This window comes from Silene latifolia, chromosome 11 (assembly GCF_048544455.1).
Source record: "Silene latifolia isolate original U9 population chromosome 11, ASM4854445v1, whole genome shotgun sequence".
NCBI classification, from domain to species: domain Eukaryota; kingdom Viridiplantae; phylum Streptophyta; class Magnoliopsida; order Caryophyllales; family Caryophyllaceae; genus Silene; species Silene latifolia.
Window position 1 is genome coordinate 116,520,689 of NC_133536.1, and position 144,179 is coordinate 116,664,867.

Here is a 144,179-nt window from a genome sequence, read left to right on the forward strand (position 1 = left end):
TCATAAGAACATGAGAAAAATTATATTCATCAACTTTTCAACTTTAGATCTGAAAAAGATAATAAAATGCAACATGTGACGTTTTTCCTTAGTCATGAAGTATGTTTTAGCAATTATTCAATAATTAAGTCACTATTTATGCTATTTTTCATCAAAAAACCATAAATCATGCATGAAGACTTCATTATAGCCTATTATTTTACACACATCTTGTAAAATTGCATGTGACAACATATTAAATTTCTATGACCAGATTCGAAATATTTCTCATATTAACCTATTTTTCATTTAAATTCCATTTTTAAGATGAAAAATCCATATTTCGAGCATAAGAACTCATAAAATTCTAAAACTTTCCAGATAATCTAAAAATACTATATGTGAAAACATATCCAAAAACCACCTGAATATTCGAAGTTTAGCTAATTTTCGACAAATATGACATTTTTATCATAAAAATCACATTTTAATGCCAGTATTATATAAAATGAACAATAAAAATCCATAAATTAACCAAAATATCCTAAATACATTTTAGGACCATAAACTTTAACATGCATAATAATTTCGTGATATTTCATAATAAACACAAATTTATACGTTTTGTTTGTTAATCATATAACTCGGAAAAACAATAACCGATTTGCATTCAAGCAACCTTGTGCTCATGATACCACTTGTTAGAAATCTATATCTCATTATTTACAATATTCTTATATGTTTCAAATTTATTTAGTCATAAAATAAATTGCAAATCTTATGCATGCAAACTAAAATAGATAAGTGAAGAAATCATTTTCTCACCATATGAAATTCGGTCAATTGGGCACCAACAAGATCTCCTTCTTGTTAGTTCTTGAGCTTTCCAATATTGGATGAACATACATGACCTCAAAATAGAAGCCCTCCAATTAGTAGCACCCAAGACTATCCCTTAATCCCACAAATAAACATGTACTAGATGTTTGTAATGTAGTTTACCTTAAAATCTATTACTAATACTCATATACTACTTCTAGTATTATTAGTGTTTGATTTTAAACAAATTGATTCATAAAAAGGAATTTTTATGAAGAACAAGAGAAAGAAGGGAGCTTTTTCATAAAAATGTAAGAATGAATTAATTAGAGAGAATATCCACTCTAATTGTTCTCTAAAAACTGGTGGCCATGCTTGGTTCATAGACCATGATTATTTTCCTTTTGTCTTCACAAGACAAATAGGTGTAAGTCTTTTGCATTGTCATGTCACTATCAAGCATTTTAGACAAATGCATAAGACAAATGGAAAAAGATAAAAACTTCTTATTGTCCATCCATTTTCGGTTTTTGAAGTGTAATATGGAGTCCATTTTATTTTTGTCAATTGTACAATTGTATGTCATGTGACATGAGACATGTCTTATGTCATGTTTTAATTTAAAATGCATATTTAACAAATTAAATATCATTTATAAATTAAATAAATCATATTTAACAAATTGACTAGTAATATAAAATTACTTTCTCATAAAATGGTCATTTAATTACTAGTTAGTATAATTCACAATATCTTGTAATTATAACTAACTTATCATTCTCTCCTCGCGTGTTTCGCAAACACCGATTAATTTTAGTAATATAACTTCTTAAATTACTAAATAAAATCTCATTTAATCACATTATAATAAGATGTTATTTTCTCTCTTATGATAATTTGATCAATTTTAAGGAATTAATTAATCTGTATCGGTATACAATTAATTAACCTTTTCAATTAAGGGAATCGTCATTTAGGTGTGACCTCAAGGGATCAACTGGTCACCACCGTTGCACGACAGTAATGTCAAACTCTAGCCAGCCAATCATTACCGATATGTGTGGACCAGTTGACTATATATGTAATGTATCATCCCTTTCGTATTCTTGTAATGAGATTTTATAATGATATTTAAATCATGTGATCGCACTATTATTGAGGACACATTTCCCAACACTTCGGTTATTGGAACGAACTACCATAGTTCCTCCAATTCACAAAACCGAATCCTAATATCATCCCTTTCTTCTTGCATATCTAATTATTGCAAGTGTATTCAATTTCTGTTGTATATATCTCATTGTTCAACTGCCTAGGACGTTTCTAGTAGATATCCTCCTTAAAAATATAGCCAATATGGTTCTTCAATCATCCTTATGTGTTTAGAATATGGTTTTTGTGTAACTCCTTGCACATAAAACCATTTCATTTCTAAATGCTTAACTTCATATCCTTAATACTTCCCGAGTACTAACTAATGAACTATGTGGCTATATAGAGACTTCTCTCAAAGATTCTTGTAACATATCGTCATACTCCAAGTATACGAGGTTTAAGAATAGTGATTCATCTTAGCGTAACGAATTAATCCCGCAGCGGAAGCATGTGGATTCAATTTCTACATGTTCAGTACTTTTGAACTTGTCAAGGCTATTATCAACATAAGAAAATTCATTCAACGCTAATATCCTCTTAGATCTCTCTTTATAGGTCTGGATACCTTAGAGATATATTATCCTTCTCCTAATTATTTCATCACTCACAGTTATCAATATGTCATTCACATATAGGACTAATAATACCACTATACTCCCACTAAACTTCATGTAAAAACAAAACTTCTCGACAATTCGAGAAAATTTTATCACATGATCAAAACATACAATTCAACTCCTTAACTCCTACTTAAGATTTCTCCTTAAGTTCGTATCTTACCTTAGGATAGTTGCGATTTACAAAACTCATGCAAGATGATTTTAAAATCCAACAGTATTCAGATATTAAATCAGACAGTTGCGATTTACAAAACTCATGCAAGATGATTTTAAAATCCAACTATATCAAATCATATCCGAATATAATGAAGCGTTTTTGTTCCGTGCAATGCCCTTTGCCACCAACCAACCAAGCATAATAGACATTTTCATATTTATACTCAATTCAGACTTTTGCGGCGTTGAAACTAGATAAAGCATCTTGATAAGTTATAGGTATGTTACTTTCAAAATTAACATGACTCTTGTCCACTTTATGTTTCGAAAAAATAATTACTGATTTTGACCAAGAAATAACATCTTCATATGTCTTATTCTCAGTTTGTGGCTCTTGAACATTTTCTCTCACTCTGTCTACAAGAAATAATCCTCTTTTCTTTAATAGACATCATCACGAGCCACAAACCCTTTGTTCTCGTGATCATGTAGGAAGAGAGAGCACATGTTTATATTTGAAACAAGCTACAATTTAGGTACCATGCCTAACCATATCTCATATGAAATGTAGATGATTGCTTTAGTTATGTTTTGTTTTGGTGGAAATTTAAATGCGAGACAAATTTTTATAACAGAAACTTCCACCAACTTTATTGTAAAGATTCAATCATATCATAATGAAAGTGAACTTGTGATACCATATCACACTCCTTTTGGTGCATATGAAAGTCTTCACTTTATTGTTCCCTATTTTAACAAAGTACTAATACTTTGGTTTCATAATCTCTAGGTTTTGATACTTTTAAACATTCATTGAACTCATTCAAAGAATTTCTCTTCTTACCTTATTAAGTGGATACTAAGTATCTACCTAGTTCGTTGGTAAAAGAGATGAAGAAGTAATAACTTTCTCTGATTGAAATTGAATTTGACCATACACTTCAAGGTGTAAATAGGGCGAATATCTTGGTCCATTCATAATCCTTTTCAAGAAAGAAGTCATGAATTAATCTTGCTTTGAATAAAAGATTCGTACATATCAAGAGATTCCTAATTAAATGGTAGGATACTAGTCAAAACTAGTTTCTGAATGCAATTTTCCAACAAGAATTGAGAAATGATTGGGATCACCAACTTGAGTCTTATATAATATATATGACATTTTATTTTTAGTTTGAATATAATTACCTTGACTTGTGTGATCTCACCATAAACTTAATCGTGGTATATAAGGGCACAATGTTTGTTTTAATTGCACAATAGTGAAACCCTTTGCGTTTTTCTACAAAAACTTGAATTATATTCTTATTTAGAGTTGGTGTATATCATAATAATTATTGAGATACATTTCTAAATACAAAACTAAAATGAGTACACTACATCATTAACATGTTCATGGATGAAATGACAACTACCCTAGTTCCATTCATGTAAATTTCTGAACTTATTCTTGCTAGTCGTCATACGATTATCCAATGTTAGGATTCTAAGGATTTACAAAACCCTCGGATTGTGTTATGAACACATCCTCCTCTAAATACCCATTTAGAAAGGTGGTTTTGACATCCTTTTGTCGTATTTAATAATCATGAAATGTGGCAATTTCTAACATGATTCATAGATTTGTATCAAATACTCATGACGTGATGATTGGCAAGAATGTAATGCCAATGTCATAGATATTCAGGAAGAAATATGTTGGAGTCACACGACCAACTTCCTAGATCTTTACTTATTTGAGGTTTGTCTCTATTTTAGTGTCTAACACCTTCTCTTTCTAGCCTAGTTCTATCCTTAACAATTAAGATAGGTACTCACTTCTTATTTCTCCCACTAACTATAAGAATTTCCATTTGATGAAGACTTATCTTCATATAAATTCCTAGTTAATCCCTCACAAGGATTACCTTTATTGTGGTATTTGGTTAATCAAAATGTCTAACAAATCAATTTACCAATATTACATTGCCATGTTCTTAACAACTTAAGTGCTTGATGACAAGTGTTTAGGTTGAGCAATAAGACTTTTGAACCATGGATGCATAGAAGATATTATCAAAACAAATTTTGACCAAGTACTTCTTCTATTTATATCCTTCACAAGAGATTATAGGTATGTAAGGAATTTTAAGATGCTAATCTTATATTTGCATAGGACGATTCCTATCGAGTTCTATGGAATAGAACGATTCCTATGGAGCTAGTCAATTACCTATGATACGGTTCATTTTAGGAATTAGAAAGAGATTCTACTTGTCGTTAGTAATAATGGTTTAATGGAGATTCGTGTTACAATCGAATTGATATGGTATATTAATAGTAGAAATGATAAAGAACAACATAAAACAACAAAATAGTGGGAAAAGAAACATTCATCGTTAATCTATGAAAACATTTTAACATGTTTTAGCATTTATATAATGACCTCCACCCAATTATATAAATGATTCCGAGATCCAACTCCATATTAACTCGGGCATGGAAAACCGATACATCCCTCACTAATATAACTCGGTGGGTTAACTCCTTAACCGATTCTACAATTAGAACTCTCGGTCGATGGAATTACGTTAAGTTCATCTCTAGCCTCGGAACATAAGACTAGTCTTCATGTCCCGTTGAGACCAACCAAATTTCGCGTGTAATAACTTGTTATTACCCCACTTACCCGATGAAAAATGAAAGTACCACGGGAAACCGAATCTACCCCCAAATGTCCAAGGGATTCATGGGTCCTACTATTTGGAAAGGCAAACTCAATTTTAAATATGTGAAAGGTCTTGTCGATTTATTATTTATCACCTTTTATGTGAACTATATTAGTGAACTAACGATAATTATATTCGACACGGTCGAAAAGACTATATGTAAATATATAAAAATGCATGTGATGCTAATGGCGATTTGGCAATGCATGTGACATATAAAAAATAATGCAAAGCAATAAATAAATTTCCTAGTATGGCATTCCTAAAGTAGAAAATCTAATATTCTATTACGAATTCGGAAACCAACTCCTTTGGTCCCTAGAATGTTCACGTGACACATCCCAAGGATGGACACCGTCTCGATCGGAACTCCTTTCTGAATGGCACCGTCTTTGGGAACTCCGGAATTACAAATAATTAAATAATAAAAATGTACATTGCATTTCCTATTATACATTTGTAAAATAAAATATAATAAAATAAATAAAAGTGATACAAGATCACATTAAATTACAACCAAATCAATATTCCTTACATTACGGGTAATATCGATTTAAAACTAAGGCCATACTAAGATAAAATTACATAATTCAAAATTATATAAAAGAAAAATGACCTTCATCATTGAAAAATGCAGCATTATAATATGTGTCTAACATGTCAATTATGTGCCAAATCGCCCTATTTAAACTTATCTCGTAAATATAAACCTGTTTTATGGATATTCGCAATTTTAATTTATTAAAATTACACAAAGTAATACTAAAATCTAATTTTAGTCCAAGTTAATTATCCTAACCTTTTAGGACTTAAAAATTAGTTGTCACTCAATTTTTGACAGTAATTCAACTTGATTTAACATTTATGCTCATTTTTTACCTTAAAATCATAACCTTTTATGATATAAATCCAAAGTAAATTACAATAATTTTAAAATTTGAATTTTAAATTTTTAAACATTCTGGAAAAATACATGACACTCATAATCTCAAAAATAAAGGTTAAAATTTTTCGATTTTATTTCGAGAAAATATAGGTGCAACTAATCGGTTTTATCGAATAAAACATCTAAAGCATATGAAAATTAATCTAATTAATGTTCCAACTTTAGATCTTATTTGTGGGATAATAATGCAACCTAAAATAATTTTCTCATGCCATGTATTTCATTTTAGCTATTTTTGCTAAAATAGTCACTATTTATGTCATTTTTACACTAAAAAATTCATAAATCATGCAAAATGAATGAAGTTCATCTAAAATTTTACAACCAGTGAGTAAAATGTGCATGTGACAACATATTAAAATTTTATGTTGTGTTTCAAATTTTAACTAATTTTAACCATTTTACCTCCATTTATGTCATTTTTATCTCATAAAAATTATAAATCATGCAAAATAAATCAAATTTATACGAAACTTTACATACAATAAGTAAAATATACATGTGAGGTCATATTAAAAATTCAAGGCCAGAAACTTTGTCTAATTTTTAGCATTTTAAACACCATTTTATACATTAAAATGTAATAAAATTACTAAAAATCATTAAAATGAGCCAAAAAATAACATAAATCATCAAAATGACCTAAATTCATTTTAGGACCAGAATATATGACATGCAAAAATTTTCGTGACTTAATCATATAAATCACAAAATTCTAGTTTTAATTTAGTCGGAAAAACTAAGTCGATTATGCATGCAACAACCAAAGCTCTTGATACCACTTGAAAGGATTCATTAACCCTCAAATTAAACTCTTTAATTATTTATCTAAAAATACTCATTGATTTGGATAATGATCTTATGCATTCATAACAAAATATAAAATAGATAAGTAAAGAAAATGTTCCTTACAATAGTGAAATCGGTATTAAGGGCACAAGTAAGAACACCTTTCTCACTTGTTCTTGAGCTCAAAATAAATGGATTATCCCCTTTGTCTGAATATTATGAGAACCTCCTTTCAATTGCACCAGGACAAACCCTTAATTCTAATTAATATATTAACTAGATATATATATAATTAGAGACCTTAAGTTTAATCTTATTATTATTTCTATTACTACTTTTAGTAATTTAAATATAAGATTTTGAACAATCTTCTTCTAAAACTTATTTTAGAGAGTTTTCTTTTAGAGAGAATATAGAGAATATAGAAAAGAAAGACTAAGGAAGAAATAAAAATGAGAAGTCCTCTTTTAGAGGGGGTGGCCGGATGGCATGCTCCAAGGGAGCCAATGCATGGCCTTCTCACTTTTTCTTTTTCTCTTATCTAAGTCTATTAGGGTGAAGGCTAGTTTAGTAGTATTATGATTATGTCTTATTTAAAATAAAATAACAAAACATAATCTCCCACTAATCACCCATAAAATTGGTCCATTACATAAAATGGACTTCCATTTTATTTTAGTGAATTGTCTAATGTCACACATTGTGTAATATGGTATGTCCTTCGATACTTACCATGTTGTTAATGGATATTTACCAACTTAAATATCATTACTAAATAAATAAATTACACTTGACAAATTAACTTGGTAATTCACAATTACAAGTCATAAAATAGGCTACGTTAATATAATCTACAACCCTTTGTAATTATAATTAACCATTCTCTCTTAGTTGTTTCATAAACAAAATTTTAGTAATATAACATTTTAATTACTAAAACGAATCTCATTTAATCGAATTACAATAAGATTCATATTCTTACTCACATACGTGAATTGTTCAATTTTTAAGGAATTAATTAATCTGTATCAACATACAATTAATTAATTTTATCTATTAAGGGAATCGTCCTTTAGGTGTGACCTTAAGGGATCAACTGATCACCATCGTCAAACAACAGTAATGTCAAACTCTAGTCAGCCAATCATTACTGATAAATGTTGATCAGTTGACGTATAAAAATGAATCATCCCTTTGTGTATTCTTATCACGAGTTTTAATAATGTGATCGCACTATTGTTGAGGACACATACTCCAACAAATCTACAACATATTGTAATTATAATTAACCAATCATTCTTGATTTAATTGTTTCATAAACAAAATTTTAGTAATATAACATTTTAATTACTAAAACGAAACTCATTTAATCGAATTACAATAAGATTCTTATTCTCACTTACATATGTAAATTGTTCAATTTTTATGGAATTAAATAATCTGTATCATTATATAATTAATTAATTTATCTATTAAGGGAATCGTCCTCTAGGTGTGACCTTAAGGGATCAACTGATCTCCACCGTCAAACGACAACAATGTCAAACTCTAGTTAGCCAATCATTACCGATTAATGTTGATCAGTTGACGTATAAATATGAATCATCCCTTTATGTATTCTTATCATGAGTTTTAATAATGTATTGGCACTATTGTTGAGGACACGTACTCTAACAATCTCCCACTTGTCCGAGATAAGTGTGCGTCACCAATGCTCTTGTCCTATTACAATCTCCCACACAATGCAAGGTGTCTTACAGATCGTTCTTGCAAGTGATCATATCAAGAGTGGTTTTCTCGATCTGGAGAGTAACTGTCTAACCGGAATTATCTACCGTAGATACCTTCCGAGCGTGGCCACGCATTTTCAGTTCACTACTCCTCGAGTGGCCCTGCGATTTTTAAATAACCCTGACAAGGGGATGGACAATTATTCATATCACACTATTCCCTTTGTTTAGCCACATCTCATCATGGCCCAAAAGATGCCCATTTGACCTCATTTACAAAAGTCGTAGAGCATAATTTAAAGTCACTCGGAAACTGTGCCAACTTGGGCGAACAGTCTCTAGTCATAGAATTGACTCAAAAGAATAATATAGTAGCTCTCGCCACGACTAGGCTATATGAATTGCCAGAACTCTATAAGCGGTCACTGCCTGACAGAGTGTTCCTTACATTCTGTCTATGTGATTGACTAGTCATCTCATATAACCCTATGGCACTTGAACTTGCCATCAGTCGACTCACACTCCAGTCACCTAGAGACGTCACCTCATGTAAGTAAGTAGGGGAAATTACTATGTTAATCCAGTTCACTTTAATAGGGTTCAATGTTGTCTCAACAACCTATTTGGATATAACAAAGTAATAGATGAGTTTAAGAAACTCAAACGATAGATGCGATTATCACATATGAATAGTCAATACCATATTACTACTTCATATCATATAATCTAAAGTGTACATCTTACACTTGTCAACGTGCAATAAAAGCTTGGTTAATGGACATATTCCAGGTATCCATTCAGTCCAACTTAATAAAATTGCTATTTCCTTCTATTCAATGTCATTTCTAATGTCATAAACTTTTCTAAGTACATGTCTAGACTTCTTCTTAGACTTGGGCTCTTTAACTTGAAAGATGCTACCACTATCATCATATAACTTGTGACTCCATTTGTAGAATTTGCAATGGTTGATTTTAAAACATTTTTCTAGTCACTTACTCCTCAGTCAATAAAATTAGCTTATGAGTTAAATAAATCCTTATAGGTTTGGATATTAGAGTTTGTGTAACCCTTCAACACAACTTAGTATGTCGTTCAACCACAAGAATGGATCTTCGGTCCTTCTGAGGAATATAATAGATGTTCTTGAAGGCATTCAAATGACTTTTATATGAAATAACTTGTCATTAACTCATTATGCTCCAAGCATATGATTCATCATGGCATGTGCAAATATTGGCATACATGATCGTTCTAATGGCGGAAACATTAGCAATTGATTTCATGTGATCAACAACTTATGGGGTTCAGTGAATGACTATGACTCTCTCATAGTAATTCCACTTTCATCAAAATGAATAACCTCCTCAACCTATGTTGATATTAAACAGATAAAGAATCTTATCAACATAAGATACTAATCCAAGTGCCAATTTAAATTTCCCTATATCATAATAGATCTGGAATATTTTTTTTAGAATGCATCATGTCAATCTTTCATCGAGAATTGAAAACAAAAACACTACTTCATCGATGGCAGTGTTAGTATGTCATCCTCAATGACATTAATGATACCGTCGTTTTGTATCAAAATTAAATTTATAAATCCGAACTAATACTATAGTTAGTGATAGTAAGGGTCGAACCACAAAGAGACAAGATCAATTCTATTTGCTATTTTCAGTCTATAAAAGTAACAATTAAATGGGGGTTTTGAATTTGTTTGATTCTAGGGACTAATTGCTAAAATAAGAAATTTCTCAAACAAGATAAAAAGAAGATCAGGAACTTTGGTTCACCATGGCGAAGGTTAGGTCGAAAAAGGTAGTAGATGTCCTATAATACGGTCTCAGGAAATAGGAGCAAGCCTTTCGATCAATGCTAAAAAATAACCTTACGGTCTTCTAATTCCCTAGAATTTCTCAAAGCTTTCGCTCAAAGGAAATCCCAAATCTAATGATAACCTAACTACTAATCTTTCAATCTAGCAAGATAGGTTTATCAAAAGAAAACAAGATCGATATGGAAGAAAATCATACTAATAAAATTGACCCTAATTTACGCCATGGCTCACCTAGTTCCCAATCAAGATAATTAGCTATGCATGATTAAAACTATAACAATTGCAAACTTAAAGACATACAATGAAATTGGCATGATTGAATTGAAAATTAAATAGAAGATTAAACTGAATTACTTGAAAATAAATTGGTAACAACAAGAATTAAAAGGACAAGAATAAAGAAAGATTGAAATTAAATTAAGGCTTACTAAGGAAATTGATGGACAAAGAAATTGAATTCGAACCCGTAGTCTACACTTTCTTGTCCCCAAAACTAGATCTAAACTTCAGTTCTTGAATAATAAATGCATCAACTAAAATATTGTCTTCCCTCTACTGATAAACGCCCCCCCCCCCCTAAAGATTAATTACAATTGGGCTTTTAAAAGACTAAAGCATAAAATAAATCTCAGATTTGCGGCTTGGTCGATCGACCATATGGCACGGTCGATCGACCAGCCAATACAGTACAGCCTCTTCACTGAACTTCCACGGTCGATCGACTGGATATGTTGGTCGATCGACTAACTGAGCTGTGCAGTAACTTCCTTTTCTCTTCCAATCAGCCTCTTCACTCCAATGCACGCATCCCGAGGTGAACAAGTCCGAATTCCCATCTTCCAAGTTTCCATAAAGCAACTTCCGGAGGACGATTTAGGCTTGATTTAGCTCACTTCCACTCATTCCTACAATAAATCTTTTAAATTCCAAAGTAAACCGTTTCGGGAGAAATAATAGCTTTAAGCTAACAAATACGCATAGAAATACGTGCCAAAACTGCAAATAAAGTGTATAGAATATGCACGTATCAAATCTCCCCAAACCAAACCTTGCTTGTCCCCAAGCAAGCGAGCCAACTAAAAACTTCTAATGAAACGGATTTCATGCTCAGAGCTAATACAAACCATCATACCCAACCAATTTAATGCAACTATTAACATCCAAGTATCTTGTCAAATGCAAACGAGTTGAACATTTTAAAGAATTTGCCAAACCTTTGACCTTGCAAGACTCATATATATCGGACTCTCACGGGTCGCTCATTCGCTCATTTAAGTATAAGGTGAGATATATTGTGCAAGACAGAAGAGTAATAAAAATAAGACTCTCACCTATCTACGACCCATAAGAACATGCCTGCAATCTAGCATGAATAAAGTCTCTACAACCGTGCATATGCATTCCAACCATTTAATGACCATGACACATGCCGAGGCGATTTGGGATTGTGAGGCTAGAGGTAAAAAGAGGCTAAAATGAATTTGAGAAGGAGGTGTTAAGCTGAGCTAATAACCACTAAACCAAATTATAAGCAAATCCACTTCTTACTTCCACTTATCGAAAGTAACAATTCCCAAAATAAAATGAATAGCACATGGGAAATAAGAAATCACCATCCGAAAATCAATTTATAAATGTGATCTCTCTCACTTTTTTCTTTTCTTTCCCTTTCTTTTTCTGACTTTTTTTTTTCAGCTTCTGGACTGGCAGTCGATCGACCAACATCAGCGGTCGATCGACCACCCCTGCTGGCCAGTGCTCTCTGCCCAGTTCAGCTTCTCCTTTTTTTTTCTCTTCATTTTTCTCTTCTTTTCTTTCCACCATTTCACCTCCAACTTCTTATGAAGAACAAAATAACCAAAATACATTCACAAAATTCCCAAAATACTAACATTACTAGCTCGGAAAGGGCAGGCTAAGTATAGTATGTAGCTAAATGGGACAAAATAACCTATTTGACTATGTGAGGTTTATAGGTAAAATGAGAAAGGGGAACCTCTACCACATGTGTCAATAAACCACGGACCCGAATGCATATAAGTATCAAGTAGACTAAACTCATGTTTATGCAAATTGATGTGACATGCCTTATAAGGAGAAACTACTCTCATTCCTACATGAAATCGGTCATGAATGTCACCGATTTATTGAGCTCTATCCTTAGAAATTTAAGTAGTTTGCCAATATTGAGTCAAGTCTATTCGTTTAGCAAAATTCCAACAAAAACTCGTAGACTATGCAAGTGACATACTTGGAAATGTTCAAAGTGCAAGGAAAGGGCAATGAGACAATATGTAATGCAAAATCATCATTGAAATCTTTCCGTTCCGACTCGACCTAAATGCGAAAGTAAACGTGATTTTTTTGAATTTTTTGTGGTTTTTGAATTTTTTTTTATTATTTTTTTTTTATTGAACAAAAATAAATGCAAGCTAAAATGCAATAAACGTGTGACTGAAAATGCAATAAAAAACAAATGCAAATGCAATAGACATATGCATGTACCCTCCCCAAACCAAAACGCACAATGCCCTCATTGTGCTCAACAACAAATCACCAGCATCAACAGCAATAATGGGAAGAATATAAGCAACAACAAAATAAATGGAAACTAACAAAAAGGGATCGGAAACTCACAAAAGAAGACCTCCCCAAACCAGCCAAAAATGGGGGAGGTCAGAATGCGTCTAGTCACCACCGTCGTACTCAGAACCACTCTCCTCCTCGGACTCCGAGTCATCCTCCTCTTCCGCCTCAGCAGCAGCGGCAGTAGTAGTCGTGGGAGTAGATCTCGTAGCAGGCGGAGGGTATCCGCCTAACGGGGGAACAAAGAAGGACGGGTGAGTCCAGGCACCTCGTGGGAGCATCCCCGTCCGAGCGTACTCCTCGTAAACTGGGTACAGGGCAAGAGTCGTGTCTAATCTGTGCTGATCAAAACTCCTGCACAGGTCACCCAACACACGTGAAACCGCCCTTTGGTCCATGACCGCAGGGATAACCAAAGGTGTAGGGGGACGAAAAGTGGCCGGGAAACCCGTGGGAGCAGGAGTGGAGGAGGAGGAGGCCTGTGAAAAGGAGGAACGAGCTCGCCTCGAAGTACTAGCAGTAGTGGTGCCCACCCTAATAGGGAGCCTGTAGCTAGGCAAGGGCGGGCGAGTCGCCCCCAAAACAGTAGTAAGGAGCAAAATGGGACGGAGGCCAAGGACAGGGATAGAATCACAGATGGAAGAATCAATCTTCCACCGACCCCGTGAGTCAACCCACTTCACAGACCTGGCATAGTCAAGGTCCATGAAGCGTGCGTTAGGGTCAAGAGGGGCCTCCTCTCGAGGGAAGAGAAGAACCAGACGTTGGCGATACGAGTCACCAACCCACCATAAACAATAGTGGCCAAAGTGCCCTCACTTATAGTGTGAAAGTGAGAAGCGGTCAAATAAGCTATGTTATAGATACGGGCCACCCAACTTTCAATGTTCAGATAGCCCGCCAAGATAGACAATTCAATGGTATTAACATTATTTGACTCCTTGCGGCCGAAAATGGTATTACCCATCAGCCGAAAAAAATAACGAAAAGGGGGTAAGTGGACGGAAGTGCCCGTCCTCTTAGGGCCGTTCCAGTCAGAGATACACGACCACATTACCCTGTGCACATCAGAAGGTTCCGAGGTGTTACCCTCGAAACAAAGACCCAAATAACAAGCAAATTCGGCCAATGTCAAGGAGTAGGTGACATTGAATAGCCGAAAAGAAATACAAGAACTACTCCTATTGGCTTCAAAGGTGGTCTGGTCGAAAGCAAAAGATGAGAAAAACTCAAGGGTAAGAGTGTAGTAGGTGAACTCGACCCATGTCTACGGTCCCGACATCCCTGTCCCATTTAGCAGAGACACGACAGATTCAAGACACCCTAGTTTCTCTAAAGTTGGCCTATGAAGAAAACGAGTGGCCTGAACTTTCATTTTTGCGACAATGGTAACGAATTTAGCTCGCTGAGTGGAGGTAGAGAAAGTAACATGCGGATAGTCAGGTAGACTATCCGTAGTGTCCCCGATCATTAGCGGCGGACCCCGCGGCCGTTTAGCAGCTCCTTGACTGGACTGCCCTCCGAACATCGTCTGCTTTCCTTTTGTCATTGTTGCTTCCTACAAAATTGACAAATTAACAACTAGCTTCCCATAATTTGAACAATGAAAATCCATAAACCCTAAACAAAATCAGAAATTGAAAACGAAATTAGGGTTTCGAAAATTTGGGGGAAACGGATTTAAGCATCTCCTAGTTGCTAAGATGGCTGGAAAATCAAGGGAATAGGATAGCAAAGGCAATTAAAGCACAAAAATCGAAAGAAATTGGCCTGAAATCGATTTTCCCCAAATCGATTTTTCGATCAAAAGGTAACATCGCTCGAAATAAGGGCATAGAAATTCAGCGAGAATCGAATATAAAGGATTAAAAGAGGATTAGAGACATACCTTTGATGAGAACTCAGGAATTTGAGCAAGGAAAATCGAGAATAAAGGGGAATTGGCAGGGAAAATCGCAAGAAAGGGGAGGAACAAAGGGTTTTCCTATTTTTTGATTAAGTGAAAATGAATGAATGAATGAATAAGGGAAGAAATAGAACTTCCCTATTAAGTCACCATCCGATTTCGCGCGTTGGTCGATCGACCATCTGACCCAGTCGATCGACCAGTCTTCCCCTAAAACAGCTTCTGCCTTTTTCTCTGCAGTCGATTGACTGGTGAACTTGGTCGATCGACTGCTCGTGCTGGCAATTAATCTCAAATACGTCAAAAAATTATTTTTCCAATTCACTTTCCCGTCTTCCTTCCATCGACATCCAGTAGATCATCCTACGCACTTTGCATAAATTAATTACCTGCAAAAATTCTCAAAGGCGCACATTTTCTAAGCCAAGAAATTGCTAATTAAAATGAAAAAAAAAAAAACTAAAGTTCCTAATTACAAAAAATGTACAAGCCGGGTTGCCTCCCGGTTAGCGCTGGTTTAAGAGGTCCCGCACGACCTTCTTACCTCAATCTGCAGCTTCTAAAATTGGGTCAAAGTCTGATGCTTCGACTCGCCCAACAAATTCTTCTCGCACCGTGATAGTGTTTCACGTATTGACCGTTCACTTTGAATCGGTCTCGGATGAGGTCTCCAATTCAACCGATCCGAATTTTGTAAGCTTCTTTGTGACCGTATAAGGGCCAGTCCACCTGGATTTCAGCTTACCAGGAAATAAACGGATACGAGCATTGAAAAGAAGTACCTTATCGCCAATATGGAACTCGCGCTTAATGATTCTCTTGTAGTGCCAGCGCTTCATTTTCTCTTTGTAGATCCTAGCATTATCATAGGCCAGCAGCCTAAATTCCTCCAGCTCATTCAGCTGTGTCATACGTTTCTCACGAGAGAGGTTAGGATCCAAATTCAAATCACATATAGCCCACCAAGACTTATGCTCCAACTCAACAGGTAAATGACATGTCTTACCATAAATCAATCGGAATGGTGACATCCCAATTGGCGTTTTAAACGCGATCCTATAAGCCCATAAGACATCATCTAACTTAAGACTCCAATCTTTCCGTGATTTAGAAACAACTTTAGCTAAAACTTCTTTCAATTCTCGGTTAGAAATCTCAACCTGACCACTAGTTTGGGGATGATACCCCAACCCTCTACGATGTTGGACACCGAATTTAGTCAATAAAGCACTAAGTTGTTTCTCTTTAATATGCATTCCACCATCGCTAATGACAACCCTAGGGACACCAAAACGAGGGAAAATAATCTTTTTAAATAGCTTAATCACGGCTTTTGCATCGCAATGGGGAGTAGTGATAGCTTCTACCCATTTGGACACATAATCTACAGCTACGAGGATATATTTATTACCTTGACTACTCGGAAAAGGTCCTTGATAATCAATGCCCCAGACATCAAAAATCTCAACCTCTAGAATGCCTACCTGTGTCATCTCATGTCTCTTTGAAATATTCCCCGATCTTTGACAAGCATCGCACTCAGCAACAAAATTGCGACTATACCAGATTGGAGTACCTTAGCCACAGTCCGGGACGGACCATGGTGACCACCATAGGCAGAAGAGTGGCAAGCTTCTAGAATATCCTTCACCCCCCACTGAGGCACACATCTCCGGATAAGACCGTCTGCACAATCCTTGAAAACATAAGGTTCATCCCAAAAGTATTGTCTAGCATCATAAGCGAACCGTTTCTTCTGCTGCCATGAAAGCTCGGGTGGTATCTTACCTGTCACAGCAAAATTAGGATAATCGGCAAACCACGGAGGTGGATAAGACCCCGAATTAGTAATAGCTAACAGACTCTCATTAGGAAAAGAATCATTAATGGGTAACGAATCCTCCCTTTCTATCAGCTGTAGACGAGATAGATGGTCAGCCACCACATTCTCTGCACCTTTCTTAGCTTTGATCTCCAAATCAAACTCCTGCAAAAGGAGTATCCACCTCAAAAGCCTCGGCTTCGCATCCTTCTTAAGAAAGAGAGTCTTCAGCACTGCATGGTCAGTATAAACAACAACCTTAGAACCTAACAAATAAGACCGAAATTTGTCTAAGGCAAAAACTACAGCTAGAAACTCCTTCTCAATTGTGTAATAATTGAATTGAGCCTCATCCAGAGTTCAGCTCGCATAATATATGGCATTCAAAACTTTATTTTTCCTCTGTCCCAAAACTGCACTAATCGTATAATCGCTGGCATCACACATAATCTCGAATGGGAGGTCCCAATCAGGCGGCTGAATGATTGGCGCAGAAACTAGAGCCTCCTTCAACCTGTTAAAAGCTAAAAGGCACTCATCAGTAAACTCAAAGACAACATCCTTAAGGAGCAATTGTGTAAGTGGTTTAGCAATTTTAGAAAAATCCTTAATGAAACGCCGATAAAAACCAGCGTTATCAAGGAAACTCCACACTCCTTTAACATTCACGGGAGGAGGCAATTGCTCAATCACCTGCACTTTTGCCTTATGAACATGTATACCCTTATCAGAAATCAGATGCCCTAACACAACTCCCTCATTGACCATGAACTAACATTTTTCCCAGTTTAAAACAAGATTAACATCAATACAACGCTGCATGACTTTATCAAGATTAGCTAAACAACGATCAAAGTCATTACCATAAACTGAGAAATCATCCATAAATACCTCCATAATGTTCTCTATATAATCAGAAAAAATCCCCATCATGCACCTCTGAAAGGTAGCTCGGGCGTTACACAATCCGAAAGGCATCCTGCGGTACGCAAAAACACCCTGTGGACAGGTATAAGTGGTCTTACTCTGATCATCCGGATGAATAGGGACCTGAAAGAACCCTGAATATCCGTCTAGAAAACAGAAAAATTTGTTAGAAGCAAGTCTTTCAGTCATTTGGTCAACAAAGGGGAGGGGGAAATGGTCTTTCTTGGTGGCGGCATTCACTTGTCTATAATCAATGCACATCCGCCACCCTGTCACAACTCGTGTTGGTATTAATTCATTTCTCTCATTTTTAACCACAGTAGTCCCTCCTTTCTTCGGAACTACCTGAACTGGGCTAACCCACTTGGAGTTGCCAACTGTATAAATAATACCTGCATCGAGTAGTTTTATCACCTCGGCCATAACGACTTCCTGCATCTTCGGGTTCAACTTGCGTTGACCCATGCTCGTAAGGCTTGTGGCCTTCCTCCAGCTCTATCCTGTGAATACAAATATCAGGGCTGATGCCCTTAATATCATCCAAAGAGTAACCTAAAGCCTTCCTGTTTTTCTTAAGCACACACATCGAAGCAGAAAGCTGGTCATCATTAAGCTTAGCACTAACAATAGCTGGGTACTGCTCTGTATCGTCTAGAAAAACATACTTAAGATTAGGAGGAAGTGGCTTACGCTCTGGCACATTTACCTCTACAGCATAGGTAGAATCAGCTTCAATGGTATAGCAAGTGTTTACCAAATTTTCATTGGCCAGGCTTATGAGCATCCCATCTTCTTCCTCTGTGAGCTCGTAGCTCTCCATTGAGGTTACCAAAACATCTGGCTCCTCAGCATTCTCCGCTGTATTATCTGCACACTCATCTAAACGGGTTAAATCAGCTAAGGGATCCTTGGCTAAGGACTACCTCCAGTTACAATTAACAGCCATGTCAACAATATCAATGGAATAACACGTATCATCATCAGTAGGTTCAGTCGACTTACGAGCAAGGCTGAACTCATTGGTGTCATCTCCTACCTCTAAGGTTATAATTCCGCGTTTGACATCTATTACAACCCCAACTGTATGTAAAAATGGTCTACCTAAAATAATAGGTATCTGACTGTCCTCGCAATGTCCAAAACAACGAAATCGACGGGAATAAAAAACTTACCCACTCGAACGGGTACATCCTCTAAGACTCCTAAAGGTCTCTGAGTCGATCTATTTGTCATCTGAAGGGTAATATCGGTCACCTTAAGTCTACCAATATTTAGCCTTTTGCAAACGGAATATGGCATGACACTGACACTGGCCCCTAAATCACAAAGGGCCTTTCCAATTTTGTGGTTACCTATAGTGCAGGGAATTGAAAAGCTACCCGGGTCCTTTAGTTTAGGTGGTATATTAATTTGCGAAAGAGCATTGCATTCTTCCACAAAAGCAACATTACCAACATCATGAAAATTTCTCTTACGATTCAAAATGTCTTTCATAAATTTAGCGTAAGAGGGTAGCTGGGTAATTAGATCAGTGAAAAGAATGGTTACCTCAAGATTCTTGACCATCTCCAAAAACTTACCAAACTTGCGCTCCAACTTAGTATTCTTTAAACGATCCGGATACGGGACTGCAACACTGGCCGTAGGATCAGCAACCTTCGGCTTCCGTAAATTTAAAATATCCGTCAAATCATCAATGAGTATAGAATCATGCAAATTAATTGACGGATTTGCGTCCTGTACTGGAGACCCATTCGATCGACCAATCACACTGGGCATGAATAGTTTCTAGTCAGAAACTCCTTCGTCAGGAACTTCGGTCGATCGACTGACATTGTTGGTCGATCGACCACATGCGTTGGGTTCAATTAGTTTCTGGTCAGAAACTTTTTCATCAGGGATTCCGGTTGATCGACTGCTGTTGTTGGTCGATCGACCACTGGTACTGGCAGTAAAGCTCGTTTTCGCAGCAGAATTTAAATTTGTCTTTTCATCATTTCTCGAGTCTTCTCTTGGCTTATCGGGACCATCATAAGAGAGGCCACTTCAGAGATTAATGGCATTAATGGTTTCAATTGGCCCCTCACATTTGCTTGAAGAATTGGCGACTTGGTTAGCCTCTAAATTCTCTAACTGCTTCACAAAATTCTTTGCAGATTCAATCCCAGCTTCTTCTATTTTCGTGACTTGAACCAAAAGAGCTCGGACTATTTCTCTTAATTCCGCGGTCTCATCTAAGTTATGAACAGGAATTTCGATTTCCCTCTCGGAAACCTTAGAAGTCTCGAGCTTTTCGAGCCGGGCTGTAATAGAAGCTATGAGTGTCGCAACGGCACTCATTTCATCACTTTGCTTTCGCGAATTTCGACGCGAACTTCCAAACTCGGCTCTATGGACTGCCATCTCCTCAATAGTGTTCCAACCTTTATTCTTACCGGTATTATTTTGGAACCTACCATTCGCAGCTGCGTCCAGAATAACCTTGTAGTCATCATATAAAGCATTATAGAATAAGTTGCAAAGGTACCACTGCTGGAAACCGTGGTGAGGGACAGACCGAACCAAACTCTTGAAACGTCCCCATGCTTCACAAAATTCCTCATCAGGTCCTTGCTGGAAATTTGTAATTTTTCTTCTCAAGGCATCAGTCTTTGCAAGTGGGAAGTATTTTTTTGTAGAAAGCTAACGCTAGAGATGTCCAATCTGTAACTCCAGCTGCTACCCTATCAAGGTAGCGGTACCAATCTCGCGCAGAATCCTTCAAGAAGTACAAGAACATCATCCCCTTTACTTCATCCTGGGTCACCCCAGCCGGTACAGGTATGGAACAACAGTAGTCTGTGAAAATTTCCATATGCTTCAAAGGATCCTCGTCCGGTAGACCAGCAAAATGATTTCGTTCCACTAAATCGATATAAGAGGAACGAAATTCGAAGTGACCAGTAGTAAAAGTGGGTAAAACGTATCCCTTTGGAACATGCTGCACTTGTGGCTGAAGATTATCATATATTGTAGTCATGTTCGCAAAACTGAGAGTACTCAAGTCTTCCTCTCAAAAACCTGTCTTCTAACTGTGCAAAAGCAAAACTAGAAGCAAGAGTAAGCAACGGCCTCAAGGAACCAAAGTTCCTTGAGACAAGAAAAATAAACTAAAAATAAAGCAAACGGAATTACACCGTCTCCACGGCAACGGTGCCAAAATTTGATACCGTCGTTTTGTATCAAAATTAAATTTATAAATCCGAACTAAAACTATAGTTAGTGATAGTAAGGGTCGAACCACAGAGAGACAAGATCAATTCTATTTGCTATTTTCAGTCTATAAAAGTAACAATTAAATGGGGGTTTTGAATTTGTTTGATTCTAGGGACTAATTGCTAAAATAAGAAATTTCTCAAACAAGATAAAAAGAAGATCAAGAACTTCGGTTCACCATGGCGAAGGTCAGGTCGAAAAAGGTAGTAGATGTCCTATAATACGGTCTCAGGAAATACGAGCAAGCCTTTCGATCAATGCTCAAAAATAACCTTACGGCCTTCTAATTCCCTAGAATTTCTCAAAGCTTTCACTCAAAGGAAATCCCAAATCTAATGATAACTTAACTACTAATCTTTCAATCTAGCAAGATAGGTTTATCAAAAGAAAACAAGATCGATATGAAAGAAAATCATACTAATAAAATTGACCCTAATTTACGCCATGGCTCACCTAGTTCCCAATCAAGATAATTAGCTATGCATGATTAAAACTATAACAATTGCAAACTTAAAGACATACAATGAAATTGGCATGATTGAATTGAAAATTAAATAGAAGATTAAACTGAATTTCTTGAAAATAAAATGGTAACAACAAGAATTAAAAGGACAAGAATAAAGGAAGATTGAAATTAAATTAAGGCTTACTAAGGAAATTGATGAACAAAGAAATTGAATTCGAACCCGTAGTCTACACTTTCTTGTCCCCAAAACTAGATCTAAACTTCAGTTCTTGAATAATAAAAGCATCACCTAAAATATTGTCTTCCCTCTACTGATAAACGTCCCCCCCAAAGATTAATTACAATTGGGCTTTTAAAAGACTAAAGCATAAAATAAATCTCAGATTCGCGGCTTGGTCGATCGACCATATGGCACGGTCGATCGACCAGCCAATACAGTACAACCTCTTCACTGAACTTCCACGGTCGATCGACTGGATATGTTGGTCGATCGACCAACTGAGCTGTGCAGTAACTTCCTTTTCTCTTCCAATCAGCCTCTTCACTCCAATGCACGTATCCCGAGGTGAACAAGTCCGAACTCCCATCTTCCAAGTTTCCATCAAGCAGCTTCCGGAGGACGATTTAGGCTTGATTTAGCTCACTTCCACTCATTCCTACAATAAATCATAGAAATTCCAAACTAAACCATTTCGGGAGAAATAATAGCTTTAAGCTAACAAATACGCATAGAAATACGTGCCAAAACTGCAAATAAAGTGTATAGAATATGCACGTATCAATTAATATGAAAGACAATTCTCGTGCTTATGTCTCACAGACACACACACACACACACACACACACACACACACACACACACACACACACACACACACACACACACACACACACACACACACACACACACACACTTTTCTAAATACCTATTAAGAAATTGGTCCTTAACTTGCTTATACACACTATGAGGTGTAGCAATGATGATATGGATCTTAGCATGGTTACATTTTAACTTAGCTTTGTAGTCAACTTAATGTCTATCTGTGCAACTCTTATGCACATATTTCACTTTGGTTTACTCGGCTCTTATGTAAAATCGAATTTAAATTAATTGACACAACCACTTCATAATCTTTAGTGAAGACCACTTTCTTTTCGTCTCCTTACTTGTCTTGAGTTTGACCTAGTAAACTTTCTTTTGGTATCCTCACTAGTCTCGAGTGTAACCTAATAAGCTTTCTTTTGGTCTCCGCACTAGTCTCGAGTTTGACCTAATAAGCTTTATTTTGGTCTCCTCACTAGTCTTGAGTTTGACCTAATAAGCTTTACTTTGGTCTCCTCACTAGTATCGAGTGTGTTGCAAATTTTCTCCCACTCTATCTTTTGAAAAATACATCTATTTTTCTTGATAGATAGCGCTATAAGCAACAGACAATTTGATACTTAAACTTTGTGAAGATGAAAAGATCGCACATGATAACCTTAATTGATGACCCTCTTGTAATGACATTGTAATCTAGTAGTAAGATAGACTAACCTTTGTTAGATAAAGGATTGGATTCATATCCATGTCTTATACAATTTTAGGGTCTTAAGCCCACCCATAGTTCGTATGGAGTCTTATAAATGGTTACAAGTCTTAGTTATAAGTGGTGTTATCGATTGGTTTGTAAAATTCTCTACCTTGATTTCAAATAACTCTATTTGACTTGACAATCGTTCCTTCTTATGTTAAATAAGATGTGATATTTAGTCATAAAAGCATAAGAGGGAATCAAATTCATGGCTTATGAACTTATTACAATGATCCAATCGTTGTAATTCTTTTATGATCAATTTAAGTCAAATCAATTTATGTTGTTGATGTAAAAAGTGTATAATGACATGTTTTTAGAACATAGAAAATTCCATAAACCGAATGACTTGGGTTAAAAGCCAAGTCATTAAAATTCATACAACCATTGTTTGCAAAATGGAAATAAAACAAATTTTCATGTCCAACACGGAAATTAAAAGAAGTTCTAAAACAATAAGTCAAAATACAATAATACTAAGAAGACAATACAAAATAAAAGCCAAGCTTCCATAGGTCTTCTACTAGATCCTATTATCTCGATTGGTCACTATGCGGGTGGTTACGAGTCGGGAAACGTGAAGTGGAATGTTGCATGATTATGCTTGTGTTATAGTGTTGTTCAACATCTTACATGATAAAGAGGTTGTGTGAATTCATAATATGATAGTTGAAATGATGTAATTGAAATGTTTACTTGAGTGAAATATATATGATACGAGTAGAGAATTGTTTCATGTGAAATGCATTCATTTGTATGAGTGTTGCGTGTTTGAATATGATGTCTTTTGAAGCCGTAATTTGCATAGTTGATGACACGGCTGTCGCAACCCTATCAAAAATAAAACCAACTGGTCTCTATAAAATGTAGTAGAGGCAGTCGGATATCGAATCCACAGAGAGATGGGAAAACGTATGCTAACCTAAGTCCGTCTGAGTAACTGTTTCTTGGGGGTTTAATTGTTTATTCTAGACTATGAAGATGTAAGAGGAAGAGAGCAAAAGAGAAAAAGGATTAAACTTAGAAAGATTAACAGATAAAGAGAGATAGCTAGGACAGTCGGTTCACCATGGTTTTCTAGGAAAGCAATCTAGGGTCAGAGGTCAGCATAAATTCGGTCTGCATGGTAATGAAAAGGTCCTCTCGATCCGCTATTCGCCCTAAAACATTACTAAATTAGCTTTCACCCTTATTAGTATGCCTTAATGTTCATTGCAAGTCTTACCCCTTCCAATCTCTCGATCTAGGTCAGGATATACTGAATCAATTAGCTAAATGCGTCGACTCAAACAACTAATTTCTATTGAATGCAATGATTAACAACACAAACCTAATTTGCACCATGCCCTAATCACCTGTTCATGATCTCCCTAACTACTATGGCTCCCCTATGTCCTAGCATAGAAGATTAGCTATGCATAATTAATGTTGAGGGAATAGTAACAATAACCATAACAATTAACCTAAACATGATGAATAAACTGCTAACAAAACAAGAGAAAGAGTAAGTAGAAAAGATGAAAAGTACAAGAAATAAATATTGCAATAATAATTAATAAAGGAATCAAGGATCAGAAATACCGATTACAAAGGGGAATGTTAGGAACAATAGAGAAATTAGGTCTAAAGAAAAAATAAAGTTCTAAGAAAGGAGATGATAAAAGAAGAAAATGTCGAAGACTGCCATCCTTCTCTTATTTATTCCTAGATACAAAATAGTATATCTGAAAATCAAATAAAAAATTGCGTAATAGGTTGCCTCTCAATCGAGGAGAATGAAACTACTCGATCGAGGACAAAAGGCGACAAAACTCTCGATCGAGTAGAACGAGCACTCGATCGAGGAACACAGAAAGTACCCCTCTCGATCGAGCATATAGAAACACTCGATCGAAGGTGTTCAACATAATAGTTACTCGATCGAACAGTTCAGTTAACCAATATTGGTAGATCGAGCATATCAGCTTCATATCAGCTCAAAACATCTTCTGAGGCCACTTCACGCATTCTTTGGTGACAATATCCAGGCTTCGATTCCTTTTTCTCCAAAATGCATGCAAACGGGGCAAGTTTAGGATCGATTATGCTCTTTCCGGCACATTCCTGCAATTAATACAAAATAGACCAAAGTAGATTATTTTGGGGCATTTGTCGCTAGTCGCCACATAAATAGCATAGAAATGCGTGTAAATATAGGGTAAAAACCTTATATAAAATACACGCATCAAATCTCCCCAAACCAAACCTTTGCTTGTCTCCAAGCAAACTATAAATGCAACTAGAGACAACAAGTGGAACGTGAAGGAAAAGTAGATCTATATACTTACATATTCATATATGTCTTAAAATTTGTCATAAAATTAAATATGGATTTTATGCATGCAAACAAATGAGCAAAATAGAGGAGAAATCATGTTCTTACATTGGATGTTTCGGTTTTATGGGCACAAGAGAGATCACCTTTCTCTCTTGTTCTTGTGCTTTCCTTTAATGGAAGAACCAAGATCCAAGTATAGGATCTCTCCCTAAGCTTAATACCCAAGGCTTTCTCTTAATAAAATTAATATTATAGAAACTAGTACAATATTAATTTAGTAGAAAATTGACCCAAAAATATTATAAACACTTAATATTTTCGGTTTATAGAGAGAAGAAGAAGAGAATTATTTTTCTCTCTAGAATTCTAATTTTTGGATGAGTGGAAGAATGAATAATATGAGGCAAAAACCCTTGCCTTTCTCTTTGTCAAAATCGGGTAGGCGGGAAGAGGAGGGAAGAAATCATACCCAATGCATGCTCTTGTTTGCCTTCACAATGCAAACTAGGGTTGCATGGCTACTAAAGCATGTAATCATTATGTTTACCATTTATAATATAAACACAATATATAGCTTAATACTCCTCCTATTTTCGGCACTTTTGATAATATGGATTCCATATTATTTTTGTCAATTTGTCAATATGTCACATGTCACATGTTACATAAAATTGCTATGTATTTTTAACATATTAAAAATCAACGTATTAATAAAATACGTCATATACAAAAATCGACTTAGTAATTTCATAATTACTTGTACCAAAATATTTTACCATTTATAAATCACAACAGATTGTATTTATAATAATTCATTCAATTTTCGATTGTTTCTTTAAACAATAATTTCATCCGAGTAATGATACAATTCGATTACTCAGACCGTATCTCATTTAATCATATTTCAATATGATACGTAAATTTTACTTCCAAAATCGTCCGTCAATTTTCAAGTAATTTAATTAACTCGTAACGTTATACGATCAATTAAATAATCAATTAAGAGTGTTGCCCTATAGGTATGACCTAGGGGGTCAACTGATCACCACCGTCGCACGACAGTAATGTCAAACTCTAGTCAGCCAATCATTACCGATATATGTTGACCAGTTGACAGTAACAATGTTACTTCCCAATTGTATTCTTTATAATGAGATTTAAACATGTGATCATCATGATCAACAGTCGTGATCGCATTATTGTCGGAGGACACATATTCCAACAATCTCCCACTTGTCCTCGACAAGTGTGCGTCACCAATTCTCTTGTCCTATTAATATCTCCCACTCAATGCAAGGTGTCTTTCAGGTCGTACTTGCAAGTGATCATATCGAGAGTGGTTTCCTCGATCTGGAGAATCACTGATTGACCGGATTTATCCACCATGGATACATTCCGAGCGTGGCCACGCATTTCCAGTTCATTACTCTTCGAGTGGCCCTGAGATATTGTTATAACCCTGACTAGGGGTGGACAATTCCTATCGCACTCATTCCCTTCGACTAGCCCTAACCATCATAACCCAAAATATGCCCATTTGACCCCATTTACGAAGGTCGCAGTAACACAAATCAAAGTTAATCTGAAACTGTGCCATCTTAGGTGAACAGTCTTTAGTCAAAAGAATCGACTCATTCGAATACTATAGTAGCTCTCGCCACGACCAGGCTATATAAATTTGCCAGAACTCTATAAGCGGTCATTAGGCCCGACAAAATGTTCCTAACAGTCTGCCTATGTGATCGACTAGTCATCTCACATGACTCTATGGCACTTGAACTTGCCATCAATCGCATCACGCTTTAGTCACATCGAGACGTCACCTCATACAAGTAACTGTGGGCAAATACAATGTTAATCCGTGTTCACTTTAACGGGGTTCAATTGTCTCCACAACCCGTTTGGATATAACAAAGTACATGGTGAGTTAATAATAACTCCAACGACAAATGTCAACATCACACTCGGGTAGTCAATATCATACTACAACCTTGTGATGTATATCGTAAGTGTAAACACTTATTGATTGCAATAGAAGTTTAACATGCCATGTGTCCATGTGTTCAAACTTCTTACACTTGCAATTTCCTTCACATTCATGTTCTATAGCATGAATCTTACCAAGTACACATCAAGGTTCCCGACCTTGGTTTCGGTTCTTTAACTTGAAAGAACTTTCTTATCGACTATCACATAACGAACGAATTTGTGATGAATGATATAACTTGTACTGATCAAGTACTCTATCCACACACAATGCACTAGGTATATGTTTTGTAGAATCTTGTAACAATTTGTCAAGATTATTAGCTTAGCACTTCTCACAAGTCCTAGCTTAACTAGGAAAGATTATTTTTTTTAATAACCTCTTATTCAACCAAGCATCTTTCCAAAACTTCTTATTTCTCTTTCTAGGCTTGAAAGATTTGGGATTCTCATAAATCCTTATATGTGCTCGGATTTTCTATAATATGTGCAACCTCTTGACACACAATAGAGCATTCCGTCAAACACTGAAATCGCTCATCGGATTCTATTCGAGAATTCATGACGTTTCTATTATGGCTTACCAATCAATCATCATGCTCTTATGCATATGATTCATAATTTGACATGTACATGATTATTCTAATGGCGGAAACATTAGTTACTAATAATCATGAGATCAACCGTTCATAGGTTCAATGAACGACCATGACTGCTAATGGCAATTTCATTTTCATCTACATGAATAACCTATGTGAATGTTGATACGATGTGTATCTCTTAATACTAATCCAACATCCCTTGATGTAATTGGATTCATCATAGTCCATTTTCATCCAGAATTGAAAACTCAAATGCTTCTTTATGAAAGAAGGTATTAGCTCGTCATTTTTTAATGAGTGATGAGTTGTAAACATTCAAAGGATGATGGCTCCCACTAAATTCCATGTCTTCACATGAGAATTTCCTAACTCCCACTCAATTCTACACATTTCGAAATTGACTTCTCAATCGAAATTTATCAAGAATTGAAATATAAATTGCATTGCCAAGTTATTAGGATAAAACCATATATGTTCCCATCATATCCTTTCAAAATACCTATTTTGAAGTGGTCTCATCTTAACCTTACGGATAGAGATTTTAAATCTCCAACACACTCATGTCATAATTGTAACACCCCCATACTCCAAGTGCCTTACCAGGACCACTTAGGTATAAGGATGCTACCATCTCGGTTACCCGAGGCATGATAATCATAAGACAATGAAGAAACATACTTTATTAAATAAGCTTAAGTGATTACATAACAAAACCAACTGAAAGCAAAATACAACTGTTCTCAAACTATAAACCAACTGAAAGGAACTGTCCTAACAAACACAGCGGAAGACTAAAGACTCTGATATGTGATGACTCCATCCCCAGCTAGATCCCACGCGTATCCAAGATGTACCTGCCAAGCAACTGCTCACCACCCCCGAATGGATCACCACAGTTTTTAAAACATTTAAACGGGGTCAGTACTAATCACACAATTTATATACATATCAACAATCCGATAAACAGACAGCTTAACCGTCACACACACACTCAATCACCAATCCCAACAATCTCAATCACTGACTGTCCACTGGACCAGCCCTGCCAGTGGGGGACCGCAGCCGTACCCACCAAATCCCCGCTCTTCACAATGAGCGAATTCCCTATTCATTAATGTCCACATCCCCTTCCGTGGCGGGTTCCACGAAGGGCGAAACTAGGGCGTGAAGTCACTCCCGCAAGTGACTCCACTCAGCCGAGAACGCATCTCGAGAACCATAGACAACCAATCACAATCACAATATCCACAATACAATTACTATATCAAACAACCAATCACAACACATCAACCAATATCCCATTATGGGGCTAATACTGAGTAGGAAATCCTACCTGGTAAGCACACAATCAGACGGTCTCTCTCTTTGAATCAAAAAGCTTCCTCTATGAACCCTCCTCCTATCATACAACATATAAAGGCTACCAAATCACATACTACACATAAACCCCCAAATCTCTAAATTAGGGTTTAACCAAATCAAAGGAAAGACAATAAAAAGGGTACATAGATCTTACCCTCGACGCAAGGAACTCAACGGTATAATCAACGCTAAGAACTGACCTTCCAAACTCCGGGTATTGCTAATAATGCGATTGGGATGAAGAACTTGCTTGCTTTCTCTCTTAAACAGTAATTTAGGTTTTGCAAAAGTGATTTAGAATAACGACGACAAAGCTTAAATACCTTACTCGCATAATTAACAAAACTCGAGAAAACTCCCCGTAAAACCGGCTACTCGATCGAGTACCCAAGGTACTCGATCGAGTACCCCCTTACTCGATCGAGTATCCTAGTTACTCGATCGAGTACCCAACAGGTCAGAAACTATTTTAAAACGCAACTTACCCTTACTCGACAGAGTAAGGCCTACTCGATAGAGTACCCCAAAGACTCATAAATACGGAGTATTACAATAATGATGTGTAGCAATGTCATTATTCAAATATAAATAATATCTAGAACACGTCCTTCGAAAATACCCTTTTGGAAGGAGGTTTAACCATTTCATAATGAGGTTAAGCAATGACATTTGCGTGGTTAAAACTTTGGCCATTGAAGATATCGGTATATCAATCTTTGCAACTCGATCATAACTAGTATGTTACTATGATTCATTTAGGCTCTTGAGTAAATCTCAAGGTAGAAACTATTGGTCAAAATTTATCATATAGAACTTAGTCAAAAAACTTGTTAAGACTTTACATTAGTCATTTTTCTTCCAAAACTTTCTTTTGGTCTCCTCGTGTAGTTATCTTGAGAATATACTCTTATGATTACTTCACTTGGTCTCTTTAGTCATATAGAACTAACTTGAGACCATAGATCTCATCTATTCGGTATACTATGTAAATAGATATACCTTCATTCAAATCATTCTCTCTTGCGTAGATCTTCATTTACACAAGTACACAATTTTATCTTGCCTTGTGTGTTGTGTCCTCATTTTTCTCCCACTCTATCTTTAGAATGAATACACTATAGATTCAAAGATAGAATATAAGACACAAATTAATGATGTTGAAGTATAAGGAGAACTATCTCATAGATAGACTAATAGTTATTGATTTCATATGTGTACTTGGTGATTGACATTCCTTTAAGAGAGTTCATAGACTCAAAATCGCTTTATAAATGATCATACGCAAGCCTTAAGCATGTGGACATATAATGAAACCCGTCATTATATTTGTCTATTAGATCACTTTAAGTGAATAATCTTATGTTTCTAAGAGCAAGCATTTAAAGATGAATTTTAGAACATAAAAGGATAAATGATAAAACGGGTGACTTGGGTTGCAAACCAAATCACCATTATCCAAAATACAACCCATTATCCAAAATACCTTTCCATGTCGAACACGGAAACTTAAGGTTCTAAAATCCAAAACATAATTTAAAATAAGACAATGAAAAGCAAAGCTCCATAAAAGCTATCCCTAGCTTCTCGATGGTTTCTCATGCTTGCTTTTCCTTGCCCTTGTCTTTGCTTGGTGGAGGCTCTATTTACAATAAAAAGGGAGATACATTATCACAACTTTGCATCATAATACCATAGTTGAATTAGAAACATAAAAGAAGGATAGTCATTTACCTACTGGAGTAATCTTTCCAGCCTTAATATCACCAAGGTATTTGGAACAATTTCTTTTCCAATGTCCCATACCATTACAATAATGGCATTTATCAAGAGGACCCTTCTTGATTTTTGAAGTGCTAGCTTCACAAGTCTTAGCTTTGGTGAAAGTGGGAGCTTGCTTCTTGCCCTTTCTCCCATTCTTCTTGAATTTCCCCTTACTCTTAGTGCTTATGTTAAGCACATCCTTGGGAGGGTTCACATTTAACTCCATGTCCCTCTCGGCTTGCACAAGTAACTTGTGCAACTCCTCAAGAGACACATCCTTGTCTTGCATGTTAAAATTCACTCGGAATTGAACATACGCTTTCACTTTGGACAAGGAGTGTAGAATCCTATCTACAATGAGTTCTTTGGGGATTTCAACCTTTTGAATTTTCAAGGTCTCGACTAGCTCCATGAGTTTGAGCACATGAGGGCTAACCTTTTGGCCCTCTTTGAAGTCGAGATCAAAGAATGCCGCGGCCGCCTCATATTGGACGATCCGCGGAGTTTGTGAAAACATGGTCACAAGTTTGGAGTAAATCTCATTAGCATTGCCCATTTTAAAGGCTCTCCTTTGGAGGTCCGCCTCCATCGCAAATATCAAGACATTTTTCATTGCGGCGGACTCCTTTTGGTAAGCCTCATATGATTCCCTAGTGGCGGCGGTTGACCTAGTAGTAGGTTCGGGTGGAGAGGCCTCGGTAAGGTAACGAAGCTTGTCGTCACCTTGGGCGGCCAATTTGAGTTGGGCATCCCAATCGGAGAAATTTGACCCATTCTTTTCAAGTTTACATCGATCCCTAAAGGATCGGAGCCATGATGAACTAGCGAGAGGTGTGGCGTTTGGAGTTGGTGTTGCCATTTGTTATGAGAAAAAGAAGTGGTCTACAAAACAAAATATAAGGAGTAAAACAAATGTCGTTTTAATAGTAATACTCGTAAAAATGTATGATTTAAACAAGTTTTATGCATTTTTCTAGTAATACTCCTTTCGTCCCTTGAACTTCGGTCTTGGCAAGCAAATCAAGGCAACATTCTTTGATGGATCACCTTCTTGAGTGGCACCGTCTTCAAGGTACTCCGAAATAAATAAATTACATAATTTCCTATTATACATTTGTAATTAAAATAAAATAAATCTATTAAATTACAAAATGGTGATACGAGATCACAATAAAAATTACAACCGAATCGATATTCCCATACATTTCGAGAAATACCAATTAAAATCTAAGGCCATACTAAGTAAAATTACATAATTCAAAATTACATAAATTAAAATTATGACAATCATAAAGAAAATGCAGCATTATAATATGTATGAACATGCTCAATTTTATGCTAAATCGCCTTTAATTAGCCAATATCGTTTATTACTCGGTTTTTACGGATTTGCGTGATTTCAACATTTTACAATCACAAAAATTTCATAAATTCATATTTATGCATAAGTTAATTACCCTAACCTCTTAGGACTCAAAATTTAGTCTTCACTAATAATTTGACCATAATTAACTCATATATTTATAAAATTGTTCATTAATGGACTAAATAATACAAAAATAAGCTATAAACCTCAAATAAATCACAAAATTTCAAATAAATTTGAAATTTGAAATTTAAACTCATGAACATTCTGGAAAAAAATACCATGACACTCATAATGTTCAAAAACTTAGGTTAAAAATTTCGAAATTTTTCCGGAAAAACAATGTTGCGGTTTATCGATTTTTTAACTAAAATAATCATAAAAACATGGAAAAAATATATTCATTAACTTTTCAATTTTAGATCTGAAAAAGATAATAAAATGCAACATTAGACGTTTTTCCTAAGTCATAGATTATGTTTTATTAATTTTTCACTAATAATGTCACTATTTATGCTATTTTTCTTCAAAAATCCATAAATCATGCAAAAAGACTTCTTTATAGCCAATTATTTTACACACATCTTGTAAAATTGCATGTGACAACATATTAAATTTCTATGACCAGATTCGAAATTTAACTCATATTAACCTATTTTTCACTTAAATCGAAATTTAATAATGAAAAATCCATTTTTCGAGCATAACAAGTCCAAAAATTATGAAAATTTACAGGTTATCTCAAAATAATATATGTGACAACATATCCAAAAATCACTGGAAAATTCGAAGTATAACTAATTTTAGACCGAAAATGACATTTTTAATCATAAAATCACATTTAAATGCCATTATTGTATAATATGAACAATAAAAATCCGTAAATATAACCAAAATATCCTAAAACATTTTAGGACCAGAAATATCAACATGCATGAGATAATTTCGTGATATATCATAATAACACAAATTTTACAAGTTTATATGTTATTCTTATAACTCGGAAAAACTTTTAACCGATTTGCATGCAAACAACCATGGCTCTTGATACCGATTGAAGGAAAAGTAGATCTATATACTTACATATTCATATATGTCTTAACTTAATTTGTCATAAAATTAAATATGGATTTTATGCATGCAAACAAATGAGCAAAATAGAGGAGAAATCATGTTCTTACATTGGATGTTTCGGTTTTATGGGCACAAGAGAGATCACCATTCTCTCTTGTTCTTGTGCTTTCCTTTAATGGAAGAACCAAGATCCAAGTATAGGATCTCTCCCTAAGCTTAATACCCAAGGCTTTCTCTTAATAAAATTAATATTATAGGAACTAGTACAATATTAATTTAGTAGAAAATTGACCCAAAAATATTATAAACACTTAATATTTTCGGTTTATAGAGAGAAGAAGAAGAGAATTATTTTTCTCTCTAGAATTCTAATTTTTGGATGAGTGGAAGAATGAATAATTAACCACACTTGATGTAATGTGTTAATAAAAATATGAGGCAAAAACCCTTGCCTTTCTCTTTGGTAAAACCGGGTAGGAGGGAAGAGGAGGGAAGAAATCATACCCAATGCATGCTCTTGTTTGCCTTCACAATGCAAACTAGGGTTGCATGGCTACTAAAGCATGTAATCATTATGTTTACCACTTATAATATAAACACAATATATAGCTTAATCCTCCTCCTATTTTCGGCACTTTTGATAATATGGATTCCATATTATTTTTGTCAATTTGTCAATATGTCACATGTCACATGTTACATAAAATTGCTATGTATTTTTAACATATTAAAAATCAACGTATTAATAAAATACGTCATATACAAATATCGACTTAGTAATTTCATAATTACTTGTGCCAAAATATTTTACCATTTATAAATCACAACAGATTGTATTTATAATAATTCATTCAACTTTCGATTGTTTCTTTAAACAATAATTTCATCCGAGTAATGATACAATTCGATTACTCAGACCGTATCTCATTTAATCATATTTCAATATGATACGTAAATTTTACTTCCCAAATCGTCCGTCAATTTTCAAGTAATTTAATTAACTCGTAACGTTATACGATCAATTAAATAATCAATTAAGAGTGTTGCCCTATAGGTATGACCTAGGGGGTCAACTGATCACCACCGTCGCACGACAGTAATGTCAAACTCTAGTCAGCCAATCATTACCGATATATGTTGACCAGTTGACAGTAACAATGTTACTTCCCAATTGTATTCTTTATAATGAGATTTAAACATGTGATCATCATGATCAACAGTCGTGATCGCATTATTGTCGGAGGACACATATTCCAACAGAACGTGACCAACTTACCGGCTATAAATCGTCCACCCAGGCCAACTTAATGCAGCAAATAACAAAGTAGCAGAAAGTTAATTGCAAACGAGTTAAATTCATGTTTTAAACTACTAAACCGTCGACCTTGCAAGACTCGTATATATATCGGACTCTCATGGGTTGCTCATCACAGAAATTAACCACAAGGTGAGTATAATTGTAAGAGATAGAAAGAAATAAAGACGCTCACCTAACTCGACCTATAATAACATGCATGCAGCTAACATGAAACCGATTTCTACCGACTGTATATATGCATTCCAACCAATCAGGACCAAGACACACGCCGATGACTTACGTATAATGTGAGGTGAGGTAATTAGGTAAGAAGGAGCAAAAATAAATTTGGATAAGTGGAGGTCAAGCCAAGCTAGTACAACCATAACCAAATTGAAAACTCATTCTGCTTCGCTACTCAATACAAAACATAGAACTGTGCCATTGTGGTAGGACATCACTCACATCAACAAAAGACTCCCCATGAGAAAACAATGATAAGCATGGGTGTCTTAATTTGTAACATTTCATAGGATTTATTCTTTATTCTTTTTTCTTGTTTCAAATTTCTCTCTTTTTTTCTTTTTCACATTTATTTCATTTCATTTTTTCATCTTTTCCAATTCATACTACCAACTTCAGATCTTTCGAAGTGAGCCAAATTGACATGGATAACAGCATACCCGCAAAAACTACTGAACTAGCTTGACTGGGCAGGCTAAGTTTGGATGTAGTTAGGGGGTCAAAAGGCAAATTTGGCTAAAGTAAAGTTAATGTGTAGTAATGAAAGAAGGGTTGTAGGTTAGCTCTCCACGTGTGTCACCACCGCAAACCAAATGCATACATGTACCAAGAAAAGGGCGTCATGCTTCTGCAAAATAATTTTACATGTCTCATAGAGAGTACTACTCACATCCTAAATGAAACCGGTCATGAATGTCACCAATTTATCAGGCTCTAAATCATAGAATGTATATGTAGCTTGCCAATATTAGAGTCAAGTCTATTCGTTCAGATAAGTTTAAACCAAAAACTTGTTGATTATTCACATTACCATGCCAAACAAAATGTTAAGAATGTGCAAGGTAAAGGTAAAAGACTCAAAATAGCATAAAAGTTCCATCGTTCCGACTCAACCTAAATGCAGAAATAAACGTGAAATTTTTTGAATTTTTTGAGAATTTTTGAATTAAAACAGCAGTGCATACGAAAATGAATAAACGTGCAAACTGAAATGCAATAATAAAGACATGTAGACACATATATGGATGCATACCCTCCCCAAACCAAATTGTACAATGCCCACATTGTACCAAAAATAGGGAAGGAAATGCAAATGGAAGAGAAAGGAAGAGTGTAAGCGCGGAAAACTTACAAGATGACGCGAAGCAACGACCTCCGCAAACCAGCGAGCAACATGGGAGGTCGTAATAGCGCCGTGATTACCTCGCAAGACACGACACAAGACAGCAGTACTCGGTCGAGATATAAAGCAGTCGATCTAGTAGATGGGACTTGAGATGGTGCTCGATCGAAGATGTGAGGCTCTCGATCGAGGGGTCCTCTTTTGCAAGTACTCGATCAAAGAAGGGAGGTATTCGATCGAGGAGAAATGGCAGCAAAAGTGTTCGATCGAGCGCAGAAAGTACTCGATCGATTAGTCTTCATGAGATTCCTGCAAAAACGCAACAACCATTCGACGGGACTAACAAAACAGCTCAAATGTTCATCCTATTGTTCGCAAAAACAAGCATCCAAAGCACACAAAAACAAATTATGATGTTTGAAGGAAAATATAACGAATTACAAGCCGCGTTGCCTACCGAATAGCCTAGGTTTAAGAGGTCCCGCACGACCTTTTTGCTTCATGTCTCTGGCTCATCTGGATTGTCGAAGTAGAGAACTTCAACTTTGCCAACCATGTCATTTACTTCATAGTAATGCTTCACGTATTGGCCATTCAATTTAAATCTTTCGCCCTCGAAATTCTGTGATTCAACGGACCCAAATTTGGTGACAGAAGTCACTGTATAAGGGCCACTCCACCTAGACTTTAGCTTACCAGGAAACAAGCATAGTCGGGCATTAAACATCAGTACCTTCTCCCCGACATGGAGTTCTCGAGGTATGATCCTTTTATCGCGCCATCTTTTCGTTTTCTTTTTGTAGATGCGTGAGTCTAAACTCCTCCAACTCATCTAGCTGCAATAAACAGTTCTAACAACACAACTTACGATCATAGTTTAGTTCACGAATAGCCCACCAAGCCTTGCACTCTAACTCAACAGGTAAATGGCAGGACTTCCAATAAACCAACCGATATGGTGATATACCCATCGGTGTTTTAAAGGCAGTCCGATATGCCCATAATGTGTCATTCAATTTGGGGATGATACCCCAAACCGCGACGATGTTGGACACCGACCTTAGACAATATAGTTGTAAGTTTATTTTCATTAAAGTGCATTCCCCCATCACTATTGACGACCCTAGGGACACCAAATCGGGGAACAATAATCTTTTTAAACATTTTAATCACGATCTTGTCATCACAGTTAGGTGAAGCAATAGCTTCCACCCATTTAGACACATAGTCTACAACTACCAATATATACCTGTTACCTTTACAAGACGAGAATGGTACATGGAAGTCAATCCCCAGACATCAAAAACCTCAACCTCTAGAATGCCCTTTTGTGGCATCTCATGTCTCTTAGATATATTCTTGGAGCGTTGGCAAGCATCACAAGCTGAAACAAACACTTTAGCATGAACAAATAAAGTAGGCCAGTAAAAACCGGATTGAAGTACCTTAGCCACGGTTCGCGACGGACCGTGGTGACCACCATAACAGGACGAATGACAGCCTTCTGGGATTGCTTTGGTCTCCCACTGTGGAATACACCGTCTATAAAGACCGTCTGCACACTCCTTAAATAAATAAGGATCATGCCAGAAGTATTGCTTAACATTATAAAGAAACCGCTTCCTCTGCTGATAAAACAGGTCAGGTGGCAGCTCGCCATTGTCAACATAGTTAGCCAAATCTACATACAATGGATCATGGTTAGTATAAGTAAATACGGTAAATAAAGAGTCATCAGGAAAAGAATCATCAATAGGCAGAGGATCCTCTCCCTCCTGTTACGGTAATCGTGACAGGTGATCGACTACTACATTCTCGGCGCCCCTCTTATCTTTGAGTTGCATATCAAATTCCTGGAGAAGAAGTGTCCATCTCATAAGTCATGGCTTAGCTTCCTTCTTAGTAAGCAGGTGTCTCAGCGCTGCATGGTCCGTAAATACAGTAACGTCCGAACCTATCAGGTAAGAGCGAAATTTCTCCAGCGCATAAACCACAACTAGTAGCTCCTTCTCAGTAGTTGTGTACTTCACTTGAGCCTCATCCAGAGTTCCGCCCACATAGTAGATCATGCTCAAAGCTTTGTCTTTCCGTTAGCCTGACACCTCTCTGTTGGGGTTGGTGTCCTTAACAGTTAGTGCAAGGACTTATAAACCTCTAAAAGGATCAAAGGGCATACTTTGGTATTATTATCAGTTGATCCACGTTTATCAATAACGGTTGGCTTGCTAGATAAGTTTGACGTTATTGTCATACAGATGGCGGTGATCAACTGGTCCCTAAAAGTCACACCTATAGGATACGTTCGAGAGATGTGACGGTATGAAAATACTGTCATGTAGATGCCAAAAATTGACTAACCAGTTAGTCCGAGTTATTTGACTAGTAATTAGTCAAATATGTGATGTTGAGATATTATATTTAATACGGATTAAATATCATGGGCTAAGGCGAATTAACCAGTTAATTCGTAAAATTAAATATACGTGATTTATATTTAATTAAATGTATATTAAAAATAATTATACAATACTGTTTTGTCGGACACGTATAAATAATTCAGCTAACCCGTATTATTAGCTGATGCCTTAATTTCCGATAACCGATAACAGTTTATAATACAAACCCGTCATATACATTTTAGTATTTAACGAACCGGACCTCAAGTTAAAACCAAGAGGAAGTGGAAGCCCACTTCCCCTTGTGGGTCACGGTTTTGGCCGAATTAGGAGAACAAAAGGAGACCTCCTCCTTCTGTAAAAACCTAATCATCATTTGAAACAAAAATTAGGGTTTTGAGGAGTATTTTTCTCTGAAAAACCTGAGATCTCTCATCTCGACAAAACTCACATCAGTTCTCCCTATATTGCAAGGCAATCGGAGAACACTGTTCTAGCACAAGGGCATATCTCGGACAAAGTCTTGGGTGCAACGATTAGGAGGAAATCGCTTTGATTTTTTCTTTACGCCGCAATTTAAAGGACCCGAGGTTGATTTCTAATCTTTATCGTTTCCTTGTTATTTTCGTTTTATGACTATAAATTACATATGAATTTTACGTTATAATCCTTAATTCGAAGGGTAGTATACGGATATTAACCCACAAGTGGTATCAGAGCGAGGCCACGTAAATTTTTATATGTGTTTTTCATCAAACGATTGTTGAAACGATGAATTTTGGTTAAAATTTTGTCTCGGCAGCCATTTTTTTACTCGGCAGAATTTTTTTTTTTCATTGCTGCGTTTTTTTGGTTGCATTGGGAACCGTGTCTTGTTTACACGGTTGCTCTTGTTGTTGTTTTGTCTCGAAAACCAAACCGTGCCATGTTTTACACGGCTGTTTTGTTTCAAATTTCATGTTGTTTTTACATGTTGTTATTTTATACAGAGATTATAGCAACATGTCAAGTTTTTGTCAATTGTTAAATTTGTTTTGATGCGTTTTTGATCAAAATTACACTTGATTTTGTCTCGACAATCTGTTTTCACGAGGGTTTTGAAGTTTCAGCCATATAAGCATTCGATCGAGCGTATTTCTACTCGATCGAGTGCTGTTTCTGTCTTGTTTTTGCTCGATTGAGTCCCTGTTGTACTCGATCGACCTTGTTTCAAAAACCTTTTGCTCGATCGAGTCCCTGTTGTACTCGATCGACCCCTTTCTAAACCCTACTACTCGATCGAGTTGTCCTCGTACTCGATCGAGTAGTTTTGTTGATATAAGTCCTCGATCGACTACCAATGTTGTCGATCGAGTACCCCCTGATTAGCATACCCCTCGATCGACTTGCAGTTCAGTCGATCGAGCCCTGTAGTTCCTCGATCGAGCACTTATGTCCCTGGATCGAGGGATTTTGTCTTTAACAGCTTTGAAAATTTGTTTCATTTGATTTAAATTTTCTTTTGGCTTCAATATGTACTTTATACGGATATAGTACACTCGCTTAATAGTGAATCGGTTCACTCACGTACCATATAGTTGTTTTAAAGTGTCTTTAAAATGACGGATTGTAATGGATTAAAATTAAATGATAGAAGCGGTTTTATCACATGAATTTTAATCATTAAAAGGTGGTTTGGATAAATTTAACATAATTACGGAATTATGTCACGAATGAATTTGTTTTTAGTTGATGCATTTTTATTTATCGTTTTGTTGAATGCCGTGAATGCCATTTTAATTACGTATTTAATTTTTACAATCAATTGTAACTTAGTGTGGCCTTAGTAGAACGTGTTACCGTAATGATGGAACACGGTCTTGGTTGTATTTTGAGATCTCGCATCTCCGTTTTGGATTTTTCACTTGTAATTACAGTTTTTAATTAGTATGTAAATAGGTTTCTATTTTGTAATTTTAAATTGTAATTTTTGAGAAGACCAAAGATGGAGACCGGATGCTCACTCCCGCTACATGGATCAAGATGGAACATCAAGACAAGCTTTTCGGGTCCAACGGTGGATTCCAAAGTTGTATCATGTTCTTATACTAGGATAGGCCACACTAGGAATTTTTTATTTACGTATCGCATTCCTTTATTTATTTTTATGCAACGATAATATGCATCATATTCCGCCTAAAAACCAAACCACCTATAATTTATTGCATGAAAACTGACACATATAGAGGTCACGAGTTAGTTTTCATTGACATTCTCATGTCACACGTTTTAAGCCATCATCCAAATAAATTCATTCACGACAGACGCTAGTTATTCGTTCACTTAAAATGAATTATAATTTTGTTGATGGGATCTTCCTCGTATAAACTAAAATTGAGAACGGTCTTTATAGGTCAAACTCCAATGAATCCCTTCTTCGTCGGTAGGCATACTATGACCCCTTCTACGTCGGGTAAGTTGGAACCGATTGACCTATTTTATCTCAACACTATGGTCACTCGTACGATCCTGTGATTATGGTGGACTATAGATAGGATTTACAGAAATCTATCGACCAAGAGTTCTTCCGGAAGAATTAGCTAAACAGTTGGCTTATCAATTTACAGAAATTGAGTCTTGGGATCACTTGTATCTTTCTTGAGGGAGATCAATTATGCAAGTGCGAGAGTCTACATGTTTAAAATGAATTTTAAAATAGACTTAAATCACCTCGATGAGTTGCTTATTTCGTTTTGTTTTTCTTTCTTTTTCGGTGTAGATCACGATTTTAAACTGCTAAACATCGAATGGCTGGTTCAAGTGATAACCCAATGCCAAGTGCCACATTGGACCGTGAGTCCTGGCTTAGGATCTTCATGAATCAGATGAATCAGTCTACTCGACTGAAGAATGATGGATCCAACTTCGCGGATCGGGAGGCGGCATTACGGAATCTGCTGCCGACGGGAAGCTCAAATATTTATTGGAGCCCATCCCGGCAAACCCAGGTCCCACGGCTAGAGCTGCAGAAGTCACCAAGTTTAATGATTTCTGTATGGAGGCGGGTGCGATTAAAAACGTACTCATTTTTGCAATGGAACCCAATTTGCAGAAACGCTTCATAGCCCATGGTGCAAACAAGATTTTCACCACGCTCACTAAGGAATTCTCGAAAGCACCGAGAATCGTGACCTATGAGCATACCACTCGCTTCTTTGATGCGAGACTCCAGAAGGGCCAACCGGTTAGCCCACACATTCTCAGCATGATTGAGAATGTCGAGAAACGGAGACCTTTAATCGTAACATCAGCGAGAATATTGTTATCGACCGTATTCTTCACTCACTCCACGATGGTTATTCGCAATTCAGAGCGAATTACTATATGAATGATTTGAAGAAAACTCCCCATGAATTGCACTCCCTTCTCGTACAGACCGAGAAGGACATGAAGTTCAGTGGGAGCTCGAAACAAGATGTTCTCGTTGTGTCAAACAAAGGGAAAGGTAAGGGCAAAGCTCCAAGCAAACCTAACAAAGAGGTAAGGCGAAGTTCCGAAGTCGGGCTCGGGTAAGAGTGGTCCTGGTGAGTCGAGTAACTCATCAGGCGCGACAAAGAGCAAGAAAGATAACATGGAATGCCATCACCGCCACATGATGGGCATTGGAGACGCACATGTCCTGTTTATCATGAGGACTTAAAAGCGGTCGTGTTAAACCTGTTGGTATGTCTTCTTCTTCTACTTTTATTCATATGATTGAGATTAACCACGCAAGTTACGGAACTTGGGTACTTGATACTGGTTGTGGTTCTCATCTGTGTAATCATGTGCAGGGGCTCCGAAACATCGAACCCCTCGTAAAGGGTGAGGTGGACCTGCGTGTTGGGAATGGAGCAAGAGTAGTTGCCATCTCCAAGGGGACATATGTGATCCAGCTTCCTAGCGGATTTGAGTTATCATTATATGATTGCTATTATGTACCCAGTCTTTCTAAAAACATTATTTCTGTTTCTGCGCTTGATAAACTTGGTTTTTTATTTGTAATAGAAAATAATGCTTGCATTTTCTCATTACACAATATGATTTATGGCAAGGCAGTTTCCATGAATGGAATTTATGTTTTAGATCAGACCAATGAAATATTACACGTAATGAATAAAAAGTTAAAGGTTGGTGACAAAGATCAAACATATCTATGGCACTGCCGTATGGGACACATTAATGAGAAACGCGTAAAACAGCTCATCAAACATGGAGCTATCTCGGCCTTTGATTTTCAATCATTTGGCACGTGTGAATCATGTCTCATCGGTAAGATGACTCGGATTTCCTTCAAAGGTGTTGGAATGCGCGGCTTGACCTATTAGGACTCATACACACGGATGTATGTGGTCCTATGTCAATCACCGCACGAGAAGGCTATAGGTATTTCATCACTTTCACGGACGATTTGAGTAGATATGGCTATGTCTACTTAATGAAGCACAAAAGTGAATCCTTTGAGAAATTCAAGGAATACCAAAATAGGGTACTGAACCTATTAGGTAGAAAGATTAAAACACCGCGTTCGATCGTGGTGGCGAGTATCTTTCTCACGAGTTTGATCAACACCGAAAGGACTGTGGGATTGCCCTACGCTTAACTCCACCTGGAACACCTCGGTTGAATGGTGTGTCCGAACGGAGAAATCGAACACTACTTGATATGGTTCGATCCATGATGAGTCACACGGTTTTACCGATTCGTTATGGGGTTATGCTCTTATGTCGGCCGCTCTAATACTTAATCAAGTCCGTCTAAAGTGTTGACAAGACTCCATATGAACTATGGAAGGAACGGTCCCTAACTTGTCCTTTATACGGGTTTGGGGCTGCGAGGCTTATGTCAAGTGGAGACACGAGGATAAGCTCGGCCCGCGATCGGTCAAGACATACTTTATAGGTTATCCTAAAGGAACACGTGGTCATTACTTCTATTCGCCAACCGAACAACGCGTTTTTGTTGCGGCTAGTGCGACATTCTTAGAGAAGGAATTTCTCGAGAATGCAAAGAGTGATAGAACCTTCGACTGTCGGAGATTTGAGAACCAAACACCGAGCAACCATTGGAGGAACCTATTCCTTCAATCCCGGCCGCGGTGAATATTCCTGAGGAACCTAGAAGGTCGGGAAGAGTCTCTATTCCTCCGGACAGATACATTGGTATGGTCGAGGAACATGACATAGATGACGTTCTACTCTTAACGAGTAGTGAACCCGCAACCTATAAAGGTGCCATGACAAGTTCCGACTCAAAGCTATGGCTTGAGGCCATGCAATCCGAGATGGACTCCATGTATGAGAACAACGTGTGGGATCTTGTTGACTTACCTCCTAAGGTTCGTCCCCTTCAATGCAAATGGCTTTACAAGATAAAGCATTCTCGTGGAAGGTCAAGCAAGATATCTAAAAAGCACGACTAGTTGCAAAAGGTTTCACCCAAGTGCCAGGTTTGCACTACGATGAGATTTTTGCACCCGTAGTTATCTTTGCGTTCCATTCGGATTATCTTAGCGATCGCCGCTTTTCATGATTATGAAATTTGGCAAATGGATGTGAAAACCGCCTTCTTAAACGGCTTTTTGGAGGAAGAGTTGTACATGGTACAACCCGAAGGTTTCATCGATCCAAAACATCCTAAGAAAGTGTGCAAACTTAAGCGTTCCATTTATGGACTTAAGCAAGCATCAAGGAGTTGGAATCATCGCTTCGACCAAGTGATAAAAGAAAATGGATTTACTCGATCGGTCGAGGAACCATGTCTATATATCAAGTCGAGTGGGAGCAAGATTGTCTTCCTAATATTGTATGTTGACGACATACTCCCGATTGGGAATGACATACCTCTCTTAACTTCGGTGAAAGTATGGTTGAAAAACCATTTCCGGATGAAAGATCTGGGAGAGGCACAAAGAATTCTAGGCATCCGTATCTATCGAGATAGATCACGACGGATGTTATCTCTCACCAGAGTCTTACATAGACAAAGTCCTAGAGAGATTCAAAGCATGACTAACTCCAAGAAGGGGTTACTTCCTATGGCGCCAGGGGTGCATTTGAGCAAGTCTCGGGCACCGAGAGACAGGAAGAGAAAGAGCGCATGACACGGATTCCTTATGCTTCGGCTATAGGATCAATCATGTATGCCATGATATGCACACGTCCGGACGTGGCATATGCATTGAGTATGACAAGTCGATTCCAACAAAGAACCAGGTGAACCACATTGGTTGGCTGTCAAGAACATTCTTAAGTACCTCCGGAGGACTAAAGATTGGGCATTGACTTATGGAGGCGAACAAAAGCTATGCGCAACCGGTTACGCAGATGCTAGCTTCCAAACGGATCGAGATGACTCGAAATCTCAGTCTGGATTCGTTTTTACTCTTAATGGCGCTGCAGTCAGCTGGAAGAGTTCGAAACAAACTGTTACAGCAGATTCTACGACTGAGTCCGAGTACTATGCCGCGTCTGAAGCAACAAAGGAAGCGATATGGATGCGTCAATTCTTACATGGGCTCTCTGTAGTGCCTAGTTCGAATGACCCAATCACCATCTATTGCGACAATAGTGGTGCCATCTTCCAAGCTAAGGAGCCAAAGTCTAGCAACAAATCTAGACATGTACAACGGAAAGCTCATCTAATCCGGGATTACGTGGAGCAAAAGGAAGTAGTGATAGAAAAGATTGCTACTGAGATGATAACATAGCAGATCCTCTCACTAAAGCATTACGACAAGATAAGCATGAAGGGCACGTAAATTCCATGGGAATCAAACGTGTTCCTGAGTTGTAGTACTCTTTTATGGATCAGATTCATTCTCCTTTGTACTCTATACGACATCATCGTTTTGATATTTTATATATATATATTTTGTTTTTCATGTGGAATTGTACGACAATTTTGAACACCACAAAGTGAACTGAACAAACATTATATCTTGTTAGTCCTTAATTGCCCACATGAGCCGATAACTCGGCAATTATTCGTGACGTTGGTTGATGGTGGGTTCAACGAGCCATAAGTCAACCGGTTGACTGACCAATCACAGAGGCGATTTATACGGATATTTCGTAGGACACCATTGTGACATCGACGTGGAGTCCTAAATGTTTTATAACATTCGCTGCCCGGTCGTGGATAGGACTTCCATGGTGATCCTTAGAGTCGAATCTCTTGACTATCGACTGTCTCTTGAGACTACGGCAGATTTTGGGTGACTTTGGTTTCTTTCTCACGGTCATCCGTAACAGGGGGCCAAGTAGATTTTTTCGGGTCATTTCATGCTTTGTGCTTAGATCGGAAGGAGTCGAGTTGAAGGAAATATTCAGCCTTTATCGGGTACTCGATATTTCTCAGGGCCACTCGAGGAGTCAGAATCGAAATGCATGGCCATGCTCGGATACGGATTCGTTTTATCAGTTAAGTTACTCTCTAGTCGGGGAAACCACTCTAGATACAGATCGATTGTAAAATACGACCTTTGTGGATCCAGATCTGCAAATTGTTTTACATTGAGTGGGAGAAATTTTTAAATGAATATGAGAATCGGTTATCGCACATACACTTGTACGGACAAGTGGGAGTTTGTTGGAGTTTGTGTCCTCCAGTTAGTGCGGATAACGTCATTGCACACACACTTGTACGGACAAGTGGGAGCTTGTTGGGGTTGGTGTCCTTAACAGTTAGTGCAAGGACTTATAAACCTCTAAAAGGATCAAAGGGCATACTTTGGTATTATTATCAGTTGATCCACGTTTATCAATAACGGTTGGCTTGCTAGATAAGTTTGACGTTATTGTCATACAGATGGCGGTGATCAACTGGTCCCTAAAAGTCACACCTATAGGATAGGTTTGAGAGATGTGACGGTATGAAAATCTTTGTCATGTAGATGCCAAAAATTGACTAACCAGTTAGTCCGAGTTATTTGACTAGTAATTAGTCAAATATGTGATGTTGAGATATTATATTTAATACGGATTAAATATCATGGGCTAAGGCGAATTAACCAGTTAATTCGTAAAATTAAATATACGTGATTTATATTTAATTAAATGTATATTAAAAATAATTATACAATACTGTTTTGTCGGACACGTATAAATAATTGACTAACCCGTATTATTAGCGATGCCTTAATTTCCGATAACCGATAACAGTTTATAATACAAACCCGTCATATACATTTTAGTATTTAACGAACCGGACCTCAAGTTAAAACCAAGAGGAAGTGGAAGCCCACTTCCCCTTGTGGGTCACGGTTTTGGCCGAATTAGGAGAACAAAAGGAGACCTCCTCCTTCTGTAAAAACCTAATCATCATTTGAAACAAAAATTAGGGTTTTGAGGAGTATTTTTCTCTGAAAAACCTGAGATCTCTCATCTCGACAAAACTCACATCAGTTCTCCCTATATTGCAAGGCAATCGGAGAACACTGTTCTAGCACAAGGGCATATCTCGGACAAAGTCTTGGGTGCAACGATTAGGAGGAAATGCTTTGATTTTGTTCTTTACGCCGCAATTTAAAGGACCCGAGGTTGATTTCTAATCTTTATCGTTTCCTTGTTATTTTCGTTTTATGACTATAAATTACATATGAATTTTACGTTATAATCCTTAATTCGAAGGGTAGTATACGGATATCGGTGCTGAAATCAAGGCCTGCTTCAACCTATTAAAAGCAGAAATACACTCATCAGTAAAAACAAAGGGGGCATCCTTAAGCAACAGCTGTGTAAGTGGTTTAGCAATTTTAAAAAAGTCCTTGATGAATCGGCGATAAAAGCCAACATGACCAAGGAAGCTCCTCACTCCTTTAACACTAACAGGAGGAGGCAATTGTTGAATCACTTGCACCTTTGCTTTATCCACCTCGATGCCCCTATCAGAAACTAAGTTCCCTAAGACAACTCTCTCGTTGACCATAAAGTGGCACTTCTCCAAGTTAAGCACAAGATTAACCTTAATGCAGCGCTGCAACACTTTAACAAGGTTAGACAGACAATTATCAAAATCACTCCCATAGACGCTGAAATTGTCCATGAAGACCTCCATAATAGATTCTATATACTCAGATAATATCCCCATTATGCAACCTTTGAAAGGTGGCAGGGGCATTACACAAACCAAAAGGCATTCTACGATAAGCAAAAATACCTTGAGGGCAGGTAAAAGTAGTCTTTTCCTGATCATCCGGATGAATAGGGATCTGAAAGAACCCTGAGTATCCACCTAAATAACAGAAAAACTTATGAGAGGCTAACCTTTCTACTATTTGATCAATGAAAAGGAGAGGGAAATGATCTTTTTTTGTGGCGACATTCAGCTGTCTGTAGTCTATGCAGATCCGCCAACCAGTTACTACGTGAGTGGGTATTAATTCATTTTTTTCATTCTTAAGGACAGTAGTTCCTTCTTTCTTTGGAACCTCCTGACCTTGACTCATCCATTTAGAATGACCAACAGAGTAGATAATACCTGTATCGAGCAGCTTCATTACCTCAGCCATCACAACATCCTGCATCTTCTGATTCAACCTGCGATGACCCTGTCTACAAGGTTTGTGATCTTCCTCTAACTCAATGCTATGCATACAAATGTCAGGACTGATGCCCTGAATATCAGCCAATGAATAACCCATTGCTTTCCTGTTTTTCTTAAGAATAGCTAACAAAGCGGTCAGCTGTTTATCATCCAATTTGGCACTACCAATGACTGGAGACTGCTCAGTGACATCTAAAAATGCATATTTGAGATGATAAGGAAGAGGCTTACGCTCGGGCACCATTACCTCCATAGCGCAAAGAGTATTTACCAATTATTCTACCCTCTCTCCTTCGGCGTCGGTAAGTTCACGCTCATCTATTTCAGCTTCAAGCAGATCCAACATAGCGTCATTGTTTTCCGGGTTATCTGCACACTCACCTAACAACATCAAAGCTTCCAGCGGATCCTTAATCAAGGAATCCAACCAGAACTCATAAACAGACTCGTCAACGATATCAACTGACTAACAAGTATCCTCTATCATTGGTCTAGCAAGTGTACTAGGTAAACTGAAAGTGATTATGTCATTCCCCACTGCAACAGTCAAACGCCCTTGTTTGAAATCAATAATAACCCCAACTGTACATAGGAATGGTCTTCCTAATATAATTAGGGTCCGAGTATCCTCAGCTATGTCTAAGACAATGAAATCTACTGGTATAAAGAACTTTTCTACTTTAACAAGCACGTCTTCTAGGATACCTAAGGGTCGTCTAACCAATCTATCAGCCATCTGGAAGGTAATATTAGTCATTTTAAAGTGACCTGTATTTAACTTCTTGCAGACAAAGTAGGGCATGACACTGACACTGGCTCCTAAATCACAGAGAGCCTTATCTATCACTTCATTTCCTATGGTACAGGTAATAGAGAAACTACCCGGGTCTTTCATTTTAGGTGGAGCTTTGTTAAGAATTAAGTTACTAAACTCTTCCATAAATACAACAGTCTCGAACACGCTAAGCTCTCTCTTACGCGTCAAAAGATCTTTCATAAATTTTGCATAAGTAGGTACCTGGGTAATTAGCTCGGTAAAAGGAACGGTCACCTGAAGATTCTTGACCACGTCCACAAACTTACCATACTGTTGCTCAACCTTAGCATCTTTCAGACGTCCCGGATAAGGAATTCTGGTAACAATAAGTGGGTCTGCGACTCTCTCTTTACCTTTTTCTAAACGTGGAATCTCCGCAGTAGGGAAAGATGACACAACAGCGTGTTTAGACTTCAAAACAGTATCGTCGCTGATACATATACTCGATCGAGCACAATTTCCACTCGATCGAGAACTTTCTTTATGCGATCTACTCGATCGAGGAACACAGACCTCTCGATCGAGAACTTCAATTTGGGGACTCCTCGATCGAGAGCCCAAACCACTCGATCGAGGACTTTCAGGGGAAAAACCACTCGATTGAGTACCAGATGCACTCGATCGAGGTCTTGGACGATGTTCAGCAGCGACGTCATTAATTTGTTCTTCCAACACAGTCTCCGGACTTTCATTAACAGATAAATCAGCATTTTCCGGCATTTTTGGCCCATCATAGGTAGGACCACTTCGGAGATTGATTGCATTTAGTAGGTCGCAAGAAGGTGATCGATTCACTTGATTTATTTTCTCGGATGCAAGTTGCACGACTTGGTCTTGTAACTTCTCTATAGAATTCTCAGCTTTGTCTGAATTTCTCTCGAGTTGAAGTGCTAGAGATAGCACCAAGGATTTCAACTCCACAATCTCTGTATTTGTAGAAGATGAATTAACTTGTTGTGGCATCAGAGTAGGAGGACTAGAGGTACTTGACATGGCTAATTCTTCATAAAGTTTAGATAACAGAACTCCCTGCTTGTATTGTTGGTAAGCACAGACTCGCTCTACATCTGCCATACAAGTAATAGGATCATATCCTTTCATACCACATATGCCAAAGATCACCTCTTTCTAAATCATAGCATGGACTTGCTCATGTTCACCCGAAGTTTGTAAAATCTCTGAATTGTCAAACCTCTCATTGGGAATTTACACCTCAGCTACAAGAAATTTATGAGCTCTTTCGTTCACCCGTATACCGCTTCTAGGATTACCATACTCAACTACATGAATGGCCATATCTTCGATCAGATGCCATCCCTTATCATGTTCAACATTTTTCTGGAATCTCCTTTTGGCTGCATTATCCAATATGGCTCTTTGGTCGGCATATAACCCATTGTAGAATTGGGTGCATAAGAATCATCGTTGGAAACCATGATGAGGTACAGAGTGAACTAGCTTGTTGAACCTAGTCCAAGCTCCATTCAGATCTTCGGTAGGCAATTGTGCGAATGTAGTGATTTGGCCTCTTAATGCATTAGTGCGCTCGGGCGAAATGTACCTTTTGTAGAAGGCTAAGGCTAGCGAATTACAATCAGTAACACCAGCAGCTTCCTTATGCAAATATCTAAACCATTCCCAGGCGTCATCAGTCAAAGAAAAAGGAAAAAGAACTCCCTTGACCCTATCCTGTGTCACCCCAGCAGCTAAAGGAATGGTGGAGCAATACTCAGTAAACAACTCTAATGCTTACATGGATCTTCGCCAGCTAACCCCTTGAATAGATTCCTCTCAACCAGCTGAATATAGGGTGGATGAATTTCAAAGGTGTCCGAATCTGTAGTAGGAAGAAAAAAAACCTCTGGGAAGAGAATCTACGGAAGGTTCTGATAGACTGGCGATGTTCGGCATCTTAGCAAACAGAGTTGTAAGAAAAACAGATATAACAGTGCGCTCTTCTAGGACAGATTACCTGCAACACAATTATAACACTTGAGAAAAATATGAGATCAGTCTCAAGGAATAAATTCCTTGAGACGAGAGACAAACTTAAAATAAAACAACAAAATGACACCACCTCCCCGGCAACGGCGCCAAAATTTGACATGGCTGTCGCAACCCTTTCAAAAATAAAACCAACCGGTCTCTATAAAATGTATTAGAGGCAGTCGGGTATCGAATCCATAGGGAGATGGGAAAATATATACTAACCTAAGTCCGTCTGAGTAACTGTTTCTTGGGGGTTTAATTGTTTATTCAAAACTACGGAGATGTAAAGGGAAGAGAGCAAAAGAGAAAAAGGATTAAATATAGAAAGATTAACAGATAAAGAGAGATAGCTAGGTTCACCATGGTTTTCTAGGAAAGCAATATAGGGTCAGATTTCAGCATAAATTTGATCTGTAGGTTAATGAAAAGATCCTCTCGGTCCGCTATTTGCCCTAAAACATTACTAACTTAGCTTTCACCCTCATTAGTATGCCTTATTGTTCATTTCAAGTCTTACCCCTTCCAATCTCTCGATCTAGGTCAAGGTGTACTGAATCAATTAGCTAAATGCATCGACTTAAATAACTAACTACTATTAAATGCAATGATTAACAACACAAACCTAATTTGCACCATGCCCTAATCGCATGTTCATGATCTCCCTAATTACCATGGCTCCCCTATGACCTAGCATAGAAGATTAGCTATGCATAATTAATGGTGAGGGAATAGTAACAATAACCATAACAATTAACCTAAACATGATGAATAAACTCCTAACAAAACAAGCGAAAGAGTAAGGAGAAAAGATGAAAAGAACAAGAAATAAATATTGCAATAATATCTAGCAAAGGAATCAAGGATCAGAAATACCGATTATAAAGAAGAAAGTTAGGAATAATAGAGAAATTAGGTCTAAAGAAAAAAATAAAGTTCTAAGAAAGGAAATGATAAAAGAAGAAGATGCCGAAAAATGACGTCCTTCTCTTATTCATTCCTAGATACAAAATAGAATATCTGAAAATCAACTAAAACATTGCGTAATAGGTTAAGCCTCTTGATCGAGAAGAATGAAACTACTCGATTGAGGACAAAAGGCGACAAACCTCTCGATCGAGTAGAATGAGCACTCGATCGAGGAACACAGAAAGTACCCCTCTTGATAGAGCATATAGGAACACTCGATCAATGGTCTTCAAAATAATAGTTACTCGATCGAACAGTTCAGGCAACCATCATTGGTCAATCGAGCATATCAGCTTCATATCAGCTCAATACATCTTCCGAGGCCACTTCACGCATTCTTTGGTGACAATATCCGGGATTCGATTCCTCTTTCTCCAAAATGCATGAAAACGGGACAAGTTTAGTCTAGATTATGCTCCTTTTGGCTCATTCGTGCAATTAATACAAAATAGACCAAAGTAGACTATAAGGGGGCATTTGTTGCTAGTCGCCACATAAATAGCATAGAAATGTGTGTAAATATAGGGTAAAAACATTATATAAAATCCACGCATCAGTTGATAGGATTCTTATATGATGTAGGTATTCCTTTGGTATACGTTAGTATGTGAAAATTGGAGGAAAGAGTAATGTGTATAACATGTTTTGAAAATGGTTATGGCGAGTTAGGGTGTGAGGGGCACCAGTCCCGTATTTTTGCATTTAAATACCGCATATATGCTTGAACTTCACTAGTACCATAGTAAGATGTGATTAGTAATAGTGGTTAGTAAAGTAATCGCTAGTATAAGAATTGTAATTCTTAGTCGGGATTGCAACCATAGAGGGGCACCCAACCGAGTGCGGGCTAGTACTCGACCGAGTACCAGTCACTCGACCGAGTGGACCTATTTCCAGAAACATGAAAATTTCTGGAAGAGAGTCACTCGACCGAGTGGAGAGACACTCGACCGAGTGAACTCAGCACTCGACCGAGTGCCAACTTCCGGGCTGTAAATTTCGCAAAAATGGTGTTATTACCTTATTTTATCTTACCTCTTTATTCTTTCGTCATTTAAAACTTTTTATAAATTCCCTTGTTGATGTTTATTGTTTGATTTCGAGTTTTCTACTACATTTATTCCTTAACTTTGTTAATTTCATCATATAAGTGATGTCTTCTTTTCTCGTATTCTTTTCCGATTTGGATATTATTTAAACCTACACTAATTATTTCCAATTTTGTCAATTAATGATGTGTTTGGTTTGACTCATAATGTTAATCGCCTTTTTATAACATTTACGATGGCAAGTATAAAATCTTTATGTTGAATTTTGCTCAATGTTTTTTCATATATAAACTCGAAAATGTGTGTTTAGAGTCTATAATTTCATTTTTGTATTTGTTACTTGGTTAATTGTTTAACAAGGACCAAAGTTTGGCTATTATTGCTAACTTTTGTCGTACATTGAAAACTTGCCTTGAAAACCTTAATGTTCATTCTTAAAATTTGATTTCTGTGTTTGAAAACTTAGTCTAGTTGACTAATGAGGTTCAAGAATCTTCTCACGCTTAAGTTTTAATTTTCTTTGTTGGTAATGGCATGTAGTTGTCTTAAATTGAAATTTCACCTTAAAATATTGTCCAAAATCTTTTGAAAATTCGTCTCCAAATGAATTATTTTGATTTTGGCACTTAAACATGATCCAATTATTTCTTAGTACTTAGTCTTTATTGATGTAGTATTTTGTTGATCCAAATGTTATTTAAACGATGTTAGGTATGGTTTTAAAATTTGAAAATTTTGTTTTAAAGCCTTCTTGATTAAATTGAGTAATAAGATTTCAATTTTGTTAATAATACTATGCATTGCCTTAATTTGAGAATCTTACCTTAAAAGTTTGCAATTTTTTTATATATATACACCATAGTGTATATGCTTAAATTTTTAAATCTTCGTATTTAAAACATGGTTTCCTTGTTTCGTAGTGTTGCAATCTTTGTTAATAATGTGTTGTTTTGCTTATATATGGATCCATGCTTTGTTTACCTTTGGAGTCGTATAGTTTGGATGAGTAAAGACGTGTAGATAATTTGTTGAGTGGTAGTTTTGATGAGGGTAATTGGGCAAATGCTAATAATGTGTGATGAGCGAGTGTTACACCTTGAGGGTTATGAATGACAAACACGTGTTTTATTGGGATTAAGGCCAATTTGATTAATTGAGGTAAGTTTGAGTCAAGTAGAGATGTACATATATGATGTCGTGAGTAGTAAGTCACGCGATGAATGAGAATGCTATTGGTTGAAACCTTGAATGATGTGTTAGAGATTGAATTAGGTTTGTTTAAGTAGTAGTGTAAGTATTATGTGTGAAGGAATAATGAATAAAAATGAGTTGGTTACGAGTATATGTTAACAATGCAGAGTACAAAACTTAGAGATATAAGGATGTGACGTGGGTATTGGCATTCGAGGAAGGAACCTTTCATGCTAAGGAATGATATTATACGATTAAAGAAGTATTAGGTCAGTGATCCAAAGTTATTGGTGTGTTTAGTGGATTAAAAAGAATAGTTGGGGTGTGACTTGTGTATAATTCATGTTTGGAACTCGGGAGTACAAGAAAGTGACATTAACTTGCGTAAGGTGTCTTAAATTGAGTAAGAGGATTGTGTGAGGTAATTGTGGATAATTAGTGACGTGTGACCTAGGTTGAACCATTGTTGAGTGATTGAACTTGTGGATAATAAGTGAGATTTGGGTTGCATATTGAGGGATATGTTATTGAACATGACTTGATAATTTTGGTTGATAAATAAATGAGATTTGAACTGTGGAATAATGATAAAGCAATTAAGGTATCTTGCGGTAGAATGAGGTGATTAATGAGATTGGACGGTGAGATATGTCTAGTAAAAGTCGTAGTAATGAATAAATGGTGAAATTACTAGAACGTTATTGTACATGTGTGATATGGTAATTGATGGTTATATTACTGTACCGACGTCGGTTTTAGGGGAGTATTAGTTTGTGAAATAAAAGACGAGGGTGTCCATTGAGAGTCGGTTATTCGGGGATGTTATCTTATGAGATAGAGTGATAGATGTAGCACTACCAAATTGGTCTACATGGTTATGAATTTTAGAGTGCGATATGTGATGCATATGGGCCAATCGTATGACCGTTTAATTTGAGTAGGTGTGTATAAGTGTGAAAGGGTTTTGTTTGACTTTGACCCTATAAGTCGTAGTATAGATGTTATAAAGTTGCCTCCCAATGGTCAGGTAAAGCGTTCGTGGTATACATCGCGATCTTGTTGTAGTGTCAATATGGGTGATGATGTTGTTAATATTCCTTGAGAATAACGAGTGGTTAGGCCGTGTCCATGAAATAGTATGTCGTGTCAGTAAGATGTCTCACTATTTCACCTTAATTGTGTAATAGTGACAGCTATAAAGCCGTGAATTTGTTATAATGTGGTTATTTGATGGTGTATTAGTCACCATCAGAGACTATTTGGATTTGTGTAATGAAATAGGAAAGTTGGAACCAAGTTGAGAATGGAAATGATCTGCCCAGGTGACACTCGACCGAGTGGTCGCCTACTCGACCGAGTGGCCTCCAACATTCGACCGAGTGTTATGCCTTGATCTTTGTTTTGTTGATATTTGACCAAATATTTAATATGCACCCTTATTGCGCCGTTTATATTAGTTCACTTATGTTGGATGACATCGATTGACCCTACATGGATTGTATTTTGTGAATTGTTTACGTTTGATTATAAGGTATGGCATTTTGTAAGTAAATGGAAATGGTTGATTCGATACGAGTGGATTAATGATATAAATGATGTGATAACCTTGTTCGATGTGTGTTAATCGATGTGATCTATTTGGTTGTCTAAAAGTAAGATGAAATATGCAAGGTATGGCTCGTGGAGTGGTCATTTGCATGATTGCGTATTATGGTCGTCCGTATGAGCGGAAGTGTTGATGATGGATGGGAACTAATATGGAAACACATCTGTGATCATGTGATGGAATTGACGCGGTATATGCGTTGTATGATGTCGGGAAATAGAAATGTTCATCATGGTTAGGTCACATTACGAGTAATTTTTGCACTAATTGATTGTTTCATGAAGTCCGCATATTCGTGATTGTTGTGCACACATGTGAAGTTTGAGATGTAACGTGATATAGATACGTATACATATAACAGACATGAATTGGGAGTTGTTTATGGGATTATAGATTGGAATCGTGTGTTTGACCTGACACTTGACCTTTGGGAGGCCCGTAGAGTAGGGTTATATCAGTGACATTAGGACCACATCTGATTTATTATGGATTTGCAATAAGTAGGAGCGTGTGTTGAACCTGGAACGTGGTCATTTGTGGAATTTAGTAATAAGTGTATCAGAACGTATTTTGAGGTTGATAGTTGAACTTCGGGACGAAGTTCTATATTAGGGTGAGTGAATGTAACAATTCAGAAGTTTAGGAAAAGGAAGTTCGGAATGTGAGGAAGTAGTGAGAGTTTAACACCGAACTTTGGGAAAAGAGTACACATGAGATTTGAGCGAATAGTCGAAAAGGGAAGAGTAAGGTAAAACTTCGGGGACGAAGTTTATTTTCAGGGGGAAGATTGTAATACTCCCTATTTAATAATTGTATAATAATAATATTTTATTGTATTTATACGAGTTATGTTTGAGACGGAGTAATAAAATAATAATTATTATTATTATTATGAGATGATGATGATGATGATGATGATGATGATGATGATGATGATGATGATGATGATGATGATGATGATGATGATGATGATGATGATGATGATGATGATGATAATAATAATAATAATAATAATAATAATAATAATAATAATAATAATAATAATAATAATAATAATAATAATAATAATAATAATAATAATAATAATAATAATAATAATAATAATAATAATAATAATAATAATAATAATAATAATAATAAAAGCTGCGGGTAGCCGCTTACATTTTTACTAGACTTAGCTTTGCTATTGCTAAGGGTGTGGGAGCCCAGATTGTTTCTCGGCTCCCCACCAATTTCATGTAAACCTTTTATTTTTATTTTAATGAAAGCTGCGCGCATCTATTATAATAATAAAAAAAAAATTAATAATAATAATAATAAAAATAAGTTGTAATGATAATAATAATATGTAATACGATACATGTATAATATACGTATACTATACTCACCTTACATACTTCCACCTACCTTATATATACTCCACCCTTATCCACCCACCAACCTCATCATTTCATAATCCAATAAAATCCACCAAAATCATGAGAGAAGAGAGAAGAGAGAAAAAAGAAGAGATAATGGAGATTTTGTCCCTCCGCCTCGAGATCGTAAGGTGACTATTTTTGTGGAAGATTATTATTAGCCGGATTGCTTATGGAGATTTGTTAAAAGGTAGGTTTATCCTACTCAATTTCAATATTTTTTTATTTACTAAATGAGTCATTTGTTATCAATTTCACTGAATAAGTCGGTAATTGGCATGTTATATTGTATATTGCATTTATTGTGTTGTCTTGTTTGTCGGAGGACATGGAGGTTTGATTGGTTACTTATTGTATGGAGACGGAAGGCGGTTGGGAGACCGTCTTCCGCTTGAGTCTCCTCTTGGAGCTTCCCACTCCAAGTGGGACGTGCACACTAATGGCTTGAGTTACGGAGGGACTCGCATGGTTGAGGCACGATGTCTGGCAGGGGATCCGGTTGGCTTCCGGACCCGATACGTCTGGGCGTGTCCCGGTACCTGTTTGTGGTTGTTGGTATGTCTGGGCGTGTCCCAGTACCAGTGTGATTTTCGGTATGTCTGGGCGTGTCCCGGTACCGTGGTGGTGGTTGTTTGATAGCATGTCGTTCATACTACAGTCATGTTTGAAGGAAAAGTAGATCTATATACTTGACATATTCATATATGCTATATTTTAATTTGTCATAAAATTAATTAAATGATCTTATGCATGCAAACTATAATCAAAATAAGGAAGAAACATCCATTCTTACATTGGATTTTCGGTTTTAGGGCACAAGAGAGATCTCCTTCTCTCTTGTTCTTGAGCTTTCCTTTTGGATGAACAAAGACCCAAGTGTAGGATCTCTCCCAAGGATTTATACCCAAAGCTCACTCTTAATTAAAATTAATATTATAAATACTAGTACAATATTAATTTTTGTAGAAAAATTGACCCAAAAATATTATAGGACACTTAATATTTTCGGTTTTAAGAGGAGGAAGAAGGAAGCTTTTTATCTCACTAGAATTCTTATTTTTGGATGAGTAAAGTATGAATGATACACTACTAACATTTTGGTGTATTATTAGGTAAATAAGATGAAAAACCAAAATGGTTTTTCATCTCAAAAACCGGGTGGAAGGGGGGGGGGGGGGGGGGGGATTAAGGGAGCCAATGCATGCTTTAGTTGTTCTTTACAATAAGCATTAGGTTTGCATGGCTAGTAACTAGGGTAATCATCATGTTTACCACTCAAATAATAAACACAATATTATGCTTAATCCTCCCTTAATTTCGGTACATTTGAGTTAAAATGGGATCCATTTTATTTTGTCAATTTGTCAATATGTCACATGTCACATAAAATTGTTATGTATTTTTAACATATTAAAAATCAACGTATTAATAAAAATACGTCATATACAAAAATCGACATAGTAATTCATAATTACTTGTACCAAAATATTTTACCAATTATAAATCACAACAATTTGTATTTATAATAATTCATTCAATTTCAATTGTTTCCTTAAACAATAATTTCATTTGAGTAAAGATACAATTCGATTACTCAGACCGTATCTTATTTTAATCAAATTTCAATGAGACACGTAAATTTTACTTCCAAAATCCTCCGTCAATTTTCAAGTAATTTAATTAACTCGTAACGTTATACGATTAATTAAATGATCAATTAAGAGTGTTGCCCTATAGGTATGACCTAGGGGATCAACTGATCACCACCATCGCACGACAGTAATGTCAAACTCTAGTCAGCCAATCATGACCGATATGTGTGGACCAGTTGACAGTAGAAAATTACTTCCCAATTTTATTCTTTATAATGAGACTTAAACATGTGATCATCATGATCAACAGTCGTGATCGCATTATTGTCGGAGGACACATATTCCAACAATGTTACATACTGACACACTTTGAGTTGAGTCACACTTTATTTATTTATTGAAACTTACGTTTGTCTGTCTGTGTAATTGTCACCTATTTCCGAGGTGGCATGTGTCGATCCATATGATATTTCCGAGCATATGGGGAGCAGGTTAAGTATAGGTTTTGCTTGTTGACTTTGTCGGGAATTCAGGCCGCGCTACGGACTTTGGAGTCGAGTACATAGTCACTAGGTAGATAACATAATCATAGACGAGTTGTATTTCATTTATTCATTAGTTTATATTTGTAATAACTAAATTTGTTATTTATTTAATAAAGTTTCTTAATTGAAATTCCGATTTCACTACCTCGGGAAACCGAGACAATAACATTTCCCAATTACCTTAGACGGGTAAGAAGGGGGTATTACAGCGATAGCCTATCAGGCCCCACAACCCTAAAAACACACAACAATAAACACCAGCACAACCCCGACAACCCTTGCAAAACCCGCATAAAACATCCCCTTATCTCCACCACACGCCACCCACATCCACCATCGTGGTCTCCCTTGACCCACGATAGGACCAGTAGCAGTGTAGCCACTGGATATCGGGTCCATGGCCTCTAAAAAAGCGTATTCCTACACGGGTTCACAACAAACACAACAACCAACAACATCTCGTATGCCCCTCTTTCAACCCGCTTAATACGCCCTTACCACCACCCACGACCACCATTAAACCCTCCTCACAACCCAACAACCAGTGCCAAAAATGGCCCTAGGTCAGCCACTATTGGAGGGACAAAATCTATCTCAAAGCCGGTCTTACATCAATAGTAATAACCATATAATAACTCGGTCAAACCCGAGTAATGGAGGTGAACGGCAGTCAATGAGGTGGTCAACGACGGCCTAAGGTAGGTCAAGGTCAAGGCGGGTCAACGATAAAAATTATATAACATACGGGTTAGCAAGCCGGTCTTACCTTAAGATCTCGAGGCCGAGGGGCAAAATCCCTCTTCAAATCTCCCTTCCTTTTTCTCTCATTTACTCTTTCTATAAATTGTTGGTTGAAATATGATGTTGTGATAATGGATAAGATGAGTAGGTGGTATATTTTTTTGGTATTGAATTAAGCTATCAAATGCAAGTAATTATGCCTTAGTGTCACAATTTTATTTGAGTTGAGAATGTAATCTAAACTACTTAACAAGGAAATGTAAATAAATGGAAAGAAAAGCAAGGTATGTAAATGGGGATGTAAACAATGTATTAAAGGCACTAGGGCGTCATTGGTTCATCGCGGAATCATGGTGAGATCACATAAATAAGTTACATAGATGCAAGCAATTTATTGTTGTAATGGAATCGAGTAAGTTTATATATTACAATTTCTAGGGGGTTTTGGGTGTCGGAGCAGAGTCGGTCACAACTTTACAACACCTACATCGACTTAATTCTCCCTATTTAACTATATGCATGTTCTAATAAGCCTTGAGTTAGTTTATGTCTTACAAGTCCTGTTGAATGGATAACAGAATCATGCTAGGTTGTCAATCAAGTAATGTGCATAAATTTAAACTACAACAAGCAAGCATTCATATGAACTTATTAAGTAAAGATCTACCCTATGATTAACTCCCCTAATCCCACACTAACCCTAGTTAGGGAACTACCCACTCATTATCATGGAAATAATAGTAACAATGGTGTCAATCATCTTAACAAGTATAAACACGATAGAAGAGGAAAGCAATAAACAAGGATTAAGTAGGGAGCAAAGAAATTGTACAAAACTTATCATACAAAAATGGAAAGGAAGAATAATAGAAGAAAACTTGTTTGAAGAAGAAGAATTGTTAATTCTCCAACAAACCCAAATAATCTTCAATTACCCTACTAGATCTAAGAATTCTTGAACAATAATGAAGAAAGATTTAAAGTGTAATTAAGCTAATTGATGTCTAATCTACTCTAATGACTTGATGCTAATCTCTTAATACAAGGAATTATTTATACTAAGTACAAGTATTAGGTTAACTAAGGGCTTAAATGACGATTAAGCCCCTTAAATGAAGTCAAACGCCTTGCAAGTCCTAGCATGGGATGAACGACCTCCTCTTGATGGATGCCCATCCTATATTGAAGGACGCCCGACCTGATTTTGAGATGACCGGGCTGAGCTTGGGGACGCCTGTCCTTTTCATTGGGACACCCCTCCTTCTTATGGGACGCCCGTCCTAAAGGGCAGTTTTGCTCTTTCTTCATTTAGTTGTCCCCTAACTCGTGGGGATCCTTAAATGGTTGTGGGGGTCATTAATCATTGCCTAATTACTTGTTCTATCAACTTAGGCCTTTAGTATCGGTCTCCTCCTTGGTGCTTGGTCGTTAGATGCGATCAATTAGCTTCGTTTTGCTCCATTTAAGAAAAGGTAGCACTCCTTCCTTACCAAGGGCACAAAACCTCATAGAATATGCAAAATAGGAAGCTAAAGATAAGAAATGACCCTAATGCATGCTAGAGAGCATAGGAACGGGGCTACTTACGAGACTAAATGTGCGTAAATACGAGTCATATCAAATATCCCCAAACCGAACCTTTGCTCATACCGAGTAAAGAGGTGACTAAAACTATGAACTTTATTTATAACATAGCCGATGTGAGATAGTTAGCGGGTCTCACTCCACCCTTTAAACTCACAACAAGACATCTATGAGGTAAGATGCCTTCTTCTAAGGTAAGGTGGGGCTTGCCAAAATGGCAATGCATCCAAACATTAAACACAGAAAATACGTCAAAGGATGCATCAACAAAAGAATAGCCACTTTCCTCATCTAAGTGGCGGAAATCATCTAAAAGGGCACACATTCCACCATAGATATTGGTTCTCCAAGTTACTAAGTCTAAGAGGATACAATCAAGTCACCTCCAAGTTGTGTTAAACTAGGCTACTTTCGCCCATAATTTGCAAGATGCTTTTTTTCAAAAGCTAATTTCCTATGGTGTTGGAAAACACTGTAGGATCGCAAAATTCCCCCTCTTGCCTAGACAAGAAGAAGGGTCATCCCCTCTCCACCATGCAAAAAAGATAGGATCATTAATTAATTGAAAAAGGGATTCAAAGTATATGAGTTTCATGATGGTAGTTTGTCTTTGGGTTATTAATATCCCCCATTTTCCGTAATTTTTGACAATTGAAGAACATTCTTTGCCATTTTTTAATGTTTGGCTTTTGATAGTTTTGCATTTTCAACTTTGCATTTTTGAACATTTTTTTAAAGTAACCCCATTTGTAGCAAGGGTACTTCTATAAAAGCATAGGAATCTTTTTTTTTTGCTCCTCATTTCATTAATGCAATTGCAAACACTTGACATTGATAAGTTGAACTCAATTTGATGTTTTTGTGCCGATTCCCCTTTTTGTTGACAAAATGATGATAGAAGTGGAATAACGGTTACATGGCATCAAAGGTCACCTTGGAATAAATGGTAGCCAGGGAGTTATCACACCACAAGGTACTCTTGACAAGTCCTTAGTCCATGGGTCAAACGATACTAGTATGACACATCCTAGAGTGTCTTGAGGGTATTCTCGCAAACAAAGTCCGAAGGAGAAACATTATCTACAAGGGCCTTATATACACTTGTCAAGCTTTCCAAATAGGTATTTTCACAAAACTTTCTATCATGCAACTATGTGCCATGATGTAACTAACATATATACAACTCTAATGCATATGTTTCTATCAACTAAGATGCCATATACACTAAATACAAACTCTTAACAACACATAGGTTTATACCGCATCAACAAAAAGTAGCCACATTGTCATTAACATATAAGAAGAGAGAAGGAGGTTTGTAAAGATCATACCATGTGGTTTTCTATATCCCTCATGCTTCGAATGTGGCGTAGTCGTCCCCATGTGATAAGAGTGACAAACAAACAAATATATACAATTCTATGCTACAATGAAAGAACATGTTTTGGGAATTTTTGTAATAGGTTAGATGTTAGAATTACCCATCCCCATAATAGTGTGGACATTGTCCTCAATGGTCAAAACAATAGGAAATTATGCAAATGCAAATGCATGAAGCTATATAAAATGCATGAATTATATACTAAATGCATACTACTGTTGGAGCTGTGTCCTCCAGTTAGAGATTTATAAGTCCTTGCACTAACTGTTAAGGACACCAGCCCCAACAAGCCCCAACAAGCTCCCACTTGTCCGTACAAGTGTATGTGCAATGACGTTATCCGCACTAACTGGAGGACACAGCTCCAACAAACTCCCACTTGTCCGTACAAGTGTATGTGTGATAACCGATTCTCATATTCATTTAAAATTTCTCCCACTCAATGTAAAACAATTTGCAGATCTGGATCCACAAAGGTCGTATTTTACAACCGATCTGGATCAAGAGTGGTTTCCCCGACTAGAGAGTAACTTAACTGATAAAACGAATCCGTATCCGAGCATGGCCATGCTTTTCAGTTACAGCTCCTCGAGTGGCCCTGAGAAATATCGAGTACCTGATAAAGGCTGAATATTTCCTTGAACTCGAACTCCTTCCGATCTAAGCACAGCATGAAATGACCCAGAAACAATCTACTTGGCCCCCTGTTACGGATGACCGTGAGAAAGAAACCAAAGTCACCCAAAATCTGCCTTAGTCTCAAGAGACAGTCGATAGTCAAAAGAATCGACTCTTAGGATCACCATGGAGGTCCTATCCACGACCGGGCACCGAATGTTATAAAACATTTAGGACTCCACGTCGATGTCACAATTGTGTCCTACGAGATATCCGTATAAATCGCCTCTGTGATTGGTCAGTCAACCGGTTGACTTATGGCTCGTTGAACCCACCATCAACCAACGTCACAAAATAATTGCCAGAGTTATCAGCTTATGTGGGCAATTAAGGACTGATAAATATAATGTTCGTTCAGTTCACTTTGTGGTGTTCAAAAATTGTCGCACAATTCCACATGAAAAACAAAATATATAAATATCAAAACGATGATGTTGTATAGAGTACAAAAGGGAATGAATCTGATCCATAAAAGAGTACTACAACTTAGGAACACGTTTAATTCCCATGTAATTAACATGCCCTTCATGCTTATCTTGTCGTAATGGTTTAGTGAGAGGATCTGCTATGTTATCATCTGTAGCAATCTTTTCTATCACTACTTCCTTTTGCTCCACGTAATCTCAGATTAGATGAGCTTTCCGTTGTACATGTCTAGACTTGTTGCTAGACTTTGGCTCCTTAGCTTGGAAGATGGCACCTCTATTGTCGCAATAGATGGTGATCGGGTCATTCGAACTAGGCACTACAGATAGTCCATGTAAGAATTGACGCATCCATATCGCTTCCTTTGTAGCTTCAGACGCGGCATAGTACTCGGACTCAGTCGTAGAATCTGCTGTAACAGTTTGTTTTGAACTCTTCCAGCTGACTGCAGCGCCATTAAGAGTAAAAACGAATCCAGACTGAGATTTCGAGTCATCACGATTCATTTGGAAGCTAGCATCTGCGTAACCGGTTGCGCATAGCTTTTGATCGCCTCCATAAGTCAATGCCCAATCTTTAGTCCTCCGTAGGTACTTAAGAATGTTCTTGACAACCATCCAATGTGATTCACCTGGATGCTGTTGGAATCGACTTGTCATACTCAATGCATATGGCACGTCCGGACGTGTGCATATCATGGCATACATGATTGATCCTATAGCCGAGGCATAAGGAATCCGTGTCATGCGCTCTTTCTCTTCCGGTGTCTCTGGTGACTGATACTTGCTCAAATGCACCCCTGGAGCCATAGGAAGGAACCCCTTCTTGATGTTAGTCATGCTGAATCTCTCTAGGACTTTGTCTATGTAAGACTCCTGACTGAGAGATAACATCCGTCGTGATCTATCTCGATAGATACGGATGCCTAGAATTCTTTGTGCCTCTCCCAGATCTTTCATCTGGAAATGGTTTTTCAACCATACTTTCACCGAAGTTAAGGGAGGTATGTCATTCCCAATCAGGAGTATGTCATCGACATACAATATTAGGAAGACAATCTTGCTCCCACTCGACTTGATATAAAGACATGGTTCCTCGACCGATCGAGTAAATCCATTTTCTTTAATCACTTGGTCGAAGCAATGATTCCAACTCCGAGATGCTTGCTTAAGTCCATAAATGGAACGCTTAAGCTTGCACACTTTCTTAGGATGTTGTGGATCGATGAAACCTTCGGGTTGTACCATGTACAACTCTTCCTCCAAAAAACCGTTTAAGAAGGCGGTTTTCACATCCATTTGCCAAATTTCATAGTCATGAAAAGCGGCAATCGCTAAGATAATCCGAATGGAACGCAACATGACTACGGGTGCAAAGATTTCATCGTAGTGCAAACCTGGCACTTGGGTGAAACCTTTAGCAACTAGTCGTGCTTTGTAGATATCTTGTTGACCTTCCACCGAATGCTTTATCTTGTAAAGCCATTTGCATTGAAGGGGACGAACCTTAGCAGGTAAGTCAACAAGATCCCATACGTTGTTCTCATACATAGAGTCCATCTCGGATTGCATGGCCTCAAGCCATAGCTTTGAGTCGGAACTAGTCATGGCACCTTTATAGGTTGCGGGTTCACTACTCGTTAAGAGTAGAACGTCATCTATGTCATGTTCCTCGACCATACCAATGTATCTGTCTGGAGGAATAGAGACTCTTCCCGACCTCCTAGGTTCCTCAGGAATATTCACCGCAGCCGGGATTGAAGGAATTGGTTCCTCCAATGGTTGCTCGGTATTTGGTTCTGGAATCTCCGACAGGTCGAAGGTTCTATCACTATTTGCATTCTCGAGAAATTCCTTCTCTAAGAATGTCGCACTAGCCGCAACAAAAACACGTTGTTCGGTTGGCGAATAAAAGTAATGACCAAGTGTTCCTTTAGGATAACCTATAAAGTATGTCTTGACCGATCGCAGGCCGAGCTTATCCTCGTGTCTCCACTTGACATAAGCCTCGCAGCCCCAAACCCGTATAAAGGACAAGTTAGGGACCGTTCCCTTCCATAGTTCATATGGAGTCTTGTCAACAGCTTTAGACGGACTTCGGTTAAGTATTAGAGCGGCTGACAAAAGAGCATAACCCCACAATGAGTCAGGCAACACGGTGTGACTCATCATGGATCGAACCATATCAAGTAGTGTTCGATTTCTCCGTTCGGACACACCATTCAATTGAGGTGTTCCAGGTGGAGTTAACTGTAGGGCAATCCCACAGTCTTTAAGGTGTTGATCAAACTCGTGAGAAAGATACTCGCCACCACGATCCGAACGTAGTATTTTAATCTTTCTACCCAATAGGTTCTGTACCCTATTCTGGTATTCCTTGAATTTCTCAAAGGATTCACTTTTGTGCTTCATTAAGTAGACATAGCCATATCTACTTAAATCGTCCGTGAAAGTGATGAAATACCTATAGCCTTCTCGTGCAGTGATTGACATAGGGCCACATACATCCGTGTGTATGAGTCATAATATGTCAGCAGCGCGCATTCCAACACCTTTGAAGGAAATCCGAGTCATCTTACCGATGAGACATGATTCACACGTGCCAAATGATTGAAAATCAAAGGCCGAGATAGCTCCATTTTTGATGAGCTGTTTTACGCGTTTCACATTAATGTGTCCCATACGGCAGTGCCATAGATACGTTTGATCTTTGTCACCAACCTTTAAGTTTTTATTCATTACGTGTAATATTTCGGTGGTCTGATCTAAAACATAAATTCCGTTCATGGAGACTGCCTTGCCATAAATCATATCGTGTAAAGAGAAAATGCAAGTATTATTCTCTATTACAAATGAAAAACCAAGTTTGTCAAGTGCGTAAACCGAAATAATGTTTTTCGAAAGACTAGGTACATAATAGCAGTCATATAATGACAACTCAAATCCGCTAGGAAGCTGGATCACATATGTCCCCTTTGAGATGGCAGCCACTCTTGCTCCATTCCCAACACGCAGGTCCACCTCACCCTTTACGAGGGGTTCGATGTTTCGGAGCCCCTGCACATGATTACACAGATGAGAACCACAACCAGTATCAAGTACCCAAGTTCCGTAACTTGCGTGGTTAATCTCAATCATATGAATAAAAGTAGAAGAAGAAGACATACCAACGGGTTTAACACGACCTGCCTTTAAGTCCTCATGATAAACAGGACATGTACGCCTCCAATGCCCGATCTTGTGGCGGTGATGGCATTCCATGTTTTCGGTTTTGCTCTTTGTCGCGCCCGATGAGTTGCTCGACTCACCAGGCCCACTCTTACCCCGAACCCGACTTCTTAAACTTCGGTTTGCCTACCGCTAGGCCTGGCTGAACTTTGCCCTTACCCTTGCCCTTGTTTGACACAACGAGAACATCCTGTTTCATGCTCCCATTGAACTTCATGTCCTTCTCGGCCCGTACGAGAAGGAGTTCAGTTCATGAGGACTTTTCTTCAAATCATTCATATAGTAATTCGCTCTAAATTGCGAAAAACCATCGTGGAGTGAGTGAAGCATGCGGTCAATAACAATGTTCTCGCCGATCTTACAATCAAAGGTCTCCGACTTCTCGACATTCTCAATCATGCTGAGAATGTGTGGGCTAACCGGTTGGCCCTTCTGGAGTCTCGCATCAAAGAAGCGAGTGGTATGCTCATAGGTCACGATTCTCGGTGCTTTCGAGAATTCCTTGGTGAGCGTGGTGAAAATCTTGTTTGCACCTTGGGCTATGAAGCGTTTCTGCAAATTGGGTTCCATTGCAAAAATGAGTACGTTTTTAATCGCACCCGCTTCCAAGGCGAAATCGTTATACTTGTCGATCTCGTTAATTCCAGTCGTGGGGCCTGGGTTCGACGGCATGGGCTCAAGCAGAAATTTGAGCTTCCGTCGCAGCAGCGGCAGATTCCGTAATCTTGCCTCCCGATCCGCGAAGTTTGATCCATCATTCTTGATCGAGTTGATCGATTCATCCGATTCATGAAGATCCGAAGCCAGGACTCACGGTCCAATGTGGCACTTGGCATTGGGTCGTTCAAGTGACCACCATATTGTTATTAGCAAGTATATGTGAACGTGATCTACACTTTGAAAAAGAAAGAAAAACAAAACGAAATAAGCAACTCATCGAGGTGATTTAAGTCTATTAAAATTTATTTTTAATCGTGTAGACTCATTGCACTTGTATAATTGATCTTCCTCATGAATGATACAAGTGATCCCAAGACTCAATTTCCGTAAATTGATAAGCCAACTGTTTAGCTAGTTCTTCCGGTAAAACTCTTGGTCGATAGATTTCTGGAAATCCTATCTATAGTCCACCATAATCACAGGATCGTACGAGTGACCATAGTGTTGAGATAAAATAAGTCAATCGGTTCCAACTTACCCGACGTAGAAGGGGTCATATTATGCCTACCGACGAAGAAGGGATTCATTGAAGTTTGACCTATAAAGACCGTTCTCAATTTTTGATTATACGAGGAAGATCCCATCAACTAAGTTTCAATTCATTTTAAGTGAACGAATAACTAGCAACTGCGTGAATGAATTAATTTAGATGATGGCTTAAATCGTGTGACATGAGAATGTCAAAGAAAACTAACTCGTGACCTCTATATGTGTCAGTTTTCATGCAATTATTAGGTGGTTTGGTTTTTTTAGGCGGAAAATGATGCATACTATCGTTGCGATAAAATAAATAAATGAATGCAATACGTAAATAAAAATTCCTAGTGTGGCCTATCCTAGTAAAAAGAACATGATACTACTTTGGAATCCACCGTTGGACCCGAAAAGCTTGTCTTGATGTTCCATCTTTGTCCATGTAGCGGGAGTGAGCATCCGGTCTTCTTCTTTAGTCTTCTCAAAATTACAATTAAAATTTACAAAATATAAACCTATTTACATTCTAAATAAAAACTGTAATTAAAAGAAATAAAAGGAGATACGAGATCTCAAAATACAACCAAGACCGTGTTCCATCATTACGGTAACACGTTCTACTAAGGCCACACTAAGTTACAACCGTTTGCAAAAATAAATAAATGCGTAATTAAAAGCATTCAAATAAACAAGAACGATAAATAAAATGCATCAACTAAAATATAAATTTATTCGTGACATAATTCCGTAATTATGTTAAATTTATCCAAACCACCAAAGATAATTAAAATTCTATGACAAAACCGCTTTAGTCAAGTTAATTTTAATCCGAGATAATCCGTTACTATAAATCGTTTTAAAGTAACTTAATTTTACGTGGGTGAACCGTTTCACTATCAAGCGAGAGCATAAATTCGTTTTATGCAACAAAGGGCCGAAAAAAAAAGAATTTTTTTTTTCTTTTACTGTTGGGCGTGAACAGTACCACGAAAAAAAATTTTTTTTTTTTTTTTTAAAATTGTTGCTGAAAACCGTGAGCAACAAAAGGAACAAAAAAACGGCTCAATCAACAAAAGATCAAAACAAAACGGTTTGATAAAACACAATTGCAATTTCAATCTAATCCGTATAGAAATCAAACTACAATTGTTACATCTTCAACATATTGCAATAATTATCGGTTAAAATTACAACATGTGAAGAACGATTGAAAACAAGAGATCGAACGATCTAACAAAATTGTGTGGCACGCAAATCAATGCAAAAACAGGAAAAACAGGCCGTGATACATGAAGGCCACACGGTTTTCCAAAAAAAAAACTGGCCGAGACAAAAAAAATTGCCACACGGAATTTTATGCAATCATTTTGATAGATCTTTAACATATTGCGATGAATATCGATTACAAAACAATATGCAAAGATCAAAATGAAAACAAAACAAAAGACAACCATCACCGTGTATACAAGACACGGATCCCAAGGCACAAAACAAAAAAAACGCAGCAATTAAAAATTGCCGAGAAAAAAAATTGCAGCCGTGACATTTTTTTTGAACAAAAATTCATCGATTCAAAATTCGTTTGATGTTGGGGCTGGTGTCCTTAACAGTTAGTGCAAGGACTTATAAATCTCTAAAAGGATCAAAGGGTATACTTTTGTATCATAATCAGTTGGTCCACGTTTATCAATAACGGTTGGCTTGCTAGATAAGTTTGACGTTATTGTCATACAGATGGCGGTGATCAACTGGTCCCTAAAAGTCACACCTATAGGATACGTTTGAGAGATGTGACGGTATGAAAATACAGTCATGTAGATGCCAAATTTGACTAACCAGTTAGTCCGAGTTATTTGACCAATAATTAGTCAATATGTGATGTTGAGATATTTTATTTAATACGGATTAAATAAAAATGGCTAAGACGAATTAAGCGGTTAATTCGTAAAATTAAATATAAGCGATTTATATTTGATTAATGTATATTGGACAAATTAATTATACGATATTGTCTTTGTCGGACATGTATTAATAATTCAACTAATCCGTGGTATTAGTTGATGCTTTAATATCCGATAACCGATGACAGTTTATAATGAAACCGCGTCATATACATTTAGAATTTAACGAACCGGACCATGAGTTAAAACTAAGAGGAAGTGGAAGCCCACTTCCCCTTGGTGGTCTCGGTTTTGGCCGAATTAGAGGAGACAAAAAGGAGAGCCTCTCCTCACTTGTAACAAAAATTCATTTGCAAAACATTTTTAGGGTTTTGAGAAAAGTGCCTCTCAAAATTCGGATCTCACATCCAACGAAAACTCACAAAACAATCCTCTCAATATTGCAAGGCAATTAGGGGATTCATTCTAGCACAAGGGCATTTCTCGGACAATCTTGGGTGCAACAATTAGGAGGAGATCTACTTTGATCTCTCATTGCCGAATTGCTCTAGGACCGGAGGTTATTGCTTAATCTTTATCGTTTCCTTGTTATTTTCGTTTTATGACTATAAATCGCGTATTAAATTTGCGTTATAATCCTATAAAGAAAGGGTTTTATACGGATATTACCCTATAAGTGGTATCAGAGCGAGACCACGTAAATTTTTCTATGTGAGATCCGAATTTTGAGAGGCACTTTTCTCAAAACCCTAAAAATGTTTTGCAAATGAATTTTGGTTACAAGTGAGGAGAGGCTCTCCTTTTTGTCTCCTCTAATTCGGCCAAAACCGAGACCACCAAGGGGAAGTGGGCTTCCACTTCTTCTTAGTTTTAACTCATGGTCCGGTTCGTTAAATTCTAAATGTATATGACGCGGTTTCATTATAAACTGTCATCGGTTATCGGATATTAAAGCATCAACTAATACCACGGATTAGTTGAATTATTAATACATGTCCGACAAAGACAATATCGTATAATTAATTTGTCCAATATACATTAATCAAATATAAATCGCTTATATTTAATTTTACGAATTAACCGCTTAATTCGTCTTAGCCATTTTTATTTAATCCGTATTAAATAAAATATCTCAACATCACATATTGACTAATTATTGGTCAAATAACTCGGACTAACTGGTTAGTCAAATTTGGCATCTACATGACTGTATTTTCATACCGTCACATCTCTCAAACGTATCCTATAGGTGTGACTTTTAGGGACCAGTTGATCACCGCCATCTGTATGACAATAACGTCAAACTTATCTAGCAAGCCAACCGTTATTGATAAACGTGGACCAACTGATTATGATACAAAAGTATACCCTTTGATCCTTTTAGAGATTTATAAGTCCTTGCACTAACTGTTAAGGACACCAGCCCCAACAACTACATGATAAATATTACATATGATGCAAACTAAGCTACTCTAAATGCTGCATGCTTTCGAATAGGTTGAACAGCTAATTTGAATTAACTCGGGATGCATGTGATCAAACTTCCCCTAACCGGTTAAAGCTATGGAGGGAGTTTGGCCACAAGGCCATGCATGCTATATAAATTGTCATTTTGGATTTTCTTTGTGGGATAAAGATTTGTCTTCACTTTGATGTTGCTAAGGTGGAAACAGTCCTTGATGTCGCTAGGACACTCACTAGGCAAAAGCCAAGACAACAAGAATTAATCTAAACTATATTATTATGCAAGTTAACTTTTGACATGGGAATAAGAGAGGAAGAAAGAGCTTACAAAAGCCATGGTGGGTGCCTCTTTCCCTCCTCCACCAAGTGAATGCCAAAGAACTCTCTTATTTATCATCATTATCCATTCCAAACTCATCACTCCAATTTACCCTTAATTCATCACTCTCATAGAAATCCATGAACTCATCCCCCTCACTATTCACCTCTACGGTATAACCATCATTTGAGGCTTCCGCCTTTCCGTTACCATTGCTACTAGCTCCTTCATTCCCATGGGGCCAAATTAGGGAAGAGTATGTCAATTTGAGCCCATGAAGAAAGCGCTCCTTCTTCATTAATTCGCCCTTGGCGGGCTAATTGATGGAAAGTGGGGGTAAGGAGCATAGTAAGCATCCACCCGGTTATCATATTGTTGCTTATACAACGCTTCACGTATACCCGTAGCAAAATCATTCTTTGGTAGAATGAATGGGTTGGGGTGATTGTAGGGCTGGTAAGAAAAGGGTAGGGAGTGAAAGATCATAGATCCATATTAGACACTGTAATGAAAATAAAATTATCTCATAATTCATTTCTATGTGATCTATGTAACATGCATGCTAATATAAAAGCATAATAATAAAGATTAAGGAAATACAATTTCCTTACATTGATTTTGATGGTGAAAATGGGCACAATCAAGAACTCCTATCTTGATTTTTCTTGAGCTTAAAATAAAGGCTGATCCTCCTTACCAAATCTTCAAAGAGAAAATCTCCTAACAATATGCACCCAAGAACAAAACCTAATAATCTTACAAGTACCAACTAGATACTTGTAAAATTTAACCTTGATAATATTTGTAATATTACTAACAATCTTAGTAAATATTTATTTTTACTAACAAATCTTAGTAAAAGGTTTATATTAATTTTAGAGAGATAAACCAACAAGTTAATTCACATGCAAAAGATGTACAAGTGAGCAAGCGAGAAAAGAGACAATTGTTGGTCTATATGGGGGGAAGGAGCCGGTTGAGAGAGGTTGAGTGAGGGAGTGATTTTCACTTTTTTATGTCCAATCCACTATCACATAAAATAGAACAAAAGTTAATTTAGGGAAGAGCATAAAGGAAAATGAAATGATTATGTTTGTAATCATCCACTACACTCTATATTACACGGTTCAATGCCCATTTACGGGTCCATATCGGTCCTTATATTTGTCGCACAAATACGTGTAATTTTACTTTAAACATCGTTATATGTTTAAATGCTTCCCGATTAATTTTGTCCAAAACACTCTGTAAATATACGTGTACCGCTACACATATTATTTACGTACTAATATTAATCACATTAATCAATTAGTAAAATTTTAGTGAATTATCAATTAATTAACTAAAACCCGTCTCATAAAATTTATTTTTCAATTATCGCATAATTAAATAATAACTGCCGCGCCTCGAGTTCGCAACTCGAAATCTCTCTAAAAATAATCGACTAACCAATTAGTCAATAAATCAAGAGACTAAATAAACTGTGTCTCATACAATTAATTAGTTGTCAATTGGGGTTCGTTCCTTTAGGTGTGAACGAAAGGGGTCAGTTGATCACCGCCGTCTCACGACAATAACGTCAAACTTTAGACAGCCAACCGTTATCGATTTACGTTAATCAACTGACGAGGATCAAATAATAAATATCCTGATGATATTCCTTTAATAAGATTTAATATGTAAACGCACTATTGTGGAGGACACTAACTCCAACAATCTCCCATTTGTCCGACACAAGGTGTGCGCTACCAATTCTCTTGTTCGTTTTAATCTCCCACTCAATGCAAAGTGTCTTTTGAAAGATCATAGATCCTAATTAGACTCTCTAATTAATAACAAATTATCTCATAATATATTAATTTAGTGATCTATATAACATGCATGCAAATATAAAAGCATAAAAATAATGGTTAAAGAAAAACAATTTCCTTGCATTGATATTTATGGTAAAAATGGGCACAAACTAGATCACCTATCTAATTTATTCTTGAGCTAAATAAAGATGGATGATCCTCCTAGAAAAACCTTCAAAAAGAAAGTCTGCTTCAAGTAGCACCCAAGAACAACACCCAAATAATTTTACAAGTATTAACTAGATACTAGTAAAATTTAAGCCTTGATAATATGTGAATATTACTAACAATCTTAGTAATTATTTTGTTTTTATTACTAACAAGATTAGTAAGTGATGTATTATTATTTTAGAGAGATGAACAGTTTTTGTTCACATGCAAAACATAAGTGAGCTAGCATATGAAAAAATGAACAAAAACTGAACTAAATGGAGGAGGAAAACCGGTGGGAGAGGGGAGAGTGTGGGAGACAACTTGTTTCAATTTGTTTTCCAATCTTATATCACATGCAAATGATCATAAGATGATTTATAGAAGAAAAACAAGCAAAGTGAAATGATTATGTTTATAATCATCCACTACACTCCATTTACACGGTCCAATGTCCCATTTACGGGTCCATTTTGTTTCTTATATTTGTCGCATAAATACGTGTAAATTTTATTTAAACATCATTTTATGTTTAATGCTACCCGATTAATTTCGTCCAAAACACTCCGTAAATATACGTGTACCACTACACATATTATTTACGTACTAATTTGAATCACATTAATCAATTAGTACAGTTTTTGTAAATTAACAATTAATTAACTAAAACCCGTCTCCCAAAATTTATTATTCAATTATCGCATAATTAAATAATAACTACCGTGCCTCGAGTTCGCAACTCGAAATCTCTCTAAAAATAATTGACTAACCTTTTAGTCTATAAATCAAGGGACTAAATAAATTGTATCTCATACAATCAATTAGTTATCAATTGGGTTTCGTTCCTATAGGTGTGACAGAAAGGGGTCAGTTGATCACCGTCGTCTCTCGACAATAACGTCAAACTCTAGTCAGCCAACCGTTATCGATTTATGTTAATCAACTGACAAGGATCAAGTAATTAAATATCCCGATGATATTCCTTTAATGAGATTTATTATGTAAACGCGCTATTGTGGAGGACACTAACTCCAACAATCTCCCACTTGTCCGACACAAGGTGTGCGCTACCAATTCTCTTGTCCGTTTTAATCGGCCACTCATTGCAAGGTGTCTTTCAGGTTGCACTTGCACATGAACATATCGCGAATGGTTTTCTCGATCGGGAGTGTGACTATCTGACCGGAAAAATCTCCCACAGATTATTTCCGAGCGTGGCCGCGCATTTATAGTCACAACTCCTCGAGTGGCCTTGAGATATAGTTACCCAACGTAGGTGGACCTATCTATCTTTGCCCAATACAGATCATCATGACTTAGAAGATGTACTTTTAGCCTCCTTTCACGGCACGACCTAGGACAAATACCAAAGTCACTCCGAAACTACATTGACTTGGATAATAATCTCCAGTCAAAATAATCGACTCATAGGAACATCTAGAGATCCCTGCCACGACCAAGCGTCTATTATAGAACTAAAGGACTCTCTAAATGGTCACTGTCCGGCAGAGTGTCACACACTCTGCCTATGTAATCGACTAGTCATTATGTATGACCTCATGGTGTTGAACAACCATCAATCGACTTACAATCTAGTCACTACCAGACGTCGCCTCATTAAGTGACTAGGGACAAAATACAATGTTCATCTTTTTCAGTTGAATAGTTTTCAACATTGTCTCCACAACTTATTCAGATAAACAAGATATTAAACATTTAGTCACACTAAACAAAGGATTCAAAAAGAATGCAAAAACAATGAATGCGATTAGCATATATATAATAAGAGATACACTATTCAATTATTACATATCCATAATTAAAAGAAAATCTGGTATTCGTCTCAATCCCATTGCGACGACATGACGATCATGCTTAGCCTTTGATAAAGGCTTGGTTAAAGGATCTGCAATATTTTCGTTTGTCCCAACCTTACAAATGTCAATTTCTTTTCTTTCCACATAATCTCTAATTACATGGTATTTCCTTTCAATGTGTCTATATTTGTAACTAGACTTCGGCTCTTTGGCATGAAAAATAAATCCACTGTTATCACAATATAGAGTGATCGGATCTTCGGAGGAATGGACTACTCCTAGTCCCTTCATGAATTGCCTAATCCAAACAGCTTCCTTTGCAGCCTCAGACGCTGTAAGGTACTCAATCTCTGTTGTAGAATCCGCAGTAACGCTTTGCTTGAAGCTCTTACAGCAAACAGCTCCTCCGTTTAGCATAAACCCATAGCCGGATTGGGATTTCATATCATCCCGATCGGTTTAGAAACTTGCGTCCGTGTAACCTCTTACACGCAACTCAGTTTCTCCTCCAAACACTAAGAATGAATCCTTAGTCCTTCTCAAGTACTTAAGGATGTTCTTTACGGCTATCCAGTGATTCTCACCAGGCTTGGCTTGATAACGACTTGTCATGCTTAAGGTATACGCAACGTCGGGACGAGTGCAAATCATAGCATACGTGATAGACCAAACAACGGAAGCATAAGGGACGTTCTTCATGTGTTCACTTTCCTTAGGGGTAGAGGGAGATTGTGACTTGCTAAAAGTAATCCCTTGGCCCATAGGTAGAAATCCTCTCTTAGAGTCTTTTAAATTGAACCGGTCAAGAACTTTGTCAATATAAGCTTCTTGACTCAATGCTAGTATCCTTTTGGACCTATCCCTATAGATCCGGATACCCAAGATTCGTTGTGGCTCTCCCATGTCCTACATCTGGAAGTGTTTCCCTAGCCACTCCTTAACAGAAGTGTGCGATGGAACATCATTCCCGAAGAGCAATATGTCATCCACATATAGGATAAGGAATGCAACCTTACTCCCACTAAACTTCATGTATAAAGACGGTTCTTCCACACTTCTAGTGAAACCGTATTGTTTAATAACATGATCAAAGCGATGATTCCAACTCCGAGATGCTTGCTTAAGACCATAGATGGACTTCTTGAGCTTACACACCTTCTTTTTTTTGAGAGAAGAGCTTACACACCTTCTTAGGGTTAGATGTATCCACAAAACCTTTAGGTTGTATCATGTACACTTCTTCTTCTATAATCCCATTCAAGAAGGCAGTTTTGAAATCCATTTGCCAAATCTCATAATCATGAAACGCGGCAACCACTAAGACTATCCTAATGGACCGAAGCATAGCGACAGGAGCGAAGGTTTCGTCATAGTGTAGACCATGAACTTGGGTGAAACCTTTTGCCCCCAATCTAGCTTTGTAAATATCTACAGGTTTATCCACGTCGAGCTTAATTTTGTTTATCCATTTACACTAAACGGGTCGCACTCCCTCAGATAAATCCACCAAGTCCCATACTTGGTTCACGTACATGGAATACATTTCGGACCGCATGGCTTCTAGCCAAAGTGAGGAGTCGGGACTAGACATGGCCGATTTGTAGGTAGTGGGTTCATCACTTTCTAAAAGTAATAAAACACCATCCTCTTCGATGTTACCAAGGTAACGGTCAGGTGGATTAGAAATCCTACTTGAGTTTCTAGGAACAATTAACGTTTCAGAGGAAGAGGGAATGCTATCCTCCATGTTCTCCCCTACCTCATTCTCGGTTTATGGCTCTCGAACTTCTTCAAGTTCAAATTTTCTCCCACTCTGTCTCCTAGAAATAAACTCTTTTTCTAGGATGACAGCATCACGAGCCACAAACACTTTGTTCTCGTGTTTATTGTAGAACTAATAGCCACGTATTTCCCTTTGATATCCTACAAAAAGACATTTGTCAGACCTGGGTACAAGCTTATTGTCAGACTTGATCTTGACATACGCTTCACAACCCCAAATGCGCATGAATGACAAATGAGGGACTTTCCCTGTACATATCTCAGATGGAGTCTTATCGGCCACTTTCGTCGAGCTTCGATTTAGTGAAAATGTTGCAGACAAGAGGGCAAAACCCAAAAATGAACTAGGAAGCTCAGTTAGACTCATCATAGACCGAACCATGTCTAATAAAGTTCGGTTTCTACTTTCGGCCACACCATTTAGTTCTCGTGTGCGAGGAGGAGTCCATTGTGATATTATACCACAATCTTTTAGGTGTGAATCAAATTCAGGATTTATGTATTCACCACCACGATTGGATCGTAGGGTCTTAATCTTTTTATCCAATTGGTTCTCTACTTCATTCTGAAACTCCTTGAACTAGTCAAAAGCTTCACATTTATTCTTCATCAAGTAGACATACCCATATCTACTCAAGTCATCACTAAAAGTAATGTAGTAGTTAAAACCTCCTCTAGCGGTGATGGTTAATGGTCCACACACATCCGTATGTATGAGAGCCAAAACCTCACTAGCTCTGTCCCTTTTCCCGCAAAAGGTGCATGAGTCATCTTGCCTAAAAGTCAAGACTCACATGTACCATAAGATTCGAAATCAAATGGTTTGAGCACTTTTGATGCAACAAGTCTCTTAATGCGTCTTTCGTTTATGTGGACTAAACGACAATGCCAAAGGTAGGATTCATTTGGATCACCCATTTTGAGCTTTTTAGTTTCTACATTATAAAGGTCATTAAAATCATTTAAAACATAAATGCCTCCAATTGAAATGGCCTTGCCATAAACCACATCATTCAATGAAAAAGTACAACTATTGTCCTTAATCATAAAACAAAAGCCTTCCGCGTCTAACGCGGAAATGGAGATGATGTTCTTGGTTAAAGTTGGTACAAAATAACACTTATTAAAATACAACTCTAGACCACTTGCTAAAGTGAGCACATAAGTCCCCACGGAAAAGGCCGCTACTCTAGCTCCATTGCCCATGCGGAGATCCACATCACCTTTTTCTAGTGCTTGCTCGTCCCTTATACCCTGCAAATGATTACAAAGGTGAGAGACACATCCGGTATCAAGTACCCAAGTGAAGTGCAAGCATAATAAACGTCTATCATATAGAGAGAGGAAATCATACCAATAGGCGTCACATGCCCTTCCTAGAGATCCTCCAAGTATTTGGGACAACTCCTCCTATAATGCCCCTTCCCATTACAATGGAAACATTCGGCCTCGGAGATTTTGACACTTTTTGCCTTGGGATTGCCATTCTAAACGGCCTTCCCCTTTCTCTTGTCTTGTTTGTTTGACGATTTCTTGAATTGGGACTTTTCCTTCCCTTTTCTTTTCTTAACTCCAAGGGACATGTTCTATAACTTCATGGTTAGAACATCCCCTTTTTCACTCCCACTAGCTTCCATATCCCTCTCCTCTTGGGTGAGGAGTGCATGAATTTCATGATACCTCTTATCCATGCCATTCATGTTATAGTTTACCCTAAAGTGGGAAAACTTGGTGGGAAGTGAGTAGAGGATTCGATCCACCATAAGAGTCTTAGGAATGTTACACCCAAGACGCTCAAGGATGTCAACATATTCGATCATTTTGAGAACATGGGGATCAACCTTTTGGCCCCTCTCAAGCTTTGCTTTAAAGAAGCGTGCCACCGTATTGTATTGACGGACTTTAGTTGTTTGTGAAAACATAGTAATCATACGAGTGAACATCGACCATATCAACACATTCTTGATATCATTCGACATTCTCACATGGTCATCATAGGCGGTCCGCACCACCGATGAAGCCCTTAGACCGGGCTCGATGGGAGGAGCATCGGTCAAGTAAGTGAGCACGTTGTCGGACAACGCGGCGCTTTTGATGTTTGATTCCCATTCAAGAAAGTTACTACCGTCATCTTTTAAGATACATTTGTCCATTATGGACATTAGCCATGAATATTTGCCTAGTGAAGTAGTCGATGGAGTTGAAGAAGTTGCCATTGCGAATTAAAAATCTACAACAAAAAGGAAAAATTAACATCCATTGTTTTAAAATACTTGTGAAATCATGTTTAACATGTTTTAACATTTATATAATGATCTCCCACTAAATTATACAAATGATTCCAAGACCCAAATTTTAAACAAAAATGAGCATCGCTTGGGCGAAACATCCCATAATCGTGTAAATTTGGTAAGTCAACGGTTGACTAATTCTACCTCTAGAACTCTTGGTTGACGGATTTCCTCAAATCCATCTACTAGCCCCGGAATACAAGACCGTCTTGTACCCCGTTGAGTCCAACCAATTTTGGCGTGTGATAACCGTTTACCACCCTACTTACCCAAGGTAAAAAGAGAACACCCCGCTTGGACGAGCGTGGCTCTAATAAACAAGGGATTCATAGGTGTTACTAATTGGTAAGGCTAATCTTAATTTTAGTTATGTGAGAGATCTTGTCAATTAGTCATAAGTTCCATATAAGTGAACTAAGTCGGTGAATGTAAATGACTTGAATTGACAAACGCGAAAATAAAATGCATGTGAACGGCGATTTTGGCATGCGCGAAAATAAAAACATGCAAGCATATGAATAATCCTAGTCTGGCCTCCTAGTCAATAAAAACTAGACTATTACATATCGGAAACAAACTCCTTGGTCCCTTGCCTCTTCATTCCAAAAGTGACTCTTTCTTGTTGGATTTGGAACACCTTCCAAAATAGACTCCGTCTCGATGTAATCCGTCTTTTGGAAACGCCGGTAAGAATAATTATTACAATTAAATTACATAGCTATTCCTATTATACATTAATTAATAAAATAAACAAAACTATTAATTAATTACAAACCGATGATACGAGATCGTATTTAATTACAAACAAATAAATGACAATCATTCATTCAACTTCGGGTATTCCCATTCATTTCGGGTAATAACGATTTTAATAAACTAGGCCATACTAGGTACAACAAGATAAATACTTTAAATAAATGACAATCATTCATTCAACTTAAATAGATATGCTTAAAATGCTGTAAAATGATGCCAAATTAAAATAGCCATATCAATCTATCGTTGGTATCCATCTCGGTTTTGTGGATTTGACCGATTTTGAACTTGTAAAAATCAATAATCAACTCTTAAATCTCATTTAAGTCCAAACTAATTGTCCAAACTGTTTTGGACCTCAAAATTAGTCCTCACTAATTTAATGATGAATAATTAGTTTGATTTGGTGATATTTTGCTAATTTAATCGGTAAAATCATAACTTTTAAGTAATAAATCCAAAATAATTGAAAATATTGCCAAACATTGAAACAAAAATTTTTGAGTATTCTGGAACACTCCCAAGAACACCAAAATGTCAGAAAATTTGCCCAAAAATTCCGACAAAATTTTATGAAGAAAAAAATCGATATTTATCGGTTTTAACTACTAAAACCAATAAACATCAAAACAAGGTGAAATCACATTTTAAATTTCACTTTTAACTTTTAAATAATATTTTTAAATGTACATAAATTTATCAACGGTAGGAACAAATGTTTCGAGTATATGATTAAATTATTTCACTTTTATCAACTTTTATCTCATAAAATCAATAAACATGCAAAACTTCAAATCAACCTTCGACATTTTACATACAATCTGTTGAAAATATGCATGAAACATAATAAAAATTTCATGATCCGAATCAAATTTTAATTATTTTTAGTTAACTCTTAACCAAAACACGGCATTTTGACTCGGTTTTCTACCAAAAAACATTAAAAATAGCAAAATAACTTCATAAATCACCAAAATTTACCACAAACCTTTTGAGATCAGTAAGTATACATGCCCAGAACTGTTCATGCTAAAACCGCTTCTAACACAATTTTTAAGTTTTTATAAATTATCTCATAATTTATTAATATGCTTAAAATCAACATGTCAATTACAAGCCTAAGCTCTGATACCACTTGAAAGATCATAGATCCTAATTAGACTCTCTAATTAGTAACAAATTATCTCATAATATATTAATTTAGTGATCTATGTAAGATGCATGCAAATATAAAAGCATAAAAATAAAGGTTAAGGAAAAATAATTTCCTTACATTGATATTTATGGTAAAAATGGACACAAACTAGATCACCTATCTAGTTTGTTCTTGAGCTAAATAAAGATGGATGATCCTCCTAGAAAAACTTTCAAAAAGAAAGTCTCCTTCAAGTAACACCGAAGAACAACACCCAAATAATTTTACAAGTATTAACTAGATACTAGTAAAATTTAACCCTTGATAATATATGAATACTACTAACAATCTTACTAATTATTTTGGTTTTATTACTAACAAGCTTAGTAAGTGATGTAGTATTATTTTAGAGAGATGGACAATTTTTGTTCACATGCAAAACACAAGTGAGCTAGCATATTAAAAAATGAACAAAAATTGGTCTAAATGGAGGAGGAAAACCGGTGGGAGAGGGTAGAGTATGGGAGTCAACTTGTTTCAATTTTTTTTCCAATCTTATATCACATGCAAATGATCATAAGATGACTTATAGAAGAAAAACAAGCAAAGTGAAATTATTATGTTTATAATCATCCGCTACACTCCATCTACATGGTCCAATGTCCCATTTACGGGTCCATTTTGTTTCTTATATTTGTCGCACAAATACATGTAAATTTTATTTAAACATCATTTTATGTTTAAATGCTACCCGATTAATTTCGCCCAAAACACTCCGTAAATATACGTGTACCACTGCACATATTATTTACGTACTAATATTAATCACATTAATCAATTAGTACAGTTTTAGTAAATTAACAGTTAATTAACTAAAACCCGTCTCCGAAAATTATTATTCAATTATCGCATAATTAAATAATAACTGCCGTGCCTTGAGTTCGCAACTCGAAATCTCACTAAAAGTAATCGACTAACCTTTTAGTCCATAAATCAAGGGGCTAAATAAATTGTATCTCATACAATCAATTAGTTATTAATTGGGGTTCGTTCCTATAGGTGTAACCGAAAGGAGTCAGTTGATCACCGCCGTCTCACGACAATAACGTCTAACTCTAGTCAGCCAACCGTTATCGACTTACGTTAATCAAGTGACGAGGATAAAATAATTAAATATCCTGGTGGAATTCCTTTAATGATATTTATTATGTAAACGCACTATTGTGCAGGACACTAACTCCAACATCTTTCAGATCGCACATGCACATGAACATATCACGAGTGGTTTTCTCAATCGGGAGTGTGACTATAAGACCGGAAAAATTTCCCACAGATTACTTCTGAGCGTGGCCACACATTTATAGTCACAACTTCTCGAGTGGCCTTGAGATATAGTAACCCAACGTGGGTGGACAATTCCTGTATGCCCTATCTATCTTTACTCAATACAGATCATCATGACTCAGAAGATTCCCTTTGGCCTCCTTTCACGGTACGACCTAGGACAAAAACCAAAGTCACTCAGAAACTGCACTGACTTGGATAATAGTCTCCATTCAAAAGAATCTACTCATAGCAACATCTTAGAGATCCCTGCCACGACCAGGCGTCTATAATAGAACTAAGGGACTCTCTAAACGGTCACTGTCCGGCAAAGTGTCACACACTCTGTCTATGTAATCGACTAGTCTTCACGTATGACCTCATGGCGTTGAACAACCAACAATCGACTTACAATCTAGTTACTCCTAGACGTCACCTCATTAAGTGACTATAGACAAAATACAATGTTCATCTTATTCACTTGAATAGAGATCAACATTGTCTCCATAACTTATTCAGATAAACAAGGTATTAAAAAATTTAGCCATACTAAATAAAAGATTCATATATGAATGCTTAAACAATGAATGTGAAAATCATATATATAAAAGGAGATACACTATCTAATTATTACATATCCATAATATAAAGAAAATCTGGTACTCGTCTCAATCCCATTACGACGACATGACCATCATTCTTAACCTTTTATAAAGGCTTGGTTAACGGATCAGCTACATTATCGTCTGTCCCAACCTTACAAATGTCAATTTCCTTCCTTTCCACGTAATCTCTAATTACATGGTATTTCCTTTCAATGTGTGTAGATTTATTACTAGACTTCGGCTCTTTGGCTTGAAAAACAGCCCCGCTGTTATCACAATTTAGAGTGATCGGATCTTTGGCGGAATGGACTACTCCTAGTCTCTCCATGAATTGCCGAATCCAAACAGCTTCCTTTGCAGCCTTAGACGCAGCAAGGTACTCAGCCTCTGTTGTAGAATCCGCGGTAACGCTTTGCTTGAAGCTCTTCTAGCAAACTGCTCCTCCATTTAGCATAAATACATAGCCAGATTAGGATTTCATATCATCCGGATCGGTTTGGAAACTTACATCCGTGTAACCTCTTACACGCAACTCAGTTTCTCCTCCAAATACTAAGAAATAATCCTTAGTTCTTCTCAAGTACATAAGGATGTTCTTTACGGCTATCCAGTGACACTCACCAGGCTTGGCTTGATAACGACTTGTCATGCTCAAGGCGTACGCAATGTCGCGACGAGTGCAAATCATAGCATACATGATAGACCGAACAACGGAAGCATAAGGGACGGTCTTCAAGTGTTCAATCTCCTTAGGGGTACAAGTAGACTGTGACTTGCTCAAAGTGATCCCTTGGCCCATAGGTAGAAATCCTCTCTTGGAGTCTTTCATATTGAACCGGTCAAGAACTTTCTCAATATAAGCTACTTGACTTAATGTTAGTATCCTTTTGGACCTATCCTTATAGATCCGGATACGCAAGATTCGTTGTGCCTCTCCCATGTCCTTCATCTGAAGTGATTCCCTAGCCACTCCTTAACGGAAGTGAGCAATGGAATATCATTCCCAATGAGCAATATGTCATCCACATATAGGACAAGGAATGCAACCTTACTCCCATTAAACTGCATGTACAAACACGGTTCTTCAGCACTTCTAGTGAAACTGTATTGTTTGATAACATGATCAAAGCGATGATTCAAACTCCTAGATGCTTGCTTAAGACCATAGATGGACAACTTGAGCTTACACACGTTCTTAGGGTTAGATGTATCCATAAACCTTCAGGTTGTGTCATGTACGCTTCCTCTTCTAGAATCGCATTCAAGAAGGCGGTTTTGACATCCATTTGCCAAATCTCATAATCAAGAAATGCGGCAACCGCTAAGATTATCCTAATGGACCGAAGCATAGCGACTGGAGCGAAGGTTTCGTCATAGTGTAAACCATGAACTTGGGTGAAACCTTTTGCCACCAATCTAGCTTTGTAAACATCTATATGTTTATCCACGCCAAGCTTAATTTTATATATCCATTAACACTGAAGGGGTCGCACTCCCTCAGGTAAATCCACCAAGTCCCATACTTGGTTCTCATACATGGAATCCATTTCTAACCGCATGGCTTCTAGCCAATGCGAGGAGTCGGGACTAGACATGGCCGATCTGTAGGTAGTGGGTTCATTACTTTCCAAAAGTAACAAAACACCATCCTCTTCGATGTTACCAAGGTAGCGGGCAGATGGATTATAAATCCTACTTGACTTTCTAGGAACAATTACCGTTTGAGAGGAGGAGGCAACGTTATCCTCCACTTTCTCCTCTACCTCATTCTCGGTTTGTGGCTCTCGAACTTCATCAAGTTCAAATTTTCTCCCACTCTGTCTTCTAGAAAATAACTCACTTTCTAGGAAGACAGCATCACGAGCCGCAAACACTTTTTCTGGCTTTTATTGTAGAAGTAATAGCCACGTATTTCCCTTGGATATCCTACAAATAAACATTTGTCTGATCTGGGTGCAAGCTTATTGTCAGACTTAATCTTGACGTATGCTTCCCAACCCCAAATGCGCATGAATGACAAGTGAGGGACATTCCCGGTCCATATCTCAAATGGAGTCGTATCGGCCGCTTTAGTCGGGCTTCGATTTAGTGAAAATATTGCAGACAAGAGGGCAAAACCCCAAAATGAACTAGGAAGCTCGGTTAGACTCATCATAGATCGAACCATACCTAGTGAAGTTCGGTTTATCCTTTCAGCCACACCATTTAGTTGTGATGCTATACCACACCATTTTGGTATTCACCACCACGATCAGATCGTGGGGTCTTAAGCTTTTTATCCAATTGGTTCTCTACTTCATTCTGAAACTCCTTGAACTTGTCAAAACCTTCACTCTTGTTCTTCATCAAGTAGACATACCCATATCTACTCAAGTCATCAGTAAAAGTATTGAAGTCGTGAAAACCTCGTCTAGCGGTGATGGTTAATCGTCCACACACATCCGTATGTATGAGAGCCAAATCCTCACTAGCTCGTGTCCCTTTTCCCGCAAAAAGTGCACGAGTCATCTTGCCTAAAAGGCAAGACTCGCATATACCATAAGATTCGAAATCAAATGGTTTGTGCACTTTGATGAAGTAAGTCTCTTAATGCGTCTTTCGTTTATGTGACCTAAACGACAATGCCAAAGGTAGGATTCATTTGGATCACCCGTTTTGAGCTTTTTAGTTTCCACATGATAAACATCATTAACATCATTTAAAACATAAATGCCTCCAATTGAAATGGCCTCGCCATAAACCAAATCATTCAATGAAAAAGTACAACTATTGTCCTTAATCATAAAACAATAGCCTTCCACGTCTAACGCAGAAATGGAGATGATGTTCTTGGTTAAAGTTGGTACAAAATAACACTTATTTAAAAACAACTCTAGAACACTAGCTAAAGTGAGCACATAGGTCCCCACGGAAACGGTCGTTACTCTAGCTCCATTTCCCATTCGGAGATCCACATCACCTTTTGCTAGTGCTCGCACGTCCCTTAAACCCTGTAAATAATTACAAAGGTGAGAGCCACATCCGCTATCAAGTACCCATGTGGAAGTGCAAGCATAATTAACGTCTATCACATAGAGAGAGGAAATCATACCAATAGGCGTCACACGCCCTTCCTTGAGATCCTCCAAGTATTTGGGGCAACTCCTCCTATAATGCCCTTTCCCATTACAATGGAAACATTCGGCCTCGGAGAGTTTGACACTTACTGCCTTGGGATTTCCATTCTCAACGGCTTTCCCCTTTTCCTTGTCTTATTTCTTTGACGATTTCTTGAATTGAGACTTTTCTTTCCCCTTTCCCTTCCTAACTCCAAGGGACATGTTCTTTAACTTCATAGTTAGAACATCCCCTTTGTCACTCACACTAGCTTTCATATCCCTCTCCGCTTGGGTGAGGAGTGCACGAATTTCATGATAACTCTTATCCAAGCCATTCATGTTGTAGTTTACTCTAAAGTGGGCAAACTTGGTGGGAAGTGAGTGGAGGATGCGATCAACCACAAGAGTTTTAGGAATGTTACACCCTAAACGCTCTAGGATGTCAACATATCTGACCATTTTGAGTACATGGGGACCAACCTTTTGGCCCCTCTCAAACTTTGCTTCAAAGAAACGTGCCGCCGCATCGTATTGGCGGACTTTAGGTGTTTGTGAAAACATAGTAGTCATACGAGTAAATATCTCATACGCATTTAAACAAATGCATGAAAGCTTGGTCTTTGGGGACAACGACCATATCAACGCATTTTTGATATCATTCGACATCCTCACATGGTCATCATAGGCGGTCCACACCGCCGATGAGGCCCTAGGACCGGGCTCGATGGGAGGGGCATCGGTCAAGTAAGTGAGCACGTTGTCGGACAACGGGACACTTTTGAGGTTGGATTCCCATTCAAGAAAGTTACTACCGTCATATTATAGGATACATTTATCCATTACGGACCTTAGCCATGATTCTTTGCCTAGTGGAGTAGCCGAGGGAGTTGATGAAGTTGCCATTGTGAATTAAAATGATGCAACAAAATAAGGAAAAATTAACATTCATTGTTTTAAAACTACTTGTGAAACATGTTTAACAAGTTTTAACATTTATATAACGATCTCCCACTAAATTATATAAATGATTCCAAGACCTAAATTTTAAACAAAAATGAGAATTGCTTGGGCGAAACATCCCATAATCGTGTAAATTCGGTAAGTCAACGGTTGACTAATTCTACCTCTAAAACTCTTGGTTGAGGAATTTCCTTAAATTCATCTACTAGCCCCGGAATACAAGACCGTCTTATACCCCGTTGAGTCCAACCAACTTTGGCGCGTGATAACCGTTTACCACCCTACTTACCCGAGGTAAAAAGAAAACACCCTGCTTGGGCGAGCGTAACTCTAATGAACAAGGGATTTATAGGTGTTACTAATTGGTAAGGCTAATCTCAATTTTAGTTATGTGAGAGATCTTGTCAATTTAGTCATAAATTCCCTATAAGTGAACTAAATCGGTGATGTATTTGACGTGAATTGACAACTGCGAAATCTTCGGGAATGTGCAACATGTCCCTCCTTCATTACTCTACACCATGACATCTCCTTGGCCATTTTGCTTGGGAAATCGACATCATCGGAATGATCACTCCAGCCGGGAGGTCACTGTTTCATTCTGGTGGTGATCGACTATTTCACCAAATGGGTAGAAGCGGCTTCCTACACTAGTCTCACAGCCAAGAACGTAGCAAAATTCATACAAACCAATATCATCTGTCGATACGGTTGCCCACATAAGATCATCAGTGACAATGGGTTACATTTCCAGGCTGAGACTGAGCAATTGCTAGCTAAGTACAAAATCAAGCATCACCATTCCTCGCCGTATAGACCACAAACTAATGGTGCAGTAGAGGCAGCAAACAAAAACGTTGTCACAATCCTCAAGAAAATGATTGACAACTACCGAGATTGGCCAAACAAGATACCATTTGCCTTATGGGGATATTGCACATCTGTTAGGACACCCACTAGGGCCACCCCTTTTCTATTTGACCTAAGGTATAGAAGCCGTGCAACCAGTCTAGCTCGAAATACCGTCCTGGCGTATTTTACTCGAAAGTCAAATCCCAGAAGCCGATTGGAAGAGGGATAGATATGAAGAACTCATCCTCCTGGATGAATGTAGATTGCGTGCGTTACATAATGTGCAAACATATCAGGCACGTATCAAATGAGCCTTCAATAAAAGGGTTAAGTCAAGGAACATCAAAGAAGGAGATTTGGTTCTCAAATCAGTTAGAGCTCTTTTACCTGTCGATCCACGAGGAAGGTTTAAACCCAACTGGGCCGGACCATTTCTTGTCAAATCCATACTCCCGGGGGGTGCGGTTAGGATCACAGACTTAGATGGGAATGAATTTGCCAACCTAAAAAACCTCGACCAACTGAAACGTTACTATGCCTAGAAAAGGAGCAAAACGCGCCTCGCGTAACCTCACTTGTTGCTCCTGTGGCACGGAATATAAACAGTCCCTAGCCAGCTGAAATAAAGCTAATGTCACCTTGCTCTTGCATTTTGACAGATCGTCATCCTCATATCATCAAATAAACTGAATTGTGCTTTAAGAGTAAGTAAAGCTCATGCTTATTTTCTAGTTAATTACAAGCTCTTGCTTAGAACAATTATTCTTTTACATTTACTTGAACTACGCGCAAGGGTTTGATTTCATTTTTTAAATGAATACGTAGGCTAACCTTCACAGGATACAACCCACTATTATTTTATTAAAATGTAAATAGAAGGACTGATGTGACCATAATTAGCGCACATTTAGTCCCCTAATTGAACCTATTTTGCATACTATTATAGCATTTTATGGCCATTTTATCCGTCAAAACCTTCCTATTTGCTTTTCTATCGTATTTCATATGTTTTGTAGAAAAGGAGATAATAAGGCGGAAATTCCCGTCTTTCGTGCATATTTGGAAGCTACTTGACGATAATAGATGGACTAGTATGAAGAGGAAGCAAGGACTAAAGACCAATCTCGAAAGAATAAAATGGAAATGAGCAAAAAGGGGAGAAACGAAGAAGGACCATTGCTGAAGAACAATCCGAGCGGATTGTCTGAAATCCGCCCGTCTCATCACCACAATCCGAGCGTCCTGCTCTCTAATCCGCTCGGATTTCCCCCATAGAATCCGTCCGGATTCCCCTGAATCCGCTCGGACCCCCTTACCAGAATCCGGCCGTCCCGACTTCCATCCGCACGGATTGTAGCACAGCACGTTTTCATTCCTCAAGCATCGATAAAAGAAGCCCTTCTCTCGGATAATCCCGGAGGCTCCCTGCTCAAATCTCAAAAGTGTAATTACTAGTTTAGCCCTTAGTTAACCTAATGCATCCCACCTAATTTCCACTATAAATACCCCATCTTTGTAATTAATCGGGGGGTCCTTTTATGAAGTTTTTAGAGTAGAAAATCCTTCTTTAGATTAGATTAGGAGTAGATTAGAATAGATTACTCTTTAATCTTTCCACAAATTACACATTAATCTCTCTTTAATTATTGTTCAAGTTTATTATTCAAGTTTATTATTGGGTAATTGAAGATTATTGGGTTATTATTGGGAGATTGACAACCTTCCATCAATCAATCAAGTTTCTTCTATTATTCTTGCTTTATTATTTGGATCATCTTAAGTTGGTATAATTCCTTTACTCTTTAATCTTTATTGTTCATTTCTTCATTCTATTATCATGTTTATACTTGTTGTGATGATTGACACCATTAATGACATGTTTCCCATGATAATGAGTGAGTAGTCTCTTGCTAGGATTAGTGGGTAATTAGGGGAAACCAACATGGGATTGATTCATGCTTAATCTAATATGTTCACATGATCAAATTGCTTGCTTGTTGTGATGTCAACTTTATGCACATGTTATGTTTGATGAAATGCTAAGCCTATGAATCCTTGCATTTACAACCATCTCTTATCTACTCAACTTGACTTGTAAGATATAACCCAACTCGAGTCTTGTTAGACCATGCATTGAAGTTGATTAGGAGGAAAGTAAGTCGACTTGTAGGTGTTGTACAATCTAATCGATTCGGCTCCGGGACCCAACTCTTCCTAAGAACCGTAAGATATAACCCAACTCGGTTTCTCCACAACATTAATTGCTTGCAACCTTGTAAACATGTTTGTATGATCAACACCATGAATCCCCCATGACCCCATGATATCCTAGCCCTTTTAATCATTTGTTTACATCTTTCCTTTTATTGCTTGATTTACCTTATTGTTTGCATTAGCCTAGAACACAACTACAATCCCAACCAAATTGTGACACTAGCATAAATTGAGATAGATAGACTTAGAACCCAAAGCACACCGTCCCATGGATCGACCTCGACTTACCGCTAACTAGTTGTATGTTGAGTATTATAAAATGTGTTTGATTGGATGAGTGACGACATCGTCCACCATCAAAATGGCGCCGTTGCCGGGGATGGTGCTACGTGATTAAGTTCTTACTTGTTTGTCTATTTTGATTTTGCTTTAACCTTGAGGAACTTGTTCCTCAAGGATTGTTCTTACCGTTTTTGTGTAGTTTCCGTGCTTGTAGTTGTTTCCTTGTCTTAGTTATGATGACTCAAGACATGTGTTGTGGAGTATGTGGTGGATCTTTTGAGTATGACTATGGGTATGGGAAGTTTGAGGAGCAAGTCAACACAAACCTACCTTATTATTTGTACAACGAAAATCCTAACCACTACCCCAATTTTTCTCACCAAAATTTCCACACCCAATATCAACAACAACCACCCACCCAATACCCATTTCACAATGAACTTCAAATGCCACAATACAACCACTTTCACACTTACCCACAACAAAAAGATGAACCCATTCAAAACATGATTCTCCAAATGATGGGAGATCAACAAAACCTCTTCAAACAAATGCTAGAGGAAAGCCAAAAAAGGGACAATGTCCTTCAAAGCATTGTTTCCCAAAGTGAGGAGTTGGAGATTCAAATTGACCAATTAAAAGAATTTCAAGCAACTACTCACAACCATTCTTTGGATATTGAGCATGAATGCGAGTTTGAAGTAGTAACCTTTGACATGGAAAATGAGAAGTGGGAGGAGCCAAATTCCTTGAGCTCTTGTGACTATGAGAGTGTTGTGTTTGATGAGGAAGACATGAGGTTGAGCAAACCAAATGTTCTTAGCCTTTGTGAGTATGAGGGTGTGTCCTTTGATGTGAACATTGAGGTGTTGGAAAACGAGCTAGACAAAGCCCCCATTCATGATTTACGTGAAGATGATAACAATGATGATGAACCTAGAGAGATTCACAATATCACCTTGCTTGAGGAGCCTATCCTTGAGACATTTGAGATACCCTATCATGAAGAAGAACGTCCTTCCTTTATCCTTCACGAAGACCACTTGACACCTATCATGGAGCCAATGATCATTGAAGAGGATATGTTAGATCTTCTCCAAAAAGCCAAAGTGTCTTACAAGAGTTATTTGGTGAAAAAGCTCAAAGAGAAAATTGCTCGTGAGGCTACTTGTGAAGATTTGACACCCATAATCTCAACCCCTATGGTATCCGATCATCAAAGTCATGAAAATTCTCCTTCCACCTTGGGAGGATTGAAAAATCAAAATGCTATCATCACCAAAATTGAAGAAGAAGTTGGTAAGTGGAAGTCCCCGGATGAAAATGAACCACACTTCATGCTTAATCTTAACAAGAATCATGGATGTATTTACTTGAAGCATCGGGAAAGCTCTAGTGCCAAGGACAAGGTGAAAGAAAGGATGTATGACAAACTTCCTTGGCCAAACTTCATCTTCAAGTGGAGCAACCCATACTTATGCTTATTCGGAGCTTGTTCACAAGCTTTTGATCTTCTATTGAGAGCCTTAAGCTCTATGGATAAGAATCCCTTCAAATTGAACTAGTTTGGTGGAGTCCTACCTCAAACCACCGTTTGTAAGATATTTCTTGAACCCTTTATTTTGTATAATATTGTACATATTTTTGCATTTAAATCCTTGCATGAGAGAGAAGAGAGAGAGAGGCATCTTACATGTTTCCCTAGCAAATTTCAGAAAAGATAAGGAAAAAGGAGAAAATCAGTGAAAAAAGGGGTTTGTCATTTCACGAGAGAAGAAAGAAGAAGGAGAAAGAAGCAGAGACGCTCGGATTCAAGCAAATCCGCCCGTCCAGGGCCCGCGGAAAAGAAAAAGCTGAAACTGAGGAAGAATCCGAGCGGATTCAAAGAAATCCGCCCGTCTTTTAAAATCCGTCCGTCCTATCCACGGGACGCCCGTCCCGTATGACGTCCAAAAGCAAGATTTTATTCTACGCCGAAATCCGTGCGGATTATCAGGAATCCGTCCGTCCCGATCAAGACGTCCGTCCCATGAAAAATCCGCCCGTCTTGTTCCTGCTTCTCAACCAACAGATTTCTCTGTTCGAGAATCCGTGCGGATTCTGTAGAAGACGCCCGTCTTGCCCATCGAGAATCCGTCCGTCCAGACTGCGATCCGCTCGGATTGCACTGTTCACGCGAGAAGAATCGGGTCAAGTCCAACCCTATCCGCTCGGATTCCCTTCTTTTTCTATATAAACACCCCCCTTCTCCCTCATTTCCTCATCCTATCAAAACCCTAACACTCTCTTCAATCCTCAAAATCCCCTTCATATCCTCAAAAACACCCACATCACCCCCATCACCAACATGAGTTCCAAGGGAAAGGCCAAGAAATTGTTCGATTCGATCGGAAAGAAGCGCAAGGGGTCATCCTCTTCAACACCACGAAATGTGATAATGAGGGGAGGTATTGAACAACTCAGCAACTTCCAAGAAGTGATCTTCATATCCGACGACCAACGCGAAAATTTCGTCGAGCTTCTAGGTAAGAAATACGAACCTACTCAATTTGTTGACCCTAGGGTGTTGGAAATCCTTAAGATAAGGTACCCTACCGAGGCATTCTTCAATGGCCTTGGCATTGGGGAGCTTTTCCATGCTCATGAAGAGACTTACCTTAGTCTCACCCTTGAGTTCTTGAGTAGCCTTCGCATTGTGGCGGATGCCCGGAACAATTTAGGCATGGAGTTTAGGTTATGTAACCGAGACCATGTTCTTTCTCTTGAGGAATTTGCCTATGTTTTCGGCCTTCAAATACCCACCACCTATACCGACAAGCCCGATAATTTTAGTGTGGATTTTCTTTGGAAAGCTATCTCCGGGAAGAACTTTACCCATATAAAGCGTTGCTATACTTTTGCTATTCAACATCCGGTGATCCGATTCACCGAACGCTTTGTAGCCGGGTGTATCAATGGGAGGTACGAGCAAGATCGGTGCACTCTCATCGACTTAACTTTTCTTGAGTCTCATTTGAATGTTCGAGCGGTGAGGCGTTATAACTTCAATACGCTGCTTGAGATACTCAATAGGTTCAATGACTTTGCTCAAGGGACTTCTCAACTTAAAACCTTCGTGATGGGAGGTCTAATTACAATGTTAGCCAAACACCTTTGCCCCGGGTTCAATGCCCGAGGAACCTATATTCCTCTTGAAGGGAGGACTTTGATTGATGAGCACACCATTTTCTATAGTCACCGGTGGTGTAACTACACTGACGATGGGAGTGTGGAATGGTACACCAAGGGTTGCACTTCGATGATCCTTGAAGGATGGAAGATACCGGGCATCGAACCACGATTGAGTCCATACTCTCCTCCACCAAGCTACCTCCTTGATATCCAAATTCTTGATAATCCCCCTCAAAGGGAAGAGCCACGCCGTCAACCACCTCGTGGAGGGCCGGGGATACAAATGCGCCCACCTTCCTATGTCCCTATCCCACCTTACCCTATTCCACATACCCCTTTCCAACCGGCAATCCCCAACACCCCGGATATTAACGATTTGATGGCACTCATGAATAGAGTGGACCTTGGGGTGCACAAAGGGAGGTAAGACAACTACCTAGCCCTCTACCCCCAATATTATAACATGGCTCAACAAGGGTATATTGACCCCAATGGTCCTAAACCCTCTTGGGCTCAACCGGAGCTCTTGTTCCCAAATCATGGGGACCAAGCTTGGGGTCGCGGCGATGGAGGGCATTCTAGCCAAGGTGGAGGGTACTCGGGTCAAGAAGGAGCTTTTGACCAAGGAGGATATTGGGGCCAAGCACCCGGATATGATCAAGCTGGAAGCTCTCATGGTCATGGGTATGACTATGATGAGGATGACGAGTGAAAGAGGCCTACTTCACCACTTCCACTTGTATGATAACCATCTCCCCATCTCTCTTTTATTTATTTACATTGCATTTAGTGTAGCTTATGCATGCATTTGTATTATATATCATATTGCATTTACATTAGTTAGTTCATATAGATTAGCTTGCATTGTTTATATCTCACATGATTCATATAGTTATTTGCTTATAGATTAGAAGTCATGCATAGGCACTAATGGCCAAACCTATTCATTTCTACACTAGAGATAGTGTTTAAATCGGTTTGGGGAGGTTTGATCATAGGTGACCATAGTTTACTAGAAATCATGCATCACATAGTATAGTTTAGATTGCATTCATTTGTTATATATGTCATATAGAATTGCATTTAGTTAGAGCATGCATTCATTCATATCATATCATTGCATTTGTACTTTATTTCAAAAACTCCAAAAATCCAAAAAACATGTACTTTCTTTTTTTATTTCCTACTCCTACATGTACATTGAGGACAATGTCCAAAATAAAGTGGGGGATGGGAATTTATATTCCAAAAATGCATAAAAATTGAAAAATTTTGAAAAATCACAAAAATATGTCTTTTATTTTCATAAAAACAAAAACCATAAAAATTTGAAAAATTTAAAAATCCAAAAACAAGTTCATTTCCTTTGTAGTGTAGTCTTGTATATATTGTGTTTGTTTTATCCTTGTTCACATTGATTGACTACGCCACATCCGAGACATGAGGATATTGAAGACCGCATGGTATGATCTTTCCAATCTCCTTTTTCCTCTTTATGTTAATGACTATGTGGCTTTATTTTGATTGATGCGGTATAACAATGTGAACTTAGGATTTGCATTTAGTTTATATGGCATATTAGTTGGTAGAATCATTTGCATTAGGATGTACAAATGTTAGTTGCATCATGGCATGTAGTTTGCATGGTTAGAAAAATTTTGTGAAACCGTCTATTTGGGAAGCTTGACAAGTGTATATAGGCCCTAGTAGATGCTTTTTCTTCTTAAGACTTTGCTTGTTAGAATACTTGTAAAACACCCTAGGATGTGTCATGCTAGTATCCTTTGACCCATGGATTAAGGCCTAGTCAAGAGTACCTTGTGGTGTGATAACTCCTTGGCTACCGTTTATTCCAAGGTGACCCTTGAAACCATGCATACTTCTATCCATCATCCATGTTCTACCACATTTTTGTCATCGAAGGGAATGGGCACAAAAACAAAAAGAAAGTCAATTTGAGTTCAATGAAATGAAAAGTGAAAGAAAGTTTGCAAAAATGCATCAAATGAAAAGAGGAGCAAAAATAGAACTCCTAAAACTTCAAATACAAGGCACCCTCGTTACTAATTGGGGTGACTTTGAAAATGTTCAAAAAGAAATGCAAAAAGTTGTCAAGTATTGAAATGCCAAAAATCAAAAGAAATGGCAAGAAAGTGTTCTCAAAATGTCAAATGCCAAAAGAAATTGGGGGGAAAAACAAAAACAAAAGCAAACTCCCAAAATGAAACTCAAATATCTATTGATCCCTTTATCCATCGTATCCATTTTTGTGCATGGTAGAGAGGGGACGACCCTTCTTCTTGTCTAGGCAAGAGGGGGAATTCCGCGATCCTCCAGTGTTTCTAACACCATAGGGAGTCTACTCTTGACAAAAGCATTTAACGATTGAGGACAAAGGTACCCTAGCTTGACACATTTTGGAGGTGATTTATTGGTATCCTTCTAGGCTTAGTAGTTTGAACAAATTGCATCTATGAAGGATTGTGTACCCTTGAATTGCTTCCCTTGTAGATGATTTCCGCCACTTAGATGAGGAAAGTGGCTATTCTTTTGTAGATGCATCCATTACTTGATTTTGTGTGCTTAATGTTTGGATGTGTCGCCATTTTGGCAAGACCCACCTTGCCTTGCAAGAAGGCATCCTACCTCATGGTTGTCTTGTTGTGAGTTGAAGGGGCGGAGTGAGACCCGCTAATTGTCTCATATCGGCTATATTATTAGGTTAGTTTAAATAAAGGTCTAGTTTTTGTCACCTCTTTACTCGGGACGAGTAAAGGTTCGGTTTGGGGATATTTGATGTGACCATAATTAGCGCACATTTAGTCCCCTAATTGAACCTATTTTGCATACTATTATAGCATTTTATGGCCATTTTATCCGTCAAAACCTTCCTATTTGCTTTTCTATCGCATTTCATATGTTTTGTAGAAAAGGAGATAATAAGGCGGAAATTCCCGTCTTTCGTGCATATTTGGAAGCTACTTGACGATAATAGATGGACTAGTATGAAGAGGAAGCAAGGACTAAAGACCAATCTCGAAAGAATAAAATGGAAATGAGCAAAAAGGGGAGAAACGAAGAAGGACCATTGCTGAAGAACAATCCGAGCGGATTGTCCGAAATCCGCCCGATCTCATCACCACAATCCGAGCGTCCCGCTCTCTAATCCGCTCGGATTTCCCCATTAGAATCCGTCCGGATTCCCTGAATCCGCTCGGATCCCCTTACCAGAATCCGGCCGTCCCGACTTCCATCCGCACGGATTGTAGCACAGCACGTTTTCATTCCTCAAGCATCGATAAAAGAAGCCCTTCTCTCGGATAATCCCGGAGGCTCCCTGCTCAAATCTCAAAAGTGTAATTACTAGTTTAGCCCTTAGTTAACCTAATGCATCCCACCTAATTTCCACTATAAATACCCCATCTTTGTAATTAATCGGGGGGTCCTTTTATGAAGTTTTTAGAGTAGAAAATCCTTCTTTAGATTAGATTAGGAGTAGATTAGAATAGATTACTCTTTAATCTTTCCACAAATTACACATTAATCTCTCTTTAATTATTGTTCAAGTTTATTATTCAAGTTTATTATTGGGTAATTGAAGATTATTGGGTTATTATTGGGAGATTGACAACCTTCCATCAATCAATCAAGTTTCTTCTATTATTCTTGCTTTATTATTTGGATCATCTTAAGTTGGTATAATTCCTTTACTCTTTAATCTTTATTGTTCATTTCTTCATTCTATTATCATGTTTATACTTGTTGTGATGATTGACACCATTAATGACATGTTTCCCATGATAATGAGTGAGTAGTCTCTTGCTAGGATTAGTGGGTAATTAGGGGAAACCAACATGGGATTGATTCATGCTTAATCTAATATGTTCACATGATCAAATTGCTTGCTTGTTGTGATGTCAACTTTATGCACATGTTATGTTTGATGAAATGCTAAGCCTATGAATCCTTGCATTTACAACCATCTCTTATCTACTCAACTTGACTTGTAAGATATAACCCAACTCGAGTCTTGTTAGACCATGCATTGAAGTTGATTAGGAGGAAAGTAAGTCGACTTGTAGGTGTTGTACAATCTAATCGATTCGGCTCCGGGACCCAACTCTTTCTAAGAACCGTAAGATATAACCCAACTCGGTTTCTCCACAACATTAATTGCTTGCAACCTTGTAAACATGTTTGTATGATCAACACCATGAATCCCCCATGACCCCATGATATCCTAGCCCTTTTAATCGTTTGTTTACATCTTTCCTTTTATTGCTTGATTTACCTTATTGTTTGCATTAGCCTAGAACACAACTACAATCCCAACCAAATTGTGACACTAGCATAAATTGAGATAGATAGACTTATAACCCAAAGCACACCGTCCCATGGATCGACCTCGACTTACCGCTAACTAGTTGTATGTTGAGTATTATAAAATGTGTTTGATTGGATGAGTGACGACATCGTCCACCATCAAGGACATTTGCATATGCATTTGGAATTCGACAAGAATAATAAAATAAAATCACAACGGTTTCATAACCAATTACCCTTTTTATTTCATTTCTTTCCATAATAATAATAATACGCTACGTAATAAAATAAATGCTAAAATAAATAGGCTAGGATTCTAAAAATCCTGCCATCTTATCACACATAATAATAATAATAATAATAATAAATAATATCAAAGACTTAGGCTATTCTTCCATTTTCCCTTTGCCTTTGTCGTTTTTATCATATTTCTTGTCTCGACAACGAGTCGGGCGCTCCTGCGCTATTTAAGACTTAATCGCCAATGGTCTCTCTCGTGGTCTAGCCTTGCCATTCTTACCAACCACCTTTTCGACGACAGGAGAGGTCTTCGGTTTCTTCGTCGGATGAACAACTCGAAATCCGGCTTCTTCCTCTCCCTCGGTCAAGTGCTTCTCTTTCTCCTTCTCTACATAACGAACCTTATGGTCAACAGGCTCGCGTTTCCTTAGTCTCTTGCGCTCTTCAGGAGTAGTAGCCTTCCTCCACTGCAAGTAGGAATCTGATACCATAGTGCACTAACAGAAGAGTTCAGGAAGCAAATGTTTCTTTGAGCCCATTTGATGGCCCACTCTCTCCGGCTCTCAGTAGTAAGCGCCATGGCAGTCAGAGGAACAATATCAAGCTTCGGAATCGTCTGCTTCAATCCAACCTGCCTCATCAGCCTCTCTGGGAAGATGCATATCATGAATTCCAAGCCAGGAATGCGCACCGATCGGGTAGGATCTAAGGATGATACTCCAATAACAGACTTGAGATGCCACCTTGGTACGATCCATTTAATCAAGGGACCATCCTCGCTCTTCAGCTTGTTCTCCCAGTAGTTGCAGACTCGAGTAAAGTCCACCATGTAAAGCCTGGTCTTAATTGCAATTTAGCGAGCATGATAAGCAGGAACATTAACTGGGGGCTCGATCAATCGCAAGCGCTCTCTATAAGCCAGACCTACCAAAGCAGGCATTAGTATCCAACAAAAAACGAAAAAAAGAGAAAAAAAAGAAAGAAAAGAGAAAAAAAACGAGAAAAAAAAACAAGAAAAAGAAAAATTGTGTTCTTTTACTTGCAAAATGATGGGACTTCCCAAATAAGGAAGGTCGCGGTTGGCTTTCCTGTTATCTAACCCCAACAGGATCTCTCCTAAACATAGGCAAGCTGGTCTCCTGCGCAGCTCCATCTGCTCAACTAGGCTCAAATAGCAAGGGTCACCTCTCATATCCTCATCAACATGCCCTTGAAGGACATAAACATGCAATAGGCAAAACCCGAATGCCCTACGCCTCGCCCCATTGGAGGTAGTTGTTTGAATATGTGTCCTCCGACAATAATGCGATCACAACTGTTGATCATGATGATCATATGTTTAAGTCTCATTTTAAAAGAATACAATTGGGAAGTATTTTTACTATCAACTGGTCAACATATATCGGTAATAATTGGCTGACTAGAGTTTGACATTACTGTCGTGCGACGGTGGTGATCAGTTGATCCCCTAGGTCATACCTATAGGGCGGCACTCTTAATTGATCATTTAATTAATCGTATAATGTTACGAGTTAATTAAATTACTTGAAAATTGACGGACGATTTTGGAAGTAAAATTTACGTATCACATTGAAATTGATTAAAATGAGATACGGTCTGAGTAATCGAATTGTATCATTACTCAGATGAAATTATTGTTTAAGAAAACAATTAAATTTGAATGAATTATTATAAATATAAATTGTTGTGATTTATAATTGGTAAAATATTTTGGTACAATTAATTATGAATTACTAAGTCTATTTTTGTATGTGACGTATTTTAATAATACGTTGATTTTTAATATGTTAAAAAAGCACACCAAATTTATGCAACATATGACATGTGACATATTGACAATTGACAAAAATAAAATGGATTCCATGTTATCCATATGGACCAAAATATTGGGTGTGATTAACATATTTTTATAATGTTAATTAAAATTAGTGGAAAATGTAATCATTTTTCTACAACTAGGCATGCATACCTAGTGTCTCTTGTGGAAGAGCACCAAGCCCATGCATTGGCCTTCCTCCACCCTCCTACCCGGTTTCACCTAGAAAAGAACAAGGGTTCTTTTGCTTAAATTTTATTATTCACCATATGATTGTGTGTGTGATAATTATTATTCATTCATCTCATCCAAAAATATTTTTAGAGAGATAAAAATATTTTCCCTTCTTCCTCCTTCTCCTACCCGGTTTTAGGAGACAAAACCAAAATTATTTTGGGTCAATTTTCTTACAAAATTAATATTGTACTAGTATTTATAATATTGATTTTATTTAAGAGTGTGCTTTGGGTATAATTCCTTGGGAGAGATCCTACACTTGGGTCTTTGTTCATCCAAAAGGAAAGCTCAAGAACAAAAGAGAAGGAGATCTCTTTTGTGCCCAAATGAACCGAAATTCCAATGTAAGAATGATTTCTTCTTTATTTTGTTAAATCGTTTGCATGCATAAGATCATTAGTTAATTTTATGACAAATTAATTTATAACATAGATGAATATGTAAGTATATAGATCTATTTTTCCTTCAGTAGTAGGATCTGCCCTATTTATGAATCGATCAATGAATCCAGCATTCAGACTCCTTTCGAGGTCACAAGACAGTCAACCTCAGCTCTTGTCAATCCAAGCAAATCCCTGAATTTGTTCTTATAACCCTGAGAAGTAGAGGGTATAATAGGTAAATGTTCCGGGTTCCAACCACCAATTGAAGCAATTTCTTTAGGGAATGGGCAGATATCGCCTCCAGGAAAGGCAAATACACAATACTTTGGGTCCCAATACTCAAGACAAGCATCCAAAAATGGTCTGACAACCTTAATTAGCTTCAAGCTCAAAATTGATCCAAAGTTGTAGGCACCCATATCGTATTTCTCCACATTTGAAAACTCGTTTGTCCATTCTTTGACACGGATTTCTAAAGTATTCATGATGTATGATTATGTGGACAAGGCCCTCGGGAACTGCGTCCGCGGGATCCACACTAGGCATAATCGACTCAAGGTTCTTTCGAATCGAATTAAGACATATTAGAGTCGCCACCAAGTTTTTTGGGAACTTGGAACCGTTCAAGTCAACTTTACACCTTTCATCGAAAAGCATAAAGCCCATCGACTACGAGTGATTAAAGATAAAGACTTGTACCCTATATCACTCGATTTGAATGACTCTCGTAATCCAATGGTATTTAGACGGATCCACAAACCATAGATCTTGAGTAAGGGGTGAGGGTACGTGTTGGGAAGCCCATAAGGACACCCAACCCCGCCCGTCAATAACGGCCTCTACTAAGTCAAGTGTCGGATTTCAAACAAGGTCATAGCTACTGCGATATATGATATGCAAACGTTGTTTTAACCCTATCATGTGACAACAATTTCTATGTCGTTTTAGATGCAACTAAACTAACTTTGTCAAAGTTGTAATTTAGCATGTGGGTTGATTGATCTAACAACATGTAAAGCAAACAAACAAGGCTTAAGGGGGAATGGGGGAGCCGTTGGGATCTACCTATTACAAACCAGGCATTTCATGCCGACACAACGATAAATAAATTACAACTCGATCTAATTACAATTGCTACATACAACTCAAAACACGACACAAAACACACGGCCATTGGGCCTTGAAAACCGTGCACATGAGGGTGGCCCACGGCTCACATGACCCACGGTCCTTGGGTCACTCCTCGTAATGCGTGCTCGCGCTTAATCTCATCGAATTAGACATAAGGCTACGCACCAAAGCATGCATTAGCATAAACCGGGCCATGTTGCTTTAAACAACATGCGGTTTACTACGCTCCTACAAGCATTGGGGAGCAACCGTCTAACCAAACAAGACCAAGGTTTTTGAAAAGGTTTTGACTCAATAAAAGAAAGCTAACTTGAAAAAAATACAACTCGATAACAAACGATAAATTACAAACAATGAAACAACGAGGAAACAAACGGTATAAAAACAAAAACGAGAAAGGTAAATAAACGGCCACCCCACGGCCCAAACCAACGGCCACCCTCACGGCCAAGACAAGGCCAACCTAGTTCCTAAGTTAGATTCATTGATTAGATCGAGTGATTGCGAAACGGGATAAGAAACAAGTTAGAAAACGAGTTAAAAACGATGTCGATTGATTGTCGCGCAAGGGTGCATTCTACACGGCCTAAAGGGTCTAATTAGGTCAAATTCGCTAATTAATTTAACTCATCGAGTTTCAATAAGAAGGTGCTAATCACGCACTCTTATACTAGCGAGAAATTAGGTGAAAGAGAGAGATGCATTCAATTATTTACAGAATCGTCGATTGATTTTATAACTTACGTCGAAGCCACCTATCGTGTCTAATTAGGTTATTAAATTAAATTAATGTTATCTAAATATGTCATAGGTTAACAATCAGAGGTTAAACTAACATGCAACGGGTCCTAGGGTGCATCGATTTGGCGAAACAAAAGGGGGTCGAAAACGAAGAACAAAGTTAGATAATTGTTTTATTTATGCCCTACCTTGAACACGAGGATATGTAAATGAGACGGGGGTGTACGACCGACAGAAGTAGCGGTTTTTTTTCCCATCTCAAGTCAACGCGGGTGTTCATGGTGGTACTTTAACTCATACTCGGACTAACTAGTTTCATAGTTAATTTAAAACAATCGATAAACAAGCGAAAAAACAAACAAAAAAAGACAATAAAAAAGGCATAAAAAAACGAAATAAAAAGAGAAAAGAGAAGGGGATTTGACACACCCTCAACCTACATGTATCGTTGACACCGTCTTGGGTCGTAATCGATGGTAGATTTTATCTCGAGAGGCCGTCGTCGACGAAGAACAAAGCAAACACGGGTTTTGGAAAGTTTCTGGACAGCGATTTTAAAACAGTGATATCTCCCTCGTTTCACGACGAAAATTCGATCCGAAAGATGTTTTGGAAACTAGAAAGAGAGGAGAACAAGGATCTTAAAGCAACCCCTGCTCGTTTTGGGTTATTGGGCACGAAAAACGAGCACAAACAGAACTGGACAGACAAGAGTAAACCGCGAAAACAGAGTGTTATTTCACTCTGTTTTTCGAGGGATCTCGTGTACTCTCAAGGGCAATTTGGCTCGTAAATCTTTGTCTAATGTGTAGATGGATGTTATGTGGTTAATTAGGAACAAGAAACTCGAATTTTTATGGAGTTTTGATGGAGGAACGAAAGGGTTTTCGAAGAGGACACACAAACAGTTTCAGTTTTGTGTGTCGGTTTTGTTTAGGGTTTTTGAAGGATGTTTAGGGTTTGTTTCTGAGGTTTAAAGCTTGTATGTGATGCTTGGATGTATGGAGGACTTAGAGGAATGATTGTATGGTGGAGGGGTGGTATTTATAGGGAGTTAAAATAGGTTAAAAGAGAGGGAGGGCAAATCGGGCTAGCTGAACATAGCTGCTGTCCAGCAGCTTTTGGGGGGGTTTCTAGGGTTCGTTTTCGGGGTTTTCTTGGTGATTAAGCTAGGATAATATGGGTAGGATACTAGGGTATGGGTTAGGGTTAATGGGTACGGGTCTTGGTAGTGTTTGGAGCGGGTTTGGGCTCGAGAATTGGCTCGCAAAAACAGGGGGCTCGGTTTATGCGTGGGCTGCTTGGGAGGGGTTTGGGACGAGAATTTGGGCTGCTTGTGAGGGGGTTCGAACATGGGTTGATGGGTATTGGTCTAGGTGGGTTAGTGTACTCGAGATTCGTGCCAATTCGTAAAGGAAACGGGCTTAAAAACCGAGCTAAAATCGAGCTCAAAACACACGGTTAAAAACGAGTTCTTCGCTTTTAAAATCGATTTTTCAAATCAATTAATAAATTAAAATAAATGACTTTTCAAATCAAATATACTCATAAAATGATTTTTCAAATCAATTATTTATTTTATTTTCAATAAAATAAACTTGGGAAAATAAATTCAAAATAAAGCTTTAATTTAAATATCATTTAAATTAAATGGATAATGAATTCACTTAAAAAACACATTAATTTAAATATCATTCAAATTAACAAAATGAACTCACTAAAAAACATTAAATTAAATATCATTTAAAATAATAAAATGAATTCCCTTTAAAAAAACATTAATTTAAATATCATTTAAATTAATAAAATACTTCATCGACGACGCCCATTCTACCTCGTAAAACGAGCTCCAAATAATGACAATGACAACTAAAGAATACATGTGTCCTATCATCATCGGGTGTTTGTCGGGTTCTCTATAAATTCCAATATCGACGGATACGGGTATCTACAGAGCCCCCACTTTGACTGAGGCTTGGACAAGGCGAAAGTCAAAGTATACCCCAGGTCCCTTTCGACCTGAGGATTCTGCGGGTCGTTTATAGTCCATTAGACTTGCGTATATAAGCTCGCCAGCCATAAGAAGAGATCATACCTGAAACTTCGTCGGGGATTAACTCTTCCTTCTGTTGCGTCGAATTATCTTCGTTGGTCATCGACCCATAAGTTGCATAAATGGTGGGTTGAGCCTTATCCTTAGGCGCCTACGTATCCGTTTCTGACGGAATCAAACCCGCGTCGTAGTTCGGCAACTGCTGACACATGCCCAAAGTTTATCATCTGCTGGCCTTTGTCCAAAATTCATCATCTGCTGACATTTGCCCAAAATTTATCATCTGCTGGCGCTTGTCCGAATGGGACGGGACTTTCCAAGGAGGTTGCCGCCGCTTTTATCATTTGCTTTCAGCTACGGAATTCTTCCATTTCATACTCTTGTATTGAATTGAATTCTTGGTGGATATCATCCTCTACATCTTGATAATGGTCTCTGAAGCCAACGGCTTCAGAGCCCCCAATTTGCAATGGCTCTAAAGTCGAAGACTTTAGAGCCCCCAGTTGAAGCATATCCTGCTATATTTGAAACACAAAAACGTACTAGCAATAATCATCACATAAGAAAATTTGGATCATCGATCCTAAAATTAGATCACTTAAAAGATTGGGTCATCGACCCGAAAATTGAATTTGAAAATTTTGAATAATTGGGCCATCGACCCGAATTTTGAATCACTTAGAATATTGGGCCATCGACCTGAGGTTTGAAGTTGAAGTATTGGAATGTTGGGTCGTCGACCTAAAATTAAATTTGAATGACTGGGTCATCGACCCGAAATTTGAACAAGTTGAAAATTTTGAATAATTGGGCCATCGACCCAAATTTTGAATTTGACATCACTTTGATATTGGGCCATCGACCCGAAATTTGAATTTGAAACGAATCATTTGGATGTTGGGTCGTCGACCCAAAATTTGATTTTGAACTCTGAGGTTTGAACCTTGACTTGGATCATCTATCCATAATGCGCAAAAAGTTTTTGAAATTTTGAAATTTTGAAATATTTGGCATTTTGAAATCGAACCTTGATGGGTGAGCATGAAATACGACTCAGACACTCCGTATGACCCGTAAACAAACGTGGCCGTAGCCCGCTACCGTAAAACAAAAAAGGAAAATAAAACCGTAAGTGTGCACGGGTTTTAATTCAATTATTGACTTGTTGGGGGTAGAAATGTAAATTGGCCATTCTGGTGCCAAAAGATGGCAAATGGGAATCACAAGGTCGTCGACTTGGGATGTAGATATCGTATGTCATGGGTGTGCTCCCGAGGGCACACGGGAATCAAGATCACTTGGCATTGACAAGGTGGATTAAACTCACGGAGCAACAACGTTAGCTTCGCCTAGACACTAAACACAGACTGATTTTATGACAACAGTTAGACATCACACATGACTTTTGTTGGGAACATTCTGTCACTCTTTTCCTCGCCTCCTTTCTTTTCAGCGAGTATTCATCATTTCTTGCCACCGCCTTCTTTCTTTTCAGCGGGCTTTTACTATTTTTCTTCCACGCCTTCTTTCTTTTCAGCGGGTTTTTTCATATTTTCTGTTCCCAACACAAACCTACATCTATATGACTCGGCATCTTTGCCTACACCGTTAGATAAAGCTCATTCTGAGACTTGACACTACTTATCTGAACCTATATCCTTATCATAGCCTACATCGAGTACTAAGACCAACTCAAACAAAGGTGGCTTCATTTGGACTTGGTTGAGACCCATAAGAAACCGACAAGATGACAACTTGGATGATGGGTGGGTTGAATCCCTTATTCTGAAGGACTGCCTACGTATTCGCGTAGAGCGAAATCAAATCCGACGTAGTTCGATCATGGTGCATTAAATTGGCATTTTGATTGTGTGTACACACTTGAAGGTTTCACCTAAGGTATCATGTCGTATCCCATTCTAGCCTGTAAGGTACCGTTAAATCCCGTGTCTGGGGTTAGGTGTAAAAGGCTTGGATCTTTTGGGATGTGGAGCTTGGTAATAACAAGTTGGAATGGTTAACCATCATTCTGAAGGTTTGTTTTGTGGTGCTAAGGCCAAGGGCTATGGCTGCTGATGTGGTTGGAATGGGTGTCTCGGGTTTGATGAACCACGAGTGCAAATGGGTTGAAAAATGATGTGGGTTCAAATTTCCATGTCTGGACCCTAAAGGTTGGGTGTAACAACACAAGCGGAATAATTCTCAAAATTCCCGACTATCCCCTTATAACTGTCTCAGGAAGGACTTAGAGGGTAAAGAGGTTGCTACTTAAGCTTTTGGGCTTCGCCCATTGAACTTCAACTATGGGTACTTGACTTGACTTCTGGCTTCCGTAACTTCGACATTCAACCAAAAGCGTTCTGCAACAACTTCAACATCTTTTTTCCTTTTTTCTTTTTCTTTCATCTTTTTTCAATTTTCCAATTTTTCTCTTTCTCATTTTTCATTCTTTTTCATCTTTTTTTTTTCTCTTTGAAAATGATCTTCTATTCATTCTCTTAGTCATAAATGGATACACCTTGAAAACATGGCTTCGCCAACTAATTTGGGTCAGAACGAACAATTCCTTGTTAGAACGGGTTGGTTTCTTCTCTCTTCGAGAGGGGATGATTCTGTGGGAAAAAGGCTTGCCTTCCGTCATCGATATGGGAAACAAGGAGCTAGTCCGGGTTTGTCATAGAATCATCTAAAAGCTTGTCACAAACATTGGTTCAGATGGAGGTTTTCTACCACCAGACATGGAATAGGTAAAGTAAACAGACACAGGATCCTAAAGTATCCTTACATTTTGAAACGGGACATACTTCTACCCCAGGGTTGCCTTTGAGTGTGTTGTGCATTTTATCATTTTTCGGAATGATTGAGGATTGAAAACAAGACATATTGGGAAACAAAACTGCAACCTTTTATTGGAATGGCAAAAGTTTAACAGATTCGAAAGAACGATTCCTAGGACACACCCTAGGTCATCGCGGAACAAACGACTCAACTTCAAGAAAAGAAAGTCCTAGACTCGACTCGACTAAGAAAAGAAAACAGATCCCGACTCATAATTATTCAAATCTGGTCTTGAGCTTTCCCTTGTTCAGCTGTCAGCTTAGATGCTCGGTTCTAGTCCTTGATCCCTTTGATGGTCGGCCTCCATCCCGAGGTAGTCCTCTGAGGATCTACGCCAGTGATGAAGGTTGGTGAATCGAATTGTCTTTTATTAACTTCGTTAATGAGAGGAGTACGTTCTAGAGCAAGACTCCCGACTTGAATTTCATTCTTCGGGTTTGGCAAGAATTCAAAGCAATCCACAAATATCTTCCCGATAAACACCCCTTTCGAGTGATATGGGCGGATAAGATGGGAATAATCGACATTGTCTTCGACAGAAACAAAGTTGGAGTGATCGCCAAATGGATTGGTGATGTTATTAGGTTTAACAGCTGGGATCGGGAGCGTTCCGTTCTCAATCATGTCTTGGATTTCGTGCTTGATCGAAAGCACCTTTCGATATCATGGCCTTTCCCTTGATGAAAGGCACAGTAGGCATTTGGTTTATACCATTTACCTTGTTGATCAGCAGGAGGGTCCGGAGTTGGACCAATAGGCTTCAGCTTTCCTTGGGCTATGAGCCTTTGGAGAGCATATGTATAAGTGCATCCGATATCGGTGAATGCCCTAGGTGTTTGGCGCTGTGACTTCTTCGATTGACCTTCTAAGAGATTGATGGCTTCATCAATATGGGTCGTTGCTGGGGCTTTGCTCTTAGACGATGAAGCCCCTTGGTACCCTTTCGGCCTTTCAGCCTCTGCCCTTATGACATCATCTTCTACCTTTATCCCGATTCTTATCAATTCTTTGAAAGAGCCAAAATTCTGGTATTTCAGAGCATTACGGTAAATAGGTCGTAGATTCTTCACGAACTTATCCACCATTTCGACTTCATCAGGCTTCTTAGCTAGTTTCACGCTTTCAGCGCGCCATCTTGCGAGGAATTCAGTAAAGCCCTCTTTTTCCTTCTGTGTCATTACTTCCAAAGTCCTTATGTTGGTTTGAATCTCAACATTGTCGGCATAGTGCTTGAGAACTCCACCGTAATATCTTCGAAAGTGGGGAAGTTCTTAAGGTCAAGATTATAAAACCACGCCTTCGGGTGTTCATCCAGAGATTGAGCGAAAATTTCAGAGAGCATGTCGGCAGTACTCCCTTGATGCTAAGTACCCTTTATAGGCCTTAACATGGTGGACTGGATCTTCGGTGCCTTTGAACTTTGGGATGTCAGTGAGTACCATGTTCGTGGGCAACTTATCCTGAACTGGGGCATAGGCCCTAGCATTCTCATAGTGGATGTTCTTCCCCTGGGAGAGCTTCAAACGGTCCTCAATGAACTTGAACCGTTTCTCCAGATCAGTCAGAGGTGGGGTAGATGAAGCGGAATCTTCACCTAGCTTGGATTCGATTGCATCCATTCGGGTCATCATGAGGTTCACGGCCTCAGTAAGCTTGTTAACAGCATCTTCCATTGCTTGACGTCGGGTTTTTGGCGACCTTTCTACAAGAAAACCCCATACTGAGTCAATATTTAAAGTAAGAGCCCCTGCACACTTAAGGACTCGACCCCAACTTGACTCAAACAAAGACTCGACTTGAGATTGATTAAACAAGGGTTCGACTCACGGTTTGATCTAGACCTTGGTTCATTTTAGACTCGACAAAATGACGTGACTCAAACTGTCATAACTCGATTCTAAACTAGACTCGGTGTGACTAAACCCGTGATTGGACTAACATAGCCCATGGGTTCGTGTGAAACGTCCATAAGGGCCTAGCTTGGACGTTTTTGTGGACTATCCTAGACCAAAAGGTCGACCAACATGACTCAAGGCCCAAGAGGTGAGCTTGGGTGACCCAACAAGGTCGTGTTCTAGACTCTTGGAATGAAAAAAACGTCTAGCCTAACACGGCCAGGACCCGGACACGACTTGACGCATTTCATGCTTGGTTGAGGTTCGAGAAACATTTTGGATCGGATTTGGAAAAAACGAAGGATTGATTTGAAAATGAGATTTGAAATGGGCAGCATGCCGGCTATAAAAGCTCATTTTTGGGCCGAAAATTCTAGTCCTATTTGGGCAGCATTCCGCGTTTTTAAAACCATGCTAGTTTGAAAGTAAGTTGTTCAAAAGTTCGGTTTTGAAAAGGACATGGGAATTTTCGAAAAAAAAGACTTGGGAAAACAAATTGCACATTGTCATTCTCATGTTATAAGGATGTATGCTCCTAGACATCTCTAAGTCTCGGCAAGTCTTCTACAAGAAGGTCTATGCCCTCCATCCTTTTGCGGTCTTATAGAGCAAGGTGTCTTAAGGTAAAGTACCTAGAAGATCGTCCCCACCATCAAGAACCACGCGAGGCGAAGTGGAAGCGAGCAATGTGCAGCTTCCCGGCATAGTGGGACGTCGCCCCCCACGCATCACGAAGAAACGCTGGGACGGCCCGGGCAAGTCCTTAAGGGTTTATGCATGAATCGTAGCACTATGAGTAATGTTTTACTTTCCAACACTTTCTTTTCAAGTTTCACCTCGGAGGAAAAGACCCTAGAAACACAGTGTAACTAGTCCTCTTTTCCCCATGTAGTCGCCAAATCATGTGGACAAGGCCCTCGGGAGGCTGCGTCCGCGGGATCCACACTAGGCATAATCGACTCGAGGTTCTTTCGAATCGAATTAAGACATATTAGAGTCGCCACCAAGTTTTTTGGGAACTTGGAACCGTTCAAGTCAACTTTACACCTTTCATCGAAAAGCATAAAGCCCATCGACTACGAGTGATTAAAGATAAAGACTTGTACCCTATATCACTCGATTTGAATGACTCTCGTAATCCAATGGTATTTAGACGGATCCACAAACCATAGATCTTGAGTAAGGGGTGAGGGTACGTGTTGGGAAGCCCATAAGGACACCCAACCCCGCCCGTCAATAACGGCCTCTACTAAGTCAAGTGTCGGATTTCAAACAAGGTCATAGCTCTTTGCGATATATGATATGCAAACGTTGTTTTAACCCTATCATGTGACAACAATTTCTATGTCGTTTTAGATGCAACTAAACTAACTTTGTCAAAGTTGTAATTTAGCATGTGGGTTGATTGATCTAACAACATGTAAAGCAAACAAACAAGGCTTAAGGGGGAATGGGGGAGCCGTTGGGATCTACCTATTACAAACCAGGCATTTCATGCCGACACAACGATAAATAAATTACAACTCGATCTAATTACAATTGCTACATACAACTCAAAACACGACACAAAACACACGGCCATTGGGCCTTGAAAACCGTGCACATGAGGGTGGCCCACGGCTCACATGACCCACGGTCCTTGGGCCACTCCTCGTAATGCGTGCTCGCGCTTAATCTCATCGAATTAGACATAAGGCTACGCACCAAAGCATGCATTAGCATAAACCGGGCCATGTTGCTTTAAACAACATGCGGTTTACTACGCTCCTACAAGCATTGGGAAGCAACCGTCTAACCAAACAAGACCAAGGTTTTTGAAAAGGTTTTGACTCAATAAAAGAAAGCTAACTTGAAAAAAATACAACTTGATAACAAACGATAAATTACAAACAATGAAACAACGAGGAAACAAACGGTATAAAAACAAAACGAGAAAGGTAAATAAAACGGCCACCCCACGGCCCAAACCAACGGCCACCCTCACGGCCAAGACAAGGCCAACCTAGTTCCTAAGTTAGATTCATTGATTAGATCGAGTGATTGCGAAACGGGATAAGAAACAAGTTAGAAAACGAGTTAAAAACGATGTCGATTGATTGTCGCGCAAGGGTGCATTCTACACGGCCTAAAGGGTCTAATTAGGTCAAATTCGCTAATTAATTTAACTCATCGAGTTTCAATAAGAAGGTGCTAATCACGCACTCTTATACTAGCGAGAAATTAGGTGAAAGAGAGAGATGCATTCAATTATTTACGAGTAATCGTCGATTGATTTTATAACTTACGTCGAAGCCACCTATCGTGTCTAATTAGGTTATTAAATTAAATTAATGTTATCTAAATATGTCATAGGTTAACAATCAGAGGTTAAACTAACATGCAACGGGTCCTAGGGTCTGTCGATTTGGCCGAAACAAAAGGGGGTCGAAAACGAAGAACAAAGTTAGATAATTGTTTTATTTATGCCCTACCTTGAACACGAGGATATGTAAATGAGACGGGGGTGTACGACCGACAGAAGTAGCGGTTTCTTTTCCCATCTCAAGTCAACGCGGGTGTTCATGGTGGTACTTTAACTCATACTCGGACTAACTAGTTTCATAGTTAATTTAAAACAATCGATAAACAAGCGAAAAAACAAACAAAAAAAGACAATAAAAAAGGCATAAAAAAACGAAATAAAAAGAGAAAAGAGAAGGGGATTTGATGCACCCTCAACCTACATTGTATCGTTGACACCGTCTTGGGTCGTAATCGATGGTAGATTTTATCTCGAGAGGCCGTCGTCGACGAAGAACAAAGCAAACACGGGTTTTGGAAAGTTTCTGGACAGCGATTTTAAAACAGTGATATCTCCCTCGTTTCACGACGAAAATTCAATCCGAAAGATGTTTTGGAAACTAGAAAGAGAGTAGAACAAGGATCTTAAAGCAACCCCTGCTCGTTTTGGGTTATTGGGCACGAAAAACGAGCACAAACAGAACTGGACAGACAAGAGTAAACCGCGAAAACAGAGTGTTATTTCACTCTGTTTTTCGAGGGATCTCGTGTACTCTCAAGGGCAATTTGGCTCGTAAATCTTTGTCTAATGTGTAGATGGATGTTATGTGGTTAATTAGGAACAAGAAACTCGAATTTTTATGGAGTTTTGATGGAGGAACGAAAGGGTTTTCGAAGAGGACACACAAACAGTTTCAGTTTTGTGTGTCGGTTTTGTTTAGGGTTTTTGAAGGATGTTTAGGGTTTGTTTCTGAGGTTTAAAGCTTGTATGTGATGCTTGGATGTATGTAGGACTTAGAGGAATGATTGTATGGTGGAGGGGTGGTATTTATAGGGAGTTAAAATAGGTTAAAAGAGAGGGAGGGCAAATCGGGCTAGCTGAACATAGCTGCTGTCCAGCAGCTTTTGGGGGGGTTTCTAGGGTTCGTTTTTGGGGTTTTCTTGGTGATTAAGCTAGGATAATATGGGTAGGATACTAGGGTATGGGTTAGGGTTAATGGGTACGGGTCTTGGTAGTGTTTGGAGCGGGTTTGGGCTCGAGAATTGGCTCGCAAAAACAGGGGGCTCGGTTTATGCGTGGGCTGCTTGGGAGGGGTTTGGGACGAGAATTTGGGCTGCTTGTGAGGGGGTTCGAACATGGGTTGATGGGTATTGGTCTAGGTGGGTTAGTGTACTCGAGATTCGTGCCAATTCGTAAAGGAAACGGGCTTAAAAACCGAGCTAAAATCGAGCTCAAAACACACGGTTAAAAACGAGTTCTTCGCTTTTAAAATCGATTTTTCAAATCAATTAATAAATTAAAATAAATGACTTTTCAAATCAAATATACTCATAAAATGATTTTTCAAATCAATTATTTATTTTATTTTCAATAAAATAAACTTGGGAAAATAAATTCAAAATAAAGCTTTAATTTAAATATCATTTAAATTAAATGGATAATGAATTCACTTAAAAAACACATTAATTTAAATATCATTCAAATTAACAAAATGAACTCACTAAAAAACATTAAATTAAATATCATTTAAAATAATAAAATGAATTCCCTTTAAAAAAACATTAATTTAAATATCATTTAAATTAATAAAATACTTCATCGACGACGCCCATTCTACCTCGTAAAACGAGCTCCAAATAATGACAATGACAACTAAAGAATACATGTGTCCTATCATCATCGGGTGTTTGTCGGGTTCTCTATAAATTCCAATATCGACGGATACGGGTATCTACAGATTAATTAGAGAGTTTTTATGTAATAAGACGGAGAAAGACGGAAGAATTATGTGAATAAAACCTCCATCGACGTCTATATTTATACTAAAAGTTGTTTCCTAAAATTTGTCAAGACGGACACACTTAGGAAATGGCGCAGCACTTGCTGCGCCTCTTCAAAGGGACGCAGCTCTTGCTGCGCCTCTATCTCAGCTGTATTTCTGTGATTTTCCGCGTTGTATATTTCCTAATTCCTTAAAGCATAATTTCCTATTCATACAGGTTATTATTTTAGGAAATTCCGTCAAATTACCATGTTTTGAGTTTCCTAATTCCACGGGCACGCATTTCGAGGTGACACCGGCATTTTCGTCATTTCAGCACACTTATCCATTTCTTTTTAATTTTCTTTTTTTTTTGGGGAATCATTTCACCAATTTAATAATTCATTTTCAAACATAGCCATTTCTTTTAATTTTTCTTTTTTGGGGAATCATTTCACTCTCGTTTCATTTCAAACTTATACGTTTCTATTTTCATTTTTTTTAGGGGGTAACCCTCCCTCCCGTCCGGTCATTTTCGACAAATTTTTTGCATTTTCTCGAGTCTTTGTCTTGCGCTAACTTAGCCCATATGTACGAATATGTGTTTTATGTGCAATTTCTGTGTAGATTTCGGCAGCATGTCGGCATAAACCGTCATCTACCAAACCTATTTAAAGCTAACCTGCAGGTACAAATATACAACCCAGCAGCAAAGGCACTCAGGCCATCATATATACAACTAAAAGGAATATGTACCCTAAACTTGGGGCTCGAGCCCGAAACAAAGTTTATAAAGTGAAAAATGAAGGTCCTAAAATGTAAAAAGTGTGTGAAGTATAGCCAACAACAAAAAGAACAGAAAGCAACAAACTACTGCTGGTCGCCGCCCAACTCGGTAATTCTCGCCTCGAGAGCAACGATCTCGGCGTCGCGGACCTCTAGCTCTCTGATGTGAACATTATTTGCGCACATTTAGTCCCCTAATTGAGCGTAATTAGCTCTTTATTATAGCGTCTCATAGCCGTTTTACCCGTCAAATACTTCCTATTTTGCTTTCCTATCGCTGTGTGTTTGATTTTTAGGAAAGGAGACAATTAGGCGGAAATTCCCGTCTCTTGAGCTTATTTGAAAGGACTTTGACGATCTTGGTTGAACGAGTATTGAAGGAGAGGCAAGAACTAAAGACTTATCCCTCAAGAATGAGAAGTAAGTGAAGAGAAGGATTCTAAAGAAGGATCCGAGCGGCCAAGGAGACAAGACGCCCGTCCAAGAGCCAGAATCCGAGCGTCCAAGCCTCGAAGACGCTCCGATTCCTTTGCAACAATCCGAGCGGATTTACCCAAAGACGCTCGTCCACCCCTGCAACAATCCGAGTGGATTCCCCTCCTGAACGAGCGGATCGTGGCGTCTTCAGCTGAGATGCTCGTCTCTCCGAAAGACTAGCAATTCCCTACCTAGAACTCACAAATGTTAATTACTAGTTTAGCCTTAATTAACCTAATGAAGCACTACTATAAACCCCATTTGCAAATAACCAAAGGATCAAGTTTTGAGATTAAACAAAATTCCCACATTAGAAATTCCTCTTAGATTAGATTAGGAGTAGATTAGAATAGATTACTCTTGAATCTTTCCACAAATTACACATTAATCTTTCCTTAATAATTGTTCAAGTTTGTTATTTTTGGGTAATTGAAGATTATTGGGTTATTATTGGAGGATTGACAACCCTTCATCAATCAATCAAGTTTCTTCTTTTATTCTTTGCTTTATTATTTGGAATAATCTCAAGTTTGGTATAACTCCTTTACTCTTTACTCTTTATTCTTTATTGTTTATTTCCTCATTCTCTTATCATGTTTACACTTGTTGTGATGACTGACACCATTAATGACATGTTTATCATAATAATAAGTGAGTAGTCTCTTAACTAGGATTACTGGGTAATTAGGGAGAAAAACATGGGGAATAATCATGCTTAATTTAATATGTTTCCATGATTAATATTGCTTGTTTGTTGTGATGTCAACCTATGCACATGTTATGTTTGATGAAATGCTAAGCCTATGAATCCTTTCATTGACAACCATCTCTTATCTACTCAACTTGACTTGTAAGATATAAACCAACTCGAGTCTTGTTAGACCATGCATAGAAGTGATTAGGAGGAAATTAAGTCGACTTGTAGGTGTTGTACAATCTAATCGATTCGGCTCCGGGACCTAACCCTTCCTAAGAACCGTAAGAGATAAACCAACTCGGTTCCTTTACCACATAAATTGCTTGCAACTTTGTGAACATGTTTGTATGATCAACTCCCATGAACCCCTTATGACCACATGATATCCTAATATACTCTTTAATATTTGTTTACATTTCTTAGTTCATTGTTTGCTTTAGTTTATTGCTTGCATTAGTCTAGGACACAACTACAAACCCAAACAAATTGTGACACTAGCATAAATTGAGATAGATAGACTTAGTACTCAAAGCACACCGTCCCATGGATCGACCTCGACTTACCGCTAACTAGTTGTTTGTTGAGTATTATAAATGTGTTTGATTGGATGTGACACGACGACATCATCACCCACATCAAAATGGCGCCGTTGCCGGGGACGGTGCTATGTGATTAAGTGCTTACTTGTTTGTCTATTTTAATTGTGCTTTCACCTTGAGGAACTTGTTCCTCAAGGTTCGTTCTTACCATTTTGTGTAGTTTCCATGCTTGTAGTTGTTTCCTTGTCTTAGCTATGATAGCTCAAGACTTGATACATGGAGTATATGGTGGATCTTTTGAGCATGACTATGGGTATGGGGATTTTGAGGAGCAAGTCAACACAAACCTACCTTACACCTCATACAATGAAAATCCTAACTACTACCCCAATTTTTCCCACCAAAATCCCCACATCCAATATCCACAGCAACCACCCACCCAATACCCACTCCATAATGATTTCAATTGCCACAATACAACAACTTTCACACTTACCCACAACAAAAAGATGACTCCATTCAAAATGTGATTCTCCAAATGATGGGAGATCAACAAAACTTCTTCAAACAAACGCTAGAGGAAAGCCAAAAGAGGAACAATGTTCTTCGAGGCATTGTTACCCAAGGTGAGGAATTGGATATTCAAATTGCCCAAATGAAAGAATCCCAAGCCATCACTCCCCACCATTCTTTGGACATTGATCATGAATGTGAATTTGATGTAGTAACTTTTGACATGGAAAATGAAGAATGGGAAGAGCCAATCTCCTTGAGCTCTTGTGAGTATGAAAGTGTTGTGTTTGATGAGGAAGATTTGAGGCTGACTAAGCCAAATACTCTTAATCTTTGTGAGTATGAGGGTGTGTCCTTTAATGTGAACATTGAGATGTTGGAGAAAGAATTGCATGAAGCGCCCATTTATTATTCATATGAAGATAGCCATGATGACCAATTCGTGCTTTACAAGAACTCATGGAATAAGGGAGCGGAGATTTTTGAGGTTGCTCTCCTTGAGGAGCCTATCCTTGAGAAATTTGAGATATCTTATGATGAAGAAGAATGTCCCTTCCCTATTGACCATGAAGATCTTTTCGCACCCACCATGGAGCCAATGATTGTTGAAGAGGATATGGTGGACCTTCTTCAAAAAATCAAAGCATCATACAAAAGCTACTTGGTGGAAAGGCTCAAAGAAAAACTTGCACGTGAAGCTACTTGTGGAAATTTGGCACCCACAATGACAACTTCTAAGGAACTCGATCATCAAAGCCATGAGAATTCTCCTTCCACCTTGGAAGTATTGAAAAATCAAAATGCTATTATCGTCACCAAAAATCAAGGTGGTGAGTGGAAGTCCTCGGACGAAAATAAACCATACTTCATACCTAGTGTTAATCAGAATCATGGGCTTATTGGTTTGAAGTATTGGGAAAGCTCTAGTACCAAGGACAAGGTGAAAGAAAGAACTTATGGCAAGCTTTCTTGGCCTAATTTCATGTTTAAATGGAGCAACCCATACTTATGCTTATTTGGAGCTTGTTCACAAGCTTTCGATCTTCTACTAAGAGCCTTGAGCTCTATGGACAAGAATTTCTACAATTTGAACTAGTTTGGTGGAGTTCTATCTCAAACCACCATTTGTAAGATATTTCTTGGAATTCTACTTTGTATAATATTGTACATTTTTGCATTTTTATTTAATTTCTTGCATGAGAGTAGTGAGAGAGAGTTTTCTTACATTTTTATTGAGCAAAATTTCAGAAAAAGATTAGGAGGAACAACAAATTGGTGTAAAGGTATAATTTTGCAAAGAAAAGAAAGGAAAGGAAGAGAAACAACGAAAAGACGCTCGTCCCGAGGGATGGATGCTCGTCCAAAGCCTTCATCAGGGTACTGTTCAGCACTGTATCAAAATCCGAGCGTATTTGGCCAAAGACGCTTGTCCATAGGGAAGACGCTCGAATTACTTCTGGACGCTCGGCCTGAAAGGCACCTGAAGAAAAGTTTTGGAACTGTATCAAAATCCGAGCGGATTTTTGAGAAGCCGCTCGTCCAAAGTCAGACGCTCGTCTAAGACAGAAGACGCTCGTCTTCCGCCTACTTCAAAAAATGCAAAGTTCCTGTAACGAAATCCGAGCGGATTTTCTGTAAGACGCTCGGACTACCAGAGGCAAGACGCTCGTCCCGCAAGGAAGCCGCTCGGATTCTGGCGTTTTTCTCGAATTATCCGCCCAGGCCCCACCCGTGTCCGCTCGTCTTCTCCCTTTTTCTATAAAAACACCCCCTTTCTCCCTCATTTCCTCACCTTATATAACCCTAAATCACTCAGCTTCATCCCCAAAACACTCCCCTCACAATAAAAAACCAACAAAACCCCAATCTTCCCAATTCAAGATGATGAATCTCAAGGGCAAGGCTAAGAAACTTGTTGAATCCCCTGCTAGGAAACTTAAGGGTTCATCCTCGTCATCCCCACAAGAAATGATATCGCCAAGGAACTTCCGCCCCATCATGAGAGGAGGGATAGAGCAACTTGAGTACTTCCCGGAGGTACTCTTCACCTCCGATGCCCACCGTAAAAAGTTTGTCGAGTTGCTAGGTAAGCATTATGAACCCACTCAATTTATCGATACTAGGGTGTTAGAAATCCTTGGGATAAGGTACCACACCGAAATGTTCTTCGATGGCTTAGGGATTAGAATATTATTCCATGCCCATGAGGAGACATACCTTAGTCTCACCATGGAATTTTTGAGTAGCCTCCGTATTGTCACGATCACACGAACCAACGTGAGCATGGAGTTCCGGTTGTGCAACCTAGACCATAGCCTCACACTTGATCAATTTGCTCACATTTTCGGTCTTGTTGTACCAACCGACTATACCGACAAACCCGCCGATTTCGATGTGGACCTACTTTGGAAGGCTATTTCCGGGAGGGATTTCATCCACCAAAAACAGTGCTATACCTTCGCTATCCAACACCCGGTGATTCGGATCACCGAACGTTTCGTAGCCGGCACCATCAATGGGAGATATGAACAAGATAGGTGCACTCTCATTGATTTATCATTCCTTGAGTCCTATCTAAATGTTCTGGGGACGAGGCTATACATCTTCAATACCCCCCTTGAGATGCTTACAAGGTTCTATGACTTTTCTCAAGGGAGCACCCAACTCAAGACCTTCGTGATGGGAGGTCTAATTACTATCTTCGCTAACTTCCTTTGCCCCGGTTCAACTCCCGTGGGACTTATACTCCTCTTGAGGGGATTACTTTTGTTGATGAGGACGCCGTCTTTAACCACCACCGGTGGTGTGTCTACACTGAAGGCGGGAGTGTAGAATAGTTCACGAAAGGGTGCTCCTCCATTATTCTTTCGGGGTGGAATATACTGGGTACCGACCCACGGTTGAGCCCATATTCGCCTAGGCCGAGCTACCTTCTCGACATCCAAATCGTCGGCATCCCCCTCAAAGGGAAGAGGCACTCCGCCAACCACAAATACCTCGTGGGATACCGGTAAGGCCTATTCCCCCACCTTCCTATGTGCCCATCCCACCATACCCGACTCCTTATACGCAATTCAAGCCGCAAATCCCGATACCCCGGGCATTAATGACCTGATGAACCTTATGAATAGAGTTGACCTCGGGGTATATGAAGGGAGGGTCGATAAATACATGGCCCTTTATCCCCAATACTACCAAATGGCACAACAAGGGTATATTGACCCTAATGGCCCTCGGCCTCTTGGGCCCAACCGCACCTTTTGTTCCCTAATCAAGAGGACCAAGCGTGGAATCTTGGTGGCCAAGGTGGAGGGCATTCTATCCAAGGAGGAGGGTATGACCAAGGAGGAAGTTCTCACCGGTATGGCTATCCTCAAGATGATGATGACGAGTGAAAGATGCCTACCTCATCACCTCCATTTGTATGATACTTTTCTCTCCCTCTCTCTTTTGTATATACATTGCATTTAGTTTAGCTTTCACTTGCATTTGTATTATAATTCATATCGCATTTACACTAGGTAGTTTATTAGTATAGTTGCATTGTAATATATCTCACATGATTCATGTAGATAGTTGCATATAGACTAGAATTCAAGGATAATCACTAATGACTAATCCTATTCTTTTCTACACTAGAAATGGTGTTTAAATCGGTTTGGGGAGGTTTGATCATAAGTGACCATAGTTTACTAGAAAACATGCATCATATAGGGTAGTTTAGATTGCATTCATTTGTTATACATGTCATATAGAATTGCATTTAGTTAGAGCACGCATTCATTCATATCATATCATTGCATTTGTACTTCAATTTCCATAAAATCAAAAATCCAAAAACATGTTTTCCTTTTTATTCCTACTCCTACATGTACATTGAGGACAATGTCCAAAATAAAGTGGGGGATGGGAATTTATATTCCAAAAATGCATAAAAATTGAAAAATTTCAAAAAATCACAAAAATATGTCTTTCAATTTCATAAAAACAAAATCCTTAAAAATTTGAAAATTTCAAAAACCAAAAACAAGTTCATTTCCTTTGTAGTATAATTTTGTATATATTGTGTTTGTTCATCCTTGTTCATATTGATTGACTACGCCACATCCGAGACATGATGATATTGAAGACCGCATGGTATGATCTTTCCAATCTCCTTTTTCCTCTTTATATTGATGACTATGTGGCTTTATTTTGATGGATGTGGTAAAAACAATGTGAATTTAGGACTTGCATTTAGTTTATATGGCATACTAGTTGGTAGAAGCATATGCATTAGGATGTATAAATATTAGTTGCATCATGGCATGTAGTTTGCATGTTAGAAAATTTTTGTGAAACCGTCTACTTGGGAAGCTTGACAAGTGTATATAGGCCCCCTTGTAGATACTTTTTTCTTCTTAAGACTTTGCTTGTTAGAATACTTGTAAAACACCCTAGGATGTGTCATGCTAGTATCATTTGACCCATGGATTAAGGCCTAGTCAAGAGTAACTTGTGGTGTGATAACTCCTTGGCTACCGTTTATTCGAAGGTGACCCTTGAAACCATGCAACCATCATTCATCCATGTTCTACCATACAATTTGTCATCAAAGGGAATGGGCACAAAAAGAAATTGTTCAAAAATTTGAGTTTAAGAATTAGAAATGAAATGAAAAGTCAAAAAATTTGCAAATGCATCAAAAGAAAAGAGGAGTAACAAAAATGAAAACTCCTATGCTTCAAATATAAGCACCCTCGTTACTAATTGGGGTGACTTTGAAAATGTTAAAAAGAAAATGCAAAAGTTGAAAGTTGTCAAGTATTGAAATGCCAAAAATCAAAAGAAATGGCAAATAAATTGTTCTCAAAATGTCAAATGCCACAAGAAATTGGGGGGGAAAAACAACAACAAAAGCAAACTCCCAAAATGAAAATAAAAAACTATTGATCCCTTTTCCATCGTATCCACTTTTGTGCATGGTAGAGAGGGGACGACCCTTCTTCTTGTCTAGGCAAGAAGGGGAATTCCGCGATCCTCCAGTGTTTCTAACACCATAGGGAGTCTACTCTTGACGAAAGCATTTAACGATTGAGGACAAAGGTACTCTAGCTTGACAAAACTTGGAGGTGATTTATTAGTATCCTTCTAGGCTTAGTAGTTTAAAGAAATTGTATCTATGAAGGAGGGTGTACCCTTCAATTGCTTCCCTTGTAGATAATTTCCGCCACTTAGATGAGGAAAGTGGCTATTCTTTTGTAGATGCATCCATTACTTGATTTTGTGTGCTTAATGTTTGGATGTGTCGCCATTTTGGCAAGACCCACCTTGCCTTACAAGAAGGCATCCTACCTCATGGTTGTCTTGTTGTGAGTTGAAAGGGCGGAGTGAGACCCGCTAATTGTCTCATATCGGTTATGTAATTAGGTTAGTTTAAATAAAGGTCTAGTTTTTGTCACCTCTTTACTCGGGACGAGTAAAAGTTCGGTTTGGGGATATTTGATGTGAACATTATTTGCGCACATTTAGTCCCCTAATTGAGCCTAATAAGCACATTATTATAGCGTCTCATAGCCGTTTTACCCGTCAAATACTTCCTATTTTACTTTCCTATCGCTTTGTGTTTGATTTGTAGGAAAAGAGACAATTAGGCGGAAATTCCCGTCTTGAGCTTATTTGAAAGGACTTTAACGATCTTGGTTGAACGAGTATTGAAGGAGAGGCAAGAACTAAAGACTAATCCCTCAAGAATGAGAAGTAAGTGAAGAGAAGGATTCTGAAGAAGGATCCGAGCAGCCAAGGAGACAAGACGCCCGTCCAAGAGCCAGAATCCAAGCGTCCAAGCCTCGAAGACGCTCAGATTCCCTTGCAAAAATCCGAGCGGATTTACCCAAAGACGCTCGTCCACCCCTGCAACAATCCGAGCGGATTCCCCTCCTGAACGAGCGGATCGTGGCGTCTTCAGCTGAGATGCTCATCTCTCCGAAAGACTAGCAATCCCCTACCTAGAACTCACAAATGTTAATTACTAGTTTAGCCTTAGTTAACCTCATGAAGCACTACTATATATACCCCATTTGCAAATAACCAAAGGTTCAAGTTTTGAGATTAAACAAAATTCCCACATTAGAAATTCCTCTTAGATTAGATTAGGAGTAGATTAGAATAGATTACTCTTGAATCTTTCCACAAATTACACATTAATCTTTCCTTAATAATTGTTCAAGTTTGTTACTTTTGGGTAATTGAAGATTATTGGGTTATTATTGGAGGATTGACAACCCTTCATCAATCAATCAAGTTTCTTCTTTTATTCTTTGCTTTATTATTTGGAATCATCTCAAATTTGGTATAACTCCTTTACTCTTTACTCTTTATTGTTTATTTCCTCACTCTTATCATGTTTACACTTGTTGTGATGCTCGACACCATTAATGACATGTTTACCATGATAATAAGTGAGTTGTCTCTTAACTAATATTAGTGGGTAATTATGGAGAAAAACATGAGGAATAATCATGCTTAATTTAATATGTTTCCATGATTAAAATTGCTTGTTTGTTGTGATGTCAACCTATGCACATGTTATGTTTAATGAAATGCTAAGCCTATGAATCCTTGCATTTACAACCATCTCCTATCTACTCAACTTGACTTGTAAGATATAAACCAACTCGAGTCTTGTTAGACCATGCATAAAAGTGATTAGGAGGAAAGTAAGTCGACTTGTAGGTGTTGTACAATCTAATCGATTCGGCTCCGGGACCCAACCCTTCCTAAGAACCGTAAGACATAAACCAACTCGGTTCCTTTACAACATAAATTGCTTGCAACTTTGTGAACATGTTTGTATGATCAACTTCCATCAACCCCCTATGACCCCATGATATCTTAGTTCATTGTTTGCTTTACTTTATTGCTTGCATTAGTCTAGGACACAACTACAAACCCAAACAAACTGTGACACTAGCATTAATTGAGATAGATAGACTTAGAACCCAAAGCACACCGTCCCATGGTTCGACCTCGACTTACCACGAAGTAGTTGTTTGTTGAGAATTATAAATGTGTTTGATTGGATGTGACCCGGCGACATCATGCCACATCACTCCCTCAGCAGGCGAGTCGTCTCCTCTCGGGACTGGACTAGCTCTCGCTCTAAGTCACGCTCCCTCTGCAAACGAGAAGAATTGGCTCATGTCAATCATTTCAAACATAAAGAAAGTTAGAAAATTCGAAAAAGAAGTAAACAGAAGGTTCATACCTGACGTCCTCGTCCGCCACCAAGTGCCTCGATGGCAGTAGCCCGTAGCCGGTTGGCTACCCTCCACAAAGCCACGAACCGGGATGGCGCAACCTATATTTCAATAAACAAGGATTCTCAATGATTGGATAAGTTTAAACAAATGTGTTCTTATACAAAAATTAAACAAGTTGGGGAACATAACCTCCGAATTAGATGCTGCCACTCATCTAGGCCAGCATCTGTCACCGCCACGTCAAAGTCGCGAAGCTCGGAGATCGTCGTCATTCCCGTCGCATCAGTGTACTCGAGGGTCTCGGGGTACACTTGGGGCTCGATGCCCGCCACCTCAACCACCTGCAAATTTCGAATGGTTTCCATTAATTGATGATCATTCATCATGTTTTCAAGGCAATTGAAAGAAGAATAAAGTACTTACCACAACTGGCCAGTACGCCAACCTCCGGTAGAGGAACGCCGAGTAGTCCTCACTAGGAAGAAGGAGGGCGTCGCCACCGACATCTGCTAAGTCTGCCTCCCTCTCAGCATCGGAAGGCTCCCTGAACATCGTCTGAGGAGGATCGATGCGGACCTTCAAGACATCACGAGAGCACTGACGAGTCAAACGCTCGCGTAAGTACCACACAGGACCCATCGACGTCCTCAGCAGCAACTGGCTCGAGCTCCTGGGTCGGAAGACCTCGGCCACAATAGGAGGGACGCCAGTGTAGTCCACCCAAGGCCTGGACAACCACTATGAAAAGCAAACAAGAGGTCATTCTTATGATCAGTTCAAAAAGAAAGCAATGAAGAAGCAAACAAACAAGGGTGAGTCGAAGGTACTCACGCCTTCTAACTGCAGAGCGTTCACGTCCCGTCGACAGACGTCGTGAAACGAACGCTGGATCTTCGTGCAACATACCACCCAATCCCTCACAACGGGATAGGCTCTCTCCACTGGCTCCGTCCTCTTGGGCGCGAGACTCAGAAAGTAGGAGTACACCCACGCCTGCAAGACAAGATAATCAATAACGATCTTTCGTGATTCGATAAGAAAAGGAAATGATCTTTCATGATACGAGATGAAGGTTCATACCTCCAGCAACAGTCCAGGACCAACGGTGGCAGGACAAGTCCCCTTCTCCATCAGTTTCGGACAAACCATGGCCCTCATATAGCGAATGAGGACCGTAAAACCAGCAGTGACCCAGTCCCAATGGCCTAGGTCACTCAATTCAGAAAGGAAGGGAAGAAGCTTCGTCGACAGTCTCTCTCCCTTGTCTCTGAGGTAGATCGAAGACAAGAACAACCGGAGCCACAAACGAGCTCTCTGCTCTGCAGTGCAAGGAGGAGGAGCCTTCTCCCTCCCATCGATCACCACCATCTTCGGTCTCTTCCTAGCGAAGTAATCCCGGACGTAGGAACTCGGTACCAACCTGGGAACCGCAGCAGCCTTCGGCATCAGATTCCAACCGATCAAGCTCTTAGCCTCGGCCGAGTCCACCCTAAAGGCTGTCTCCGGCCACACCACAGCCCCAGTCCCACACGGCAAGCCATAAATCATGCCGTAATCCTCCAACGTGACCCCAACCTCGCCAAAAGGCATGTGAAAGGTAGAGGTCGTGTCCCAAAACCGATCAAGGAAAGCTCGAACCAGGTTAAGGTTAGCCTGAATCTTCCTTCCCTTGATGTTCCTCCAAGCTCGTACCAAGGCACCAAACGCTCCCCGCTCGATGATGGTCCGCTCCTCCGCCGACAACCTCCCGTAAAACTTCATCATCGTCGTGTAGCCCGAGAAAGACCTGATGTTCCCGGTCTCCTATTTTGATTCGAAGCAAGAGCTATCTTTAGCTCGAATTAAAGAGAAAAGGAATAGCAAATAAGAATAAAAGAAGATATATTGAAAGAGTGATGAATTCAAATTACCAAGCTCTTCACCGTCCTATAGGACAGGTGACTCACCGCTGCCCAGATGAGGTGTCTGTTGTCCAAACTCTCAGCCCACTCTGGTGCTCCCCTGTGCTGATGACCACCTTGTCCAACATTGGCCCGCCTCGGGGCCTCCTCCTCCTCAACAGCCTCCTCCTCGACGACCCCGTCCTCAGCAGCTGCCACTACAACAGTAAAAGCCTACTCTAACGCCTCCTCGAGCGTACGAGAAGGGTCAAGAACGGTATCCACGTCCATGGGACCCCTCCCTGACGTAGAAGCCTTGTCACCTGCAAGATTAAAGTGAATTTAGGCCGCGTCAAGTGACGACGATCCTTAGTTAGGGGATTTTCGTGTTTTCAAAAGCTCCGAAATCGCTCTTTTCTCGCCATCTTTGGCCATTTTCCCACAAACCCGTCTGCTCATGTGGTAGTATGGGTCAAGTCAAGCCTAAATTGAAGCCTAGTCATGGGTTCGAATTGGAATTTCGACAGCATTTCATTATTACGATGATTATGCCCTAGAAAAGTGTCCTGAAAAAGCCGTCACAAATCAAAAATCCGAGATGGTAGAAATTTTTCCCATCATACAAGGATTATAAATATCAAGTTTCATCACAAATGGGCAATCCTAAGGCTATTTTCGAAGCAATTTACCGTTCAGTTGTGAGACCGTCTCAGTTTCACTCAAACGCTCAAAACTCAATGAAAATTCGAAATGAAGACATGGTTATGATCCGTATACTACCAATTATCCATTTACAAAGTCAATTTTGTAAGGCAAAATCATTTTGGGGAAAACCCCCAAATATTCGACATTTTTAGGGTTGGAAACACTAATTTGTCGATCCAAATTGATCAAATATGGAAGATTAATGGAAAGATAATACACGTACCTCGATTAGTCATGGCAAATGAAAGCTTTTGATCAAATTTTGGCAAGAAATGGTTGGAATTTGAGAGAGTATTGTGAGGATATGTGTTTCGAAATAATGAATAAACCCCGTGTTTTATCGAGTTTTTACCCAGACAAAGCCACATCAAGGAAAAGACGCCGCAGGTGCTGCGCCTCCTCCAAGAGACGCAGCTCTTGATGTGCCTCTTCCTCAGTTTCCCTCCAAATTAATTTTCGAAGATTCGTTATAAGTTCGTTATTTGTGGGACCATCTTTGGTGCGCCTCTTCCTCAGTACCATATGTCATATTTTTGGCCCGTTTGATGTTTATTCTTCGCCCGGACCCGCATTTTCAAGCCAACTGCAAACTGGCGTGGTACGCTATCAAGACCTCGCTTGCCACGACAAGCGAGTACCCTCTGACAGGTGGTTCGACACACCTCTATTCTGTTCCCCCAGCGAGAGTTCTGGACAGACAATTGTCCCTCTCAAGACGTGGAGATCAGCCTCAATTTTTTTCCCCCAGCGAGAGTTCAAGACAGCCAATTGTCCCTCTCAACCCGTGGAGTTCAACATCAATCTCAAAGTTTTACCGAAGTTTGTTTGAAGACCGATCCAAGCAGATTTCTCCCGGCGAGAGTTCAAGACAGCCAATTGTCCCTCTCAACACGTGGAGTTCAACATCATTCTCAAGTTTTACCGAAGTTTGTTTGAAGACCGACCCAAGCAGATTTCTCCCAGCGAGAGTTCAAGACAGCCAATTGTCCCTCTCAACACGTGGAGTTCAACATCAATCTCAAGTTTTACCCAAGTTTGTTTGAAGACTGCCCAAGCAGATTTTTCCTAGCGAGAGTTCAAGACAGCCAATTGTCCCTCTCAACACATGGAGATCCACATCAACCTCATGTTTTGCCGAAATTTGTTTGAAAACCGACCCGAGCAGATTTCCCCAGCAGTTCCTGCCGACGTCTTGCTGCCTCTTCGATTTCACGTTTTGCCTTCCCTTGGAGTCTCAAGCAATCTCAGGTATGGTCTCTTCTTATGACTGGCGAGCCTCCTTACGTAGTCTAATGGACTTTAAACAACCCTCCCCGATAGTCGACAGACTCTAAAATGTTCCCGACGACAGGTCCTTGGCTCAGACCCCTTGAGCCGCCTCGCTTCGCCATAGTCGTCAGGTTGTAATCTTCGATTGACTTGATGGCTATACTTTGAGTTTCGCCTTGTCCAAGCCTCAGTCAAAGTGGGGGCTCTGTAGATACCTCATTTCTGCACCTACCGCAAGCCACCCGGTGATGATTGGGCCGCATGTTTGGTACACAGAATGACTTATGATAGTTTATAAGTTTATCGTCAAGTGATCGCTCAAATACTTGTATCTACCTCATAGTCGTCATCTACGTGCCGATACGGTCGTTTTGGCAGTAATTAGAGTACATTTGGAGTCCGGGTCAAAAACCGTCTTCATTTTCTAATAACCGTTTAAAATACCGAGTCAGAATATTCTGGAATGTTCCGGATATTTCTATTCCATATCTTCAATCTTTAAATATATTTGACAAATTATATCCCGGAAATATTATGTAAAATATTAAGGAAATTGAGATCAAACCGCAATTCCATAATAGAAACGCGGAAATCTTTCTTCCGCAGGAGGAAACCACCTGGGAAAGGACGCAGCAGGTGCTGCGCCTCTTCCAAAAGACGCAGTGGCTGCGGTGCCTCTTCCCCAGTTCCTTTCTGCATATTTTCAAATCTTTTCGAGATTCACTTCCAATGTTTCTCCGAAATCCTGATTCCTCTGTGTGATTAGTATAAATAGAGACCTTCGGTCCTCATATTTCTCACGCGAGTGTCCGCCCTTCTCTTCTCCCTTTGCATTCTAAGACCACGCTCTTGCTTTTTGGCGTCTACGTGCTTGAACTTTCGACCACGTAAGCTCGGATCCTTCCGGGTAACAGCCTCATTTTGCATGACCGACCAATTTTACCAACTCCACATCAATCAACTTAATCAACTTTGTTTACTTTCCTCGTAGAGGGCACTTTCTTCATACATTCGAGTTGAGCAATCACTAAGCGTTAACTTAGTCAATCTCGTTTAGTCAAACATGTAAGTCTGAGGGTGTAAATCCCTTCTTTTATTATTGTACTTTGTTTTTGTAAACATTGTTGTAAGGTTTACGTCGAAAACACATTCAAAACCGATTTATAAAACCTTGTTTCAAACCCGTTTTACGGATTAACAGGAGACGAACGTCGAGAAAGGACGCAGTAACTGTTGCGCCTCTTCGAAGGGACGCAACACCTGCTGCGCCTCTTCCTGAGGCTGCCGCAGTTCCTGCTTCCTTTCTTCTTCCTTCGTCTTTTGTTCGTCACTTTGTTTTGTTTTGTCTTTGTTTGTTCATGCTTCATTGACACGATAATTCTAGTATAATATCTTTAACATGTAATTTTTTTTTAATTAATTCATCTTTTAAATCTCGACTTAAATCTCTAATAATTCATATTTGCGGGTTTTCGTCATTGAAATCAATTCGGGTTTTTAGAAGTTCGATTCATCAATATTGAGTCTCTGGAATTCATTCATTGGTATATTTTCATTTGTTTATTATCATTGCCATCAATAGTTTAGCATTAATAATCTAATTAATCTAACTAGTTTGTTAATTTGTATCATTAATCCCGTAATTAACCTTTTTATTATTTTGTCCTAATTAATTTTATCCTTGTTTTATTGTTTTTATGACCCAATCATATGTAAATAATATGTTAAATCACTTCTATCCGAGTCAAATGTCCATAATCGATCCTTAAATCACCAATAAATATTAACAATTTACAATTCAGGCTTCACAGCCAGAACTGAACTCAGGAACAGACGCAACGTTTGCTGCGCCTCTTCCAAAGGACGCAGCACAGCTACGCCTGTTCCGGGTTAACTTATGTCTTTGAACTCCCGTTTCTGCTTTGACCTAGTTTATTAATTTCATATTAATTAACTATTATTCGTATTATCACCTACTAATCTGTTCGTTAATTTATTTTCCCTTTCTTTTTCTCAAATCATCCGTTTTAAGTGTATTTTCGACGTAGATCAATTAACCCGTTGTAATTATTGTAATTTTCTTTATTGTATTTCTTTACTATTTATTACTTGTTTTCACATGTTATTAAACTAAATTTCTACCTCGACATTAATGCATGTTAAATTACGTGTTCACCGACTTAGTTAATTCTCACATGTTAGGATTAATCTAATGGATGTTGCATTGCATGCATATAGTCGACAACATATCGAGTATAGACAATTTCCCTAATCATTAGTAGAGGCCACTATCGAGGCGGGCGGGATTAGGTGTTCGATCAAAAGAGCTTCCTAATATGTACCCTCACCCCTTACTCTAGATCTCTGTGAACACCCGTGTTCATTGGCATCCACGAGAGTCATTCTAGACATAGAATGCTAAGGGTAACGAGTTCTTGGTGTTCATGTCACTACTTTGTGTCTTGACATGGCATGAGGTATTCGAACGGTTTCCAATTTTCCACAATAAATTGGTGGTGACTCCACAAATGCAAAAGCTTGCTCGCTTTCCACCCGAGCGACCCCCGTAGGCCCGCGTCCACAATCTTCTTCATTGTTGTCAAACCGAATCCTTGACAAGTGATTCGCAACTACATTCTTGACCCCATTCTTGTCTCTTATCTCTAAGTCAAATTCTTGGAGAAAAAATATCCACCTCAACAAGCGTGGTTTTGATTCTTTATTTACCAAGAGGTGTCTAAGAGCAAGGTGGTCCGAGAATACTCTCACTTTGGATCCAAGTAAGTAGGAGCGGAACTTTTCCTAAGCATACACTATAGCAAGAAGTTCCTTTTCCGTGGTATCATAGTTGACTTGTGTAGCATCAAGGGTTTTGCCTATATAATATATGGCATGTAAAGCTTTCCCAATCCATTGGCGAAGAACTGCGCCAACGGATAGTTGCTTGCATCACACATTATTTCGAATGGCGACTCTTAATTTGGTGGTTAAATATCGGTGCCGAAATTAGAGCTTCTTTAATCCTATCAAAGGACTCAACACACTCATGAGTAAATTTAAATTGTACATCTTTATGTAAAAGTTGAGTAAGAAGTTTTGCAGTTTTGGAAAAATCTTTTATGAATCGTCGGAAAAAACCCGTGTGACCGAAAAAACACTGCACCATTTTGACATTCACGGGTGGTGGCAATTTCACTATCACCTCAACTTTAGCTTTATCGACCTTGATGCCCTTTTCCGAAATCAAATGACCCAAAACAATCCCTTCATTGACCATGAAATGATACTTCTCCCAATTTAAAACAAGGCTAACATTATAACACCCCCATTTATTTAGGAGCCTTTAGCTAGGCATCCCAAGTAAATAAGAGTGTTACCATCTCGGTTTCCCGAGGTAGTGAACAACAAAGTCCAAATCACATAAGTACTTTAAATTAAAACTTAGCGATTACATGGTTATTACAACTTAACCAACTAAAACTTAATATAAAATAAGATACAACTCGCAGTGGAAATAAATAAAGTGATTAAATATTATGTGATTTAGACTTCTAGGTAGACTGGTCAAGTCCTCAGGCATCCCATAGCTCTCAAGTCAGCTAATCTTTAGTACCTGTCAAATCTTCTCCCCATTATGGTTCATCACAGGTGTTCACGAATATACAGTCAACCACGAGGTTTAGTGGGAATAAACACTAACAACAAGAATATATGATAAGCAATCTAATTCAATTCTATTCACATTGCACAACTCCCTGAACAACGTGCTCCTTTCCATGACTTAGCACACCTCCCTTAACAACGAGCTCACATTACTTTGGTACCCGTCCCTTAACAACGTACCGGCATCATGTAATAGTACCCCTCCCTCACAACGTACATATTACCATCACCCAGAGTACAAACTTCCTCAACAACGTACGTCTGACTGTAGCACAGCTTTTCATAATTTACACATTCATAATAAACGATAACAATCTAATTCACCTCATCAATATTATTAATATTAACCAACACAATTCAATATAATCCTCCCTTCTAACAATTACGATAATATCAACCAACACAATTCACATATGATCAAATTCACATTAACATAAACCATCCATTATACCGAACATTATCGAACAAGAGTTGAGTAGGATTTATCCTTACCTGGCAAGCAATTCCCATTAATGCAATCTACTAAAATAATCTTCAACAACCCGTTCCACAAGTCCGTCACCTATAAATAAATAATATAATTTAATCATTAATTATTCAATTCATTATATTAAATATTGAATTGTAATTTAATTATATTAATTATTTCCCGCTTAAATTATTATTACGTAGAAATCCATCTTAATAAATAAACAATCCAAAACCCAATACCCATGTAAACCCACTAACCAACCATGTCATATCTACGCAACAACCCCAAACACATAACCCCATACATGGTTTTTATCCCGTGTACCCCATCCCTTTACACCCACCATACACGACACCACCGGCTACCTAGAAACACCACACATCCTGCCACCTCCTAGCCCGCACCACGACGTATCTCGACAACCACCAACCACCAGCCCAATCGGCCACTACAACTTACTTACTCACGCCCTAACAACAACCACGAATATTACCAATTACCGAAAACCCGACATCAACACAAACCGCATAAAACACTTCTCGCCAACACCACCACATCCACCTCTGGCCACCACTGTCCCACGGTGACTCCAAGGGTGGTCCCGGTCGCATCCTTTCCCCTGTTTTACCGACACTGCCATCACCAACTGCCACCTGCCACCACCCTGACGCTTCCACAGTGGTCGACTACTCCCCCATATCACAACCCCACCAAACCCAAGTCAAGACTCGACCTTTAGAGGGTTCAAAACCTGTGTTCAATCTCTCGGCACAAACACCCAACCACCCGACAACCCACATGAGCTCCGCCCAAACCACTACCATAACCATCCCACTACCACCACCATCGTTGACCCATCACCTACAACCCAGCCAACCCAAGTTGTACGTCCCACAACCAGTAATCGGTGTTAAACACACGGTTTTAATACCCAATCACCACCCTACACTAGCGGTCAACCTCCCTCCTTCGACAGTCAACGGTGGCCCGGTCAGTTAAGGTTAGGTCTCATGGCAGAGGTACGGTTAAGGTCAAGGCATGGTCATGCTATACGGCCATGGTCATGTTATACGGTTTTAATGTAAATAAAATACGAGTTGAATTATTTAAGACGATCTTAAATTTTTATCACTAATTGCTCTTCTTGTAGGTTAATATCCGTATACTACCCCTTAAAATGTAGGACTATAACGTAAAATTTACATGTGAATATCGTCATAAAACGAAAAACATAAAGAAACGATAAGGAACAAGAAATCAACCTCGGGTCCTTTAAATTGCGGCGTAAAGAACGTAAATCAAAGCGATTTCCTCCTAATCGTTGCACCCAAGACTTGCCCGAGATATGCCCTTGTGCTAGAACAGTGTTCTCCGATTGCCTTGCAATATTGGGAGAACTGATGTGAGTTTTTCACTGGATGAGAGATCCGAATTTCGAGAGGCACTGTTCTCGAAACCCTAATAATTTTTAGCAAGTGAATTAGGTTAGACAAGAGGAGAGAACTCCCCTTTTTGTCTTTGTGATTCTCGGCCAACCGAGTGAGAGGAGCCCATATGGGCTTTTCATTTTCTCTTCACTTAAACTCGCGGTCCGGTCCATAACTCGCTAAGTGTATATGACGTGGTCTGATTATAAATCGTTATCGGTTATCGGAAATTAAGGCATCACTAATAATACGGGTTAGTGAATTATTAATACGTGTCCGACAAAACAGTATTGTATAATTATATTCAATATACATTTAATTAAATATAAATCGCTTATATTTAATTTTACGAATTAACTGGTTAATTCGCCTTAGCCCATGATATTTAATCCGTATTAAATATAATATCTCAACATCACATATTTGACTAATTACTAGTCAAATAACTCGGACTAATCTGGTTAGTCGGTTTTGGCATCTACATGACAAAGCATTTTCATACCGTCACATCTCTCGAACGTATCCTATAGGTGTGACTTTTAGGGACCAGTTGATCACCGCCATCCGTATGACAATAACGTCAAACTTATCTAGCAAGCCAACCGTTATTGATAAACGTGGATCAACCGATAATAATACCAAAGTCCGCCTTTGATCCTTTTAGAGGTTTATAAGTCCTTGCACTAATTGTTAAGGACATCAACCCCAACAAGCTCCCACTTGTCCGTACAAGTGTATGTGCAATGACGTTATCCGCACTAATTGGAGGACACAAGCTCCAACAAACTCCCACTTGTCCGAACAAGTGTATGTGCGATAACCGATTCTCATATTCATTTAAAATTTCTCCCACTCAATGTAAAACAATTTGCAGATCCGGATCCGCAAAGGTCATATTTTACAATCGACCGTATCTAGAGTGGTTTCCCGACTAGAGAGTAACTTAACCGATAAAACGAATCCGTATCCGAGCATGGCCATGCATTTCGATTCTGACTCCTCGAGTGGCCCTGAGAAAAATCGAGTACCTGATAAAGGCTGAATATTTCCTTCAACTCGACTCCTTCCGATCTAAGCACAGCATGAAATGACCCAGAAAAAATCTACTTGGCCCCCTGTTACGGATGACCGTGAGAAAGAAACCAAAGTCACCCAAAATGCCTTAGTCTCAAGAGACAGTCGATAGTCAAAGAATCGACTCTTAGGATCACCATGGAAGTCCTATCCACGACCGGGCAGCGAATGTTATAAAACATTTAGGACTCCACGTCGATGTCACAAGTGTGTCCTACGAAATATCCGTATAAATCGCCTCTGTGATTGGTCAGTCAACCGGTTGACTTATGGCTCGTTGAACCCACCATCAACCAACGTCACAAAATAATTGCCAGAGTTATCAGCTCATGTGGGCAATTAAGGACTGAAAAATATATGATGTTTGTTCAGTTCACTTTGTGGTGTTCAAAATTGTCGTACAATTCCACATGAAAAACAAAATATATATATAAAATATCAAAACGATGATGTCATATAGAGTACAAACGTGAATGAATCTAATCCATAAAAAGTACTACAACTCAGGAACACGTTTGATTCCCATGGAATTAACGTGCCCTTCATGCTTATCTTGTCGTAATGCTTTAGTGAGAGGATCTGCTATGTTATCATCAGTAGCAATCTTTTCTATCACTACTTCCTTTTGCTCCACGTAATCTCGGATTAGATAAGCTTTCCGTTGTACATGTCTAGACTTGTTGCTAGACTTTGGCTCCTTAGCTTGGAAGATGGCACCACTATTGTTGCAATAGATGGTGATCAGGTCATTCGAACTAGGCACTACAGAGAGCCCATGTACGAATTGACGCATCCATATCGCTTCCTTTGTTGCTTCAGACGCGGCATAGTACTCGGACTCGGTCGTAGAATCTCTTTGTAGCAGTTTGTTTCGAACTCTTCCAGCTGATCGCAGCGCCATTAAGAGTAAAAACGAATCAAGACCGAGATTTCGAGTCATCTCGATCCGTTTGGAAGCTAGCATCACAGAATCGGTTGCGCATAGCTTTTGATCGCCTCCATAAGTCAATGCCCAATCTTTAGTCCTCCGGAGGTACTTAAGAATGTTCTTGACAGCCAACCAATGTGGTTCACCTGGTTCTTTGTTGGAATCGACTTGTCATACTCAATGCATATGCCACGTCCGGACGTGTGCATATCATGGCATACATGATTGATCCTATAGCCGAGGCATAAGGAATCCGTGTCATGCGCTCTTTCTCTTCCGGTGTCCGGTGCCCGAGACTTGCTCAAATGCACCCCGGAGCCATAGGAAGGAACCCCTTCTTGGAGTTAGTCATGCTGAATCTCTCTAGGACTTTGTCTATGTAAGACTCGATCGAGAGATAACATCCGTCGTGATCTATCTCGATAGATACGGATGCCTAGAATTCTCTCGTGCCTCTCCCGGATATTTCATCCGGAAATGGTTTTTCAACCATACTTTCACCGAAGATAAGAGAGGTATGTCATTCCCAATCAGGAGTATGTCGTCAACATACAATATTAGAAAGACAATCTTGCTCCCACTCGACTTGATATATAGACATGGTTCCTCGACCGATCGAGTAAATCCATTGTCTTTTATCACTTGGTCGAAGCGATGATTCCAACTCCTTGATGCTTGCTTAAGTCCATAAATGGAACGCTTAAGCTTGCACACTTTCTTAGGATGTTGTGGATCAATGAAACCTTCGGGTTGTACCATGTACAACTCTTCCTCCAAAAAGCCGTTTAAGAAGGCGGTTTTCACGTCCATTTGCCAAATTTCATAGTCATGAAATGCGGCAATCGCTAAGATAATCCGAATGGAACGCAGCATGACTACGGGTGCAAAAATCTCATCGTAGTGCAAACCTGGCACTTGGGTGAAACCTTTAGCAACTAGTCGTGCTTTGTAGATATCTTGTTGACCTTCCACAGAATGCTTTATCTTGTAAAGCCATTTGCATTGAAGGGGACGAACCTTAGCAGGTAAGTCAACAAGATCCCACACGTTGTTCTCATACATGGAGTCCATCTCGGATTGCATGGCCTCAAGCCATAGCTTTGAGTCGAATCGGTCATGGCACCTTTATAGGTTGTGGGTTCACTACTCGTTAAGAGTAGAATGTCATCTATGTCATGTTCCTCGACCATACCGATGTATCTGTCCGGAGGAATAGAGACTCTTCCCGACCTCCTAGGTTCCTCAGAATATTCACTGCAGCCGTGATTGAAGGAATCGGTTCCTCCAATGGTTGCTCGGTGTTTGGTTCTGGAACCTCCGACAGTTCGAAGGTTCTATCACTCTTTGCATTCTCGAGAAATTCCTTCTCTAAGAATGTCGCACTAGCCGCAACAAAAACACGTTGTTCGGTTGGCGAATAGAAGTAATGACCAAGCGTTCCTTTAGGATAGCCTATAAAGTATGTCTTGACCGATCGCGGGCCGAGCTTATCCTCGTGTCTCCACTTGACATAAGCCTCGCAGCCCCAAACCCGTATAAAGGACAAGTTAGGGACCGTTCCCTTCCATAGTTCATATGGAGTCTTGTCAACAGCTTTAGACGGACTTGGTTAAGTATTAGAGCGGCCGACAAAAGAGCATAACCCCATAATGAATCAGGTAATATCGTGTGACTCATCATGGATCGAACCATATCAAGTAGTGTTCGATTTCTCCGTTCGGACACACCATTCACCGAGGTGTTCCGGTGGAGTTAATCGTAAGGCAATCCCACAAGTCCTTTAGGTGTTGATCAAACTCGTGAGAAAGATACTCGCCACCACGATCCGAACGTAGTGTTTTAATCTTTCTACCTAATAGGTTCAGACCCTATTTTGGTATTCTTTGAATTTCTCAAAGGATTCACTTTTGTGCTTCATTAAGTAGACATAGCCATATCTACTCAAATCGTCCGTGAAAGTGATGAAATACCTATAGCCTTCTCGTGCGGTGATTGACATAGGACCACATACATCCGTGTATATGAGCCCTAATAGGTCAGCAGCGCGCATTCCAACACCTTTGAAGGAAATCCGAGTCATCTTACCGATGAGACATGATTCACACGTGCCAAATGATTGAAAATCAAAGGCCGAGATAGCTCCATGTTTGATGAGCCGTTTTACGCGTTTCTCATTAATGTGTCCCATGCGGCAGTGCCATAGATACGTTTGATCTTTGTCACCAACCTTTAACTTTTTATTCATTACGTGTAATATTTCCGTGGTCGGATCTAAAACATAAATTCCGTTCATGGAGACTCGCCTTGTCAGAATCATATCGTGTAATGAGAAAATGCAAGTATTATTTTCTATTACAAATGAAAAACCAAGTTTATCAAGCTTAAATCGAAATAATGTTTTTGAAAAGACTGGGTACATAATAGCAATCATATAATGATAACTCAAATCCGCTAGGAAGTTGGATCACATATGTCCCCTTGGAGATGGCAGCTACTCTTGCTCCATTCCCAACACGCAGGTCCACCTCACCCTTTACGAGGGGTTCGATGTTTTGAGCCCCCGCACATGATTACAAAGATGAGAACCACAACCAAGTATCAAGTACCAAAGTTCCGTAACTTGCGTGGTTAATCTCAATCATATGAATAAAAGTAGAAGAGAGAGAAGACATACCAACGGGTTTAACACGACCTGCCTTTAAGTCCTCATGATAAACAGGACATGTGCGTCTCCAATGCCCAGTCTTGTGGCAATGATGGCATTCCATGTTTTCACTCTTGCTCTTTGTCATGCCCGATGAGTTGCTCGACTCACCAGGTCCACTCTTACCCGAACCCGACTTCTTGAACTTCGCCTTACCTCATCGTTAGGTTTGCCGGAGCTTTGCCCTTTCCTTTCCCTTTGTTTGACACAACGAGAACATCTGTTTGAGCTCCCACCGAACTTCATGTCCTTCTCGGTCCTGCACGAGAAGGGAGTGCGATTCATGGGGAGTTTTCTTCAAATCATTCATATAGTAATTCGCTCTAAATTGCGAAAAACCATCGTGGAGTGAGTGAAGCATGCGGTCGATAACAATGTTCTCGCTGATGTTACAGTTAAAGGTCTCCAGCTTCTCGACATTCTCAATCATGCTGAGAATGTGTGGGCTAACCGGTTGGCCCTTCTGGAGTCTCGCATCAAAGAAGCGAGTGGTATGCTCATAGGTCACGATTCTCGGTGCTTTCGAGAATTCCTTAGTGAGCGTGGTGAAAATCTTGTTTGCACCATGGGCTATGAAGCGCTTCTGCAAATTGGATTCCATTGCAAAAATGAGTACGTTTTTAATCGCACCCGCTTCCATACAGAAATCGTTAAACTTGGCGATTTCGGTAGCTCTAGCCGTGGGACCTGGGTTTGCCGGGAGGGGCTCTAACAAAAATTTGAGCTTCCCGTCAGCAGTGGCAGCATTCCGTAATGCCGCCTCCCAGTCCGCGAAGTTGGATCCATCATTCTTCAGTCGAGTAGACTGATTCATCTGATTCATGAAGATCCGAAGCCAGGACTCACGGTCCAATGTGGCACTTGGCATTGGGTTATCACTTGAACCAGCCATTTGATGTTTAGATGATTTAAAATCGTGATCTACATCGAAAAGAAAGAAAAACAAAACGAAATAAGCAACTCATCGAGGTGATTTAAGTCTATTTTAAAATTCATTTTAAACATGTAGACTCTCGCACTTGCATAATTGATCTCCCTCAAGAATGATACAAGTGATCCCAAGACTCAATTTCTGTAAATTGATAAGCCAACTGTTTAGCTAATTCTTCCGGAAGAACTCTTGGTCGATAGATTTCCGTAAATCCTATCTATAGTCCACCATGATCACAGGATCGTACGAGTGACCATAGTGTTGAGATAAAATAGGTCAATCGGTTCCAACTTACCCGACGTAGAAGGGGTCATAGTATGCCTACCGACGAAGAAGGGACTCATTGGAGTTTGACCTATAAAGACCGTTCTCAATTTTAGTTTATACGAGGAAGATCCCATCAACTAAATTATAATTCATTTTAAGTGAACGAATAACTAGCGTGTGTCGTGAATGAATTTATTTGGATGATGGCTTTAAAACGTGTGACATGAGAATGTCAATGAAAACTAACTCGTGACCTCTATATGTGTCAGTTTTCATGCAATAATTAGGTGGTTTGGTTTTTAGGCGGAATATGATGCATGTTATCGTAACGATAAATAAATAAAGGAATGCAATACGTAAATAAAAAAAATTCCTAGTGTGGCCTATCCTAGTATAAGAACATAATACAACTTTGGAATCCACCGTTGGACCCGAAAAGCTTGTCTTGATGTTCCATCTTGATCCAAGTAGCGGGAGTGAGCATCTGGTCTCCATCTTTGGTCTTCTCAAAAATTACAATTTAAGATTACAAAAATAAACCTATTTACATTCTAATTAAAAACTGTAATTACAAGTGAAAAAACCAAAACAGAGATACGAGATCACAAAATACAACCAAGACCGTGTTCCATCATTACGGTAACACGTTCTACTAAGGCCACACTAAGTTACAATCGTTTGCAAAAATTAAATACGTAATAAAAAGGCATTCACGGCATTCAAGATAAACGATAAATAAAATGCATCAACTAAAAACAAATTCATTCGTGACATAATTCCGTAATTATGTTAAATTTATCCAAACCACCTTTTAATGATTAAAATTCGTGTGATAAAACCGCTTCTATCATATAATTTTAATCTATTATAATCCGTCATTTTAAAGACGCTTTAAAACAACTATATGGTACGTGAGTGAACCGATTCACTATTAAGCGAGTGTACTATATCCGTATAAAGTACATATTGAAGCTAAAAGAAAATTTAAATCAAAAGAAACAAATTTTCAAAGTCTGTTAAAGATTTAAATCCTCGATCCAGGGACACAAGTGCTCGATCGAGGAACTAAAAGGGCTCGATCGATCAATCGCAAGTCGATCGAGGGGTATGCTAATCGGGGAGTACTCGATCGACTAAACGGAGGTCGATCGAGAACTTATATATCGCAAATCTACTCGATCGAGTACGAGGACAACTCGATCGAGGAGGAGGGTTTTGAAGGGGGTCGATCGAGTACAACGGGGACTCGATCGAGCAAAAGGTTTTGAACAGGTCGATCGATCGAGTACAAAGCGGGGACTCGATCGAGCAAAAATTATCTGAAAAGCCACTCGATCGATTAAAAACTTGGTCGATCGAGTGCAAAAGTCTCTGGAAAATTCAAAACCCTCGTGAAAACATATTTCGAGACAAAAACAATTGCAAATTCGATCAAAAAAACATTAAAACAAATTTGACAATTGACAAAACATGACATATTGTTATAATCTCTGCATAAAACAACAATATGCATAAAAAACAAATCGAAAAAGATGAAATTACCGTGTAATACATGACACGGTTTCAAAAAATTTCTGCCGTGTATACTAGGCACGGTTTTCGAGACAAAAGCAAAGTCGTTTCAAGATCGTTTTATGAAAAACACATAGAAAAATTTACGTAACCTGGCTCTGATACCACTTGTAGGTTAATATCCGTATACTACCCCTTAAAATGTAGGACTATAACGTAAAATTTAGATGTGAATATCGTCATAAAACGAAAAACATAAAGAAACGATAAGGAACAAGAAATCAACCTCGGGTCCTTTAAATTGCGGCGTAAAGAACAGAAATCAAAGCAGATTTCCTCCTAATCGTTGCACCCAAGACTTGCCCGAGATATGCCCTTGTGCTAGAACAGTGTTCTCCGATTGCCTTGCAATATTGGGAGAACTGATGTGAGTTTTTCACTAGATGAGAGATCCGAATTTCGAGAGGCACTGTTCTCGAAACCCTAATAATTTTTAGCAAGTGAATTAGGTTAGACAAGAGGAGAGAACTCCCCTTTTTGTCTTTGTGATTCTCGGCCAACCGAGTGAGAGGAGCCCATATGGGCTTTTCATTTTCTCTTCACTTAAACTCGCGGTCCGGTCCATAACTCGCTAAGTGTATATGACGTGGTCCGATTATAAATCGTTATCGGTTATCGGAAATTAAGGCATCGCTAATAATACGGGTTACCCGAATTATTAATACGTGTCCGACAAAACAGTATTGTATAATTATATTCAATATACATTTAATTAAATATAAATCGCTTATATTTAATTTTACGAATTAACTGGTTAATTCGCCTTAGCCCATGATATTTAATCCGTATTAAATATAATATCTCAACATCACATATTTGACTAATTACTAGTCAAATAACTCGGACTAACCGGTTAGTCGTTTTGCATCTACATGACAAAGATTTTCATACCGTCACATCTCTCGAACGTATCCTATAGGTGTGACTTTTAGGGACCAGTTGATCACCGCCATCTGTATGACAATAACGTCAAACTTATCTAGCAAGCCAACCGTTATTGATAAACGTGGATCAACTGATAATAATACCAAAGTATGCCCTTTGATCCTTTTAGAGGTTTATAAGTCCTTGCACTAACTGTTAAGGACATCAACCCCAACAAGCTCCCACTTGTCCGTACAAGTGTATGTGCAATGACGTTATCCACACTAACTGGAGGACACAAGCTCCAACACTTCTGTCTTCTAAATCATCTTCCACTACTTTTATGAATTACTTTTCAGATTTATTATGTATTCATAGTCTAGGTTTAGGGAGTATAGAGATGCCAGATAGGAAATTGTTGCCTTTTCTAATTATTATACGATTTACCATTACCATTACCATTATTATTATTATTATTATTATTATTATTATTATTATTATTATTATTATTATTATTATTATTATTATTATTATTATTATTATTATTATTATTATTATTATTATTATTATTATTATTATTATTATTATTATTATTATTATTATTATTATTATTATTATTATTATTATTATTATTATTATTATTATTATTATTATTATTATTATTATTATTATTATTATTATTATTATTATTATTATTACTATTATTACTATTATTACTATTATTACTATTATTTTTATTATTATTATTAATTATTATTATTTTTATTATTATTATTATTATTATTATTATTATTATTATTATTATTATTATTATTATTATTATTATTATTATTATTATTATTATTATTATTATTATTATTATTATTATTATTATTATTATTATTATTATTATTATTATTATTATTAGTTGTGGGCCTGCCTGGGCCTGCCGGGCCTGCTGGGCCTGCTGGCCGCCACCCCAAACCCTCCATTTTTTTCCATTTTTGTTCAGTTTAACATCGTCTGAAGCATCAATTAATCATTCCCATTTCATTTCCATACTAACAAGTGAACTTAACGTACAAAAGACATGAATTTAACCTATATTTTCATGTGAAATAAACTACTCAAATATCCTTCACAAAAATCATACAAAAAGCAAAGAATGTGACATTTAATCGTCGAGTAACTCGAAATATGTTACCTTAAGTTAGAAAAAGGCAAATAACCCTTGAGAAAACCCTAAAAACAGTAGCTACCCATCATCCTCTACTATATAGGAGTCCCCTATATCATCCTCATAATCTTCACCTATTAAAAACAACAAAAACACAACAATAATCACTAAAACCGAAATTATGCCCAAAATCATCTTAAATCGACATCATGAAAACTGAAATTAAAACATACTAGGATGTAGATCTTGAAGAGAGGATTCCGAAAATATAAATTTTGCGAAAATCGGAGTAGAAACGAAGAAATTATGATGTAATTACGATTGT

The 144,179-nt window shown here is 38.4% G+C and overlaps 1 non-coding gene across 1 annotated transcript; it reads left to right on the forward strand.

Annotated features, from left to right (window-relative positions):
* Nucleotides 1-20,522: 20,522 nt before the first annotated feature.
* Nucleotides 20,523-20,631, forward strand: LOC141615985 (small nucleolar RNA R71). The gene has a single exon (XR_012530367.1). It is a non-coding gene; the product is annotated as a small nucleolar RNA R71 (small nucleolar RNA).
* Nucleotides 20,632-144,179: the final 123,548 nt, after the last annotated feature.